We start from the raw sequence: 144179 nt of genomic DNA on the forward strand, positions 1-144179 counted from the left end.
ACTCTACAGAACAGATAGAGGTTCCCTCTCCATCAGGTGTTTGACTCTACAGAACAGGTAGAGGTTCCCTCTCCATCAGGTGTTTGACTCTACAGAACAGATAGAGGTTCCCTCTCCATCAGGTGTTTGACTCTACAGAACAGGTAGAGGTTCCCTCTCCATCAGGTGGTTGACTCTACAGAACAGATAGAGGTTCCCTCTCCATCAGTTGTTTGACTCTACATAACAGATAGAGGTTCCCTCTCCATCAGGTGTTTGACTCTACAGAACAGATAGAGGTTCCCTCTCCATCAGGTGTTTGACTCTACAGAACAGATAGAGGTTCCCTCTCCATCAGTTGTTTGACTCTACAGAACAGATAGAGGTTCTCTCTCCATCAGTTGTTTGACTCTACAGAACAGGTAGAGGTTCCCTCTCCATCAGGTGTTTGACTCTACAGAACAGATAGAGGTTCTCTCTCCATCAGTTGTTTGACTCTACAGAACAGGTAGAGGTTCCCTCTCCATCAGGTGTTTGACTCTACAGAACAGATAGAGGTTCCCTCTCCATCAGGTGTTTGACTCTACAGAACCGGCCCGACATGGACGGAACCGACGGAGGACGTCACCTTTCCTACACTGAGATGGTTCATGAAGGCACCACCACCTACTGTCTGTGTTCTGCCCGGTGTACTTAGTGGGAACAACGACCCTGGTTGGTTGGCTGTGACCCCAGGGCAGGAGCATACATAATAATAATAATAATAATAATAATAATAATAATAATAATAATAATAATAATAATAATAATAATAATAATAATAATAATAATAATAATAATAATAATAATAATAATAATAATAATAATAATAATAATAATAATAATAATTGTACTTTGTACAGATGCATTGTTTGAAATGGGCTGTTTCATTGGCTTGTTCTTACCTTGAACTTGGATCGTGCTCGATTCATTACACTAATCCCTGTATTGCATGTTATGTGACAGATGTGCATGTAGGCTACAACAATCAATACATGCCTATGATGGCGGCTAAGTGGCGCTCGCCACTAGTGCAGGAGATGCTGGGTTCGAGCCCAGCTCTCGGCATTGCTACCAGCTTGGCTGGTCGTTGTAAACAGCGACTCCTACAGTTCGGTCGGGGCGCCTGCTCAGCGAGGGAAGGATCTAAGGGGGGTAGTGTGATCCTTCCACACGTTACACCCTCTCAGTGAGAGTCCGCGCTGCCAGGTGAAAAGAAGCGGTTGATTGGCTGGACGTGTGTTGGAGGAAGCACGTGATAGCCTCCACTCTCCCAGACCGACTGTAGGGGGTAGAGTGCCCAGCGACCAGGAAGGGGATTGGGAATTGGCATAACGACTAACATTGGGATGGGAGAAAAACGGAGGAAAAAGGAGGGGGGAAAAGATTAAAAAAAAATAAAAAAGAAGATGGGAATGATTATTAAATAAAATATTTGCAGTATGAATTATTCTTGACAAACCAAAAAAAGAAGGAATTCTGTGTTATGTGCATATTGATTCTTATGACATATTAGTTACGTACATGTTGACACAGCACACAATCCCTGCTTCTCACTATTTACTCTTTGACTAATGTGAATTTTGTTTCTATAGCTTAATTATTGGCGCCATCTTGAGGTGAGCTGCAGTAACTGTCATCTGTGTCATCATGCATCCGTTTCGTTTACATGTATAATCAAGGACCAATCAAGGGCCTCTGGGCACATTCATTAATTTTATTCATTCAATCTTTATTTCGGGATGCGACCGTGGTTCGGGGGATAGAGCAGTCGTCTGGTAATCCGGAGGTTCCCAGTTTGTTTCCCGCTCCTCCTGGGCAGCTTGTCGAAGTGTCCTTGAGCGAGACACTTAACCCCTAACTGCTCCTGATGAGCAGGTTGGCACCTTGCATGGTCGCCTCCGCTGTCGTGTGTGAATGTGTGAGTGAATGGGTAAATGTGAGGAACAAGTTGTAAAGCGCTTTGGATAAAAGCACTATATAAATGCAGCCATTTACCATTTTGATAATTCATTGAGGGCAAGCCCTCATTTTCAATGATGTCGAGCATACATATATAATAAATACATAAAAAACACAATAAATATACAATAAATGCAAAACAAGTATGTACAATTACTTGAAACAACTGCAGATTATGGTCATATGGTGATTGAGGATTTTAAACTGACCAAAGGAGACAAAGATATTGAGTTTTAGAGTGTGTTGTATGATGTTCCATGTATCAGGAACACAGAAGCTATAAGCTCATTTCCCAAGTTCAGTATAAACATTAGGTACTTTAAGTGTTAAGCCAATCATTGGAAATGTGTAAATGACTCTGCCTGATTTCCTTTTTTTTTTTTTTTTTTTCTTTCCTTTTGATTATTATTTTGTTGTTACGTCGTTCCCTGTTCCCCTCCCTTAGCTGCCTGCCCCCTCCTGTTAAGCGCCTTGGGTCTCCTGAAAGGCGCTATATACATTTAAGATATTATTATTATTATTATTATTATTATTATTATTATTATTATTATTATTATTATTATTATTATTATTATTATTATTATTATTATTATTATTATTATTATTATTATTATTATGTAACAGAGATGTCCACTCTAATAGCGAATTGAGATCATTTGAGCAATCTCCAATTATGGCTTTATATAGAAAAGGTTGCTATCTGCAAAGTGCAAAGGAGGGCCATCCTACTACACTGTAAAAAAGAAAACTGTAAAAAAAATAAACGTTAAATGTCTGGCATCAACGGGTGCCAAATACTTACTGTCAAATTACAGTAAAATCAAATACATTTACATATTACAACCTTTATGTAATGGTTAGTATTTTGATAAAAGGTCATTTACTGTATTTCTATGGCATTTACACTTAAAGTAGAAAAACAAAAGTAATCTGTAAAATAATACAGTGAATTTCCCGTGATTTAAATTTTTTTTATTTAAATAGTTTTACAGTGTATGCAGGTCACAATGGTGAGCGTCACAACCATCACCCGTGATAAATCTAACGGCTGAATGATATACGGAATCTATGGGCATAAGAGTGGAAGCTGCTGCATGCTGTAAATTAAATCTCCATAGTCCTACACAGACGTGAAAACTGCTTCAGCGGTCTGCTAATCAGGTGGCTCTGTTCCTACACAAGAAGACAATCTTTACTGGTAAAGGAAGATTCTATACTGTACATTATGTGAAAAGGTGACAGTTGGTGTCATATAGTAGAGGCCTATACCTGTACATTTTAAAATGGCAACATTAGCTTAAAAGAAAGACCCTTTGACTCAGAAACATATATTACACGGAATAATATTACTGTATAGTTTTTTTATACTTCAGAGGTATAATATATTTAGACATGGTCCTCAGGTGCCTGGGGGGATGTTGGTGTTGACAGCAGGGGACAGCAGTGGTTGCTACTGGCATGTAACTTGCTTCAAGTTTCAAGTTTATATAAGGTACATACATGTACATTACAGTGAAATGCTTAGTTCTGTATGAGCCCCCTGATAATATGCTTCATACAGTAAAAAAGTTAAAAGAATAAAGTCTAAACAAAATATACATTATACACACTAAAGTACAAAAGGAAGTACAAACAATGAGGTACAAATGCATTTTTTTTATGCAAAAATTAAATAGATACAATTTGTAGATGACTTTAGATAGACTACTGCTGATTTCTGAGTTCTACGAAATGTAAATGTCCCTTTAAGGGGAAACATTACGAGGCAGCAGCGGGTGTTTGACAGCTGTGACGCGCAGGCGCAGTGGACGCTCTGCGTAGGAGTGCGGTCGGCATAGGAACCGTCAACCCACTGACTGAACTCACAGCGACTCGAACGAACCGTAAGTTATTAATAATAACAACGCATTGCATTATGTTTCAGCTAAATGTAACTCCTTATGTAGCATAATAACACACTGCGAACATGAACGCTTTTAGATAGCAGGGATCTTGTCACTCACATGCTGCTGGCTGCGTGGCTTGGAACAGGACTTTTTGTCATAATCAAACCGAAGGGGCGTTCACACTGAAAACAATGCGTTCACACTGAAAACAATGCGTTCACACTGAAAACAATGAGTTCACACTGAAAACACAATGCGTTCACACTGAAAACAATGCGTTCACACTGAAAACAATGCGTTCACACTGAAAACACAATGCGTTCACACTGAAAACAATGCTTTCACACTGAAAACAATGCGTTCACACTGAAAACAATGCGTTCACACTGAAAGCACAATGCGTTCACACTGAAAACATTGCGTTCACACTGAAAGCACAATGCGTTCACACTGAAAACACAATGCGCCGTTCACACCCCCAAAAAATCCAAGCCTGCTTGCCTCAACGACTACCGCCCTGTAGCTCTCACCTCCATAGCCATGAAGTGCTTTGAGAAGCTAGTAAAGGGCTACATCTGCTCCTCCCTCCCCATCAACATGGACCCCCTGCAATTTGCATACCGCCCCAACAGGTCCACGGAGGACGCCATATCCCATGTGCTGCACACAGCAGCATCACACCTGGACAAGAGGCAGGGGAACTATGTGAGAATGCTATTCATCGACTACAGCTCGGCATTCAATACCATAGTCCCCTCCATACTCATAGCCAAGCTCAGCATCCATCACCCTCAACATAGGGGCCCCCCAGGGCTGTGTTCTGAGTCCCCTCCTCTACTCCCTGTACACACACGACTGTGTGGCTCAGCGGAGTAGCAATACAATCGTCAAATTTGCTGACGACACAGTGGTGGTGGGCCTGATCTCTGCCAACGACGAGAGGGCCTACCTGGAAGAGGTCAAGGTCCTGGCGGGATGGTGCCAGGAAAACAGCCTCTCCCTGAACGTCAGCAAAACAAAGGAGATGATTGTGGACTTCAGGAGGTCGGGGGTCAAGGACTACAGCCCCCTCAGCATCGACGGGGCACCGGTTGAGAGAGTCAACAGCTTCAAGTACCTCGGAGCCTACATATCCGAGGACTTGACATGGACCACACACATTAACAGTGTGGTGAAGAAGGCACGACAACGCCTCTACTTCCTCAGGCGCCTAAGGAAGTTCCAAGTCAGCCAGAAGATCCTTAAGAACTTCTACTCATGTACAATAGAGAGCATCTTGACCGGCAACATCACCTCCTGGTTTGGGAATAGCACTGCAAAAGACCGAAGCAGACTACAAAGAGTGACACGTTCAGCCGAACGCACAATTGGAGGGGGGCTCCCCACCCTCCAGAACATTTACTACAAGCGTTGCAAGGGCAAGGCTAAGAGAATCATTAAAGACTCCAGTCACCCGAACAACTGCCTCTTTGAACTGCTGCGGTCAGGCAAGCGATACCGGAGTCTCAAGGCGAGCACAGAAAGACTCAGAAGTAGCTTCTATCCCCAGGCCATCAGGCTGCTAAACGAACAATGAATGAACACTACACAACAACAACCACCAAACGCACATAGCACACACATCCACACGCACACACTCACTTTAAACAAACACACTGTAGCACCCACTCCACACACTTTATAGCACACACCCACTTTAAACAAACACACTGTAGCACCCACTCCCCACACTTTATATTTATGGATGAAGGATTGCACTACAACTCGTACACCTTACTGTAAATTGTACCTAAAATTGTACCTCATCCCATTTCTGCTTTGCACTAGATAGTACTGTACATTAGTACACTGCATAGTATTGTGTATTGTATATTATATGGTAACTCAGAACATTGTACATATGTCTATACCGAACACTGTGACCTCATTTTCTTCTTCTAAATTCATGCTATATTATGTTATTATGTTATTTGATACTATCTTGTCTAGCACAGTCTCTGGAGCGTAACAGTAAGAAGCATTTTGTATGAAAGTATTCTGTACTTCTGTATGACAACTATTAAAGAACTTGAAACTTGAAACTTGAAACACTGAAAACACAATGCGTTCTGGTGCAACCTGCACATTTTAATTGGCTAGGGATAGTAAACATGGCTGTCACTTCAGTGTCTGAAGTTTTATGATGAATTGAAAATGGGGGACCCTGATGTAAACAAGACGAAAGTCTTTCTCTGGTCTGCATCCCCTTAACAATTGTGTGTATTGAGCCGTACTGTACTGTACCCATTCTGCAATCTGTTAATAAAGTTTTCAATCAATCAATCAAGCTGTCTCTATTGGAAATTACAAGATAGATGCAACATTTTAATGACTATTTATTACTACATGTAATGGTTGGACATGCATTGGATATAATCATATTAGTTGCAATGACATATTGTGCAATTGTTGCACAATTGTTGTAATGCATATTATGACGGATCAACAATTGCACAATATGCCATTGCAACACATATGATATGTCCAATGTCCAACCGTTACATGTAATATAGTCATTACAATCTTCTTGTGAAATCTCAATGACGTAGTAAATCATAATCATAAATCAACTATAAAAACAAAATGCGTCCGTTTCTGTCTATCACCGATTCTATTTGTTTTCTACACAAACAAGATAAAAGAAATTGCACTAAGCTCATTTTTAAATGTATTGAATATATTGTGCAGTCCTTATTGTGTCTTACATTTTTACATTTGTTGTTTATATCTATATCTTTTCATATACACCGTGGAAATGAGGGAAACGTAATTTCAACTTTCTGTATGTCTTGGCATGATGGAAAATTGGCAATCAAGTTGACTCTGACTTGCATTTGATTATAGAAGCACATGCCTGCCATGGCATCTCCACTGAGGAGTCTTGTGGACGATGACCGCAGGTACCTGGAGTCCTTCCAGCTGTTTCTGGAGCGTTCATCTGAGCATCAGTGTATGCAGGACTTCATTCACAACACCCTGCCCGACATACTGGCCAGGTAACATGCTGACACAACCATTGAAATTGATTGATTGAAAATGGTATTAACAGATTGCAGAATGGGTACAATACAGTACAGCTCAATACACACCCTCAAGCCCTCATCCTGCCAGGTAACATTCATTAATGAATCCATCCGATTGTTGTCCAGAGCCTAGTTCAACCTCACTTCAGTGTGGTAAACATGCAGTGCATTAGTCAATAAAATCAGAGGGAATCCTACAGATTGCAATAGAAAACATAAAGGACACTTTTAGATTAGATTAGATTCAAATGGGCTGGATTCGCCTGTTTGAATCCAGCTCCCAGCTCCGGGGTTGTCACCAGCTTGGCTGGCCGTTCACACTAATACAATTGGCTGTATTAGAGGGTGGGAGAAGCTGGCGGGGTGGGTCCGGGTCGTTGTAAACAGCGACTCCTACAGTTCGGTCGGGGCGCCTGCTAAGCGCGGATAGGATCTAAGTGGGATAGTGTGATCCTTCCACACGCTACGCCCTCTCAATGAGAATCTGCGCTGCCAGGTGAAAAGAAGCGGTTGATTGGCTGGACGTGTGTCGGAGGAAGCACGTGGTAGCCTCCACTCTCCCAGATGATCTGACTGTGGGGGGTAAGTGCGCAGCGACCAGGAAGGGGATTGGGAATTGGCATAACGACTAACATTGGGATGGGAGAAAATTGGAGGAAAAAGGAGGAAAAAAAAAAAAAAAAAAAAAAAAGATTAGATTCAAATGGGTTGCTATCATACGGTACAAGTACAGTAAAACGGAAAAACGTTTGGCATCCAACCAGAGTGCAAATGTAATATCATATATATATATATATATATATATATATAATTAAGCTACTGAGTAATTATGCTAATCTGATCTATGTACACAGTATAATTATGTACACCAATACGAGTAGGTATGGGATATATAATGATAGATATAGTATATACAGCGTGTACACAAGCAGGAATATATGCAGATATAGATAAATATATATACAGTATTATTGTACATGGCTATCATACAGTGTTATATGGGTGGACTGTATATATACTGTATATATTATAATATATATATATTAAGATATTAGCCTAAAATCTTAACAGTTCTACCAAATGTATTGTGTATAAAGACATTTTGAAAGGTATCTGGTCCTACAGTTAACCTGCTGTTGCTAAGGGTCATATTTTCCTACATGTAGCCTATTGTTTAGTGCTGAGCAGGAATAATAATAATAATACAAATAAAACATTATGCCTACTTAGGCGTATTACATGGTCCTAATTATCTGGAACATACAGAATGTGTTGTATCCCACCTGCAGGGTTGGGGAAGGAGGACAAGGCCATCTGACCGTTGTTGGAGTTGGAAGTGGAGCAGGTAAGGAGACTATTTACACCTGGCCACCAGCAGGGGGCAGAGCGGCTCAGGTGAGTGAGCTGTATAATGGAGGTCATTGCTACAGGTGATATCTCTGATAGATAAAAAGACACCTATGCCCTATTGAAGAACACTTGTCAAGTTAATATTTAACGTCGGTGTGATAAAAGTGACCTCAACGTCCTAGTTTTAGCGTTGGAGATATATCAAGGATCAATTCATTGATTTCTTAAAAGTTAAAAGTATGCACACACGTATTTCTTAAAAGTTCTAGTGAAGGGGGTAGCACTGCAATGACGTAACTTGATCCAGGGGTTGAGCAAAGTAAAGACACACTGTTCCAATTCCAGTGATATCACAACGTCTCAGATGTTACTCGTGTTCCACACGTCGTCATCGTCATTCCCTCTGTGCTGTTTTGGAAAACATCCCCATAAAGCCTTCTGACCATTTTCACCCACTGGCCTGGTTCTAAGGCTGAGACACTGGCCTGGTTCTAAGGCTGAGACACTGGCCTGGTTCTAAGGCTGAGACACTGGCCTGGTTCTAAGGCTGAGACACTGGCCTGGTTCTAAGGCTGAGACACTGGCCTGGTTCTAAGGCTGAGACACGGGCCTGGTTCTAAGGCTGAGACACTGGCCTGGTTCTAAGGCTGAGGCACTGGCCTGGTTCTATGGCTGAGACACTGGCCTGGTTCTAAGGCTGAGACACTGGCCTGGTTCTAAGGCTGAGACACTGGCCTGGTTCTAAGGCTGAGGCCACCCACTGGCCTGGTTCTAAGGCTGAGGCCACCCACTGGCCTGGTTCTAAGGCTGAGGCCACCCACTGGCCTGGTTCTAAGGCTGAGACACTGGCCTGGTTCTAAGGCTGAGACACTGGCCTGGTTCTAAGGCTGAGACACGGGCCTGGTTCTAAGGCTGAGACACTGGCCTGGTTCTAAGGCTGATACACTGGCCTGGTTCTAAGGCTGAGACACTGGCCTGGTTCTAAGGCTGAGACACTGGCCTGGTTCTAAGGCTGAGACACTGGCCTGGTTCTAAGGCTGAGACACTGGCCCGGTTCTAAGGCTGAGACACTGGCCTGGTTCTAAGGCTGAGGCACTGGCCTGATTCTATGGCTGATACACTGGCCTGGTTCTAAGGCTGAGACACTGGCCTGGTTCTAAGGCTGAGACACTGGCCTGGTTCTAAGGCTGAGGCCACCCACTGGCCTGGTTCTAAGGCTGAGACACTGGTCTGGTTCTAAGGCTGAGACACTGGCCTGGTTCTAAGGCTGAGACACTGGCCTGGTTCTAAGGCTGAGACACTGGCCTGGTTCTAAGGCTGAGACACTGGCCTGGTTCTAAGGCTGAGACACTGGCCTGGTTCTAAGGCTGAGACACATGCCTGGTTCTAAGGCTGAGACACTGGCCTGGTTCTAAGGCTGAGACACGGGCCTAGTTCTAAGGCTGAGACACTGGCCTGGTTCTAAGGCTGAGACACTGGCCTGGTTCTAAGGCTGAGACACTGGCCTGGTTCTAAGGCTGAGACACTGGCCTGGTTCTAAGGCTGAGACACTGGCCTGGTTCTAAGGCTGAGGCCACCCACTGGCCTGGTTCTAAGGCTGAGACACTGGCCTGGTTCTATGGCTGAGACACTGGCCTGGTTCTAAGGCTGAGACACTGGCCTGGTTCTAAGGCTGAGACACTGGCCTGGTTCTAAGGCTGAGACACTGGCCTGGTTCTAAGGCTGAGACACTGGCCTGGTTCTAAGGCTGAGACACTGGCCTGGTTCTAAGGCTGAGACACTGGCCTGGTTCTAAGGCTGAGACACTGGCCTGGTTCTAAGGCTGAGACACAGGCCTGGTTCTAAGGCTGAGACACTGGCCTGGTTCTAAGGCTGAGACACTGGCCTGGTTCTAAGGCTGAGACACTGGCCTGGTTCTAAGGCTGAGACACTGGCCTGGTTCTAAGGCTGAGACACTGGCCTGGTTCTAAGGCTGAGACACATGCCTGGTTCTAAGGCTGAGACACTGGCCTGGTTCTAAGGCTGAGACACGGGCCTGGTTCTAAGGCTGAGACACTGGCCTGGTTCTAAGGCTGAGACACTGGCCTGGTTCTAAGGCTGAGGCACTGGCCTGGTTCTAAGGCTGAGACACTGGCCTGGTTCTAAGGCTGAGGCCACCCACTGGCCTGGTTCTAAGGCTGAGACACTGGCCTGGTTCTAAGGCTGAGACACTGGCCTGGTTCTAAGGCTGAGACACTGGCCTGGTTCTAAGGCTGAGACACTGGCCTGGTTCTAAGGCTGATACACTGGCCTGGTTCTAAGGCTGAGGCCACCCACTGGCCTGGTTCTAAGGCTGAGACACTGGCCTGGTTCTAAGGCTGAGACACTGGCCTGGTTCTAAGGCTGAGACACTGGCCTGGTTCTAAGGCTGAGACACTGGCCTGGTTCTAAGGCTGAGACACTGGCCTGGTTCTAAGGCTGAGACACTGGCCTTTTTCTAAGGCTGAGACACGGGCCTGGTTCTAAGGCTGAGACACTGGCCTGGTTCTAAGGCTGAGACACTGGCCTGGTTCTAAGGCTGAGACACTGGCCTGGTTCTAAGGCTGAGGCACTGGCCTGGTTCTATGGCTGAGACACTGGCCTGGTTCTAAGGCTGACACACTGGCCTGGTTCTAATGCTGAGACACTGGCCTGGTTCTAAGGCTGAGACACTGGCCTGGTTCTAAAGCTGAGACACTGGCCTGGTTCTAAGGCTGAGACACTGGCCTGGTTCTAAGGCTGAGACACATGCCTGGTTCTAAGGCTGAGACACTGGCCTGGTTCTAAGGCTGAGACACTGGCCTGGTTCTATGGCTGAGACACTGGCCTGGTTCTAAGGCTGATACACAGGCCTGGTTCTAAGGCTGAGACACTGGCCTGGTTCTAAGGCTGAGACCATGGGCCTGGTTCTAAGGCTGAGACACTGGCCTGGTTCTAAGGCTGATAAACGGGCCTGGTTCTAAGGCTGAGACACTGGCCTGGTTCTAAGGCTGAGACACTGGCCTGGTTCTAAGGCTGAGGCACTGGCCTGGTTCTATGGCTGAGACACTGGCCTGGTTCTAAGGCTGAGACACTGGCCTGGTTCTATGGCTGAGACACTGGCCTGGTTCTAATGCTGAGACACTGGCCTGGTTCTAAGGCTGAGACACTGGCCCGGTTCTAAGGCTGAGACACTGGCCTGGTTCTAAGGCTGAGGCACTGGCCTGGTTCTATGGCTGAGACACTGGCCTGGTTCTAAGGCTGAGACCATGGGCCTGGTTCTAAGGCTGAGACACTGGCCTGGTTCTAAGGCTGATAAACGGGCCTGGTTCTAAGGCTGAGACACTGGCCTGGTTCTAAGGCTGAGACACTGGCCTGGTTCTAAGGCTGAGGCACTGGCCTGGTTCTATGGCTGAGACACTGGCCTGGTTCTAAGGCTGAGACACTGGCCTGGTTCTATGGCTGAGACACTGGCCTGGTTCTAATGCTGAGACACTGGCCTGGTTCTAAGGCTGAGACACTGGCCCGGTTCTAAGGCTGAGACACTGGCCTGGTTCTAAGGCTGAGGCACTGGCCTGGTTCTATGGCTGAGACACTGGCCTGGTTCTAAGGCTGAGACACTGGCCTGGTTCTAAGGCTGAGACACTGGCCTGGTTCTAAGGCTGAGGCCACCCACTGGCCTGGTTCTAAGGCTGAGACACTGGTCTGGTTCTAAGGCTGAGACACTGGTCTGGTTCTAAGGCTGAGACACTGGCCTGGTTCTAAGGCTGAGACACTGGCCTGGTTCTAAGGCTGAGACACTGGCCTGGTTCTAAGGCTGAGACACTGGCCTGGTTCTAAGGCTGAGACACATGCCTGGTTCTAAGGCTGAGACACTGGCCTGGTTCTAAGGCTGAGACACGGGTCTAGTTCTAAGGCTGAGACACTGGCCTGGTTCTAAGGCTGAGACACTGGCCTGGTTCTAAGGCTGAGACACTGGCCTGGTTCTAAGGCTGAGACACTGGCCTGGTTCTAAGGCTGAGACACTGGCCTGGTTCTAAGGCTGAGACCACCCACTGGCCTGGTTCTAAGGCTGAGACACGGGCCTGGTTCTAAGGCTGAGACACTGGCCTGGTTCTAAGGCTGAGACACTGGCCTGGTTCTAAGGCTGAGACACTGGCCTGGTTCTAAGGCTGAGACACTGGCCTGGTTCTAAGGCTGAGACACTGGCCTGGTTCTAAGGCTGAGACACTGGCCTGGTTCTAAGGCTGAGACACTGGCCCGGTTCTAAGGCTGAGACACTGGCCTGGTTCTAAGGCTGAGGCACTGGCCTGGTTCTATGGCTGAGACACTGGCCTGGTTCTAAGGCTGAGACACTGGCCTGGTTCTAAGGCTAAGACACTGGCCTGGTTCTAAGGCTGAGGCCACCCACTGGCCTGGTTCTAAGGCTGAGGCCACCCACTGGCCTGGTTCTAAGGCTGAGACACTGGCCTGGTTCTAAGGCTGAGACACTGGCCTGGTTCTAAGGCTGAGACACTGGCCTGGTTCTAAGGCTGAGACACAGGCCTGGTTCTAAGGCTGAGACACTGGCCTGGTTCTAAGGCTGAGACACTGGCCTGGTTCTAAGGCTGAGACACTGGCCTGGTTCTAAGGCTGAGACACTGGCCTGGTTCTAAGGCTGAGACACTGGCCTGGTTCTAAGGCTGAGACACATGCCTGGTTCTAAGGCTGAGACACTGGCCTGGTTCTAAGGCTGAGACACGGGCCTGGTTCTAAGGCTGAGACACTGGCCTGGTTCTAAGGCTGAGACACTGGCCTGGTTCTAAGGCTGAGGCACTGGCCTGGTTCTAAGGCTGAGACACTGGCCTGGTTCTAAGGCTGAGACACTGGCCTGGTTCTAAGGCTGAGACACTGGCCTGGTTCTAAGGCTGAGGCACTGGCCTGGTTCTATGGCTGAGACACTGGCCTGGTTCTAAGGCTGAGACACTGGCCTGGTTCTAAGGCTGAGACACTGGCCTGGTTCTAAGGCTGAGGCCACCCACTGGCCTGGTTCTAAGGCTGAGACACTGGTCTGGTTCTAAGGCTGAGACACTGGCCTGGTTCTAAGGCTGAGACACTGGCCTGGTTCTAAGGCTGAGGCCACCCACTGGCCTGGTTCTAAGGCTGAGACACTGGCCTGGTTCTAAGGCTGAGACACTGGCCTGGTTCTAAGGCTGAGACACTGGCCTGGTTCTAAGGCTGAGACACTGGCCTGGTTCTAAGGCTGAGACACAGGCCTGGTTCTAAGGCTGAGACACTGGCCTGGTTCTAAGGCTGAGACACTGGCCTGGTTCTAAGGCTGAGATACTGGCCTGGTTCTAAGGCTGAGACACTGGCCTGGTTCTAAGGCTGAGACACATGCCTGGTTCTAAGGCTGAGACACTGGCCTGGTTCTAAGGCTGAGACACGGGCCTGGTTCTAAGGCTGAGACACTGGCCTGGTTCTAAGGCTGAGACACTGGCCTGGTTCTAAGGCTGAGGCACTGGCCTGGTTCTAAGGCTGAGACACTGGCCTGGTTCTAAGGCTGAGACACTGGCCTGGTTCTAAGGCTGAGACACTGGCCTGGTTCTAAGGCTGAGGCACTGGCCTGGTTCTATGGCTGAGACACTGGCCTGGTTCTAAGGCTGAGACACTGGCCTGGTTCTAAGGCTGAGACACTGGCCTGGTTCTAAGGCTGAGGCCACCCACTGGCCTGGTTCTAAGGCTGAGACACTGGTCTGGTTCTAAGGCTGAGACACTGGCCTGGTTCTAAGGCTGAGACACTGGCCTGGTTCTAAGGCTGAGACACTGGCCTGGTTCTAAGGCTGAGACACTGGCATGGTTCTAAGGCTGAGACACAGGCCTGGTTCTAAGGCTGAGACACTGGCCTGGTTCTAAGGCTGAGACACTGGCCTGGTTCTAAGGCTGAGACACTGGCCTGGTTCTAAGGCTGAGACACTGGCCTGGTTCTAAGGCTGAGACACGGGCCTGGTTCTAAGGCTGAGACACGGGCCTGGTTCTAAGGCTGATACACTGGCCTGGTTCTAAGGCTGAGACACATGCCTGGTTCTAAGGCTGAGACACTGGCCTGGTTCTAAGGCTGAGACACTGGCCTGGTTCTAAGGCTGAGACACAGGCCTGGTTCTAAGGCTGAGACACTGGCCTAGTTCTAAGGCTGAGACACTGGCCTGGTTCTAAAGCTGAGACACTGGCCTGGTTCTAAGGCTGAGACACTGGCCTGGTTCTAAGGCTGAGGCCACCCACTGGCCTGGTTCTAAGGCTGAGACACTGGCCTGGTTCTAAGGCTGAGACACTGGCCTGGTTCTAAGGCTGAGACACTGGCCTGGTTCTAAGGCTGAGACACTGGCCTGGTTCTAAGGCTGATACACTGGCCTGGTTCTAAGGCTGAGGCCACCCACTGGCCTGGTTCTAAGGCTGAGACACTGGCCTGGTTCTAAGGCTGAGACACTGGCCTGGTTCTAAGGCTGAGACACTGGCCTGGTTCTAAGGCTGAGACACTGGCCTGGTTCTAAGGCTGAGACACTGGCCTGGTTCTAAGGCTGAGACACTGGCCTTTTTCTAAGGCTGAGACACGGGCCTGGTTCTAAGGCTGAGACACTAGCCTGGTTCTAAGGCTGATACACTGGCCTGGTTCTAAGGCTGAGACACTGGCCTGGTTCTAAGGCTGAGGCACTGGCCTGGTTCTATGGCTGAGACACTGGCCTGGTTCTAAGGCTGACACACTGGCCTGGTTCTAAGGCTGAGACACTGGCCTGGTTCTAAGGCTGAGACACTGGCCTGGTTCTAAGGCTGAGACACGGGCCTGGTTCTAAGGCTGAGACACTGGCCTGGTTCTAAGGCTGATACTTTGGCCTGGTTCTAAGGCTGAGCCACTGGCCTGGTTCTAAGGCTGAGACACTGGCCTGGTTCTAAGGCTGACACACTGGCCTGGTTCTAAGGCTGAGACACTGGCCTGGTTCTAAGGCTGAGACACTGGCCTGGTTCTAAGGCTGAGACACTGGCCTGGTTCTAAGGCTGAGACACTGGCCTGGTTCTAAGGCTGAGACACTGGCCTGGTTCTAAGGCTGAGGCCACCCACTGGCCTGGTTCTAAGGCTGAGACACTGGCCTGGTTCTAAGGCTGAGACACTTGCCTGGTTCTAAGGCTGAGACACTGGCCTGGTTCTAAGGCTGAGACACTGGCCTGGTTCTAAGGCTGATACACGGGCCTGGTTCTAAGGCTGAGACACTGGCCTGGTTCTAAGGCTGAGACACTGGCCTGGTTCTAAGGCTGAGGCACTGGCCTGGTTCTATGGCTGAGACACTGGCCTGGTTCTAAGGCTGAGACACTGGCCTGGTTCTAAGGCTGAGACACTGGCCTGGTTCTAAGGCTGATACACTGGCCTGGTTCTAAGGCTGAGGCCACCCACTGGCCTGGTTCTAAGGCTGAGACACTGGCCTGGTTCTAAGGCTGAGACACTGGCCTGGTTCTAAGGCTGAGACACTGGCCTGGTTCTAAGGCTGAGACACTGGCCTGGTTCTAAGGCTGAGACACTGGCCTGGTTCTAAGGCTGAGACACTGGCCTGGTTCTAAGGCTGAGACACTGGCCTTTTTCTAAGGCTGAGACACGGGCCTGGTTCTAAGGCTGAGACACGGGCCTGGTTCTAAGGCTGAGACACTAGCCTGGTTCTAAGGCTGATACACTGGCCTGGTTCTAAGGCTGAGACACTGGCCTGGTTCTAAGGCTGAGGCACTGGCCTGGTTCTATGGCTGAGGCACTGGCCTGGTTCTATGGCTGAGACACTGGCCTGGTTCTAAGGCTGACACACTGGCCTGGTTCTAAGGCTGAGACACTGGCCTGGTTCTAAGGCTGAGACACTGGCCTGGTTCTAAGGCTGAGACACGGGCCTGGTTCTAAGGCTGAGACACTGGCCTGGTTCTAAGGCTGATACTTTGGCCTGGTTCTAAGGCTGAGCCACTGGCCTGGTTCTAAGGCTGAGACACTGGCCTGGTTCTAAGGCTGACACACTGGCCTGGTTCTAAGGCTGAGACACTGGCCTGGTTCTAAGGCTGAGACACTGGCCTGGTTCTAAGGCTGAGACACTGGCCTGGTTCTAAGGCTGAGACACTGGCCTGGTTCTAAGGCTGAGACACTTGCCTGGTTCTAAGGCTGAGACACTGGCCTGGTTCTAAGGCTGAGACACTGGCCTGGTTCTAAGGCTGATACACGGGCCTGGTTCTAAGGCTGAGACACTGGCCTGGTTCTAAGGCTGAGACACTGGCCTGGTTCTAAGGCTGAGGCACTGGCCTGGTTCTATGGCTGAGACACTGGCCTGGTTCTAAGGCTGAGACACTGGCCTGGTTCTATGGCTGAGTCACTGGCCTGGTTCTAAGGCTGAGACACTGGCCTGGTTCTAAGGCTGAGACACTGGCCTGGTTCTAAGGCTGAGACACTGGCCTGGTTCTAAGGCTGAGACACTGGCCTGGTTCTAAGGCTGAGACACTGGCCTGGTTCTAAGGCTGAGACTTTGGCCTGGTTCTAAGGCTGAGACACTGGCCTGGTTCTAAGGCTGAGACACTGGCCTGGTTCTAAGGCTGAGACACTGGCCTGGTTCTAAGGCTGAGACACTGGCCTGGTTCTAAGGCTGAGACACTGGCCTGGTTCTAAGGCTGAGACACTGGCCTGGTTCTAAGGCTGAGACACGGGCCTGGTTCTAAGGCTGAGACACTGGCCTGGTTCTAAGGCTGAGACACAGGCCTGGTTCTAAGGCTGAGACACTGGCCTGGTTCTAAGGCTGAGACACTGGCCTGGTTCTAAGGCTGAGACACTGGCCTGGTTCTAAGGCTGAGACACTGGCCTGGTTCTAAGGCTGAGACACGGGCCTGGTTCTAAGGCTGAGACACGGGCCTGGTTCTAAGGCTGAGACACTGGCCTGGTTCTAAGGCTGAGACACGGGCCTGGTTCTAAGGCTGATACACGGGCCTGGTTCTAAGGCTGAGACACTGGCCTGGTTCTAAGGCTGAGACCACCCACTGGCCTGGTTCTAAGGCTGAGACACTGGCCTGGTTCTAAGGCTGAGACTTTGGCCTGGTTCTAATGCTGAGACACTGGCCTGGTTCTAAGGCTGAGACACTGGCCTGGTTCTAAGGCTGAGACACTGGCCTGGTTCTAAGGCTGAGACACTGGCCTGGTTCTAAGGCTGAGACACTGGCCTGGTTCTAAGGCTGAGACACTGGTCTGGTTCTAAGGCTGATACACTGGCCTGGTTCTAAGGCTGAGACACTGGCCTGGTTCTAAAGCTGAGACACTGGCCTGGTTCTAAGGCTGAGACACTGGCCTGGTTCTAAGGCTGAGACACGGGCCTGGTTCTAAGGCTGAGACACAGGCCTGGTTCTAAGGCTGAGACACTGGCCTGGTTCTATGGCTGAGACACTGGCCTGGTTCTAAGGCTGATACACAGGCCTGGTTCTAAGGCTGAGACACTGGCCTGGTTCTAAGGCTGAGACCATGGGCCTGGTTCTAAGGCTGAGACACTGGCCTGGTTCTAAGGCTGATAAACGGGCCTGGTTCTAAGGCTGAGACACTGGCCTGGTTCTAAGGCTGAGACACTGGCCTGGTTCTAAGGCTGAGGCACTGGCCTGGTTCTATGGCTGAGACACTGGCCTGGTTCTATGGCTGAGACACTGGCCTGGTTCTATGGCTGAGACACTGGCCTGGTTCTAATGCTGAGACACGGGCCTGGTTCTAAGGCTGAGACACGGGCCTGGTTCTAAGGCTGAGACACTGGCCTGGTTCTAAGGCTGAGACACTGGCCTGGTTCTAAGGCTGAGACACTGGCCTGGTTCTAAGGCTGAGACACTGGCCTGGTTCTAAGGCTGAGACTTTGGCCTGGTTCTAAGGCTGAGACACTGGCCTGGTTCTAAGGCTGAGACACTGGCCTGGTTCTAAGGCTGAGACACTGGCCTGGTTCTAAGGCTGAGACACTGGCCTGGTTCTAAGGCTGAGACACTGGCCTGGTTCTAAGGCTGATACACTGGCCTGGTTCTAAGGCTGAGACACGGGCCTGGTTCTAAGGCTGAGACACGGGCCTGGTTCTAAGGCTGAGACACTGGCCTGGTTCTAAGGCTGAGACACAGGCCTGGTTCTAAGGCTGAGACACTGGCCTGGTTCTAAGGCTGAGACACTGGCCTGGTTCTAAGGCTGAGACACTGGCCTGGTTCTAAGGCTGAGACACTGGCCTGGTTCTAAGGCTGAGACACTGGCCTGGTTCTAAGGCTGAGACACTGGCCTGGTTCTAAGGCTGAGACACGGGCCTGGTTCTAAGGCTGAGACACGGGCCTGGTTCTAAGGCTGAGACACTGGCCTGGTTCTAAGGCTGATACACTGGCCTGGTTCTAAGGCTGAGACACTGGCCTGGTTCTAAAGCTGAGACACTGGCCTGGTTCTAAGGCTGAGACACTGGCCTGGTTCTAAGGCTGAGACACGGGCCTGGTTCTAAGGCTGAGACACAGGCCTGGTTCTAAGGCTGAGACACTGGCCTGGTTCTATGGCTGAGACACTGGCCTGGTTCTAAGGCTGATACACAGGCCTGGTTCTAAGGCTGAGACACTGGCCTGGTTCTAAGGCTGAGACCATGGGCCTGGTTCTAAGGCTGAGACACTGGCCTGGTTCTAAGGCTGATAAACGGGCCTGGTTCTAAGGCTGAGACACTGGCCTGGTTCTAAGGCTGAGACACTGGCCTGGTTCTAAGGCTGAGGCACTGGCCTGGTTCTATGGCTGAGACACTGGCCTGGTTCTAAGGCTGAGACACTGGCCTGGTTCTATGGCTGAGACACTGGCCTGGTTCTAATGCTGAGACACTGGCCTGGTTCTAAGGCTGAGACACGGGCCTGGTTCTAAGGCTGAGACACTGGCCTGGTTCTAAGGCTGAGACACTGGCCTGGTTCTAAGGCTGAGACACTGGCCTGGTTCTAAGGCTGAGACTTTGGCCTGGTTCTAAGGCTGAGACACTGGCCTGGTTCTAAGGCTGAGACACTGGCCTGGTTCTAAGGCTGAGACACTGGCCTGGTTCTAAGGCTGAGACACTGGCCTGGTTCTAAGGCTGAGACACTGGCCTGGTTCTAAGGCTGAGACACTGGCCTGGTTCTAAGGCTGAGACACTGGCCTGGTTCTAAGGCTGAGACACGGGCCTGGTTCTAAGGCTGAGACACTGGCCTGTTTCTAAGGCTGAGACACAGGCCTGGTTCTAAGGCTGAGACACTGGCCTGGTTCTAAGGCTGAGACACTGGCCTGGTTCTAAGGCTGAGACACTGGCCTGGTTCTAAGGCTGAGACACTGGCCTGGTTCTAAGGCTGAGACACTGGCCTGGTTCTAAGGCTGAGACACTGGCCTGGTTCTAAGGCTGAGACACGGGCCTGGTTCTAAGGCTGAGACACGGGCCTGGTTCTAAGGCTGAGACACGGGCCTGGTTCTAAGGCTGAGACACTGGCCTGGTTCTAAGGCTGAGACACTGGCCTGGTTCTAAGGCTGAGACACAGGCCTGGTTCTAAGGCTGAGACACTGGCCTGGTTCTAAGGCTGAGACCACCCACTGGCCTGGTTCTAAGGCTGAAACACGGGCCTGGTTCTAAGGCTGAGACACAGGCCTGGTTCTAAGGCTGAGACACTGGCCTGGTTCTAAGGCTGAGACACTGGCCTGGTTCTAAAGCTGAGACACTGGCCTGGTTCTAAGGCTGAGACACTGGCCTGGTTCTAAGGCTGAGACACGGGCCTGGTTCTAATGCTGAGACACATGCCTGGTTCTAAGGCTGAGACACTGGCCTGGTTCTATGGCTGAGACACTGGCCTGGTTCTAAGGCTGATACACAGGCCTGGTTCTAAGGCTGAGACACTGGCCTGGTTCTAAGGCTGAGACCATGGGCCTGGTTCTAAGGCTGAGACACTGGCCTGGTTCTAAGGCTGAGACACTGGCCTGGTTCTAAGGCTGAGACACTGGCCTGGTTCTAAGGCTGAGACACTGGCCTGGTTCTAAGGCTGAGACACGGGCCTGGTTCTAAGGCTGAGACACTGGCCTGGTTCTAAGGCTGAGACCACCCACTGGCCTGGTTCTAAGGCTGAGACACGGGCCTGGTTCTAAGGCTGAGACACTGGCCTGGTTCTAAGGCTGAGACACTGGCCTGGTTCTAAGGCTGAGACACTGGCCTGGTTCTAAGGCTGAGACACTGGCCTGGTTCTAAGGCTGAGCCACTGGCCTGGTTCTAAGGCTGAGACACTGGCCTGGTTCTAAGGCTGAGACACTGGCCTGGTTCTAAGGCTGAGACACTGGCCTGGTTCTAAGGCTGATACACTGGCCTGGTTCTAAGGCTGAGACACTGGCCTGGTTCTAAGGCTGAGACACGGGCCTGGTTCTAAGGCTGAGACACTGGCCTGGTTCTAAGGCTGAGACCACCCACTGGCCTGGTTCTAAGGCTGAGACACAGGCCTGGTTCTAAGGCTGAGACACTGGTCTGGTTCTAAGGCTGAGACACTGGCCTGGTTCTAAGGCTGAGACACAGGCCTGGTTCTAAGGCTGAGACACTGGCCTGGTTCTAAGGCTGAGACACTGGCCTGGTTCTAAGGCTGATACACTGGCCTGGTTCTAAGGCTGAGACACAGGCCTGGTTCTAAGGCTGAGACACTGGCCTGGTTCTAAGGCTGAGGCCACCCACTGGCCTGGTTCTAAGGCTGCGACACTGGTCTGGTTCTAAGGCTGAGACACTGGCCTGGTTCTAAGGCTGAGACACTGGCCTGGTTCTAAGGCTGAGACACTGGCCTGGTTCTAAGGCTGAGACTTTGGCCTGGTTCTAAGGCTGAGACACTGGCCTGGTTCTAAAGCTGAGACACTGGCCTGGTTCTAAGGCTGAGACACTGGCCTGGTTCTAAGGCTGAGACACTGGCCTGGTTCTAAGGCTGAGACACTGGCCTGGTTCTAAGGCTGAGACACTGGCCTGGTTCTAAGGCTGAGACACTGGCCTGGTTCTAAGGCTGAGACACTGGCCTGGTTCTAAGGCTGAGACACTGGCCTGGTTCTAAGGCTGAGACACTGGCCTGGTTCTAAGGCTGAGACACAGGCCTGGTTCTAAGGCTGAGACACTGGCCTGGTTCTAAGGCTGAGACACTGGCCTGGTTCTAAGGCTGAGACACTGGCCTGGTTCTAAGGCTGAGACACTGGCCTGGTTCTAAGGCTGAGACACTGGCCTGGTTCTAAGGCTGAGACACTGGCCTGGTTCTAAGGCTGAGACACGGGCCTGGTTCTAAGGCTGAGACACGGGCCTGGTTCTAAGGCTGAGACATGGGCCTGGTTCTAAGGCTGAGACACTGGCCTGGTTCTAAGGCTGAGACACTGGCCTGGTTCTAAGGCTGAGACACTGGCCTGGTTCTAAGGCTGAGACACGGGCCTGGTTCTAAGGCTGAGACCACCCACTGGCCTGGTTCTAAGGCTGAAACACGGGCCTGGTTCTAAGGCTGAGACACAGGCCTGGTTCTAAGGCTGAGACACTGGCCTGGTTCTAAGGCTGAGACACTGGCCTGGTTCTAAAGCTGAGACACTGGCCTGGTTCTAAGGCTGAGACACTGGCCTGGTTCTAAGGCTGAGACACGGGCCTGGTTCTAAGGCTGAGACACATGCCTGGTTCTAAGGCTGAGACACTGGCCTGGTTCTATGGCTGAGACACTGGCCTGGTTCTAAGGCTGATACACAGGCCTGGTTCTAAGGCTGAGACACTGGCCTGGTTCTAAGGCTGAGACCATGGGCCTGGTTCTAAGGCTGAGACACTGGCCTGGTTCTAATGCTGAGACACTGGCCTGGTTCTAAGGCTGAGACACTGGCCTGGTTCTAAGGCTGAGACACTGGCCTGGTTCTAAGGCTGAGACACGGGCCTGGTTCTAAGGCTGAGACACTGGCCTGGTTCTAAGGCTGAGACCACCCACTGGCCTGGTTCTAAGGCTGAGACACTGGCCTGGTTCTAAGGCTGAGACACTGGCCTGGTTCTAAGGCTGATACACTGGCCTGGTTCTAAGGCTGAGACACTGGCCTGGTTCTAAGGCTGAGCCACTGGCCTGGTTCTAAGGCTGAGACACTGGCCTGGTTCTAAGGCTGATACACTGGCCTGGTTCTAAGGCTGAGACACTGGCCTGGTTCTAAGGCTGAGACACGGGCCTGGTTCTAAGGCTGAGACACTGGCCTGGTTCTAAGGCTGAGACCACCCACTGGCCTGGTTCTAAGGCTGAGACACAGGCCTGGTTCTAAGGCTGAGACACTGGTCTGGTTCTAAGGCTGAGACACTGGCCTGGTTCTAAGGCTGAGACACAGGCCTGGTTCTAAGGCTGAGACACTGGCCTGGTTCTAAGGCTGAGACACTGGCCTGGTTCTAAGGCTGAGACACTGGCCTGGTTCTAAGGCTGATACACTGGCCTGGTTCTAAGGCTGAGACACAGGCCTGGTTCTAAGGCTGAGACACTGGCCTGGTTCTAAGGCTGAGGCCACCCACTGGCCTGGTTCTAAGGCTGAGACACTGGTCTGGTTCTAAGGCTGAGACACTGGCCTGGTTCTAAGGCTGAGACACTGGCCTGGTTCTAAGGCTGAGACACTGGCCTGGTTCTAAGGCTGAGACACAGGCCTGGTTTTAAGGCTGAGACACTGGCCTGGTTCTAAGGCTGAGACACTGGCCTGGTTCTAAGGCTGAGACACTGGCCTGGTTCTAAGGCTGAGACACTGGCCTGGTTCTAAGGCTGAGACACTGGCCTGGTTCTAAGGCTGAGACACTGGCCTGGTTCTAAGGCTGAGACACTGGCCTGGTTCTAAGGCTGAGACACTGGCCTGGTTCTAAGGCTGAGACACGGGCCTGGTTCTAAGGCTGAGCCACTGGCCTGGTTCTAAGGCTGAGCCACTGGCCTGGTTCTAAGGCTGAGACACTGGCCTGGTTCTAAGGCTGAGACACTGGCCTGGTTCTAAGGCTGAGGCACTGGCCTGGTTCTAAGGCTGAGACACTGGCCTGGTTCTAAGGCTGAGACACTGGCCTGGTTCTAAGGCTGAGACACTGGCCTGGTTCTAAGGCTGAGACACTGGCCTGGTTCTAAGGCTGAGGCACTGGCCTGGTTCTATGGCTGAGACACTGGCCTGGTTCTAAGGCTGAGACACTGGCCTGGTTCTAAGGCTGAGACACTGGCCTGGTTCTAAGGCTGAGACACTGGCCTGGTTCTAAGGCTGAGACACTGGCCTGGTTCTAAGGCTGAGACACTGGCCTGGTTCTAAGGCTGAGACACTGGCCTGGTTCTAAGGCTGAGACACGGGCCTGGTTCTAAGGCTGAGCCACTGGCCTGGTTCTAAGGCTGAGCCACTGGCCTGGTTCTAAGGCTGAGACACTGGCCTGGTTCTAAGGCTGAGACACTGGCCTGGTTCTAAGGCTGAGACACTGGCCTGGTTCTAAGGCTGAGACACTGGCCTGGTTCTAAGGCTGAGACACTGGCCTGGTTCTAAGGCTGAGGCACTGGCCTGGTTCTATGGCTGAGACACTGGCCTGGTTCTAAGGCTGAGACACTGGCCTGGTTCTAAGGCTGAGACACTGGCCTGGTTCTAAGGCTGAGGCACTGGCCTGGTTCTAAGGCTGAGACACTGGCCTGGTTCTAAGGCTGAGACACTGGCCTGGTTCTAAGGCTGAGACACTGGCCTGGTTCTAAGGCTGAGACACTGGCCTGGTTCTAAGGCTGAGACACGGGCCTGGTTCTAAGGCTGATACACTGGCCTGGTTCTAAGGCTGAGGCACTGGCCTGGTTCTAAGGCTGAGGCACTGGCCTGGTTCTAAGGCTGCGACCACTGGCCTGGTTCTAAGGCTGAGACCACTGGCCTGGTTCTAAGGCTGAGACACTGGCCTGGTTCTAAGGCTGAGACACTGGCCTGGTTCTAAGGCTGAGACACTGGCCTGGTTCTAAGGCTGAGACCACTGGCCTGGTTCTAAGGCTGAGACACAGGCCTGGTTCTAAGGCTGAGACACTGGCCTGGTTCTAAGGCTGAGACACTGGCCTGGTTCTAAGGCTGAGACACTGGCCTGGTTCTAAGGCTGAGACACCATATGCCATTTGGAAGAATCGATAAATCGGGACAGAATTATCGATAAATATAAAATGTTTTCATTATTATTATTAAAAAAAATATTATGTTTTTTTATTATTATTTAAACAACAAATGTATGTTTATTTTGCAGCAATTCTTTGTCGTTGCCGCCATCTTTAGTGTTACAGATTTCCCCATTCAAAACTATCACACTGATCCTTCTTATTTTATAGTCGGTGGTCTCTGGTTTGATTTATTGATTGAACATTTTATTAACACTTTGATTGCCTAAGGCTAAATTCATGATATTGCCAGCTCTATTTAACACGGAGAAGTTCCCCTTCTTTGCAGGGCTATAACTTTTTAAATTATATTGCTAGATTGCCATTATTAGGGCCCATTCAAGGTCCTATAGTATTGTTCATGGTGTAGCAACGTTAAACTTTTTCATTCACATATTCATACTAAAATATGGTCTAAAGTATAAGTATGTTTTCATCTCTTTCTGCAGCTTTCTCCAGAACGTGATTTATAGCCCCAAATGCATTATATTGATGATGAAATACAGTTTGATAGCAAGCGCGATATAAAAAATTCCAGCTGGACGTACTTCTGGATGTTGACCGGATGGGTGAGGGGGCGTTTATAATTCCGTGGGCAGCGTTATACCATTCATCTAATGTGGGTCATATGTTCATCAGATCAGTTAGTATCGAACACGGAAATATTACACGCTAAAACTCACCCCAGTATCCTCGGGCCGTTGGGCGATCAGCGTGGGGTAGACAGTTTTCCATTATGGGATGTCAAAATACCCGGTCCATTTCCAGGTTGTATAATAGTATATACGTCCAAATCATGTTGTTTATCGAGTTATTGGCAACGGATCGCTATGTATTGTGTCGCGCTCGAGTCCCGGGACCTATAGCGAGTGCCCGGAAGTAATATGGGTGATCAGCACTTCATCCACATGACTTCCTGTTTGGCGCTTCTGCCGATCGGCCACCAGATGGCGCTCTTGAACCGCTAGAGGATTGAGAGGAGCTCAGAACTGTGTGTGAAGGCTGCGGATGGAAAATATGATTCCGATCACAGATTTTTGAAATATTGATATCAAAGACTAGTTACGGCGTCCTCGGCAACTTGAGCATGGCTAGGAAAGACGCCGAAACTCGTCATTGGCAATTAAAGTGTTAAGATTGCAGAATGGGTACAGTACAGTACAGCTCAATACACACAATTGTTAAGGGGTTGCAGACCAGAGAAAGACTTTCGTCTTGTTTACATCAGGGTCCCCCATTTTCAATTCATAATGACATTTATGACATACACAACATATAGATATACAGATAAGAATCTAATCTAATCATCTAAACTAATCTAATCATGCCATTTAAGACATACATGACATACAGATATACAGTACTGTTACATTTGTGACATACAAGATATGCAAATATACAGTACTGTTAAACAGATCCTAACAGTAAATATATTATACATACGAGGGGGAGGGAAATGTACATTATGAGAGGGTGGGAGGGTGTTCTGACATTTACAGAGACCCTAACAGAAAATATATACATACGAGGGGGAGGAGACTGTACATTGGGAGGGGGTGGGGGGGAGGGGATGGGTGGCGAGAGGGTGGTGCAAGGTGCAAGCATAGGGAGGGGGGGGGGGGGTTTGGACATTTTTACGGGGGCCAGTTTCGAATTGCAGCCTCCCGTAGGTGCTCTGTGATGGAGGAGTGTACTGCTTATTGAATGCACAGTGCAGCGTTGCAATTCAACTGAATTGACATGAAATGGGGATGTTTTTTTTTTTTTTGTCTTTTTCCCCCTCCATTTTTCCTCCGATTTTCTCCCATCCCAATGTTAGTCGTATGCCAATTCCCAGTCCCTTCCTGGTCGCTGCGCACTTACCCCCCACAGTCAGATCATCTGGGAGAGTGGAGGCTACCACGTGCTTCCTCCGACACACGTCCAGCCAATCACCGCTTCTTTTCACCTGGCAGCGCGGATTCTCATTGAGAGGGCGTAGCGTGTGGGAGGATCACACTATCCCCCTCAAGTCCTATCCGCGCTTACCAGGCGCCCCGACCGAACTGTAGGAGTCGCTGTTTACAACGACCCGGACCCACCCCGCCAGCTTCTCCCACCCTCTAATACAGCCAATTGTATTAGTGTGGACGGCCAGCCAAGCTGGTGACAACCCCGGAGCTGTGAGCTGGATTCGAACAGGCGAATCCAGCTCACAGCTCCGGTGTTGGTGACGAACGCAATCTCCGCTCGGCCACCTAACCGCCTGAAATGGGGATGTTTTAACTAAAACATGCCACAAGACCAAGGGCGGGATCCACAAAGAATGGATTGCGCGGTGCTAATTGCACCATTACTTACAATTTGTTTACTTTCGTCTTGTTTACACCAGGGTCCCCCATTTTCAATTCATAATGAATTGTAAGTACGGGTGCAATTATCACCGTGCAATCCATTCACTTTATCGATAAGTGGGTTAGACTTATCGATTTCACGCAGTTATCGATAATGATCGATAAATCGATAAGTGGTCTCAGCCTTACCTGGTTCCTGTCTGAGAGAGGAGAGGAGGAGAAGAGCGCTTGAGGGTTTATTTGTGAGAGTACTGTAGAAATGTAGCCATTCTAGTGATTTGAGCAAACATTTTGTCCCTGACTTTTATAAAGCGATTCAATGAGGGTTCATCTGGGAGGATATTGTGTAGAACTGCGAGCCCCTGTCGTATATCTGCCTGTAGTTCTCTTTCACATCGCAGCGTGAATGCAGCAACATTCCAGGAGGGACCGAGTGTTTCCTGTTCTTCCTTTCAGGTGAGATTGACCTGGAGATGATCGCCCAGCTGCGGCTGAAGCACCCAGGGGTGACTCTGGATAACCAGGTGGTGGAGCCGAGCGGTCAGCAGCTACAGGACTACAGAGGTACTGCAGGCTAAGGCTGTCCCCGAAGCCTGTTTTTGGGATTCAAACTTCGTCAGGGTTTTTCGAACCTTTGTTTTTAATTAAAAAAATATATATATTCAAAGAAATTAGTATAGTATTTTTTTAATACTATAATATTAGTGTAGCCTAATCTTTAGCTGCAACTGTGAAGAAAAACCCCATTGGTTTAAACAGAATGAATAGACACATAAAAAAATATATATAAAACTTTTTTAATTCGAATGTTGATTTATAATTCGAATGCCAACGTAACGAACGAAGGTCCGAACGTTCGAACGTTTGGGCTCAGCCCTACTGCAGGCATAGCTGCTTTTAACCTATTTTTTTTTTTATCCACTTTTTCTCCCATTTTTCTATATTTTCTCCCATCCCAATTTCGTATCATCCAATTCAACCCTCCCCTGTCACGAACGCTGTTTCTTGCCTCCCACAAGCCGGCTGCAATGTGGACTAAGTCATACATAGCACAAGTCCCCTCCGGTACTTGAGGTAACAGCAGTCGCATCTTTTCACTTGCGCAGCTCGATCTCTCAGTGTCGAGGAGTAACGCGTGGGAGGCTCACGCTGCCCCCGACACTTCCTGATTCTACTGCGCAGGCGCACCAACCGACTTGTAGGAGTCGCTTGTTCACAACGTTCGATCCCCACCCTTCAGTTTTCCCTCCCCGTAATACGGCCAATGTGTATTACTGCGGACGACCAGCTAAACTGAAAACAATGTGGAGAGCTGGATTCGAACACGCGAATCCTAGCGTCTCCACACTGGTGGCGAGTGCCTTGCCCACTACACCACCTAGCCGCCCAGCTGCTTTTAACCTCTTAATCACACTGTAGAGGCTGGTCGTCTGGGGGCTCGTCTGGTAATCAGAAGGTTAGGGTTAGACAGTGTCTCAGGAGGTAGAGAGGTCGTCTGGTAATCAGAAGGTTAGGGTTAGACAGTGTCTCAGGAGGTAGAGAGGTCGTCTGGTAATCAGAAGGTTAGGGTTAGACAGTGTCTCAGGAGGTAGAGCAGGTTGTCTGGTAATCAGAAGGTTAGGGTTAGACAGTGTCTCAGGAGGTAGAGCAGGTCGTCTGGTAATCAGAAGGTTAGGGTTAGACAGTGTCTCAGGAGGTAGACGAGGTCGTCTGGTAATCAGAAGGTTAGGGTTAGACAGTGTCTCAGGAGGTAGAGGAGGTCGTCTGGTAATCTGAAGGTTAGTGTTAGACAGTGTCTCAGGAGGTAGAGTCTGGTAATCAGAAGGTTAGACAGTGTCTCAGGAGGTAGAGCGGTCGTCTGGTAATCTGAAGGTTAGGGTTAGACAGTGTCTCAGGAGGTAAAGTCGTCTGGTAATCTGAAGGTTAGTGTTAGACAGTGTCTCAGGAGGTAGAGAGGTCGTCTGGTAATCAGAAGGTTAGGGTTAGACAGTGTCTCAGGAGGTAGAGAGGTCGTCTGGTAATCAGAAGGTTAGGGTTAGACAGTGTCTCAGGAGGTAAAGCAGTCGTCTGGTAATCAGAAGGTTAGGGTTAGACAGTGGGTCAGGAGGTAGAGCAGGTCGTCTGGTAATCAGAAGGTTAGGGTTAGATAGTGTCTCAGGAGGTAGAGCAGGTTGTCTGGTAATCAGAAGGTTAGGGTTAGACAGTGTCTCAGGAGGTAGATAGGTCGTCTGGTAATCAGAAGGTTAGGGTTAGACAGTGTCTCAGGAGGTAGAGAGGTCGTCTGGTAATCAGAAGGTTAGGGTTAGACAGTGTCTCAGGACTTCAACGGACTTCAACAGATTTTGCCGGTCAAAAACCGGTAATTACCGGACAACGGAAACCCTGACTGCAAGTAGTGTCAGAGCCTGCATAGGCGGAGGGTGAGCTGGACATTAGGGTCGGCTGTTATGTGATGGACCTTGCGCGTAGCGCCCGCAAAATGTTCTCACTTTATTATTGATTTAGGGGAGTGGGCGGGGCCTCATGGTCTGACCTGCGGGGGGGCCCCGACATATTGCGCAACGCCACTGGGTAGAGCGGTCGTCTGGTAATTAGAAGGTTAGGGTTAGACAGTGGGTCAGGAGGTAGAGTCTGGTAATCAGAAGGTTAGGGTTAGACAGTGTCTCAGGAGGTAGAGCAGTCGTCTGGTAATCTGAAGGTTAGGGTTGGTGTTCGACAGTGGTTCAGGAGGTAGAGCGGTCGTCTGGTAATCAGAAGGTTAGGGTTAGACAGTGTCTCAGGAGGTAGAGCAGTCGTCTGGTAATCTGAAGGTTAGGGTTAGACAGTGTCTCAGGAGGTAGAGTCTGGTTATGTGGTAATCAGAAGGTTAGACAGTGCCTCAGGAGGTAGAGAGGTCGTCTGGTAATCTGAAGGTTAGGGTTGGTGTTCGACAGTGGTTCAGGAGGTAGAGCGGTCGTCTGGTAATCTGAAGGTTAGGGTTAGAGAGTGTCACAGGAGGCAGAGCGGCCGTCTGGTAATCAGAAGGTTAGAGTTAGACAGTGTCTCAGGAGGTAGAGGAGGTCGTCTGGTAATCTGAAGGTTAGGGTTGGTGTTCGACAGTGGTTCAGGAGGTAGAGCGGTCATCTGGTAATCTGAAGGTTAGGGTTAGAGAGTGTCACAGGAGGCAGAGCGGCCGTCTGGTAATCTGAAGGTTAGGGTTAGAGAGTGTCACAGGAGGCAGAGCGGCCGTCTGGTAATCAGAAGGTTAGAGTTAGACAGTGGCTCAGGAGGTAGAGTCTGGTCATCTGGTAATCAGAAGGTTAGGGTTAGACTATGGGTGAGTGAATGGGTGAATGAGAGGCATAAGTTGTAGTGCTTTGGATAAAAGCTGTTATATAATATATATTATTATTATTATTATATAAATGCAGTTCATTGACCATTTACTGTAATAACATCAGGGTTCAGTTCTACATATCCTCATGTGGATGCTACATTATTAGGGCTGGGCGATATGTACAAAATAAATATCCCAATGTTTTCCAATAACGATAATCTGTTTCACAGATTTCTGATGTAAGATCACATGTTACATCATTCAATTGATGTCCCGTCATTATTGGATGCATGGTAATGGAATGTGTGATACAGTATTTAAGATCAAAATGAAACATGTCATTCGCACATACAATATGTCACAATTATGTGAGAAATCAACCTCGATACTATACTTTTTATCATTAATTTAGACGACAAAACCGTGCATCCCAATTTATGACGTGAAAAAAATAAATACCACGATACGATTGCACGGATGATTAACCGATCATTTTTGGTATATTGCCCAGCTCTAGCGCAGATTATTGTTTGTGTAATTATCAATACATCCCCTGTCTCGTCTGTGTCCACTGATAACAGCTTTAGTTTCCAAGAGACCAGATTTAGATTACATCAACTTTACCTGGAACCAGCTGACTGCCACACAGTTTGAGGAACACTGGAAGGCCAAGAAGATGAACAAAAAGGCTGACTTCATTCACATGATCCAGGTTTGGTGGCATAGAAATGTCCTATCTATCTTCTGGGACTTCATATTTAATTAAATTAAATTTCAAACCTTTATTTAAACTGAGGTTTCCCCTCATGTACAAAAAGGCATATAAAATCACTCTGCATATAAAATCATAACAATAAGACAAGTATGGATAACAATCAATTAAAACATGTACAACTTGACAAAGGTTGGAGATCAAGGTAACAGAGGGGAGAATCTCAAGCTTTAAGGACTCCAAGCTTTTTGGAGTGCATTCTGTGAGCTGGAGGGGCATCATAGCAAAATGCAGATTTACCCTGTTCAGAGCAAACTCAGGGACCTTAACACATTAATTGCCAATGACGAGTACACTCGTTATTATGATCGTTATTTCTTTTATTCGCTATTTCCATTCATAATTCATCCTGCTGTGCTGTGGACATGTGTGGCACTCTGTCTGAGACCGCAACGGTTCGATACCGCCGCCTAACGCCTTGCGGCCGCTATTGCACTCCATTTTAAACTATATGGCTTGGTGTCTGGGCCGAGCTGCAGCATGGAGGCGGGGTCTAAACACTTGGGCAGGGCAAGCGGTTCTAACAGATGCACCTACGAGCCCCCCCCCCCGTTCATCTTCACGGCTGGATAACGTTGGACACATGATCGCGATCAGTACTTGGAATGGCGATCAGATAATTGGATTATTCTTTTTGCAGTACATCATAGACATGGTAATCTTGCGTTGATCTGATAATTTTTTTCCCGTGATCGCAGCGTGTGCCTGTGTGTGTGTGTACCGGTGTCCTGTTGGTTGCGATCAAAGCACGGAGGGGTGACCTCACCCCCCCCCCCCCCCACCCTTTCTTGCATGCATGATGAAACATAATAATCAGATTGATTATTGATCCAGGCGAGAAATGACACGATTTATAATGAAATGCAGTAAAACGCTGTTTTGGCGGAGTTTCCTGGGATTACACAGAATCACTCTGAAACTATACTCATATTCACCATGGTATAAAACGGAAATGTATGGATGAAAAAATTATCAGTTTTTTGCATGTTGACCGGAAGAAACTCATCCATAGCTATAATATTTAATATAGTTTTAGCTCTACAAGCTGCACTTTCACAGTCTTAGTCTTATTGTTGTCTCACTGTTCTTAGACAGGGTAAATTTTCAGAAAATCATAACCCTGAAGGCATTTCGTGTTTATTTTTGGTACACAACATTTCTAGGGGTATTAAGGGGTGCTGAATCCAAATCTGCTGTATACCAAGCTCAAACATTTCAAATAAGGCCTCACAATTGAGAAATCCAACATGGCCGCCAGCGCCAGGCTGAAATCTATTTAAGTGCATATCTTTTTGACTAAACAAGGTAGAAACATGAATGAAATGTGTTTTTATATGTTTGCATACATGAGGAATTTAAAATCATATCCTAATTTTATATCAGTTGTGAAAATGTTGCTTGAAACTCATATTTATAGCAGAAACTGTGGTCGTTATTGATGCATAACTCATCAACCAAATAAGAAAGAAAAGCAGGATGATCCCAGGTCATGGATTTATTCATCAAACTCTTTTCTCTTGCATTTTTTATCAACATGCCGTTTATGCAAATGAGATAGTCATTAATATGCATACAGTAGCTTAGGTACAGTAATTTATTGTCAGTAATCAATCGTATTCAGGCAGGTGTCACAGGTGTCTTGCAGTTGCATGATTCATCCAATGCCACTTTTCCTGAATAGAATAAAATAGATTCTAATATAATAAAATAAAAAGATTATTTTACCATATCAATAACAGTGAATGTTCAAGTTTCTTTATTAGTTGTCATACAGCATACAGAATACTTTGCATGAAATGTTTCTTTCTGTGTTGCTCCTGAGAGTGTGCTAGATAATAACAAGATAGTATGAAATAAGTATAATAAGTATAAAATAGAAAGTCAAGAAGTCAAGTACGTAAACAAGTGTAAACAACAAAATTGTTCAGTGTATCTATATATACAGTATGTACAGCTGGTACACAAATGGTGAGGTATAGCTTAGCTTGTGGTGCCACCTTGTAGTGGTGAGGTGCAATAAGGAATGAGAATGATGTGCAATTTCCTTACCAATAATATAAATATAAAGTGTAAAGTGTATCTAAAGTGGTAAAGTGGGTGCTACAGTGTGTTGTTTATTTAAGTGAGTGTATGTGCGCTGTGGGTGTGTTGATGGTTTGCTTATTGTTCATTGTTCATTCATTGAGCATCCTGATGGCCTGGGGATAGAAGCTCCGTCTGAGTCTCTCTGTGCTTGCCATGAGACTCCGGTATCGCTTGCCTGACCGCAGCAGTTCAAAGAGGCAGTTTTTTGAGTGGCTGGAGTCTTTGATTATTCTCTTAGCCTTGCCCATGCACCGCTTGTTGTAAATGTCTTGGAGAGTGGGAAGCCCACCTTCAATTGTGCGTTCGGCTGAACGGGCCACTCTCTGTAGTCTGCTGCGGTCTTGTGCAGTGCTATTCCCAAACCAGGAGGTGATATTGCCAGTAGGGATGCACGATAATTATCGGGCCGATAATTATCGGGCCGATATCAGCAATTATGACGTCATCCCGATAAACCCGATAACGTTATTAATAGCTCCGATAATATATAATAAATTTTTTGGTTAAAAGAAATCCGTTGTGGGTGGATTTGGATGAAGGGCGCTTGTTTTTATTATAGCCTCCTCTCGTTTTGCCAGTACTGTGGTATGACTGACAGCGTGTGGTTTAGGAACAGGGAGTTTTACACAAATCCAGCGCTCCCTTTCTTGGCTGTGACGTAGTCACGTTACATTCGGAGACAGACAGTCGATCTGCCAATTACGTCCCTCCGCTTGCACCCACCTCTTCTTCTTACCACCAATCAGAAGCTGTCGTTCGTTTATTTACCTCCGGATTGTCGGCCATTATTCTACTCGGAGCTATAACGTTAGCTGCTCCCCGCCAGCCACATTGACAAGTACCAGCGCTTATACATTACTGGCAAATGTCTTGTTGCACTTGTGGCAACGAGCGTTGTCAGCATCGACTTTAGTAAAATAGACCCAGACTTTTTTTGAGGAATTTAAACGTCGCAAACTAATCTTGTTGGCCGTTTTCTATCTCTCCTCCCTCTGTCTTTTTTTGCCTGCGCGAGCCGGCTGTGCTCTTACACACACACACACACACACACACACGCACACGCACGCACACACGGGTGCTGTCGAGAGCAGAGCTGTCTGTACTCAGCAGTACCTGTGTGTGTGTGTGTGTGTGTGTGTGAGTGAGTGAGTGTGTGTGTGTGTGTGAGTGTGTGTAAGAGCACAGCCGGCTCGCGCAGGCAGAGAGAGACCGAGGGAGGAGAGATAGAAAACGGCCAACAAGATTAGTTTGCGACGTTTAAATACCTCAACAAAAAAAAACTCCATAATTTCTCGAGTACCGATAGCAGTATATATATACATTTAAAAAAAAATTATAATACAATAAATATCGGTTATCGGTTATCGGCTTGAGGAGCATAAAGTTATCGGTATCGGTGTCAAAAAATCAATATCGTGCATCCCTAATTGCCAGTCAGGATGCTCTCTATTGTGCATGAGTAGAAGTTCTTGAGGATCTTCTGACTCACGTTGAACTTCCTTAAGCGCCTAAGGAAGTAGAGGCGTTGTCTGTCCTGTCTTGCACTTTACTTAAAATTATTTATTTACTGTTGTACTGTTCTTAATTGTCAAAAAAGTATGCACTGTAATGTCAAATCACGTTCCATTTTGTACCTGTATAAAATGGCGAATAAAGTAATCTGAATCTGAACAAACACCGGAATCTACCCCCATTTTATTACAGCGCTGGCACAAACGGCCATATGCCCACAGCGACCTCTGGCGTCCAATGTGTTAAGGACCAGCCAGTCACTAGAACGGGTTCCATAGGTTCCACAATTCCATTCCAATAATGATGTAGTATAAGGAGGTAGCTTACCAATAAATGCTAAAGGACAAAATGCAATAAGGGCCTTAAAAATGACCAAATACCAGTGTCTGTCGTGCCTCTCCGTCAGCGAGGACCAACCAACCTTCTCATAAAGGACACAGCGCTGAGTGTCGTATCTATCGTACTGGATTAAGTAGCTCTCTCACTGATATATTATTTGTGCGTGCATTTAGGTCATGTGCATTTGGCGGCACTACATAGCAATCCAGTCCAATGTAGAACGTCTGCCGTCCGTAGCACTGTAATGAGGTCTTCCCCGAATCCGGTTCAATGTAGAACATCTGCCGTCCGTAGCACTGTAATGAGGTCTTCCCCGAATCCGGTTCAATGTAGAACATCTGCCGTCCGTAGCACTGTAATGAGGTCTTGGACCTTATGGTGTTCTTGTTCTGTTCTTGACTTATTGTTATGTTTTCTTCTTGACTTGTATAAAGAAGACGTGTACGGCCCATGGGGACATTAACATGTGTTGTCGGGCCCTATAAATAAATTTGATTTGATTAGTCTTCCCCGAATCCGGTTCAATGTAGAACATCTGCCGTCCGTAACACTGTAATGAGGTCTTCCCCCGAATCCGGTCCAATGTAGAACGTCTGCCGTCCGTAGCACTGTAATGAGGTCTTCCCCCGAATCCGGTCCAATGTAGAACGTCTGCCGTCCGTAGCACTGTAATGAGGTCTTCCCCCGAATCCGGTTCAATGTAGAACGTCTGCCGTCCGTAACACTGTAATGAGGTCTTCCCCTGAATCCGGTTCAATGTAGAACGTCTGCCGTCCGTAGCACTGTAATGAGGTCTTCCCCTGAATCCGGTTCAATGTAGAACGTCTGCCGTCCGTAGCACTGTAATGAGGTCTTCCCCTGAATCCGGTTCAATGTAGAACATCTGCCGTCCGTAACACTGTAATGAGGTCTTCCCCCGAATCCGGTTCAATGTAGAACGTCTGCCGTCCGTAACACTGTAATGAGGTCTTCCCCTGAATCCGGCTCTGAACTGGTTATCTGTGCTGCTGATGGTCAACAGATGCTGTACTACGTCAAGGATCCCGCAGCCGCCGTCAGCTTCTACAGGAGTCTGCTCGGAAAGAGCGGGAAACTCCTCATCATTCTCGTATCCGGTGAGTGGGTTTGATCGTTGCAAGATTTGTTTTTAAGAAACAAAGGGACATCTGGGTGGGAGCCAACACATCACTGCAGGCTTTTTAATGCCATGATCTATATACATACTAGTATTCTGTTACATAGTCATGGATGACATCTTGGTAGGCAAACAATAGGCGATTGTAATTGAATAACAGGTGATCACTGTTAACACATTCGGGGCCAACCATGTATATATACGTGTTTTGGATCCAACGCTTGTAATACTCAATGTCACCCTGCGGCACTGCAGATTTACCCTACTCTTGGAGTTCGGAAAAGTGCATTACTGGCCAGATCCTCATAGGGGTGCTGTCTTGATAATGCAGTGTTCCCTGTTACAGACCGGTGTTTTTTTAATCTTTTATTATGAATGGGCTTTTCTGTTAGCCTAAAGCTATGCATGTAGCCGATGGCCTGGAATAGTTTTTGGGACGCTGAATTCAGTATGCAGTAAAGGATATCATCAGCCAATGGACATATGGATCTACCAGATGGCGATCGATAACTGGGAAATCCTTTTTGGGATCCAACCGGCCATAGGTAAGAGCGATTTGACGTCAATTACAGCCCGATCGGGCCTTGCTCTCATAGCCATCCACCCAGTCAGCGAATAAGGCTACTGAGGCTAATGCCGTTATTGGTAGGGATGCACCGAATGGGAAATTCTTGGCCGAAAAAACTATACCATAAAATAGGAAAAAGTTGGCCGAATGCCGAAAGGCCGAAAATTATTCATAGAATAGAATTTTTTTTTACCAATGTTGTTCAGCTACCTGATTATGGAAAAATATGATTATGGCAAAACTTAACTTAAATAATAAATAATAACTATTATGGGTCCATAAAACATTTATTCAGCACTTCTGAATGCATACAGTACATTAATTCCAAGTCAAGTGGCGGACATCTGTGCTCTACTGAGCGCACCTTTCTAGTCCGCAGATGAATGTGCTCTCTTGACTTGTATTGACGTGTATTCTCGAGAATGATAATAATAATAATGCTCTTCAGATTATATTATCAACCACAGACAGCGTCAATGTGAGAAACACAATCCCCCCCCTCTTAACACTTTGAGTGCCGGGACACGTCTTTTCACGTCTTTGCTGGCCATGCTAAAGTTGCCGGGGGACGCTGTACAGCATCCTTATATCAATATTTCAAAAATCTGCGATCGGATTCATAATGTCCCTCCGCTGGCCTGAGATCCACCAGCAGGACCCACTGAGCTCTCTGGCGGTTCAGGAGCGCCATCTGGTGGCCGATCGGCGCAATCGCCAAAACAGGATGTTGAATAGAGGTTGTCATGACGACCGTAGTACTTCCGGGCGCTCGCTATGGTTCATGGGACTCTGGCTCGTCACGCTACATGGTGATCGATTGGCAATAACTCGATAAACAACATGATTTGGACGTATATACCATTATACAAGCTGGAGATGGACCGGGTAAAAATATATCCCATAATGATAAAATGTCTACTCGACGATGATCGCCCAACGGCGCGCGGAGACTGGGGTGAGTTTCAGCGTGTAACGTTACCGTCTTAGATACTAACTGCTATTATCAACATTTGACCCACATTAGATGATTGGTATAACGCTGCCCACGGAATTATAAACGCCCCCTCGCCCATCCGGTCAACATCAGATGACGTGTAGTAACTTCTAGAAGTACGTCTAGTTGGAATTTTTTATATCGCGCTGATTGCCATCAAATTGTATTTCATCATCAATATAATGCATTTGGGGCTATAGATCACGTTCTGGAGAAAGCTGCAGAAAGAGATGAAAACATACTTATACATTAGACCATACTTTACTATGAATATGTGAATGAAAAAGTTTAACGTTGCTACACAATGAACAATACATATAGGACTTTGAATGGGCCCTAATAATGGCAATGTAGCAATAGAATTTAAAAAGTTATAGCCCTGCAAAGAAGGGGACTTTCTCCATAGACAAATAGCGCTGGCAATCTATGGTATATCATGAATTTAACCTTAGGCAACCAAAGTGTTAAGTTAACCGCGACGGACATATAGTAAATAAGGATATAAAGCATGTTAAAGACGCATTTATTGGATGCGTTGCGCGCTGAGTTTACATAGAAACAGCGCGACACATAGAAACAGCGCGCATGTAATGACTGAAGCCACGTTTTGATGACATCATCACAACAACACGCGTTAGGTTACAGGTTGTTTCTGTTTCTGTGATATATTTTCGGTGAAAAAACTCTTTCGGCCGGAAGCCGAAAGGCCATTTTTGATAATTTTCGGCCGAAAACTTTCGGTGGCCGAAATTTCGGTGCATCCCTAGTTATTGGTAATCAATAATCAGAAACGACGTCCCCCCCCCCCCTTTCGACGATATGCATTTTGAGTTTTAGCTCTAGCTTGTCTATAGCCGAAACGCCATTCGATTTAACGTTATTAAATAAATTATTTATTTAAGGCATATTGAAGGGACGGTTTATAGTGTCAATTGACAATGAGAATGGACAGATAGCAATAATATAAAGTATAGATTTAGCTCTACAAACAGCCTCATGCACAATGAAAGTTTGTTTTGATATGCTGGCCGTATAGAGTGGGATTAGACGGCTCCCAATGCCCCCGAATGTGTTAAATGACAACCATGGCCAACAAGCAGTAGCTTTGCACCATATTGTTAATAATAATAATAATAATAATAATAATAATAATAATAACAGACATTATTTGTATAGCACCTTTCATACAATAATTGCAGCTCAAAGTGCTTTACAGCAGTAAAATAGACAGAATAAAAGCAATGCAGAGAATAAGAACAAGGGTCAAAGCAATGCAGATAACGATATAATATTGATTGATAAGAACCAATACTCATACAGTTTAAAACCAGACAGTCTTTCTTCCTGTTTGATACCCACACAGTTTAAAACCTGATTGATTGAATTGATTGAAAACTTTATTAACAGATTGCAGAATGGGTACAGTACAGTACAGCTCAATACATACAATTGTTAAAGGTCAACCTCCACGTTGTATTTTTGTTCAATAAACAATGTGGACTAGGCCAACAGTGGCTTTCATGAAGAAGGGGAAAAAAAAGTATTGAAATTGACCCAGTTTTAGCGTTTTTATCAAACATTTTGTCTGCCCAACACAATCACCACGCACGTGCATATTTTAATCAATGGTTCATAACGTGCGTGTGTAATCGAAATGATCGTCACAACAGGTGCAGGGCACCAGGGGGCTCACCAGGGGGCGCTGAGAGTCACACAGCTAGTGGCAGGCAGAGAGCCTTGCTACCATAGATATATGCTTGCTACTAGCCGAATGAAAATGTATCTGTTTCACCTCACTATTGCTCCGTGATTATAGCCATCCATCCATCTCTAAAGCTAACCACTATTTGTAAAAGCCACAACCACGTTACCATATTTGTAATAATGTAAATCATTGTGTCGTTGTACACATATTGTGTTTATAACGTTAGTAGATAACATAGCTTAGCTTGGTAGCTATTGTGCTAACAACATATCCCAACATCCGGCTCGCTGGCCGGCATGAACGGCCGACCCAAAATGGTTCTCTCCTCTCTGTACACCCCGTCCCCACGGCCCACGGGTGCCCTGCCGGGGGGCCCATGGACGCAACGGCAACGGCAGCCGTAGGGTGCTCGAGCCCGTAAAGGCTAGTGTTACACGATAGCTATGAGCTAACTAGCGCTGCGGGCTCCGGCGCCCTGCGGCCGCCGCTGTTGTCGAGTCCACAAGCTCTTCCGCGGGGATGGGGGCACACAAAGAGGAGAGAACCACCCGCAGGGACGGCGGGCTATAGGCTAACGTCAGTGAGTGTAGCAGGGACGGCGGAGATATAGGCTAACTGTGATGCACCGAGTGAGCCACCATTGATCTAGTACTATGACCCGGACGGACATAAGGCATACGTTTCCTGAAGTGACGTCACGGCCGTGCTAGGTGCTAGCGTCTGATAAGCTTTTAGATTCGGCTCATTAATATGCACCTGTTGTCCTGTTGTGACGTCGGCGTTTGATAAGCTTTTTTGATTCGCGCGTGCATGTTATTCGTGCATGGACCTTTTTAACTCTTTCAGAGTGGCATTTCCGGTGTCAAATGGAAAAAAAATAAATAATGAAATTATATACCAATGATGTAAACTACCCATAATTGATCAGTAGGGTTTAACCTGGAGGTTGGGCTTTAAGGGGATGCAGACCAGAGAAAGACTTTCGTCTTGTTTACATCAGGGTCCCCCATTTTCAATTCATCGTAACATATATGACATACAGATAGACAGTACTGCTACATCTATACATTTATGACATACCAGATTTGCAATTACAGTACTGTTTGTGATACAAAAAGAGTCCAGAAAAAAAAAAGAGTATATACATTTGACGTAGAAACTGTACATTGGATTGGGTAGGTCAAGTCAAGTCAAGTCAAGAGTTTTAATTGTCACGGCATACAGGTATACAATGAAATGCGGGTGGTCTTGCCCGCAACGATGTGCAATACAGTGGTACAACATATAATAGAATCAAAAATGAAAAAACAACATTGTACAGGTAACAGGTAACATGGAGTGACATCTCGGTATCTGTACATAGTTATTTACAGAGCATATGGGACATGCTAGTTAGCTTTGGTAGTGCAATACACTGTTCCTGTTATTCTAATTTAAAGTGTCCTTTCCTTTGGCCATAAGTGTGCGTGTGTGCGACATGAGTGTGTGCCCGTTCATGTTAAAGTGTTAAGTGGTTGCTCGTGTGTGAGCGTGCACAGCGTGCGTGTCGTGTGTGTGTTCATGTGTGCTTGTGTGTAGATAGTTCAATGTTCTGAGCACTCAATGTTCATTGTTCATGGCTCTGATGGCCTGGGGGAAGAAGCTGAGCCTCAGCCGCTCTGTCCTAGTAGCTGGGGTTCGCAGGCGTCTGCCTGACCTCAGCAGCTGAAACAGGCTGTTATTGGGGTGGTGAGGGTCTTTCATTATCCTGCAGGCTCTGGATTTGCACCTCTTGTTGTATAGAACCTGCAGGGGGGGTAGTGCAATACCCGTGGTACGCTCGGCTGAGCGCACCACTCTCTGTAGGGCCTTCTTGTCCTGTGCCGTGCTGTTTCCATACCAGGCAGTGATGTTTCCGGTCAGGATGCTCTCTACAGCTCCTGAGTAGAAGGACTGGAGTATCTTCCCCGATACTCTGAACTTCCTTAACTGTCTCAGGTGGTAGAGGCGCTGTTTCGCCTTCTTTACTACTGTGTCTATGTGTGTTGACCATGTCAGGTCCTCTGAGATGTGGACCCCCAGGTACTTAAAGCTGCTCACCCTGTCCACGGGTGGCCCCGTTAATCATCAGTGGTGTGTGCGTCTCCTGCTGTCCTCTCCTATAATCCACGATCAGCTCCTTGGTTTTACCAATGTTCAGGAGCAGGCTGTTGTCCTGGCACCAGCGTTCCAGTACCTCAACCTCCTCCCGGTAGGCCTTCTCGTCGTTGTCCGAGATCAGCCCCACCACCACCGTGTCGTCTGCGAACTTCACTATGGAGTTAGAGCTGAACTTGGCCACACAGTCGTGTGTGTAGAGTGAGTACAGCAGGGGGCTCAGAACACAGCCCTGGGGGGACCCGATGCTCAGGGTAATGGTGTTGGAGGTCTGACCCCCCACCCTGACCGCCTGGGGTCTTTCGCTCAGAAAGTCCAGTACCCAGGCGCTCAGGGCGGAGCTCAGACCTAGCTCGATCAGCTTGTCCACCAGTCTGGTGGGGACTATGGTGTTGAACGCTGAGCTGTAGTCAATGAACAACAGTCTCACATAGCCCCCCTTCTGACGGTCAAGGTGCGAGAGGGTGCTGTGCAGTACCTGGGAGACCGCGTCGTCGGTGGACCTGTTTGTCCTGTATGCAAATTGCATAGGGTCCATATCACTGGGGAGGGAGGCACAAATGTGGTCCTTGACCAGCCTCTCGAAACATTTCATGACCACAGAGGTGAGTGCCACCGGTCTGTAGTCATTTGGACATGTTGGGGAGGGTTTTTTCGGTACAGGGATGATGGTAGACATCTTGAAGCAGGCAGGGACCACTGACTCCGCCAGTGATTGATTAAATATGGCGGTGAACACAGCTGGTTGGCACAGGACTTGAGTATGCGTCCTGTTATGCCATCTGGGCCAGCAGCCTTCCTGGTGTTCACCTGCATTAATGCTCTTCTCACACTGTGTTCCGACAACGAGAGAGCGTCCCCCCCCCCTCGCGGTTGCCCCCCCCCCCTCCACAACAGCCGGCGCGCCAGTGACGTCACTAGCCGGAGAGCCAGCAGCGCCACTGCCTACACCAAACCGAGCGTAGAAGATGTTGAGCTTGTCCGCGAGGGAGGCGTCGTCGCTCCCCATTGAGGGGGCGCTGACTTTATAGTCAGTTATTGTCTTCAGTCCCTGCCATAATCCTCTTGTGTCGTTTTGTGCCATTTGTGTCTCCAGTTTATCAGCATATGTCCTCAGGTGGGGGTGGGGGGGGACTGTACATTGGAGGTGGTTGGGTGGGTGGGGGGGGGGGGGGGGGGTTGGGTAGGAGTGGGGGGGGCGGGGTTGGGTAGGAGGGGTGGGTGGGTGGGGGACACTGTACAACTGTACAAACAAAACTGTACATTGGATTATTGACAAGACCATACTTGGTAATTTACTGTACATTGGAGGGGGTTGTGTTCGGACATTTACAGGGGCCAGTTTCGAGTTGCAGTCTCCCTTAGGTGTTTTTTGAGAGTGTTTTTGAAAGTGGGTAGTGATTCACATTCCTTTACAGCTTTGGGTAGGGCATTCCACATGGATGTGGCATAATTGCGAAACGTGTTTAGTCCCTTGTTTGAGCCGAATCTGGGTTTAACATGATTTGTGGAGCTCCCTCTGGTATTGTGATCGTGGTATTCACTGACCTTTGGGAAGTATTTTGTCATGTACATGGGTACCTTGGTCGTGTAGTGTATCTTGTAGACCAGGCCCATTGCAAGTTGCTGTACTCTGTCGTCTACTCTAAGCCATCCTAGGTTGTCAAAGTGGGCAGGGGTGAGGTGGGTTCTAGGAGTAAGGTCAAGCAGTAGTCTGACCAGTTTGTTTTGAGATGTTTGTAATTTTGTTTTTAGCGCCTTTGAGGTGCTTTGGTACCATGAGGTGCAAGCATAGTCGTAGTACCCTTGAATGAGTGCTCCTGCTAGAGTCTTCAACAGTCTTTCTTCCTGTTTGATACCCACACAGTTTAAAACCTGACAGTCTTTCTTCCTGTTTGATACCCACACAGTTTAAAACCTGACAGTCTTTCTTCCTGTTTGATACCCACACAGTTTAAAACCTGACAGTCTTTCTTCCTGTTTGATACCCACACAGTTTAAAAACCTGACAGTCTTTCTTCCTGTTTGATACCCACACAGTTTAAAACCCGACAGTCTTTCCTCCTGTTTGATACCCACACAGTTTAAAACCTGACTGTCTTTCTTCCTGGTTGATACCCACACAGTTTAAAACCTGACAGTCTTTCCTCCTGTTTGATACCCACACAGTTTAAAACCTGACTGTCTTTCTTCCTGTTTGATACCCACACAGTTTAAAAACCTGACAGTCTTTCTTCCTGTTTGATACCCACACAGTTTAAAACCTGACAGTCTTTCTTCCTGTTTGATACCCACACAGTTTAAAAACCTGACAGTCTTTCTTCCTGTTTGATACCCACACAGTTTAAAACCTGACAGTCTTTCTTCCTGTTTGATACCCACACAGTTTAAAAACCTGACAGTCTTTCTTCCTGTTTGATACCCACGCAGTTTAAAACCTGACAGTCCTTCCTGTTTGATACCCACACAGTTTAAAACCTGACAGTCTTTCTTCCTGTTTGATACCCACACAGTTTAAAAACCTGACAGTCTTTCTTCCTGTTTGATACCCACACAGTTTAAAACCTGACAGTCTTTCTTCCTGTTTGATACCCACACAGTTTAAAAACCTGACAGTCTTTCTTCCTGTTTGATACCCACACAGTTTAAAACCTGACAGTCTTTCTTCCTGTTTGATACCCACACAGTTTAAAAACCTGACAGTCTTTCTTCCTGTTTGATACCCACACAGTTTAAAACCTGACAGTCCTTCCTGTTTGATACCCACACAGTTTAAAACCTGACAGTCTTTCTTCCTGTTTGATACCCACACAGTTTAAAACCTGACTGTCGTCCTTCTTGTTTGATACCCACACAGTTTAAAACCTGACTGTCTTCCTTCTTGTTTGATACCCACACAGTTTAAAACCTGACAGTCTTTCCTCCTGTTTGATACCCACACAGTTTAAAATCTGACTGTCTTTCTTCCTGTTTGATACTTAACCGTTCTTCTTTCTCTGTTTACCACTGTGTATTTCAAGAGAATCAACAATAAATCACAAACAATAACAACAATTACATATCATAACACAGTCATGACCAGACCTCCGACTATGGTTTGGAGCCGTCATAATATATAGTAGAAGCATATCACAGTTTGAAAGAAATGGTTGGGCGCGTGAACACTCTGGGTCTGGCGAGGCCTTGTGTGTTCATGAAATGTTTTCTCTCCTGCTGGCCACTGCAGGTGAGAGTGGGTGGGCGAGGCTATGGCAGACCTACAAGTCTCAGCTGTGTAACGCAGAGATCAGCCAGTGCGTGACCACCGGCGACATCCAGAGCGCCCTGGACTCTGCAGCGGTGGCGTACCAGAGCTACGAGCTGCCGTCTCACTTCGACATCACAGAGTGCTTCACCGAGGGCGACCACAAGGGGGAGCTGATGCTGGACTTTCTGACCGAGGTGCTGGACTTCAGCAAGACGGCCTCGCCCGAACTGAAGGCAGGAGTCCTGGATCTACTGCGCCAGCCGGCCTGTAGCACGGAGTCGAACGGGCGAGTCATCTTCAACAACACCCTGGGGGCATTGGTCCTCGACGCCTTACCCTAACCCTAGCGGGGTGTTCAGGGTCTGGTTTTCAAAAGATAACTGATACGATGTATTATTGATTTTTTTAACCCGAGACTCATTGAAACTTGGCTCATGTAAACAGCGCCATTGTTTCCTCTGAGAAAAACGTCTAAACGTCTTGTCAGTTAGCTACCAGATTCCAGGTTCTACCGGACAGTGTGGTTTCACGCCATAAATTACATTCTCCAGAGTTCCCTGTAACGTTAAATAGATTATTATTAATTGATTGTCTATACTTTAAACTGTCTATAAATTCTTCATGTTTCATTATAGGATATGTGTAACTATACTGCCCTGTCAAGGCAGACCGCAGTAACTCAAAAAAGTCCAAATTGAGTTATGAGTGAAATTGAACTTGTCAATAAATGTTTTATCTTGTGACCAAGTTTCAGATGTTAATGTCGCTCAGTTTTGGAGATATGGGGTTTTAAAAACTGCAGTAACTACAAAATCACACTCAAAAACCAGGCAGACCGCAGTAACTTCCAAACAGTGAAAAATGGCTTTAAAGTGTTTTGACTTGCCATCCAAAATGTGTTATAGGTAGATAGATGATAGTACCGAGATTTAACATGTATTAATGAAGTAATCTTTAGGCATACAAAAATATGACATAATTATTTTAATTAACCCCCAAAAAGCAGATACTGCACTCTGCTGCACAGTTCCCTTAAATAATTATACAGGTAATGTACAGGCAAAGTGCAGTAACTTCAAATACAATGTTGTTTTCCCTCCAGCTTTCATAACTTAACCTAGCCATTTTGAAAATGAAATTTAACACCTGAATATATTGGAATGATGATGATCCAAATAAAATGGCTAGGTTAAGTTATGAAAGCTGGAGGGAAAACAACATTGTATTTGAAGTTACTGCACTTTGCCTGTACATTACCTGTATAATTATTTAAGGGAACTGTGCAGCAGAGTGCAGTATCTGCTTTTTGGGGGTTAATTAAAATAATTATGTCATATTTTTGTATGCCTAAAGATTACTTCATTAATACATGTTAAATCTGGGTACTATCATCTATCTACCTATAACACATTTTGGATGGCAAGTCAAAAAACTTTAAAGCCATTTTTCTCAGTTTAACTTTTTGAAGTTACTGCGGTCTGCCTTGACAGGGCAGTATACCTGTGCAGATAATCACAAGTTAATTGCATTATATATACACATATATATAATATATATATTATAATGGATTATTTTGTTTAGAAGAATTAGGTCTAAATAGCGTTCACGTTATACCACCGTAAAGTTTTCGGTGGTTATCATACTGTCAAGAACTCACATGGTGGCTGTGATACTGATGGTGTGCATCTCCCCCACATTATACTACATGTGTGCAGCTCCACTGGACCCAAAGGTGTGGAAATTGTAGGTGAAAACAAGTGAATAATACGATATGGTAAACATTTTCATTCACTGTGTTCCTTCACTGTCTGCCTCCACCTTGTTTCATTAGATACACATGATTCATTTTGTCTTGATTATAATGGACTTTTGCACTTGATTATGATGCACTTTTATTGATAAATGTGATAAATGGCAAATATTAATCATATACTGTATGCTGTCTAGATTTCTTGTAATTGAGATAAAGTTAACATAAGTATTTTACATGAATTTGTTATGGATTTATTGTTTTACAATCCTAATGTTGTTGGGTGAGTAACAAAAAACGAGAACCACCTCACAAGGGTCAAGGACCACGTTTTAACTAAGAGTTATATTTGCACTAAGGCTGAGACGATAAGCCATTTGGAAGAATCGATAAATCGGGATAAGATTATCGATAAATATCGATATTTTTATTAGTATTTGTTTATATATATATTGCATTTTTTTAATTATTATTATTTAAACAACAAATTTATGTTTATTTTGCAGCAATTCTTTCCCCATTCAAAACCACCACAGTGATCCTCCTCATGTTACAGTCGCTGGTCTCTGGATGTGATGGAGGAGTGCGCTGCTTATTGAACGCACAGTGCAGAGTTGCAATTCAATGGAATTTACATGAAATGGGGTTGTTTTAACTAAAACATGCCACAAGACCAAGTATTTTAGTATAGTATAAAGTGTTTAATATATATACATTTTGATAAAATAAAAATAAATGTACACATGCAAATAAATCGATAAGTGATCGATTTCACGCGGTCTTATCGATAAGTGGTCTCAGTCTTAATTTGCACTAAACATTACACTAAACGTACGACACTTTGTAGACCACCTACATTTCTTTAGGACATTGAAAGCCACTTCATCTGAATTCAAATTTGATCTTGTTTTGATCAGATTAGGATTTGTTAACAGTATAATTGTACTTTGTACAGACACAGGAGTTCTCTGATGCATTGTTTGAAATAGGCAATTATTATTAGATTAGATTAATTTTATTGTCATTACACAGTACAATACAGTCCAACAAGATTGTGTACGTCCAACCAGGAAAATAAAACTACAGTAAAGTGCAATGGTTAGTACGGAAGCCCTAAGAGGCCATACATTCATACATTTTATTTGCTCCGTTTTCCCATGATAACGAGTTAATTCAATTTGTTTTCTCGTGATAACACGATAATTTTCTCGCGAAAACGAAACGATAGTCTATATATTAAATCCAGTGATGCAGTGGTGGTACCACTCGGTACCACGCCGTCCTAGCAGTTCGCTGAGCAGAAGTGCGCGCACACAAAAATGCGTTCACAACTTTCACTCTACTGTCGCGCCGTGCGCCAAGTACCTGGCATTTATCACCTATCTTTGCATAGCATAACAAAGAAAGAGAAGTGCAGGACCAAAATACAAGCCCTGTGGGGGGTTTGCTTGAGCTGTTCTGTGCACACGCGAGGGAACATGAATGCGCGCGCACGTGGCGTCCAGGCAGTTGTGATATTACGACTGCACCCCTGATTAAATCACTGCAGGAAACATCATTCAGTGTCGCAATGTCAGAGGAGCAGGTAGCCCCGTCTGTGACTCACGAAAGGGCTAAGCAGGAGGATATTGATCACCGCGTCACATATCTCTTCAATCAAGGCCTGACACAGGCTGAAATAGCTTTATGCCTTGCTGTTACAGATAATATATGTTTATTGCACAATGTTGTTTTATTGGATTCTATTATATGTTGTACTACTGTATTGCACATCGTTGCGGGCAAGACCACCCGCATTTCATTGTATACTTGTATGCCGTGACAAATAAAACTCTTGACTTGACTTGACTTGACTTGACTTGACTTGACTTGACTTGACTTGACTTGACTTGACTTGACTTAACTTGACTTGATATATACACATTAATGTGCCTCAAAGTGAGCTCTCAAAGAGCACCAGGCTACGGGAGGCTGCAACACGAAACTGGCCCCTGTATGTCCAAACCCCTCCCACCCCCTCGTAATGTACAGTTATCTCCCCATCGTATGTTTATTTTCTGTTAGGATCTCTGTTTAACAGTACTGTATATTTGCATATCTTTTATGTCGCAAACGATGAGCGTGGAACTGAAATATTCCTATTATGGGATGTAGAAATATCCGATCCATTTCCAGGTTGTATAATATTATATACGTCCAAATCATGTTGTTTATCGAGTTATTGGTAACGGATCGCTATCCATTGTGTCAAGATGGAGTCCCGCTAACGATAGCGAGTGCCCGGACGAAATATGGGTGAGCACCACTTCATCCGCATCACTTCCTGTTTGGGCGATCCGCCGATCGGCCACCAGATGGCGCTCTTGAACCGTTGGAGAGTTGAGAGGGGCTCAACAGTACATATCATGTCTCCGGGGGAGAAATATGATTTCGATCACAGATTTTTGAAATATTGATATCAAAGACGCTGTCCAGCGTCTTCGGCAGAATGAGCATGGCGGGGAAAGACGCTGCCCAGCGTCTTCGGCGATTAAAGTGTTAACAATTGTATGTATTGAGCTGTACTGTACTGTACCCATTCTGCAATCTGTTAATAAACTTTTCAATCAATCAATCAATCAATCAATCAATAACAGAGCAGAGCAAGCAAGCAAGCAACACTGTGGGGGAGGGTCGTCACATATGCATATAGGCTACAACAATCAATACCTATTACACACTCTGACTGATGGCTAATGATTAGAGGATGGGAATGATTATTAAATCAAATATTTGCAGTATACATTTTTCTTTGACAAACCAAATGATTCTGTATTATGTACATATTGATTCACATGCGGGATTAGTTATGTACATGTTGACACACAGTACACAATCCCTGCCTCCCACTGTCCTGTCTTTGACTAGTGTGGATTTTGTTGCTATAGCTTAAGTATTGGCGCCATCTTGAGGTGAGCTGCAGTAACTGTCAGTGTACGGCACAAAAAATGCCTTTGAAAATACAGTAAAGACTCTTTACGTCTGTGTTACCTGATGCTCCATTTTGTAAGAAAGGTTGAGATCCAAGGCAGCCCTACAGTTTTTAAAAAGCCTTTAATAAGTGGCTTACATTATTTAGAAAAATCTTTTAAAAGTCCAACATGTTTCGGCCTACATGGCCTTCTTCAGGGTGTTGCTGTGACAAAAACAATACTGTAACTAAATAGAGGAAAAAAGGAAAAAACACACAACTCAGGGAGACACTAATTACAATGGGGGACAGCTGGTCCCAATTAAATGAAGGCAAAGCAACATTCTCAACTTGAGTTGAAGTAAATATACAATAATACTAAATAGAAAAACAAATTTGTATATTATATAAGTATATATACACACAAGCTCAAAATATTATAACAACATAAAGAAATGAGTCAACAATAGAATAGATCAATAATAATATAAACAATTACCAACAATTATAAAAAAAAAATTATCAAAAAACAAAAAACTTTTTGTTGAAATTGAAATAGCTGAAAATATACATAATAAAAAAAGGTCTCCCCACTTTGCTGTTGATTTCACACTCACATTTGTATAGCTAAACAGATAACTGCAGGATCTGGCAGAATCGTTCATGTGTCCACAACAGAAAACCACGGCCCTTGAGCATTTCCTATGCTTCCACCAGTATTATATTCAAATACTGTTTTAATTGTGCTCTTAATGTCTAAAATGTCTATCTATTCTGTTTTTACCTGGCACTGAACGTCTTGCTTATAGGGACTATACAGTTGGAAACTAACACTGGCATATTTACGTACTCTGTCTCATTACTGTTGAATAATGTGCACTGTCCCTGTTCAAATAAAGGTAATAAACTAAACTAAACAAAACCACCCTTGTCAAAAAGTACAAACAACATGCAAAACCACCTGCCGATCAGAGGCTTGGAAATATTGGTTATAATTATTTTTGATAAATGCCTCTGGGTGTCTGTGGAAAACCTTTGTTTTGCTGCACAAGCTTGAAAAGTGATGCAGAGCTACTGGGCAGGTAAACTCACTCTTGCTGATTTCTCCAAAGATGACTACTGCAGCTTTCTATAGTGTATAGTGTTTTGTATTGTGTTTGGACTTTATTATTTTTACTGTATGAAGCACATTATCAGGGGGCTCGTACAGAATCTAGCATTTCACTGTAACCTACATGTACTTTAAACGTGACAAATAAAACAAAACTTGAACTTCTGTATTTAAGTATTGAAAACATATCCAAGTGTTATATCAATAAATACAGTATATACGATGCCTGAAATCGTATTATTAACCTTTACTACTGGCCAAAATGAGCATATTTAGCTTTTGTTAGTAGGCTACATGCAGGATGAATGGTCCTTTATTGAGTACAATGAGATTGCACCACAGCCCTGTTCAAAGTTTAACTAATCTACTATGATTTGCTAAGACAAACATTAAACATTACAAAGTTCCTCTATACTAAAGCTTGCAGTGAAAGTACAACCCGTATGAGTCGACAATTGACATCATGCCAGATGATGTTTTTTTTAATTTTTTAACTTTTTCTCCTTTTTCTGTTTTTCTCCCATCCCAATTTAGTCGTGCCAATTCGCCCCTCCCCTGTAAACTGTGTTAATATGTACCTCAGTTACGTGTGAGTCAATGAACACACTTGGGTATATCAAACCGTAGGTTTATTAAACATCTAGTTGTGACGTGACGGTGGGAGCAGGTTCATAGTAGCGATGCAGTTTGTACGCAGTCGCACCAGCGGTACGGTGGCCCGTAGTGGCCAATAGTCAAACTGGATAATCATTCAGCCAATGATCTACATCCTTTCCCTTTAGCTCAAATCTCGTATAACAAAATACTGTATCACTAGGTGAATGTTAACATCACAGAACATTTCTTTTACTTTGAATTCTACAATTTCCAGTAAACAATTAAATGAAGATACTCTTAGACAAACTTAAAACTATCCATCTGTAGACAAAGGTGGACGAGTATATCACTTTGAGAAGTAGTGCATTCATAAAACTTGGAATCACCATAAGTGCATAAGTGGAACAACATGGCATAGCATTTTACATTAACCATGTTATACACATCAGTTTTCTTTACTCATTTAAAAAAAATCAATACAATCTCTACTGCATATACTTGGGGTTTGGCTTGCAGATGCGGCCTGCACGCGTTGTATATTGTGCGTTACTGTTCTCAGCTGGGAAGCGTGCTGGTTGTGTCGGCCGGGGAGAGTGTGTGTGTTGCATGTTGTTTGGCCCTGGTGATAGTGGCGTGTAGGGTGTATTGTTCACTGTAGAGGAGCCGGTGTTCTGGGAGTCTGGGTCCTCTGCGTGGAACCGTGGTGGTGGTGGTTCTGTGACAGGAAGGATGTGACAGCGATTCCTCCTGTATGTCTTCCCGTTGGACTGGATGACGTAGGAGCGCGGCTCTTTGCGCTTCTCCTTCACAGTCCCAAGTCGGTCGTATCCTTTCGGGGTCTGCATACGGACCACCTGTCCCTCTGTTAAAGGCGGTAGTGGGCGACTTGACTTGTCCAAGTGGTGCTTCAGAGTGAGCCTTCTGTTGAGGAGCTGGGCGCTGACTAGCCGGGGCGTCCTTGGGGGCTGGTTCCAGTAGTTTGCTACACACTGGAATGGCTGCGCGTGTCTGCCGTGACCTCAGACGTTCAGCAGGGGAGCCTAGTGTTGAGTCACGGGGGACGTTCCTGAGGTTCAGGAGATTGAAAAAATCTTGCTTGGCACTTCTGACCGCCCTCTCTGCAAGCCCATTAGACTGTGGGAACTCTGGGCTGCTGGTGGTATGGACAAAAAATCCCATTGTTTGGCAAAGTCCTTGAAACTCTGACTGGTGTATTGTCTAGCATTGTCAGAGAAGAGGGTGTGCGGTGAGCCGTGGACTGAGAAATTTCTTTTCAACTTAGATATCACAGCCGATGATGTCAGGCTGTGGAGAAGGTCGATTTCGTACCAGCCAGAATACGAATCTACTAGCACTTGGTAGTGTTTACCATGCCATTCAAACATGTCCGTGGCAACTGTAGACCATGGGAGGTCTGGAACTGATTGACGTTTCAGAGGTTCCTTTTGCTGGTGGGACTTGGTGCTGTTGCACGTTGCACATGAGAGCAGCTCTTCAGCGATGTCAGTTGACATTGCCGGCCAGAATATGATGCCTCTGGCTTTGCGCTTTGTGGCTTCAACACCTGGGTGACCTTTGTGCACGATGTTGATGTACTCTCTGTGCAGAGACTGCGGGGATGACTGTCTTGTGGCCTTTCATGATGATTCCATCCTCCACTGCGAGTTCGTCTCTGTAAGGGAAGAAGGGAACGACAGCAGGCTGGAGCTGGCTTTCTCTGTTGGGCCATCCTCTCTGAATGACCGCGCTGAGGGTCTGTAACATCTCATCCTCTGCTGTGTGCTTTCTGAGTTCTTCTAGGCGAGCGGTGGAGATGCAACTCACCGACATTACCTCATAAGCACCGTTTTCAGCAGGGCTCTGGGTGACATGTTTGTTTGGAGCTCTGGAGAGGGTGTCAGCCAGGTACATGTCCTTGCCCTTTTTGTACACTAGGCTGATGTCGTAGCTCTGTAGACAGAGTAGCATTCTCTGAAGACGGGCTGGGGCTGTGTGAATGGGCTTGTTTATGATCGTCACCAGAGGTTGGTGGTCTGTTTCCACGATTGTGGGCTTTCCGTATACATAGTCCTTGAATTTTGTGCAGGCAAACACGACAGCTAGAAGCTTTCTTTCTATTTGGGCAGTATCTGTGAGGGTACGCGACGCAAATGCTACTGGCCTGCCACTTTGCATGCATGCTGCTCCGAGTCCATAGCATGACGCGTCACATGTGAGTGTGACTGGCTCCTTGACGTTGTAGTATATCAACACTGGTGGGCTGGATAGGCACGACTTGAGGCGCTCAAATGCCTCCTGGTGCTGCTGGTACCAGCACCACGCCGTCTCCTTGTGGGTCAACTTCCTCAGTGGCACTGCTATGTCACTGAAACTGGGGATGTACTTTGCCAGGTAGTTTACCATCCCTAGGAAACGCTGTAGTGAAGTGACATCTGTGGGGACTGGCATCTCAGTTATAGCTGCTGTTTTAGAGGGGTCTGCTTTCAGGCCTTCGCTCGTGAAGATGTGGCCTACATAACCTACTTGGTCTAGGCGAAACTTGCACTTTGCTGAGTTTAGCCTGAGGTTGACCTCTCTCACCCGATCAAGCACTTTTCTCAGGTTGGCATCGTGTTCAGCCACTCTGCGGCCTCCGATGATGATGTCATCTACTATCACGGAGCATGGTAAGCCTTCCATGGAGCGCTGAAACACGTCGCTTGCGGAGTTGATGCCGAAAGGCATTCTTTGAAATTTGTAGTGCCCGAACGGCGTGCTGAATGTGGTCAGCACTGAGGATTTCTTGTCCAGACGTATCTGCCAGAATGAGTTCTTGGCGTCCAGGACGGAAAACACTGTTGCTCCCGACATCTGTGCTGCTACCTCTTCAACACTATGCATGGGGTGATGGGGCCTCTTCAACGCTGTGTTGAGGTCCTTTGGATTGATGCACAGTCTGATTTCTTGTTTGTCTTTCTTGTGTGCTGCCACCATAGATGAAACCCAGTCTGTGGGCTCAGAGACAGGTGTTTTGACAGCTATGCTTTGCATGCGGTCCAATTCCGCTTTAACCCTCTCTTGCATCGCTGCAGGGATGCGGTGGGCTGGTCGGACCACAGGCTGTATGCTGGGATCCAGCGTCATGGAATATATGACTGGGAGTTCTCCAAGCTCATCACTGAACACATCTTTATAATGTGTTAGAATCTGTGTTTTGAAATCTGTGTTATTCTCCATGGTGACTTGGTGGACGTCTAGGCTCATTTGAACAATCCCCATGTCCATACATGCACGAAAACCTAGTAGTGGTTGCACATCTCTGTCCACTATGAAGAAAGGCAGTGTGTGTTGCTGCTCCTTTAAACAGCACGACAGTGTGACCAGACCTTTGGTCTCAATTTTAGTGCCTCCGTAAGCAACAAGGTTTGCAGTTTTCTTCTGCTGCACAAATTGCTCTCCATTAGTCACTCTTTTGAAAGTCTCTATTGACATAACATTACATTTAGCTCCTGTGTCAACTTTAAACTCTGTAGATTTGCCGTTTATGTGCATTGTGACAAATCCTTCATCTTTCTCATTTACTTGAGAATTGACACTGTCAATATTGACACCATCCACATAGAACGTGTCGTCTTCATGTGTAGACTGGTCCACTGACATTTCATGCACAGACGGTCTTTACGATTTGTTCTGTGGATATCTTTGACTCTGTGGCTTAGACTTGCAACAGCTTTTGTAGTGGTTTACCTTCTTGCAGTTATGGCACTGCTGTCCGAAGGCTGGGCATTTTTCTCTTTTAGCCTCATGACTACCACCACAATTGTTGCACTTTGTTATGGCATTGTTTGAAAATACCTGGGGTTTAGACTGGTGCTTTCTGTTGTAAACAGGCCTCACTGCATCAACACTGGTAGCCTGTGTGGCTAGTGTTCTGCTGTTTTCCTCTGTCATCTTGTGAATACGACAGATTGTGATAGCTTTGGCAAGTGTTAACTCACTGTCCCTCAACAGAGATTTTCTCAAAGCGTCCCGTGTGATGCCACACACGATTCGATCACAGATAAGCTCTTCAGTCAGAGTTCCAAACTGGCAATTTTTTGCTTTGATCTTCAAGTCACTGATGAAGGATTCAATGCTCTCACCTGGTAAAACCAAGGAGCTGATCGTGGATTATAGGAGAGGACAGAAGGAGACACACACACCACTGAGGATAAACGGGGCCACCGTGGACAGGGTGAGCAGCTTTAAGTACCTGGGGGTCCACATATCAGAGGATCTGACATGGTCAACACACATAGACACAGTTGTAAAAAAGGCGAAGCAGCGCCTCTACCACCTGAGACAGTTAAGGAAGTTCAGAGTATCGGGGAAGATACTCCAGTCCTTCTACTCCGGAGCTGTAGAGAGCATCTTGACAGGAAACATCACTGTATGGCAACAGCACGGCATAGGACAAGAAGGCCCTACAGAGAGTGGTGCGCTCTGCCGAGCGTACCACGGGTATTGCACTACCTCCCCTGCAGGTTCTATACAACAAGAGGTGCAAATCCAGAGCCTGCAGAATAATGAAAGACCCTCACCACCCCAATAACAGCCTATTCCAGCTGCTGAGGTAAGGCAGACGCCTGCGAACACCAGCTACTAGGACAGAGAGGCTTCGGCTCAGCTTCTTCCCCCAGGCCATCAGAGTCTTGAACAATGAACACTGAGGGTCACAGAACACTGAACCCTACACACACAAGCACACATTAGCACACACACGACACACACGCTGTGCACGCTCGCACACTAGCAGCCACTTTAACATGAGAAAGCACTCACTCATGCTGCACACGCCCACACTTATGGCCACAAAGAAAGGTCACTTTAAAAATAGTATAGTAACAGTGTATTGCACTACCAAGGGACCTAGCATGTCCTTCATGCTCTGTAAATAACTATGTACAAATACCGTGATGTCCCACTATGTTACCTGTTTATTGCACAATGTTGTCTATTGGATTCTATTATATGTTGTACTACTGTATTGCACATTGTTGCGGGCAAGACAAATAAAACTCTTGACTTGACTTGACCTTGCTTCTGGTTTCTCGAATGAAATGTGTGTCTTTCCATCGTCCTGTTGCTTTGGGGATTGCATATTTCTCTGAATTTTTTTTCAGGCAGTTCGGGTCCTCTCTGGACTCCGCCGGTGTAATTACTGCTCCGTTGTCACCGGGCGCGCGCACCACAGCTGCATACACAAACAAGCGATCCCGCTCTATGGCTTCAGGTCCAGCAATGTTGAGGAGTATGTAAGCCTTTGTCCGTGCAGGTTTCTCTGAGTGGGCTGCGGCAATAAAAATGTCATATTCCCCTTCAAAAATGCGCCAATTCTCTGCGACATGTTCATCAAATACAACAGGGTCGGGTCTGCGAAATCCATCCGCCATAGTGTCTGTCTACTAGCGCGTCCGCGGCTAGGTTAGCTAGGCTATCAAAGGCTAGTAAAAAAAACACGACGAAAGACACGTTACTCACGGGCGAAAAGTCCGTACTGTCTTCTGACACCATGTAAACTGTGTTAATATGTACCTCAGTTGCGTGAGTCAATGAACAAACCGTAGGTTTATTTAACATCTAGTTGTGACGTGACAGTGAGAGCAGGTTCATAGTAGCGAGGCAGTTTGTACGCAGTCGCACTAGCGGTACGGTGGCCCGTAGTGGCCAATAGTCAAACTGGATAATCATTCAGCCAATGATCTACATTGATCGTTGCTCGCATGTGCCCCCCACTGGTCAGTCGTAGGGAGGGTTGAAGAATCTATCGCATGTCCCCTCCGATACATGCAGAGTCAGCCAGCCACTTCTTTTCACCTGCCAGCGCGGACTCTCATTGGCGAGGTGTAACGTGTGGGAGGCTCACACTGGAGGCTGACATGTGAGTGGATTTTGACTCCCGCTCCTTCCCACTCCCACAGAAATAATCCCACTCCCTCCCACTCCCACAGAGACCGATCCCACTCCCGCCCGAATCCCATTGATTTTGATGTCATAGTTCCCACTCCCTTGTGCTCCTGTTGACGCTTACTTTATTATCTAAAGATGGTAAGTTAGAGTGTTGTGTTCATTCATAGTTAAAGACAGTAGAGGTTGAGTACTTTATTATCTAAAGATGGTAAGTTAGAGTGTTGTGTTCATTCATAGTTAAAGACAGTAGAGGTTGAGTACTTTATTATCTAAAGGTGATAAGTTAGAGTGTTGTGTTCATTCATAGTTAAAGACAGTAGAGGTTGAGTACTTTATTATCTAAAAATGGTAAGTTAGAGTGTTGTGTTCATTATAGTTAAAGACAGTAGAGGTTGAGTACTTTATTATCTAAATATGGTAAGTTAGAGTGCTGTTTTCATTCATAGTTAAAGGCAGTAGAGGTTGAATACTTTATTATCTAAAAATGGTAAGTTAGATTGTTGTGTTCATTCATAGTTAAAGACAGTAGAGGTTGAGTACTTTATTATCTAAAGGTGGTTAGTTAGAGTGTTGTGTTCATTATAGTTAAAGACAGTAGAGGTTGAGTACTTTATTATCTAAAGATAGTAAGTTAGAGTGTTGTGTTCATTATAGTTAAAGACAGTAGAGGTTGAGTACTTTATTATCTAAAGATGGTAAGTTAGAGTGCTGTTTTCATTCATAGTTAAAGGCAGTAGAGGTTGAATACTTTATTATCTAAAAATGGTAAGTTAGATTGTTGTGTTCATTCATAGTTAAAGACAGTAGAGGTTGAGTACTTTATTATCTAAAGGTGGTTAGTTAGAGTGTTGTGTTCATTATAGTTAAAGACAGTAGAGGTTGAGTTATTTATTATCTAAATATGGTAAGTTATAGTGTTGTGTTCATTCATAGTTAAAGACAGTAGAGGTTGAGTACTTTATTATCTAAAGGTGGTAAGTTAGAGTGTTGTGTTCATTATAGTTAAAGACAGTAGAGGTTGAGTACTTTATTATCTAAAAATGGTAAGTTAGAGTGTTGTGTTCATTATAGTTAAAGACAGTAGAGGTTGAGTACTTTATTATCTAAATATGGTAAGTTAGAGTGCTGTTTTCATTCATAGTTAAAGGCAGTAGAGGTTGAATACTTTATTATCTAAAAATGGTAAGTTAGATTGTTGTGTTCATTCATAGTTAAAGACAGTAGAGGTTGAGTACTTTATTGTCTAAAGGTGGTTAGTTAGAGTGTTGTGTTCATTATAGTTAAAGACAGTAGAGGTTGAGTACTTTATTATCTAAAGATAGTAAGTTAGAGTGTTGTGTTCATTCATAGTTAAAGGCAGTAGAGGTTGAGTTATTTATTATCTAAAGATGGTAAGTTATAGTGTTGTGTTCATTCATAGTTAAAGACAGTAGAGGTTGAGTACTTTATTATCTAAAGTTGGTAAGTTAGAGTGTTGTGTTCATTCATAGTTAAAGGCAGTAGAGGTTGAGTACTTTATTATCTAAAAATGGTAAGTTAGATTGTTGTGTTCATTCATAGTTAAAGACAGTAGAGGTTGAGTACTTTATTATCTAAAGATGGTAAGTTAGAGTGTTGTGTTCATTCATAGTTAAAGACAGTAGAGGTTGAGTACTTTATTATCTAAAGATGGTAAGTTAGAGTGTTGTGTTCATTCATAGTTAAAGACGGTAGAGGTTGAATACTTTATTATCTAAAGATGGTAAGTTAGAGTGTTGTGTTCATTCATAGTTAAAGACAGTAGAGGTTGCATTATTTATTATCTAAAGATGGTAAGTTAGATTGTTGTGTTCATTCATAGTTAAAGACAGTAGAGGTTGAGTACTTTATTATCTAAAGGTGGTTAGTTAGAGTGTTGTGTTCATTATAGTTAAAGACAGTAGAGGTTGAGTACTTTATTATCTAAAGATAGTAAGTTAGAGTGTTGTGTTCATTATAGTTAAAGACAGTAGAGGTTGAGTACTTTATTATCTAAAGATGGTAAGTTAGAGTGCTGTTTTCATTCATAGTTAAAGGCAGTAGAGGTTGAATACTTTATTATCTAAAAATGGTAAGTTAGATTGTTGTGTTCATTCATAGTTAAAGACAGTAGAGGTTGAGTACTTTATTATCTAAAGGTGGTTAGTTAGAGTGTTGTGTTCATTATAGTTAAAGACAGTAGAGGTTGAGTTATTTATTATCTAAATATGGTAAGTTATAGTGTTGTGTTCATTCATAGTTAAATACAGTAGAGGTTGAGTACTTTATTATCTAAAGGTGGTAAGTTAGAGTGTTGTGTTCATTATAGTTAAAGACAGTAGAGGTTGAGTACTTTATTATCTAAAAATGGTAAGTTAGAGTGTTGTGTTCATTATAGTTAAAGACAGTAGAGGTTGAGTACTTTATTATCTAAATATGGTAAGTTAGAGTGCTGTTTTCATTCATAGTTAAAGGCAGTAGAGGTTGAATACTTTATTATCTAAAAATGGTAAGTTAGATTGTTGTGTTCATTCATAGTTAAAGACAGTAGAGGTTGAGTACTTTATTGTCTAAAGGTGGTTAGTTAGAGTGTTGTGTTCATTATAGTTAAAGACAGTAGAGGTTGAGTACTTTATTATCTAAAGATAGTAAGTTAGAGTGTTGTGTTCATTCATAGTTAAAGGCAGTAGAGGTTGAGTTATTTATTATCTAAAGATGGTAAGTTATAGTGTTGTGTTCATTCATAGTTAAAGACAGTAGAGGTTGAGTACTTTATTATCTAAAGTTGGTAAGTTAGAGTGTTGTGTTCATTCATAGTTAAAGGCAGTAGAGGTTGAGTACTTTATTATCTAACAATGGTAAGTTAGATTGTTGTGTTCATTCATAGTTAAAGACAGTAGAGGTTGAGTACTTTATTATCTAAAGATGGTAAGTTAGAGTGTTGTGTTCATTCATAGTTAAAGACAGTAGATGTTGAGTACTTTATTATCTAAAGATGGTAAGTTAGAGTGTTGTGTTCATTCATAGTTAAAGACGGTAGAGGTTGAATACTTTATTATCTAAAGATGGTAAGTTAGAGTGTTGTGTTCATTCATAGTTAAAGACAGTAGAGGTTGCATTATTTATTATCTAAAGATGGTAAGTTATAGTGTTGTGTTCATTCATAGTTAAAGACAGTAGAGGTTGAGTACTTTATTATCTAAAGATGGTAAGTTATAATGTTGTGTTCATTCATAGTTAAAGGCAGTAGAGGTTGAGTACTTTATTATCTAAAGATGGTAAGTTAGAGTGTTGTGTTCATTCATAGTTAAAGACAGTAGAGGTTGAGTACTTTATTATCTAAAGATGTTAAGTTAGAGTGTTGTGTTCATTCATAGTTAAAGACAGTAGAGGTTGAATACTTTATTATCTAAAGATGCTAACTTAGAGTGTTGTGTTCATTCATAGTTAAAGACAGTAGAGGTTGAGTATTTTATTATCTAAATATGGTAAGTTAGAGTGTTGTGTTCATTCACAGTTAAAGACAGTAGAGGTTGAGTACTTTATTATCTAAAGATGGTAAGTTAGAGTGTTGTGTTCATTCATAGTTAAAGACAGTAGAGGTTGAGTATTTTATTATCTAAATATGGTAAGTTAGAGTGTTGTGTTCATTCACAGTTAAAGACAGTAGAGGTTGAGTACTTTATTATCTAAAGATGGTAAGTTAGAGTGTTGTGTTCATTCATAGTTAAAGACAGTAGAGGTTGAGTACTTTATTATCTAAAGATGGTAAGTTATAGTGTTGTGTTCATTCACAGTTAAAGACAGTAGAGGTTGAGTACTTTATTACCTAAATATGGGAAGTTAGAGTGTTGTGTTCATTCATAGTTAAAGACAGTAGAGGTTGAGTACTTTTTTATCTAAAGATGGTAAGTTAGAGTGTTGTGTTCATTCATAGTTAAAGACAGTAGAGGTTGCATTATTTATTATCTAAAGATGGTAAGTTAGAGTGTTGTGTTCATTCATAGTTAAAGGCAGTAGAGGTTGAGTACTTTATTATCTAAAGCAGTGTTTCTCAACTGGTGGGTCGCGACCCAATAGTGGGTCGCGGGGCCATTTTGAGTGGGTCGCGGATGTGTGTGTAAAAAAAAAAAAAAAAAAAAATCTTTTTTTTATTATTATTTTTTTTTTATAATTTTTCTTTTGCACTACCTATCTTTGTGAAAGTGGCTTCTCAGCTCTGGTCCAGCTGAAGACAAAGCGGAGGAACAGATTGGACATTGAGCATGACCTCAGAGTTGCTTTGTCCATCACCCCAGACTTTGAGACTCTTGTCAGGAGCAAACAACATCCCCAGTTATCCCATTAGTTCCCTGGGATGTTAAGCTAAGAAGTCTGCTAAGAAGGATATATTATTTATTATTATTATTATTATTATTATTATTATTATTATTATTATTATTATTATTATTATTATTATTATTATTATTATTATTATTATTATTATTATTATTATTATTATTATTATTATTATTATTATTATTATTATTATTATTATTATTATTATTATTATTATTATTTTATTTCACTGTTTTTAGCCTTTAGTTGCACTTTTGTTGCAACCCCAGTTATCCCATTAGTTCCCCCAAACTTACTGTAGGTCTGTTATGTTAAGCTAAGAAGTCTGCTAAGAAGCATAATTATTATTTATTATTATTATTATTATTATTATTATTATTATTATTATTATTATTATTATTATTATTATTATTATTATTATTATTATTATTATTATTATTATTAGTAGTATTATTATTAGATTTCATTGGGTTTTTAGCCCTAGTTGCACTTTTGTTGCAACCCCAGTTATCCCATTAGTTCCCCCAAATTTAGGTCTGTTATGTTAAGCTAAGAAATCTTCTAAGAAGCATATATTATTTATTATTATTTCATTTCATTGGGTTTTTAGCAATAGTTGCACTTTTGTTGAACTTTTTTGTGTTTACTTCATGTTTTGAAAGATTGCGTATTACTGCAAATTTGATTTTTTTTTACATAAATCATAGTGGTTCAAAATTTTGGGTCGCGACTTAATGACTAAGGAAAATGTTGGGTCCCGAGGCTAGACCAGTTGAGAACCACTGATCTAAAGATGGTAAGTTATAGTGTTGTGTTCATTCATAGTTAAAGGCAGTAGAGGTTGAGTACTTTATTATCTAAAGATGGTAAGTTAGAGTGTTGTGTTCATTCATAGTTAAAGACAGTAGAGGTTGAGTACTTTATTATCTAAAGATGCTAACTTAGAGTGTTGTGTTCATTCATAGTTAAAGGCAGTAGAGGTTGAGTACTTTATTATCTAAAGATAGTAAGTTAGAGTGTTGTGTTCATTCATAGTTAAAGACAGTAGAGGTTGAGTACTTTATTATCTAAAGATAGTAAGTTAGAGTGTTGTGTTCATTCATAGTTAAAGACAGTAGAGGCTGAGTACTTTATTATCTAAAGATGGTAAGTTAAAGTGTTGTTTTCATTCATAGTTAAAGGCAGGGCCGGACTGGGGAAATAATTCATACCGGGAGATATAGCGCGAAATATAGCCCCAGTCAGGCCACTTTTTAAGCGGGGGGTCTGGGGGTCCCCCACCAGGATTTTTTTTGTTACAAAGACTTAATTTCCTGCATTCTGGTGAATTTTAGTGCATGTGAATCACAAACTAATGAGCCAACAATTGCTTAGTAGTACAATGTACTGTTATGAACCTCAAATAAAACTGTTGTGGCACTAGCAATGCTACTCTCTCCACCTTCAAAAAGAAAAAAGCAAGAGCACAACATATTTGTCTATTTACTATTATAATACAGTTAACCACTCTCTCCACCTATTCAAACAGAGCAAGAGCACAATACCATATTCACTTTACTGATGCACTACCCATCAACAGTTAAAATAGCCCTTACACAAACATTAAATAACAGACCTTTCATTATTACAAAACTACCTGGCTCACTGCCTGGCTGTTACAGTATTCTGCATAGTGCCATCTGCCATTCCATTCGCCGCCTCCACTGTCAATCAGTTGTATCGCCTGGTCCCGCCTCCACCAATCACAAGCGGCAGCACGGCTCCATTGTGTGTGTGTGATCCGAGGGAGAGAGTCAGATAGTTCAACAACTCTGTCGCAGACAGTGAAATCCTGGTTGTTCCCCACCCACCTAGGTTATCTAACTATCGCGCCGCGCCGCCGCCACAACTAGAAACAATGGCCTGGCAAAAAAAAATAAAAATTATAAAAAAAAGAAAACTATAATTTTTTTTTTAATCTGTGCAGGCCAGGCCACCGGGAAAACTCCCGGTGCTCCCGATGGCCAGTCCGGGCCTGGTTAAAGGCATTAGAGGTTGAGTACTTTATGATCTAAAAATTGTAAGTTAGAGTGTTGTGTTCATTCATAGTTAAAGACAGTAGAGGTTGAGTACTTTATTATCTAAAGATGGTAAGTTAGAGTGTTGTGTTCATTCATAGTTAAAGACAGTAGAGGTTGAGTACTTTATTATCTAAAGATGGTAAGTTAGAGTGTTGTGTTCATTCATAGTTAAAGACAGTAGAGGTTGAGTACTTTATTATCTAAAGATGTTAAGTTAGAGTGTTGTGTTCATTCATAGTTAAAGACAATAGAGGTTGAGTACTTTATTATCTAAAGATGGTAAGTTAGAGTGTTGTGTTCATTCATAGTTAAAGACAGCAGAGGTTGAGTACATTCTGGCGATGTATCACATTCACACTCCAAGTGATTTAGATTAACTTTCACAACTGCAAATACACGGGCTGTGCAAACTTATATTGACTTGATGTTTTTCTCTGAACAGGAGTGGTGTGGTGCCTGAAAGGTTGCGTAACACCAGTCTGTGGGAGAGGACCTGACAGACAAGAGGACTCTGTACTTCTGAGGATACTCTCTCCACAGTCCTCTCTCCACAGTCCTCTCTCCACAGTCCTCTCTCCACAGTCCTCTCTTCACACGCTCTACCAGGTGATCTGTTCTCGCTCCGTTCAGTTTCAGGATGTATATTATTTCTTTATCTATTAAAATAGTTGAGGTTATGTAAGCATTGCTTCAGCGAGTAAAAATTAAACGACAACTAGCAACTGTCAGTGTTTTCTTCTGATGAACCTACTTAGCACATTTCAAGTTCTCAGATAAAATATATTTTCAAAGTTGTATTATCATCTATGTGTAGATATCTTGTATAATTGAGTGTTATTTGAGTGTTATTGCTATGATAATATCCACAGTCAAAGGGAAACTGTTGGCATGTTTTAAAAGACAGACCTGTAGACTTCCTCATCTGAACGTTTCAATGAATGATATTTATGTGAATTTAAATTGAGAATTCTGGACCCCTGGCCCTTTCCTACTTAACCCTTTCACTACCACACTACAGCAGGTTAACCCTTTCACTACCACACTACAGAAGGTTAACCCCTTCACTACCACACTACAGATGGTACCACACTACAGACGGTTAACCGTCTGTAGTGTGGTAGTGAAAAGGTTAACCTTCTGTAGTGTGTGGTAGTGAAAGGGTTAAGAATGATTGTTGATCGGTGGATTCCTCAGCATAATCCACTCTGTCTTCAGTCCTCATCATAATCTGTCTTCAGTCCTCATCATAATCTGTCTTCAGTCCTCATCATAATCTGTCTTCAGTCCTCAATATAATCTGTCTTCAATCCTCAATGTAATCTGTCTTCAGTCCTCATCATAATCTGTATTCAGTCCTCATCATAATCTGTCTTCAGTCCTCAATATAATCTGTCGTCAGTCCTCATCATAATCTGTCTTCAGTCCTCAATATAAGCTGTCTTCAGTCCTCAATATAATCTGTCTTCAGTCCTCATCATAATATGTCTTCAGTCCTCATCATAATCTGTCTTCAGTCTTCATCATAATCTGTCTCCAGTCCTCAATATAATCTGTCTTCAGTCCTCATCATAATCTGTCTTCAGTCCTCATCATAATCTGTCTTCAATCCTCATCATAATCTGTCTTCAGTCCTCATCATAATCTGTCTTCAGTCCTCAGTATAATCTGTCTTCAGTCCTCATCATAATCTGTCTTCAGTCCTCAGTATAATCTGTCTTCAGTCCTCATCATAATCTGTCTTCAGTCCTCATCATAATCTGTCTTCATACCTCATCATAATCTGTTTTCAGTCCTCATCATAATCTGTCTTCAATCCTCAATATAATCTGTCTTCAGTCCTCAATATAATCTGTCTTCAGTCCTCATCATAATCTGTCTTCAGTCCTCATCATAATCTGTCTCCAGCCCTCAATATAATCTGTCTTCAGTCCTCAATATAATCTGTCTTCAGTCCTCATCATAATCTGTCTTCAGTCCTCAATATAATCTGTCTTCAGTCCTCATCATAATCTGTCTTCAGTCCTCATCATAATCTGTCTTCAGTCCTCAATATAATCTGTCTTCAGTCCTCATCATAATCTGTCTTCAGTCCTCATCATAATCTGTCTTCAGTCCTCATCATAATCTGTCTTCAGTCCTCATCATAATCTGTCTTCAGTCCTCATCATAATCTGTCTTCAGTCCTCATCATAATCTGTCTTCAGTCCTCATCATAATCTGTCTTCAGTCCTCATCATAATCTGTGATTCAGTCCTCAGTATAATCCACTCTGTGCTTCATCTTCCGCACATGTAGCATTAATTCCACGAGGCACAAAGTACAAACTGATATTTAAAAGTAAGTATAGCAAAGCGCATGAGGAAGAGCTCAATATCCAGTTGTACCAAACACAGCATGGATTGTGCTGAGAAAGGACACTTAAATTGTAAATTATGCATTTACAGTATATGGGTGTGCATATTCTTTAATACAATATATAAATCGAATTAAAGCCCTATTTGTTGTCTGTCGATTGCCGTTTCAGGCGACAAAATCCGCTCAGCGGTTCTGGAGTTACATGCCGATATGTGAGACTTTTTATTTCTTCAAATACCACTCCCGACTCCCGACGCTCTAGCTCCGTCAATCATTTGGCGATCTAAAAAATTATTGGACAGGGTTGTAAGTTAACCAATGAGTGTGGGTCTGGGGATGAGCGAATCAGGGATATAGGTGAAAAGTCACAAGCGAAAACAGGAAGAGTATTGAAGTGTCTTTTCTTTAATTCATGTATCTCTAAGTTCATTGATCGTATAGTGTTCTATTTCACCCTTTCCTCTGCATGGTTTTAGGTATTTTCAGATGTTCGGTTTCAAGTAAGAGGAGACTGACGATATGGTCAAAATCAACGGGCGGCGGTGTTTATTAATAAAACAGCTTTAGGAATTAAAACAGTACATCGTCTCTTTCATTTGGCTGTTGTCGTCTCTCGGTGCTGTTCGCTGTCTTAGGTTGTCCATGGCCAACACCGAGTCCTCTCTTGTGGTTCGCTGGTCTGGTTGTCAAGACAACCTGGTCTTCTCGCCGATCAGGCAGGGAGTGCTTGATTTCGTATCGGCGGAGTCCGCTATGAACCTCGGCTCGGTCATCTGGTCTCAATGGCTCTCTGAGTCATCGGCTCTTCAGTAGCCTGAGTGGCGAGTCGAGTGGCGAGTCTCCCTCTGTCGGTGGAGGTTTTCAGCGCTCCAGTTGCGATGCGATCTCTGTCATCGTCTGTCCCCATGTCTCTGGGTCTTCAGGTCCTTTCTGGTGTGTCAGCGCTTCTCCTGATGCGAAGCGATTTCGTCTGTCATCGGGTCTCAGTCCCTCTGTGTCACGGCTTGGCTCTGCAGGGATCCTTCTCCGTCTCCTCTGAGTGTCACTGGGTGTGTGTGTGTTGTCTCTCCAGGTTCCTTCTGGTGTGAGTCGTGTCTCTAATGAGTCGCCATTCGCCCTTTTTATCAGAGGAGGGAGAGAGAGAGAGAGGGGGAGGGGGAGACAGAGAGCGAGAGGGAGGGGGGAGACCCTGCCTGCCTGTTCACGTCCATACGCTTTTCTTATTTTGGTCCACATTCCAGCAGAAACCTGTCTGTTGGTGTCCTGTGTCCACATGTTACACAATTTCTTCTGCTGACACAACCGTTTTCATAGTCTATGGGGAGACAGACTGGCTCTTGATCCCTAGATAATACAACATGAGCTATTTCCATCTACAAACTCTTTACCATTCTGTAATTGCATTTTAGAATACTAAGATAATTCTTTATTGTCTAGCCAGTGACTCACTGTCTTGTCTTCAGTTGGGTCCACTTTTTACTTTATTTTTGATTGAACTATTTATCTTTCCTATTCTAAGTACGCTGTAATCTAGGTTTTAGCTCTATTTTGATCACTTATTATTTTGTTCAGTATTAACATTAATTTACAAACAATGTCTTTCCTTTCTTTACATATGTTTTGCAATGTTTTCTAAAGCCATCTAACTAATCTCTCTGACAAAGCCATTAGTTTTCTTTATATCCTTAAGGTCTAAAAACCATCTAGTCTACCTATTAGAGTGGCATTCTACTGTGTAAGGGGCGATTTCCAAATAGCCTGTGTCACCTTTCTGACCTCTGGGTTAGTCAGCAGTTGCCGTGTTGTAACTTGAAAGTCCTTACTTGTCTCATACCACTTACTTTAAACAACCTTGCTTCCTGCCAGCTGGCCGGGTGAGGGGCCATTGTCTCTCAACCTCTTTAGCCTAGGGTCTTCAGAAATAACTTCACATGGTGTTCAAATCACCCTGTCTTTCAAATCAACTTCTCTGTTTTATCATTTGGTACATTTATAGTTGCTTATGTTCATGTTTTCATTTAGAAATATACGACAATCCACCCTTAGGGGGTTTAATAACCTCCTATACAACATTAATATTCTAAATTAAACATGTTTAAAATCATTCTCATAATTTTTTCTAATATTTTCTAAAATTTTCAAAAAAATCCAAAATTTACCCAAATCGAACTACAAACGCTTTCCATCTGTACAGTTACAAAATCATCATTTCACCTACCTTTTCCTCCTTTCACAGTTTATACACATTATCAGTTATTATTATGACATCCAGTCTAGGTCCGTCTCTCTATGCAAAGAGATGATCGTACCATTCTCAGCTTCTTTTTGTTTAAGACTATATTTATCCATGTACTTAGCTTAAATGTCTATTTTGTGTAATGGACTCTGCAAGAAAAGATTAATACATCACACCACTAAAAGATTAACTCTCTAAACATTTGAGGGAAATTCAAACAAGCAACATAAATCATTTTTACTCCTTAAAAAGACCACTGAGGCCTCAATTATCCTTTGCTTTCATCCCTGTCAGTTATCCCTGTTTAAACCTCCTAAGGCCTTTACTGCTAACTCGTTTTTGACCGTTTTCTTCTTGTTGTATCTTGTGCTAATCACCGCCCCTTCTTCGTTGTATGCAGGTCTCTGGTACTGCTCCGATTTTCCACAGAAGGAATCGATTTTCCCTCTGTCATTTTTGCATTTTGGATTATTATTTACAAAACACACAATAGATTGGAAACATTTATTTTCACAGATACATCTTTACTGTTCTGCATTTTGACAATACATTTTTCTCCAATTCATTATCTATGTATTTCACAGCTTCTTACGTTAACATTCAATCAAATCATCTTTGTCTCATTTCTTTTTGTGCTGTACTGTTTTACTAGATTCAATATCTCAAGATCAACACAACTACCTCCACCCTTGACAGTGGAATAACCATCATTTCACTTTCAATTACCTCGTTTCCCGACAGCTCCCCGGTCCGGACAGTCAGCTCTAGACGAGGCCAATCACCAACAGAACCTATGTGCATGGTCAACAAACCACAGTCCCTTTAAACACACATCACACACACTCCGCCAGCTTTCAACAAGCCGGTGCAGAGTCTTCCATAAGTCAATCATCAAATTCACATGTCTGCACCCTACATGAACACTAACTGGCCAAATTGCGACCACCAACCTACAGAGCTTCCTTATAGACAGAGAAATATGTTTCCCCAACACTTATCATAACCCAAAAAGCGACACAACCCTCCAGATTCTACATCTGGAGCCTCAATGAGCGGAAAACAAACCATGAACCAGCTCCCGTCCATTCTCAGTTCCCAGCTCATTATATCAGACCTCCTACCAGTCTCGCTGTGTCACCACCACCTGCTATCCCTGACTGGCGAGAGAACCCCCCCAGCCAGCCAGTTCCTAAAAAAAAATATAGTCAACCAAAAACAAAGAAAATTAAAAATAAACAAAAAAAAAACTGTGAGTGCCTACATGCTACACACCCATCCAACAGAATTAAACTATCATCCAGAGGCATAAATACCCCCGCAAAACTAAGACAGCAAAATTAGAAATCCAAAAAGAAATAAAATAAGTAATGAAATAATAATATTGTTGTTGATCTTTTTTTTTTTTTTTTTTTTTTTTTTTTTTTTTTATTCCTTAATTCAACCTTGACCACCCTTTGATCAAGTATTGTAACCACTACTATAAATAGTCCTTTGTTTCTAACTCTGTCTAATATTATATGTTCCATTGTTCCTGTCTAAAACCCAACTGTTTAACCCTTCTCTGACACCGTCTGGTTCAGAGTTCACATGACCACAAGAGCCATTGCGGTGACCATTTTTCTCTCTCTCTCCAATCTGTGCAGCCGGGCCAGGCTGCACAGGTGGGAGATACCAAAAATCGTCCACCATACCATTCTCCCTTACGTTTTCCTCACTGCCACAGCAAGAGTTGATCAGACACACTGTAGCAAAAAGGAAAACCCATGATTTGTCTATTAATTAACTGTTAGTACGATTGGCTCATGCATCTGTCAGTCATCTCACCTCTCCCTGTTAGTTGCACATCCATCTTAGTCGCTTCCACTCATAATCTAATGTATCAACGCTCCTATATATTTTTTATTCTATTTTTTGTTCCAATCAGTCCTTCTTCCCATTTTAACTTATTAATAACTCTATTTTCCCGAGCACTATTAGCTCCGCTTGTGCATTCCTGCCTCGTTCTTAATTAACCTATGACCTATGCAGACACCCCCTCTGACAATGTCCCAACTCTCCACATTCCCAGCAACCCTGTTTGGACTCTTGCTTCTTTCTGGACGTTCGCTGAGGCCTCCACCCTTTGTCACATGACCGAGCGAAATGGCCAACCTCCCCACAACCCCAGCACACAGCCGACGCCGGCCATCCCAGGGGTTCCAGTTCACCCAGTTTACCACGACTCCCACAGTCTCTCGGCTGGCCTCCCACCGTCCTCTCCAGGTCCACCCCTCTCCTGTCCTCTGGTCGCATGTCCTGTTGCCTGGAGGAGAGAGGGGCATACCTGTCCTTTTCTGCTGCCTCTCCTCGGGCCTTCTCTTGTTGGGAGGGGCCTGGAAACTCACCCCTCCTGCGGTTCTGTTCACCCTGTTGCGGCCCAGTTCCCTGTCCGGGCAACAGAGCACAGGGCATTCTTTGATCACAGCGGCCTAGGTCAGACGCCCGAAGCATGATCTCAACAGCTGTCGCTTCTAGTAGCACAGTCTTTCTCGCCAGTTCCCGTTCCAATCTCTGAGTCTCGTGTGCGGCTTGACCGATCTCCAGCTGTGTCTTCATCAGATCTCGATGAACTGCCTCGTGTTGTTCGAACGCCGTCACAAACGCTCTCTGTTGTTTATAGTATGCTGCCTCTTCCCCCATCTCAGCACGGGCGGTTTGACGTCCCACCGTTGGGCTCCGCCTCTCATCTTGGCTTTGGTGCTGAGGGCAGGGTAGACATAGGAAACGGGTGGGCTGTAGAAACTGTTCATGTATTCCATACCTGCTGTCGGTCTCAGTTCCAGCCATCCGGCCAGAGTGGACTTCGTGGGACGGCTGTAACCTCAGTCTCTTTTTCTGCCCCTTGGTTAAACCGCAGTCGCCTGCAATGGACACTCCAGCTTGAATAGTCAACATTTCAAGTCCTTCTGTCGTACTGGTCACATGAGAGAAGTCCATATTCAAATCAATCAGATCATTATCACTAGTAAAGTCTATCTGGGAAATGTCTGCAGAGGCTCTCGGCCTACTCCCCCCAATGGCCCGATCACTAAGGCCCTCTTCCATATTGTCGTTGTTGTTATTCTATTGTTATTGCATCTAACGCTTCAGTTGTTCCTATCAAATGTCCCACTAAAGTGAACTTCCTATGTTACTGTCATTCATTCCACTTTCAACACTCTCTTGTAATCACCGTTTGAAAAAACAAATTTCTCCGTCTTACACTATTTTCTACTTACTTGAGTTAAAACACTCACACTGTCAAAATTTTACTGTGCAGACAAGGATTGATAATTGGCTTATCATTCATACTTATACCAAGGCCTTTAAAGCCGTTTTCCCTAGATGGTTGTGGAAGTCGTTAGAGCACCTGTCCGGCCGAGCATCTGTATAGAAAGAAAGCAGAAATATCCAAACTTAATACAGTGGCATTTCCCTTATTATTTCCACTCTTCGTTATGCATTGGAAATGTCGGGCAACACTATACTAATATATTTAAAGAGACACAGTGTGATTTGCTTGAAAAAATAACGATACAGCTTATCTTGTTTTTTGTCCGTTCCTTCAACAGGAACACTGGAGTTTTCCAATCCCCTGTGTGCTCTCTCCTCCTGATTTCCTGGGAAATATAATCATTAATCCCCTTCCTATCCATTGTCTAATAATCCTTTGTAAACCTGGTCCTTCATCTGATTCTAATCTCTCTTTGCTTGATGAATCTGTTCATCCTAACCTTATTTCTTACTTTTAAATGCCCGATTAGCGTATCGACTAAATGTATTATTTGCTTTCGCTTCACTTCTCATACTACATCCATTTCATTCCGCTTACACACAACCATTACCCCCCACAACACTTAATAAAAATTAATCAGTGTTGCTACTGCTACCAACCACCTAATCAGGGAAAACAATAAACTTTTAGCAACTTAGATCACTAAAACCCTGACCGACACATAGTACAGCTGGCCACGTTAATAAATTCACGGACACCCGCACTATGCCACCGCAATATCCTCCCAGTTCTCTGAATACACAAAGAACCGTCAACTCACAGCCCAAAGCGTCCTCCCTTCAGTTTCGAACCTGAACGGAATCACCCCAAGCTTCTACCACACCAAGAATATCACAAATCATCCTACCACCACCTGCACCTAGACAGGCCAGCGCCCATCCGGTACCTACTTCACATATACAATAACAACGCAGTACAAATAAACCTACAACCAAATGCCCACAACACGCCGCAATCTAGGGATGGCGAAATACAAGGAGAGACAGGGAAGGGAAAAGAAAAAAGGAGGGAGGGATACAGGGATCCAGGGACTAAGGGGAGGAAAGGGGGGGGGTCACACAATGCAACATTAACTACTACCAAAACCGTCTAAATCAACCTTAACTTTAATCAGACCAAAAAAATGACCATGAATATTCCATCTATCCTTATGTAATCCTATTTTAGCAAGTAACACTATATTAATATAACCAATACTCCAAACCCATGATGAATTGAAAATGGGGGACCCCGATGTAAACAAGACGAAAGTCTTTCTCCGGTCTGCATCCCCTTAACAATTGTGTGTATTGAGCTGTACCGTATCGTACCCATTAAACAATCCGTTAATAAAAATTTTCAATCAATCAATCAATCAGGCAATCTATACTAAACAAAAACTCCCTTTGTGCACCTGTCCCCTCACAAAGTTAAGCCGGGAGACAGGGATGGAGCGGAGGGGGGCGGGAGGGGGGAGAGAGGGAGGGAGGGAGGGAAGGAGGGAGAGAGGGAGGGAGGGAGGGAGGGAGGGAGAGAGGGAGGGAGGGAGGGACAGAGGAAAAAGGGGGGGGGGGGGGGTTCACGCCAATCCTATCACAAAACGCCGCTGCTCTCACTTCAACCATACTTGGCCCATAACAAATACAGATTCATAATCAAACCAGTAAACACCCCCATCATCAACAACAGAAAAAACCGAACATAAAGAATTTATAAATCCCCACAAATGGTCGCTACTCAAAACTTATAATAATTACAAACCCTTCTCTATTGCCAACTGCACCCCGTTCCACCTGTAAAGGTGAAACTATAAAAGAGGCAACAGCGCCCTCCGCTGGAACGTCTTGTCCATCACCAACGCACTACAGCACTCACCACTTCCCGTAGGAGGCGCCCACGCCTCCCCCGCAAGTGCGTCATCACGTAAACCACCCCAAGACGTCAACTCGACGTTCCACCTCAACCACAAAACTACAATTCCCAGAACCCTCTACACCGGAAGTACCTGTCCATCGCCTCTCTAAGATCCCGCACTAGCAAAGAGTAGCAACACGCGAGATTCCCCGAGAGTTCAATCATGCTATATTGTTAGCACAGGTAGCTTAGCATCTTAGCTTCGTTAGCTCAGTGCCGCTAGCACCAGCTTAGCTTAGCATCCAACATCACTTCTCCTAAACGGCCCAGTCCTGTTGACTCGAGCGGCACAACACATCGCGACGTTTACACAACCCCAGCTACACCCCGTAACATAACTTTAATCCTATTAAGCCCCCGTTTACAGAACCTATATTATTATCCTCATTCTAGCATGCTCGCCCGCTTGGCCCCGGCCGGCTCCGTATTTTAAATCTAACGCTCCCGATCTAGCCCCGTTATTCCAAATCTAACGCACCCCAAGCTCCGACGCTCCCTATGACGTCACCAGCTCTAAAATCCCCGTTTTCTTTGATCTTTACTACATTACTTTTAAACTTCTACAGCCCCGATTTGAAAAATTTCAACGCACATTACACATCTCCTAGGTTCCATCTCACATGTCATTCATTCAATTCACTCGAAAACGCAACACAGCGTCCACACGCTAGTCCCGTCGCGCCAGCTAATGCTGGCAGGACAGGGGTGTGGTTTCTCCGTTGCAGCCTTGGCCACCAGCTGGTTCATAATAATACAAAAAATACCTTGACATTTACTCAGAGCTCCTAACATCCATCCATTTAAACACATATACTTAGCAAAACAATGTCTCATTCACCAGCATACTATTCATTTGTACACAATCATTCCAAACGCATCTCCTTGCTTTTTTTCACACAATATCCTCCTATTCTCTAATCCCCCGTGCAGTATTTAATTCCAAAGTGCTTCATATATCTACTGAGTCCGACTTGCTATACCCCTGAGAAACCCACTCCATTCATGTATTGTAGCCCGTGAAAGTTTCAGCAGCGCCCTATGTTGGCTTGTATCGGAGTTTATGTGGCCAATTCGTGTGTCCGACCGGTACTCCCCGCCACCCGTAGAGCCCCCTGCATTCATCCATGCGGCTTGATGTTCTTCAGATATCGACCTTAGCCAATCTGAGCCTAAATGACGTCGGATTAGAAGTGGTAATTCGCTTATGGAACGTCTTCCAAAGTCTATTACTCCGTCGCACCGATTCTAAGTGTGGTTTCTACAGCATTCTAGCCCGAACCCTTAACCTCTCCTCATCTCCCTGTTCTCTGTCTCTCTTTTCTCTTCGTGGAACCAGGCTACCCCGTACTTCACCACGGTTTATCTCTTCGTGGAACCAGGCTGCCCTGTACTACCACGGTTTATCTCTTCGTGGAACCAGGCTGCCCTGTACTACCACGGTTTATCTCTTTCCTACACTTTACCTTACCCTCTAATGAACCACTCCGTCACGCACAGTCCCACTTCCCGCTATCTGTGACTAATCCCCGTTCCACTGCTCCTACGCCGGTCCCCTCAAATATTCTTCCTAATCCCTAGCCTATCCCCTAAACTGATATAACTAAATACAGACATCTATTTCCTCTCCTCACTTGGCCTTGTACTAATTATAGGCATCCTAACTGAACATAAGTGCAGCGCCGGTGTGTGGCTGAGACCAGAGCCAGGTTGTGAAACCTAGACCCCGGTACCCCTCCAACACCAACATTATCCTGGTCCATTCACAACTCATTTCTACCTAATGCAATAGCAACCCCAAAATGCGAGACTGCTTCGACCATTTACCAATTTTAAACACATTAGTACTACTTACCTATTCCCACTGGCCTCGGTCGCAACGGTGACGATCCTCAGTCCTCAGTCGTAGAGAGCATCGATGAGGGGGAGAGAACCTCTCTGTGTCCTTGAGAAGTGGCTGCTATGGTTTTTAAACCGGTACTGGCCGAATGCAGGACGGGTCATGGCACCAATTGAAGTGTCTTTTCTTTAATTCATGTATCTCTAAGTTCATTGATCGTATAGTGTTCTATTTCACCCTTTCCTCTGCATGGTTTTAGGTATTTTCAGATGTTCGGTTTCAAGTATGAGGAGACTGACGATATGGTCAAAATCAACGGGCGGCGGTGTTTATTAATAAAACAGCTTTAGGAATTAAAACAGTACATCGTCTCTTTCATTTGGCTGTTGTCGTCTCTCGGTGCTGTTCGCTGTCTTAGGTTGTCCATGGCCAACACCGAGTCCTCTCTTGTGGTTCGCTGGTCTGGTTGTCAAGACAACCTGGTCTTCTCGCCGATCAGGCAGGGAGTGCTTGATTTCGTATCGGCGGAGTCCGCTATGAACCTCGGCTCGGTCATCTGGTCTCAATGGCTCTCTGAGTCATCGGCTCTTCAGTAGCCTGAGTGGCGAGTCGAGTGGCGAGTCTCCCTCTGTCGGTGGAGGTTTTCAGCGCTCCAGTTGCGATGCGATCTCTGTCATCGTCTGTCCCCATGTCTCTGGGTCTTCAGGTCCTTTCTGGTGTGTCAGCGCTTCTCCTGATGCGAAGCGATTTCGTCTGTCATCGGGTCTCAGTCCCTCTGTGTCACGGCTTGGCTCTGCAGGGATCCTTCTCCGTCTCCTCTGAGTGTCACTGGGTGTGTGTGTGTTGTCTCTCCAGGTTCCTTCTGGTGTGAGTCGTGTCTCTAATGAGTCGCCATTCGCCCTTTTTATCAGAGGAGGGAGAGAGAGAGAGAGGGGGAGGGGGAGACAGAGAGCGAGAGGGAGGGGGGAGACCCTGCCTGCCTGTTCACGTCCATACGCTTTTCTTATTTTGGTCCACATTCCAGCAGAAACCTGTCTGTTGGTGTCCTGTGTCCACATGTTACACAATTTCTTCTGCTGACACAACCGTTTTCATAGTCTATGGGGAGACAGACTGGCTCTTGATCCCTAGATAATACAACATGAGCTATTTCCATCTACAAACTCTTTACCATTCTGTAATTGCATTTTAGAATACTAAGATAATTCTTTATTGTCTAGCCAGTGACTCACTGTCTTGTCTTCAGTTGGGTCCACTTTTTACTTTATTTTTGATTGAACTATTTATCTTTCCTATTCTAAGTACGCTGTAATCTAGGTTTTAGCTCTATTTTGATCACTTATTATTTTGTTCAGTATTAACATTAATTTACAAACAATGTCTTTCCTTTCTTTACATATGTTTTGCAATGTTTTCTAAAGCCATCTAACTAATCTCTCTGACAAAGCCATTAGTTTTCTTTATATCCTTAAGGTCTAAAAACCATCTAGTCTACCTATTAGAGTGGCATTCTACTGTGTAAGGGGCGATTTCCAAATAGCCTGTGTCACCTTTCTGACCTCTGGGTTAGTCAGCAGTTGCCGTGTTGTAACTTGAAAGTCCTTACTTGTCTCATACCACTTACTTTAAACAACCTTGCTTCCTGCCAGCTGGCCGGGTGAGGGGCCATTGTCTCTCAACCTCTTTAGCCTAGGGTCTTCAGAAATAACTTCACATGGTGTTCAAATCACCCTGTCTTTCAAATCAACTTCTCTGTTTTATCATTTGGTACATTTATAGTTGCTTATGTTCATGTTTTCATTTAGAAATATACGACAGTATTTTCCGCTGAATGCATTGAAGTTAATGAGGAAATGTTTACTGCAGACCCTTTCTTTCACATTCTACAAAAATCGCTCCATATCACTCATTTCTAAACGGATTCTTATGAAATTTGGACATGTACTACTACTGGACCTAGAGTGTTTTTCCAGCCATACCAATATTTTGGGAAATATACTTTTAGATATTGCAACTACTACAGAAAAACGTGAGTAACAAGTTTTTCTACAACTCAAGTTCAGACCTATGTTACTCTATTTCATTAGCACTAAAAGTGAATTTTCCTTATTGTATCAGAATGTTATCTTTCAACATGTGCTATAAGTATAAAGTATAGTATTTTGGTTTGCAAAAAAAGTATGCAGTCCTCAAATTCAAAAGTAAATTACGAAAGTAAAGAAAATGGCCACTTTTGGGGGCGCTATTTAAGAGGATAGCAGCTTTTAGCTTTTAGCGCTTTACAATATTGTTCCTCACATTTGACACATTCACACAACGACGGTGGAGGCGACCAATGCAAGGTGCCGACCTGCTCATCGGGAGCAGTTAGGGGTTAAGTGTCCTGCTCTAGGACACTTCGACACGCCGCCCGGAAGAAGCGGGAATCGAACCGGGAAAGTCCGGATTACCAGACGACTCTACCTCCAGACCGCTGTCGCCCCCTTCGACCACATTACTGATGAGTAGGAAATACAGCTAAGGGTCCAAAACTCTGAACTTTAACCTTTATAACCTTTCATATTTGACACGTTACAGTCATGGCCGCAGAGACTAAGCAGACGGGCTACGAGGGCCGATACGTCCAGGGATTCCAGAACTACGTCAAGCTCTCTGAGGAGCACAAGGCCATCCTCACGTTCATCAACAAGGCCTTACCGGGGGAGTTTGATAGGTGAGCACAGCCTACAGTTACCCTGCGAAATCAGGTCTGCTGATAGTGTGGAGTCTTTTAAACAGGCGCTTAAAACCCTTTTATACAGTCAGGCTTTTAATTTATCATGTATGCGGTGTAACATTTGTGTATGTGGTTGTGTTATTTTAATTCAGAAAAAATAAATAACGCACATCCTCTGTTCCTTGGTGCTGAGCCAAACTGTAAAAACAGTAGTACATGAAACAAGGCGGGGCTCGCAACTCACTTTTGATGCTCCAAGGTGTTTTAATACCATACTTGAGGAAACGTTGTATCTGCTCTTTTTTGTCACAATTAAAACACCTTGGAACATCAAAAGTGAGTTGCGAGCCCCGCCTTGTTTCATGTGTTATTTTATATTTTAATTAACATTGTTTTTAAAGTATTTTACAAACTTTTAATTCATATGTGATGTGACGTGTGTGTGGTTTATGTTTTTTTTATTAACTTTTTTGACTGCCTGTAAAGCACTTTGTGATTTTATTTTAATCTAGAAAAGCGCTATACAAATAAAATGTACCTAATTGACCATGAGCTATAACAAAGAGAAGTGCTATGCATTCACTTCAAACTTCAGTATAGATAGTAATTACTTGGTTTTTAGGTGTAATTGTACACACGATTACTCACGTCGAAACAGATTTCAGATGATTCTGGCCTGATTTATGTAATGGATATTGTGTTACTCGTGGGTGAATGCAGGATTGGAGCGGGGAAATCCAACTTGGATGTTCTTGGACTTGGAAGCGGGGCAGGTAAGTAATGGAATAACAATACAGCCACATAGGCGTTAAAGGGGAACTCTACCCAAATTAAGAAATATGATTTGCATACTGTATAGGAAGGTTCAGTCAATATTTGGGAATATGAGTCACTCTCTCCCAAAGTAAGAATCCAATCTGTGACATCACCAGGTAGCATATAGGGTCTGGAACAACTCTGAATGAATGGGAGAGTGATTTTGTGGACCCACAGAATGTTTGTTTTGAGTTATTAAAAAAAAATATATATATATCTAAAATAAAGATATCTAATTCAGGGAGAGGCAGGAAACACAAAGGGCTTCATTTAAATTATAACAGTGATGGCAAACTCATAATAATATATAATATATATCATATTATGTATGTGTGTCAGTGTGTGTGCGTGTGTGTGTATGTATAGGTACATGCATCACATCTTTTTTGCATTATAGCTTATTAGTACATCACCAGTTTGATCCTTACAGTACCTCAGATGAACTCTGTTTTATGTTATCTAAGAACAATTGTTACTATGACAGTATCAGGGTAAAATATCTATACAATGGCCCTTGGTAAAACTGCAATTACCATCAAACTACCATGATACTTTTGTGTAAGGGCTTGCAGTTCAATATGCTTCTGTAATCTGTTACAAAACATGCATAGAGATAAAAGTAAAAATAAGTAAGCAAGGGTAAAATGAGCAAACATACTGTATAAAATTAGGATCTAACATCCCAACAGGCCATGTTTATGGTTAGATTCAGTTTAAGTAGAATAGAAAAGACATGAGTGATGAAATGAGCACATAAAGTGCAGACATACTATAAAATCAGTTTTTTTTACAGTGCAATAAAATAGTTCTGGATTACTGTTCAACAGTTCAAAGTCGTCTTTACCCTCTCTGTTTGGTATCCACAGTTTAAAACCTGACAGTCTTCCCTCCTGTTTGATACCCACTTTGACCCTTCGAACCTCCCACTCAGGGCAAACCTGGGTTATAGTCCTGGGTCCTACGTAGTTTTAAAGTACTTTATTATCTAAAGATGGTAAGTTGGAGTGTTGTGTGTTCACTCATAGTTAAAGACAGTAGAGGTTGAGTACTTTCTTATCTAAAGATGGTGAGTTAGTGTTGGAGTGTAACTCCATATAAAATGGAGTTATATGGTTCTTTGTCTCAAGGGTTCAATTGTTTTGCGATTTTCAAGACAACTATTCATGTTGACTAATAGTTTTGTTTTAGATCATAGGAATGAAATGTATGAATTCTTAAAGGAACACGTCAACCTTATGGGAAATGCACTTACCGTCTTCTCCAGAGTCAGACGAGATGATAGATACCAATTTCCTCTCTGTGCGTTCAGTAGAAAGCTAACCGGCTGCAAGCTAGCCTAGCTTAGCACAAATGAATGGATGCTGATACGGACCACTAGCCTAGCTTAAAACTCCGGGAGAGGTGTTTTTGGCCAACAGCTAGGCTAGCTGGTCCATATCCAAATTGGTATCTGTCTTCTTTGTCTGACTCTGGAGAAGACGGCGAGCACATTTCCCATGATGTCGGCACGTTCCTTTAAATTTGGTGGCTTTTCCCTCCTAAGTCCAAAACCATTTCCTCCTGATATTCAAAGAAAAGCCCCTAATACTGATCCTGTATCAGTTTGAAGACGCTTGTTGTGTCTCTGGCAGGTGAGTTAGATGTCCAGCTGCTGTTGCTGCTCCGCTCAAAACTCCCTGGGATTCCCATCACCGCTGATGTAGTGGAGCCCAGCTCTGAACTCACAGACCAGTTCAAAGGTACCAGCAGCTCAAACACACACACTGAGGGCTAGATCCACAAAGAACGGATTGCACGGTGCTAATTGCACCCTTAGTTACAATTCATTATGAATTGAAAATGGGGGACCCTGATGTAAACAAGATGAAAGTCTTTCTCTGGTCTGCATCCCCTTAACAATTATGTGTATCGAGCCGTACTGTATTGTACCCATTCTGCAATCTGTTAATACAATTTTCATTCAATCAATCACCTGCTTTTCATTCAATCAACTTTCGTCTTGTTTACATCGTCTTTGTGGATCTAGCCCTAAGGCTATGTGTCCACCAGGGACGTTTTTTTCAAGGCGGACCGATTTGAAAAAAAAAAGAAAAAGCTCCAAGCGTTTTTCTGAGGCTCGCGCCAGCCGCGGCTCCGCCCCTTCCTCGATGAGTTACCTTGATGAGCGCGCGCCTTTCCAAAAAGTTTAACTAGTTTCAACTTTATGAGCTGGGAGCGCTCCGACCAAAAACGCTGCCGCCGAGAGCTCATAAAACGCGAGGCGCGGCTCTGGGAAGAGGAGCGCGCCTGTCGCTTCTCCAGCATAGAAATGAATGACAGAAAGGAGCTGACAACTCATAAAACGTCCGCTATGGACACCAAGCCTGTTTTTGGGATTCGGACGTTCGAACCATCGTTTTTTAATCATGCAAAACATTTGCTCCTAAATACTTTTTCTGGTTCAGTACTGTCAAGTATTAGCGCACATTTACCCATATAGCATATGCGCATATTGCTGCGGTTATTAACAGTATGGGAGGCTTCAATAATGTTTGGATGATAATCCATTTTGTGAATCCATTTGTTGAAACAACATCTTTGTTGGCCGACGGCTGCTGCTATCTTAACGTTAGCAAGCTAAAGCCAAGGGCTGCGCTCTGCATAGCTTAATTAACGTGCATAACATAACTTACCTGTGTAACGTTAAGTAACTTGTGTTCCGCTGGGAAAGCATCAGCATCACTGCCATGGACCGCGGAACGCATTTGGAATAGGTATGTGACGTTACTCCCTCCGCCCAAATAATGTGACACGGGCCACGGCGGTCAACCAATAAACTATATATATAAATTATATATAAATAAAACGGCGGTCAATTGCATAATCAAAATAAAAAATATGCATTACCAGCCAGTATGATTACAAAGCGTAAATAATTTGACACGGCCGTCAAGCATAATCAAAATAAAAAATATGCAATGCATTACTACTTAACCAGCCAGTATCATTAGAAAGCGTAGAAAATTTCAACACTCACCCTGTTTTAATTCCCAAAGAAGTTCCTCCGTCTCTCGTTGTGCTGAATGAAGTCACTGGCAACGCCGAGAACATCCACATTGGCCAAAGCTTCCCTGTGTGAGTCATTGAGTCTCCTTTGAGTCATTGTTGACCTTAGATAAGTCTTCATCCGACGAAGGGTTTTCTTTCTTCCCCAACTTTCTTTTTTCCGATTTTTCTCCCATCCCACCCTTCCTGGTTGTTGTGCACTTTCCCCTATTGTTGGTCCGAGAGACCGGAGACTGTCACATGCTTTCCTCCGACGCATGTGCAGCCTGCCAGCAGGCCAGCCTGGCCACGCAGATTCTCACCGGGGAGAGTGTAGCGTGTGGGAGGCCGCACTATCTCTCCCTAGATCCTACCCTTGCTGAGCAGGCGCCCCGACCGAACTGTAGGGGTCGCTGTCCACAACGCCCAGGTCCCACCCTTCAGCTTTCCCACCCTCTAATACTGCCAATTGTATTAGTGTGAATGGCCAGCCAAGCTGATAGCAGCGCCGGGGGCTGGATCCGAACAGGCGAATCCAGCATCTCCGGTGTTGGTGATGAACGCAATCTCCGCTACGCCACCTGACCGCCAGTTCCGACGAAGGGTTGAGAATGACCTCTCGGCACTGGCAGTTGACACGGGAATTGTATAAAACAATTTCAACAGCCTGTGTACATCTGGCAATAGGGTTTTCCCTACCGGAGCAGCATTCATTGCCGATGTTACTGATGCTACTGTTGTGATGGTAATTCCAGACGTTCGGATCACATCTGGCAGCATGTCCAACTGTATGCGTAAACTGTCAAAGTCAAAATCCTTCTCGTAGAGTGCCACTGTGGAGGACAGGAAACTGCGCAGCTCCCCTTTAGCCGCAGATCACACGTTCCAGGTCAGCAGCCACATGCAGGTCTCTCTGCTCAAAACGCCGGCCCATTTCGCCATCAAGAAGATCAAGAACTTCAAAGTACAGTCTCCTATAATGATCCACTGGGCTCTGGAATGTGTGCGTGGCTTCTCCCGCATCCAGTCTTTTGGGGAGTTTCTGTTGCCTGGGCAACACGGGGGCATCGGTTAGGTCCTTTGAATCCTGTACCACTGTCTTGTAGAAATCATCAAACGCATTATCTGACCTCTTCCGCTGAATACAGCTTTGAGTAACTGCTACAGCTTTTTGCGCATCCTCTAATGATATATTGACAGTTTGCAAAGTCCTAGACAGCTGTTCAATTGGTGAAAAACACATAAACGCAAGGTGCAGGCCAAAGAATGTGCTAAATTTATCAAGGACTGCCAAAATGCCCCCAGCTTTCCTGCCAGTTTCATCATGTGATTCTTCATTTATTTGTGTCATTAGAGAGGAAAGAAGAGCGTAATTGTCTATGATCGACTTCACTGCACCCGTTCGCACTGTCCATCGCGTCGGACAGAGAGTCCGTAGGTTATGATTGCCAGGGGCCATTTAATTTTTCAAGACTTGGAACTTGTGATTTTGTTTAGGAGATTGTTTCACTAGATGTGTCACTTCTTGCACAAAATCCAATACATCCCTAATGGCCTTGCATTTTTTCCCAGTGTCCTGCAAACATAAATTCAAACAATGCGCAAAGCAATGCACATATATGGCTGCAGGATTGCTCCGTTCAAATGGCCAGACATACTTGCAGCACCATCGTATGCCTCTCCCCGGCACATACTCGGCAAAATGTTACAGCAGATCAGGATGTCGTTTAGTTCAGCGACAATGGTCGAGGCGTCGGCTTTGGGTAGATCAAATAATCCAATAAAATTCTTGTGAACAACATAACTGTCATCAACCCAGCGAAACACAAGCTGTTCTTTGTTTGAAATGTCTCTGGTCTCATCCGCTAGTAATGCATAAAATGCATTATTACGAATAGGTGAAAGTACCTGGCCTAACACGCAATGTGAAATTAAATGAATCAGCTCATTTATTATGTCATGGCTCATGTAATTTTTTTCAGTGAGCCATTGGTCAATTTCTGGACAGTCCTGGGCTCGCAATTGCAATAGCTTGTAAAGGTTGCTATTCTGGGGATCATTACCATCAGAGATCACGTGACGCCGTCGTGTCACGTGAGACAAAGAAGTGGACCGACGAATCAGAGGCCACGCTCCAAGACGTGCTTGCAGACACGGATTGGGATATGTTCAAAGGAAGCGCCAGTGACGTCAGTGAGCTAGCAGACACAGTGGTGTGCTACATCACAACAATAGCCGATGGTATTGTCCCCAGGAAAACGGTGCGGATTTTCCCAAACCAGAAACCATGGGTGGATAGCACTATTAGAGCAGCTCTGAACTCTCGTACCACCGCCTACAACCTGGGTAGAGAGTCAGGAAACATGGAGGAGTATAAGGCTTCAGTCTATACTCTACGCAAGGCTGTCAAACTTGCTAAGAGGACATATGCTGATAAACTGGAGACACAAATGGCACAAAACGACACAAGAGGATTATGGCAGGGACTGAAGACAATAACTGACTATAAAGTCAGCGCCCCCTCAATGGGGAGCGACGACGCCTCCCTCGCGGACAAGCTCAACATCTTCTACGCTCGGTTTGGTGTAGACAGTGGCGCTGCTGGCTCTCCGGCTAGTGACGTCACTGGCGCGCCGGCTGTTGTGGAGGGGGGGGGGCAACCGCGAGGGGGGGGGGGACGCTCTCTCGTTGTCGGAACACAGTGTGAGAAGAGCATTTATGCAGGTGAACACCAGGAAGGCTGCTGGCCCAGATGGCATAACAGGACGTATACTCAAGACCTGTGCCAACCAGCTGGCCCCTGTGTTCACCGCCATATTTAATCAATCACTGGCGGAGTCAGTGGTCCCTGCCTGCTTCAAGATGTCTACCATCATCCCTGTGCCGAAGAAACCCTCCCCAGCATGTCCAAATGACTACAGACCGGTGGCACTCACCTCTGTGGTCATGAAATGTTTCGAGAGGCTGGTCAAGGACCACATTTGTGCCTCCCTCCCCAGTGATATGGACCCTATGCAATTTGCATACAGGACAAACAGGTCCACCGACGACGCAGTCTCCCAGGTACTGCACAGCACCCTCTCGCACCTTGACCGTCAGAAGGGGGGCTATGTGAGACTGTTGTTCATTGACTACAGCTCAGCGTTCAACACCATAGTCCCCACCAGACTGGTGGACAAGCTGATCGAGCTAGGTCTGAGCTCCGCCCTGAGCGCCTGGGTACTGGACTTTCTGAGCGAAAGACCCCAGGCGGTCAGGGTGGGGGGTCAGACCTCCAACACCATCACCCTGAGCATCGGGTCCCCCCAGGGCTGTGTTCTGAGCCCCCTGCTGTACTCACTCTACACACACGACTGTGTGGCCAAGTTCAGCTCCAACTCCATAGTGAAGTTCGCAGATGACACGGTGGTGGTGGGGCTGATCTCGGACAACGACGAGAAGGCCTACCGGGAGGAGGTTGAGGTACTGGAACGCTGGTGCCAGGACAACAGCCTGCTCCTGAACATTGGTAAAACCAAGGAGCTGATCGTGGATTATAGGAGAGGACAGCAGGAGACGCACACACCACTGATGATTAACGGGGCTACCGTGGACAGGGTGAGCAGCTTCAAGTACCTGGGGGTCCACATCTCAGAGGACCTGACATGGTCAACACACATAGACACAGTAGTAAAGAAGGCGAAACAGCGTCTCTACCACCTGAGACAGTTAAGGAAGTTCAGAGTATCGGGGAAGATACTCCAGTCCTTCTACTCAGGAGCTGTAGAGAGCATCCTGACCGGAAACATCACTGCCTGGTATGGAAACAGCACGGCACAGGACAAGAAGGCCCTACAGAGAGTGGTGCGCTCAGCCGAGCGTACCACGGGTATTGCACTACCCCCCCTGCAGGTTCTATACAACAAGAGGTGCAAATCCAGAGCCTGCAGGATAATGAAAGACCCTCACCACCCCAATAACAGCCTGTTTCAGCTGCTGAGGTCAGGCAGACGCCTGCGAACCCCAGCTACTAGGACAGAGCGGCTTAGGCTCAGCTTCTTCCCCCAGGCCATCAGAGCCATGAACAATGAACATTGAGTGCTCAGAACATTGAACTGTCCACACACAAGCACACATGAACACACACACGACACGCACACTGTGCACGCTCACACACGAGCAGCCACTTAACACTTTAACATGAGCGGGCACACACTCATGTCGCACACACGCACACTTATGGCCAAAGGAAAGGACACTTTAAATTAGAATAACAGGAACAGTGTATTGCACTACCAAAGCTAACTAGCATGTCCCACATGCTCTGTAAATAACTATGTACAGATACCGAGATGTCACTCCATGTTACCTGCTACCTGTTACTGCACAATGTTGTTTCCTTCTTTTGATTCTATTATATGTACCACTGTATTGCACATCGTTGCGGGCAATACCACCCGCATTTCATTGTATACCTGTATGCCGTGACAATTAAAACTCTTGACTTGACTTGACTTGATCTAAAGCGATGCCCTGACCCATGAGATACATAATGGATGTTATCTCCTTGACTAGCATCTGTCGTCTGACTTTTTGCTTAGCTTTCAGTTGCGTGTCTAATTGGGCTGCAATGTTAGGTTGCTTGGAAACGTGTACCTGGTGGTAGTCCATGGCCTCTCTGTGGTATTTGCTACTCTCGTGTTTTTTAAAGGCATGTACAGCGTTTTTCCAATTTTGAAATCCAAGCACTGAAAATGCATTCTCATTAGTTTTGCTCAAACCAGAACCGAGTCGTTTCATTGTCCAAAGACAACATTGTGTGCAGAACCGTTTTGCTCTTGTTTGGCAAAACGTTAGCCACTGTGGTCCTTGAACCACTTGCAATGAACAGACCGATTTCTCTGAGATGTACCTTCTCCCGGTATCCGTTTTGTACCTGCAAGAACAGCGGGGTCATCTGGTTGATTGGACTTTGATAATTCCCTGCAGCACTCACTGGAACAGTGGACGTCTGCGAGGCTCGCAACTGTAGCAGCAGCCACGGCAGGTGCATTGACTTGGGGTCGGGGATGCTCTGGTACCGCTGGGCCCGCTGGGGTAACATTGGCGCCGGCGGGAGCGGCAGAGGCCGGACTAGCTTGAATTGGAAATTCTTCTACTGCTGGTGCTGGTTCCTCAGACTTGGAGAGCTCATCGTTGGCTGCCGCTGGAGTGACAATGGTGGTTAACGTTGAGTTTGACCCAAAGAAATCTGTGATTTTTCGACGCTTCATGATCGTTAATCAATGTTATCTCTCGTAGAGGCTAGAGCTAGACTACTAGTCTAGACCGCTATTTTGAAATGGATGCACGTTAGTATGACGTATGAGCTTACCTCTGTGTGCAGCGACGCGTGCCGTGATAGGCTAGTTCAAGTTTTCTTTTAGTTTTTCTTTTACGTGGTTAGTACAGATAGTGGAAATTAACCTGGGAAGCGCGCAGACGTAAATGTATTTGCTGATATACATTTGACTGTTCTGTTTCATTATGGCTTACGCTCAGCATCATTCTGCACTGTACTTCACTTCGTGCACGAGCACTGAATACAAAATTCCACCATGTACCTTTACATCCCAACATTCGTCTGGCCACACCCTCATCCGCTTACCTTCATAAGCAGGTGTGTGGTCACCTACTCGCCTCCTTCTTCACTTTCACCACAAGGAAGTGCCTTCGGTAGATCCCACACTTGACAAGGTTGTTAGCTGAAGAAAGTTGAGACGTGTTTACATTGTTGCTTGTTTTTTTCTTCTCACATAATATTCGAAAGAAAAAAGCTAAGTCATAATGTCTACTTCGGAGGGTCACGCTCGCAACGCCACTCTTCACCAGCGGTTCTCCATTGCCGCCTCCGTCGTGCATCTTGGAGCGGGGCTGAGACCTCTCTCGTGGTCGGCACGAGTGGAGGTGGAGAATATGAAGCACGACAAACCTTCTTGTCGTTCCCCCAGGCGCCTTGAGGGATCAATGTGGGGTCTGGTTAGACTGTCCATGGAGTTTTTCTTGAGGGGTTATAGGAACAACCACCATCTGTGTACCGAGAGGGTGGTTGATTTCCTGGTGTGTTGGAGCAGAGTCAACTCCCGGGTTACCTGGTTGAGTGTGCCCCTGCACGTTCATGACGTCTGCCAATCGTGTCAGCCTTCTCTGCCTCGACCCCTCTGGGTGGGTTTTTTTTAATGGAGGCTTTGTCATGGTGCTCAACAACGCCAGCATACGCCCCTTCCGCCGGGGGGGCTGTTTTCAGTTGACTCCTTTGGCGCCTGTCTCGTCTGCAGTGCTCCAGGCTCAGGTTACAGCCTGCTGCCTGGTTTCCCCGGTGCGCTGCCTGCTTCTGTTGGTTGGACTTTTTTGAGTGCTTACGGTCATGCTGACTGCCTGTTCTGCAGGGTCAGTGTGCCAGGCGGTGTGCTATTGGGGGGAAAAGGCCCGCTCTTGGAGGGGCCCTATCCGAATACGCTGGCGATGTGGGGGGCGGTGTCACTAAGTGACCGCCTGGTGGGGTCTTGATGCCTGGCGTCTCAGTGGGTCTGGGTCTTCCTTCGCGCTCCGCTGCTACAGCCTTGCCACGGGGTTGAGTTTGCTTTTGACCCCGTGATTTTGGGGGCAGTAACGAGGGTTGTTCCTTCCGTTCGTTCCCTGGTGGCATGCGGGTTGTGCGTGTGCGTAGTCGTGGGGTCAAGCCACGGTCTGCTCACCCTGTGCGTTGAGTTGCTTGAGTTCCTCTTCGCACGGTCGGATCCGTCTCCCTCCCGTAAGCCTCCAATAGGGAGGGTATCCTCCATTAGGGAGGGTCGGGGGGCTCGGTCCTCCCCGGTCTGATGGTTGTGGGGGGCCTCAGCGGGGTACATTTGTCGAGCTATGGCTCCCGCTCAGCTCCTCTTGTGCAGAATGATGCTGAGCGTAAGCCATAATGAAACAGAACGTAAGGTTATGTATATAACCAAGTTCTGTGAATTATGGTGACGCTCAGCATCAGACACCGCTGCAGCCCTTGATCTCGCCTTGTGGTGAAAGTTGGGAAGGAGGCGAGTAGGTGACCACACACCTGCTTATGAAGGTAAGCGGATGAGGGTGTGGCCAGACGAATGTTGGGATGTAAAGGTACATGGTGGAATTTTGTATTCAGTGCTCGTGCACGAAGTGAAGTACAGTGCAGAATGATGCTGAGCGTCACCATAATTCACAGAACTTGGTTATATACATAACCTTACGTTAATGTTAATTAATGTTATTATTATTATTATTATTATTATTATTATTATTATTATTATTATTATTATTATTATTATTATTATTATTATTATTATTATTATTATTATTATTATTATTATTATTATTATATTATTATTAATGTTATTAATGTTTACATAATGTTTGAGTTTGATACACCCCAAAAGTTGGTAGGGCCACCGTTTCCGCGGTCCATGATCACTGCACATACTTGGTTTAATCCAAACGTCCGTTCGGAAACGTTGTATTATCACTAAACTATGGGGGTAGATTTCTATCAAAAATAAACAAACGCAAAAGTATAATCCACAATAGTAAAAACTATCCACACATACACACCTCTCAATTTGTGTTTCATAAATCATAAAAATACGCTTGATCTGCTTAGATTTACGTACGGAATTCTAAAAACAGCTTGATCTGCTTAGATTTACGTACGGAATTCTAAGGACACGCTTGATCATCTTGGAGTTACGTACAGAATTTTGAGACAAATATTTCACTGTTTTCCCCCGTGTGGATTCGTGTGTGACGCTTCTTCTTCTTCGGCGCTACCGAACACGCCCGAGGTGTATTCGGCTCATGAGCGCTACCAGTGGCCAAAATCGCACATTATCTTTAGCCCGGCAACATTCCATTATGAAAATGAATGCTCAAAGTAAATATATATAGTACCATTTTGAAGATAACAACTAGGGCTTTCAAATGATATAAAATATCTGTATGATTATCATGATTATTATTATTAATATCTTTCATATTTGATACAGAAATTATTACAAAAATCTTGTCCGGCCACCACATTTCAACAAACAACTGCATTTTCAACCACTTTACTGACAAGCTAGCAGGAAACTTAGAGTGTATGGGATATAGACAAGTATGTGGGCAATATAGAACAGATGACAGATTATAAATATAATTTATTGTTCAAAATGTATGATAATTATAGTGATAGTAATAAAACAATTCCGCCTGAAAATTTACTTGAATGGGTTTATGATGAATATCTGTTTGTGGGTATGCTCAAAGTAATATATTATTCATATCTTTCATATTTGATACAGAAATGATTACAAAAATCTTGTATCTTGTCCGGCCACCACATTTCAACAAACAACTGCATTCTGAATTAATTTAGCCTTGTAGTTTTCTAATCCCATCGTTTATTTGTTATATTTGTATTGATTAAACATAAGTAAATTACTGTACATGACACTGTACATGTCAAATATCCTAAGGTAATTAGCTTTAACTTATTGATTATGGAGCATTGTGCATCATAGCAGCATGGGGGAGGGGAGGTATAAGTGTAGTAAAAAAGCAGTGTAAACAATATAACAAATCAATATAATTTCACTCTGGACATGTGCATATGGGCAACAAGGTGCGAGATGAGGGTATGTACACCCTCTCAGTAATATTTGCCCTACAATAAAGTTGGGATGCACCGATCCGACTTTTTCAGTCCTGATACCAACAAACACAGAACCGGGCGGACACTAAAGTAAATAACGAGAGCAATGACTTCCTTTCTGGGGGGTATCAAAATTAAAGAGCGACGTATATAGCAGCGGAATACGTTTATTTTGTACATTATCTAACGTTAACACGAACCTAAACTAACGTTACAACTAACCTAAAGTTAGTTTAGGTTCGTGTTAATGTTAGATAATGTACAAAATAAACGTATTCCGCGGCTATAGACGCCGCTCTTTTATTTTGAAACCCCCCAGAAAGGAAGTCATTATATTTGCTTTAGTGTTCCGGTTCTGTGTTTGTTGGTTAGCTCTGTTAGCTAGCAGCCTATCAAGACCAGCCAATGTAATACTGTTTTCTAAATTGGGGAGGCTTTTAATCGTCAAGGTAAGAGGATTTTAAGTTATGGTATCCATAAACTTCAATCGGTTCGGATCCTTTGAATGAATGAGAATGTCAACAAATACGGCGACATGTTGAAATCACTGACTGCGCCTAGAGACGAGTGGTTAGGCAAAAAAAATTCCGAGGTATGATGTCAGCCATGTCAGCGCAGATCCAGCCACTCACACTGTGAGGGCCGCGAGGAGGATCTGATGGTCGACTGTGTCGAAGGCTGCAGATAGATCTAGGAGAATCAGGACAGAGGAGAGGCCTTTCGCTTTTGCTAAGTGAAGTGCTTCTGTGACCGCAATGAGGGCCGTTTCTGTGGAGTGGCCAGTCCGGAAGCCAGACTGATTAGGGTCTAGGACAGGGGTGGCCAACCAGTCAGAGACTAAGAGCCACACAAATTACTGTGGTACCACAAAGAGCCACACCATATACCAGCGTTTCTCAACTTTTTTTTTCAGTCACGGCACCCTTCATGTGTTTATAGGTCTCACCCTCTGGCCTCTGAAGTTGCGAATGTCTTTTTTATTTGGGCCTCACAGGGTTAAAAGTACCCTGTGAGACCCACGGTTGCAAAATTACAAAATCACTTTTAGCCATTTAAAAAAAGAATGTTTATTTAAAAAAATGTAAGCACATGTATAGTCAATTGGTCCTGTTGTTCAGCCTCACAATGCTATTTGATAGTAAATGTGTTTATATGTCCCACCCTCTGGCCTCTGAAGTTGCTAATGTCTTTTTAATTTGGGCCTCACAAGGTTAACCTCTTAAGCCCGAGATATACAGTAAAAGTGTATATTTTCAGCATTACGTTTGTTTACCAATTATTTTAACTGTTATTAGTGAAATATAAGATTATAGAAATCTCAGGGCATTGAGTCGGAAACCGGCGCATATTGACAGGAGGAAGTGGCACAGCCAAAAGTCAGTGTAGTCTTTTGAAGGAAGAGACTCAGGGCTTTCGAATTTCGAAAAACTACCCTACCCAGCTCACACCAGCCCCTGTCAATCATCTGACTTCTGGATTTACTTTTTTATTTCTCTTATTTTTTGGGATTATCTCCCACAAACCTGAACGTTATTGCCATAAAACAGAACACAGTTAGTTTCTCTACCTTTCTGTGAACGTCTTGCAAAAAACTGTGTTGCAATACAATGAAAAATTGTGGAGAAATTTACATTATAAAAAAGATGGCAGAATTCAGTACTGTATCTACAAAACCTTCTGTTTAATCCTCTTCCCTTTATTCATTTGCTTAGATTTTCAGGTCTGGTCAATTTTAGCATGGTATTATTCACAGTCAAAGATAATTATTTTTTTAAATAGAATTGATATTCTCCTTTGGTTCATTACAATTTACTCAAGCCTAGTAACAGACACACTATTTCTGACACTGATCCATATACGTCCCTAGATTCAGATACCAAGAACATGCAAATGGTTGGCCACCCCTGGTCTAGGAGGTCATTCTGTAAGAGATAAGCAGTAAGTTGGTTGGATACAGCACGTTCAAGTGTTTTAGAAAGGAAGGAGAAAAGAGAGACAGGACGATAGTTGCCTATGACGGTGGGGTTCAGGTTTTTTTTTTATGAGGGGCGTGACTCTGGTTTGTTTTAGGGAGGTGGGGACCAACCCCGAGTTGAGTGAGGAGTTGATGGTTGCAGTTAGGAATGGGAGGATGTCCGGTGCTATGGTCTGGAGGAGTGGGGAGGGTAGCTGGTCCAGCTGGCATGTAGTCGCACGGTTCGACGTTACCAGTGTCAGGGTCTCGGCTTCTGTAATGGGAGAGAAAGATGACAGAGTGAAGGATGAGGTTCTCGATTTAGTGTTTGGAATGGGTGGGGGTTGGGAGAAGGAGCTGCGGATGTTCTCCACTTTTTCCTTAAAGTAGATCGCAAAGTCTTCAGCAGAAAAAGATGAGGGAGGAGGGGGTGGGGGGTGAGGAGGGAGGACATGGTAGCATGCAGTTTGCGAAGATTCTTGGCAGAGGCCTCTATCCTATTGTGAAAGAAATAAGCTTTGGCATTAGTAATGGTTTTGGAGAATGTTAACAAGAGGTTGTGATATGTGTCAGCAGTGAGGCGTGACTTTCTATACTTCCTCTCAGCCGCTCTCAGGACCTGTCTTTGTTCTCTCACTGCATCCGTCAGCCATGGACTGGGTGGGGAACGGCGGGCAGGTTTCTCAACGAGGGGACAGAGCTTGTCGAAGGAGGTTGCAAGGGCTGACAGGAGGGTGGAGGTTGCCATCTCTGTGGGGAGAGCAGAGAAGGTGTCACTCAAAGGTAGAGCAGATATTATGTCAGAGGAGAGGGTGGATGGGAATAGGGAGGGCAGGTTGCGTCTGAGTGAGACGGTTTGAGTTGGGGTGAAGACCTTTCGGTTAAGCATGAGATTTAGTGAGAAGAATATGAAGGAATGGTCAGATACATGTCGGAGAGTTACCGTCGTGTTAATGATGCTGGAGTTACAGGAAAATATGAGATCCAAGGAGTTCCCTGCTTTGTGGGTGGGAGGCATGGCAGTGGGAGTCAGGTCAAATTGTTGTAGAAGGGAGACCACTGGGACCGACTGAGATGAGTCAGGCAGGTTGAAGTCACCCAATAGAAGGAGAGGGGTACCATCTTCCGGTAAGGAGCTTAGAAGCATGTCCAGCTCATCTGTGAAGTGATCGAGGGGACCTGAAGGGCGATAGAGTGTAACAATGGTGAGATTGAAAGGATTAGAGATGTCCCGCGATGATGTCGGGGAGTTCGCGACCCTCTCTGCGCTGCCCCCTATCTCCCTGTCTCCGGCTGTCCCTGAGCAATGACCGGAGTGTTGAATGTCCCGTGACTAAGACGGGGAGTTCGTGACCCTCTTTGCGCCGCCCCTGTGCCTCAAATAGATCCGCTATCAGCTCTATCTTTAATCTTTCAAAATGTTCAGTTGCTATCGCTATTAGCTCTATCTTTAATCTTTCAAAATGTTCAGTTGCTATTGCATGCACTCATCTGTGTTTCACTACGCACATGAGTGCATGCTTACCAACTGTCCGTCTGCAACACTACTATCACCAACATCTAAGAAGGGAGATCCCCCCTTGAATGGCCCTTCTAAGGTTTCTCTGCTCCACACTGCCTGTGGAGCTTTTTTCCCTATTGTTAGGTTTTAGTGAGTTTTTCCTTACCTTCGCGTGGGGTATGTCTGGGAGTGCTTGCATTCTTTCATTTATTTGCATTCATCTAAAAAAATTTGGACCTTATGGTGTTCTTGTTCTGTTCTTGACTTATTGTTATGTTTTCTTCTTGACTTGTTTAAATCAAATCAAATCAAATCAAATTTATTTATAGGGCCCGACAACACACGTTAATGTCCCCATGGGCCGTACAGGTCTTCTTTAAACAAGTCAAGAAGAAAACATAACAATAAGTCAAGAACAGAACAAGAACACCATAAGGTCCAAACATTTTTAGATGAATGCAAATAAAAGAAAGAATGCATTTGAGGCACAGGGGCGGCGCAAAGAGGGTCACGTCCTCCCCGTCTTAGTCACGGGACATTCAACACTCCGGTCGTTGCTCAGGGACAGCCGGAGACAGGGAGATAGGGGGTGGCGCAGGGAGGGTCGCAAACTCCCCGACATCATCGCGGGACATCCGGCACTCCGGTCACCACTACGAGACCTCCGGAGACAGGGGGGCACGCAGAGGGGGTCGCAATCTCCCGGCCTTCATCACGGGACGTCCAACACTCCGGTCAACACTCCAGGACAGCAAGTCATAGGGAGACAGGGAGACGGGACAGGAAAGAAGACCTGTCCGGCCCATGGGGACATTAACATGTGTTGTCGGGCCCTATAAATAAATTTGATTTGATTTGATTTGATTTAGACAGATACTGCATGATATTCGAGGGAGGAGAGTGACAGTTCTGGGACTGATGTTAAGTTTGTAGCCCATGAAGGAAATGTCATGAGGCCAGTGCCTCCACCCCGTCTGGAGGGTCGAGGTGTGTGAGTGAAGTTATAGTTTGTAGATAATGCTGCAGGTGTTGATGAGTTATTGGGGGTTATCCAGGTCTCAGTTAGAGCCAGGAGCTGCAGATTTTGACTATGGGTGTAGGCAGTAATGAAGTCAGCTTTCTTGACTGCTGATTGACAATTCCATAAGCCTCCCCGTACTGTGACAGGTGTATTAGTGGCTGTAGGAAGGTAGGAGAGATTAGCCGGGTTGCTAGCAAACTGCCGTGGGTGGGTTGAATCTGTTCTGGAGGAGCAGATTCTGGATATAGGTATGAGGCACATTGTGGTGTCAAGAGTGGCAGGGAGAAGGTTGTAGGGAGGAAGTGAGATAGTAGGGAAATAGCAGAGTGGGAGGGAAATGTAGGATTATGGTGTACTTAGCACTGGGTGGATTGGTGGATCCCTCTACGGAGAACTCCAGGAAAACTCCTCTTTGTCCCTCTTCGTTTCTCGACGCTTCGCTAACGCTAAGCCAGCAAGCCTTTAAATCTCCTTCACTAATCCAGCTAACTGAACTAAACCCTGCTCTGGAGCAGGTTCAAACTTTTCGATCTGTTGCCATAGCGATTTAGAAAATCCGACATCGGGGAACGGAAATGTCTGGCTTAAGTCAAGCTATGCTGAAAATTATCCGGCTAACTGAGTTAGCCAGGTACGGGCAATAGGGCCCTGGACTCAATCATATAATAATACAAAATGTATATTTTATATTTATATTTAAAACCTTTATTTCAAGCTGAGGTCTCTCTAATTTACAACAAGGACAAGTTTACAAATCAACAGAAAAGACAAATAAACAAACAAAGTCACATAACACACACAATAAACAACAATAGCAAAATCTTGTAAAAACAGTCACAAGTTGACACACAGTGATATGTAAATGTTGGAAGAACCTCCCTCTTTAGGTGGCCATGCCCGCATCGACTGTGCAATAATACTAAATAATAAAATAGACATAAAGAAAAAAACAGGTAATAAGAAGACATAAGATGTGCATGTTAAAAATAGACATGCTAAATTCCTGAGAAGGCCATTATGTACACTACTATACAATATACAGTTTTAACTCTGTCATTATGCTATACTTACTATATCTAAACTATATTATACAAGAACCACCTCGGTTCTTTCCTTAAAGTGACCTTTATATTCCTGAGTTGGAGGTCATTCCGAGTGTTTGGGCCCATCCATTGAAAAAGCTGATATTCCGAGCTGAAGTTCAGAGCTCAACCCTAAGAACACTAGTCACTAGAACACGTCAAATAGGTACCAAAATTCCATTCTAACAACATTGAAATAGAAGGAGGTAGCTGATAATATATTATGTCTAAGACCCTCTCAAGTCACCACAAGTATACAGATTCACCCTCAAGAGACAGAGACCACTAACAATCAATACATAATACAAATTCACTTTAGGGGATGTTGATATCAACCTTAGCATTTGTCCTTTTATACTGTCTGTGTTTTTTATTTCTGTACTGGTTCTACTCTGCTCCTGTATTGGATTAGTTGTAGACACACAGTGTTGCTTCCAATGTGGATTCGTCCATACATATAAAATAAAATCTCTGACTCTGACTCTGATGACAGGACATGGGAATTTAAAACACCAGAGAACAGTACTGTCACTCTACAGAGGGGAGGGGAAGGCCTAAAATAAATGTGTTTAAATTGGTACTTGACCCATTTAGACCTACAACGCCTGCTAATAATGCATTATATAGCCTGTATATACACAGTACACACCCATGTGTTTCCCGGTTTCAATAGATGCTAGTAGAGATAACATTGAGCCACTAGATGTCGCACTAGAGCACCAGCATGTCATGTATCCAATCAGGTGCATTCCACGGGAAGTAGGGAGAGGATACATGCCTGCAACATGTAAACAACAACCGTAAGGTGGTTCAGGATACAAAAAATGGAAATAATAATAAAGTACTTGAATTCAACTTGTGTTGGAACTAGGGGTGTAAAGGTACGCTGCATATCTGTACCGAACCGAACCGTTTCAGTGTGTACCGTACCGTACCGAACGGCTGTGTAGTGTACCGAACGAATACAACGGTATGTTAACTAACGACCGCCCACCGGGGGCTGTTTTTTTCACAATCTAATATAATTATTATTATAAAAAAAAAAAATTACAATTCGATTATTAATTTCAATACAGAATATTCATTGACAGCCCTACAAGTACAATTAGTTACAATTGCACACTACATCACCCCTGAGTGGAACATGGAAAGCCAAACGTTCCCCCACTGTACCAAAAACCTGTACCGAACATTGACTTTAAAACCGAGGTACGTACCGTACCGTGGTTTTTGTGTACCGTTACACCCCTAGTAGGAACCGTGTAGAAGTTGTCTACGGTATATCTACTGTCATATGCCTTGTTGTAGGTAAAGCACTTTGAGCTGTATTCTGTGTATGAAAGGTTATATTATTATTATTATACTGTTTTAATGACAAATCTTTATCATCGCTTCTATCATTTACATTACTTATCATTTGCTCCTGTCACATGGCTGCTTTTCCCCTTCTATAGCATTGGTCACGAAGACTCCCGACCTCCAGAACATTCCATTTGGGTGGCACACCGTGACGTGCTCGGAGTACGAGAAGCAAGCCACAGAGAAAGGAGAGGCCAAACAGTTTGATTTCATACACATGATTCAGGTATGACCAGCTTGCTCACTAAATACTCTGTAATTATCTTAAGTGTGTTACTGTATGTAGCATAGGTGATAAGAGAAGATATTCCTTTATTGATCCCCTTGGGGAAATTCAGGCATCATAGCAGCGAGGGGGAGGGGAGGTACAGGTACTAGTGTAATCAATATAACAAATCAATATAATTAACTAACTAACTGAAATATACAATACATTATTCACATAAGGTGCAGTCTGCATAAGGTAGTGTTATTGTCCTTTTTAGTTTCCTAGTTGTAGTTGGATGTCTGGCAGCAGTCGCTGCCCACTGTTGTGGAGCCTGATGGCCGCTGGTATGAAGGACTGGCCGAGGCGGTTAGTTGAGTGTCGGGGGGGGGGTATGAGTCTGTGACTGAACGTGCTTCTCATCTTGACTAGCTCGTCGTAGAGGGGGTGGGAGGGATTCTCCAGGATAGCAGCCAGCTTCCTTCTCATCCCCCTCTCTGCCACCACCTCTAGTCTGACCAGCTCGACTCCCACCACGGAGCTAGTCTTCCTCACCAGCTTGTTGAGTTTGTTGGTGTCCCTTGAGTTGATGTAGCCCCCCCAGCATGCCACAGCATAGAAGAGGACGCTGGCCACTACAAACTGGTAGAATGACTGCAGCAGTCTATTGCAAACATTGAAGGACCTGCGTCTCCTCAGGAAGAACAGCCTGCTTTGTCCCTTCCTGTAGAGGGCCTCTGTGTTGTCCGACCAGTCCAGTTTATTGTTTAGGTGTACCCCAAGGAACGTATATGACTCCACCACCTCCACCTCATCCCCTCAGATGGTGATGGGAATCGGGGGGGGGCTCTTCTTGCCCCTCCAGAAGTCCACCACCAGCTCCTTGGTTTTACTTGTAAGCGCTTTGAGATACTTTATGTAAGGCGCTATATAAAATAAATATATTATTATTATTATGACTGGTGTTGAGTTGGAGGTGGTTGCTGTCGCTCCACCCCACAAAGCTCTCCACCAGGGCTCTATACTCCTCGTCGGTGATGTAGCTTACGATGGAGGAGTCGTCAGAGAACTTCTGCAGGTGGCACCCGCTTGAGTTGTGGCAGAAGTCTGAGGTATAGAGGGTGAAGAGGAAGGGTGACAGCACAGTTCCTTGGGGGGCGCCGGTGTTGCTCACCAGTACGTCAGACTGACTGTCCTGTAGTCTGATGTACTGCGGTCTGTCAGTGAGGTAGTCCTTGATCCAGGCCACCAAGCCGTGCTCCAGCTGCATCACAGAGAGCGTCTCCGCTAGCAGTGACGGCTGGATGGTGTTGAAGGCGCTGGAGAAATCAAAGAACATAATCCTGACTGAGCTGCGCGGCTTCTCCAGGTGCGTATAAGCTCTGTGGAGCATATAGATGATGGCGTCCTCCACCCCGATGTTTGCCTGGTATGCAAAAGGCCCAATCCCTATCCAAATGTCAACAAATGGGTAGCCCCACCAAAATAGTCAACCATTTGTTGAGATTTGGATTTGTTAACACTCTAGTTGATTGAGTTCTTCAAACAAGCGCTAACACTAGACACCAGGTACGTTTGAGTTTTTAAAGGTGCTATAGATAGATATTTTATGTGGACTACATTTACATTTATATTTTGTAATTTAGCTGACGCTTTTATCCAAAGCGACTTACAAGTTTTGTAGGACAAGTCAGCAGGAAGGGTACAACTCTATCAGCTGAGTAACAATGTTCATCAAAGTGTTGCATGCTACAGTGTAGGTGTTAGGTTGGGGTTTGGCGGAGCCCAATAGCAGAACACAGAAGGAGAGAGAATGGAGCGTTTTAGGGTGGTTTAATGTTATTCCCCAAGCAGACAGGTTTACAGAGTATGCAGAAATGTGCAACAGGTACAAGAATGTATTATCGGTGAGAGCAGGAACACTCCTTGTGCAGCACGGGGCAACAGACACAGGGATGTACAGTAGGTGAGAGCAGGTGCACTCCTTGTGCAGCACGGGGCAACAGGTCCAGGAGTGTACAGTAGGTGAGAGCAGGAGCACTCCTTGTGCAGCACGGGGCAACAGGTACAGGAGAGTGCCGTAGATGAGAGCATGTGCACTCCTTGTGCAGCACGGGGCAATAGGTATGTGAAGGGGTAATAGGTGAGAGCAGGAGCACTCCTTGTGCAGCACGGGACGTCCAGGTAGGAGGTGTACTGGAGCGGAGGTCCTGGGCATATAGAGAACAAGGGTTAGGACAAGGTATAACAACAAGGACAGGGTTGCAAGGCTAGGGTTCGTTGTCGTACCTAGGAAGCTAGTTTAACACTCCGACGAGGGTAGAGCAGGATCTGCGGGCTGAAATATCCTCTCGCTGATGAGGGAATCCGTCACAGCCGTGTTGATTGATGTACTGGCAGCGTGGGGATCCGGGGAACGGATGCTGCCCATATAAGGGTGTGAGAGGATGAGGGGTGAGGGAAGCTTCCGCCGTGATGGTGAGGAAGGAGGAGGAGGGGTGAAGAAGGCTCTCGCTGTGATTATAACAGTAGGTTCTTTTTCTTTAAGAGAAAAAAGAAAAGAGAAATTAAATGTTTGATGTTTTACTCAAAACTGTACTCCTGAATTATTTTATCCTTCAGGGCCTTTTTAGATCTCCCCTGAGAGGTACACAACTTCAACCCGTCACTAAGACTATTCCACAATTTAACTCCCAAAATTGAAACACATCTAGCTTTTACATTAGTTCTTACCTTTTTATATGTTTTAAGAATACACAACCCTCTTAAATTATACTTTCCTTCTCTTGGTTGAAAGAGACAAGCTGGTAGGTTCTTACTCTTAGCACGAAAAATTATCTCCAAGGTTTTTATGTAAACCATATCTACAAATTTGTATGTGCAGAACTTTATGAATAATGTATATATTAGGACAAGTGCATGACAGTAAGGTTATTTTTTATTTATTTATACATTTACAAAAAAAATATTAAGATATTGATTGAAGAAGTGTGTCTTTAGTCGACGGCGAAATATTGGATGGGTTTCTGCTGTCTTTGTCTTTTCTTTAATTCTATATTTTTTAATGAAATATTTCATTTATATAATTTTTTGCATTTTATTTGTAATTTCTTTATGTCTTATTTTAATGTTATAAAAAATGTTCTTATTGTTTACTGTCTAATTTTGCTATTATTATTTTAATGATTTTACTTTTCAGTCTTTATTATAGAAGTACTTTATTGATCCCGAGGGGAATTCAGCACCACATTTGTCTTATTTGTAATTTTTTATTGTCTTATGTTATTGTCTTACTGTTTGTTTTATTTAGCAATTTTCACTATCTTATCTAATTGTTTTATTACCGTTTGTATCACTTTAATGTTTTCTTTCTTTTTATCCTTTTGTTTCATTTTTTGTGTAAAGCACAATCTGTATGAATGGTGCTATTATAAATAAATATTATTATTATTATTATTATTATTATTATTATTATTATTATTATTATTATTATTATTATTATTATTATTATTATTATTATTATTATTATTATTATTATTATTATTATTATTATTATTATTATTATTATTATTATTGTTTTATCTGGATTCTCTTGTTTTCAGGATACTAAATCGTGATTGAAATTGAAACTTGATTAATCGCCCAGCCCTAACACACACACATTTGAATACTTTATTTGGTTCCACAAATGATATTACATAAACAGGGAATCAAATGTATCGGGGCCAAGCAGCACTGAACACTTAAGGGACACATAGCACCCCCTTCTCCACGCGGCTAAGCTGCCAATAATAGCTGAGACAGAGCAATATTTGGCAATTTACACACACACTTACACACACGTGTCTCTGCCGGTCTCCTCGACAGATGCTGTATTACGTGGTGGACTATCCTGCGACTCTGAAGTTCTTTCACAGCCTGCTGAAGAACAATGGAAAACTTCTGATAGTCCATGAAGCGGGTCAGTATAGAATATCTTATTATATAACATCAGTTCAGTCAGGACAACGTGTGTATTTGATTTAATATTCTATATATTTTTTTTAATTGGGGGACCCTGCTGTTCTCGTCATAAATCGGTCTCATTCACCAAGGACTTACGACAAAAAAGGGCTTTCTTTTAGGGCCATTTGAGACCTTTTCGGGCCGATTTTGGGATTCACCAACCGTCCCAATAAAACATTTATAATTAATATTATATTATAATATATTGTCTATATTCACGTCTTGCCCGAAAAGGTCTCAAATGGCCCTTGGAGTCCGTTGGAGAATGAGACCCCCTAACCCTACAAAGCTGCAGTATATTTTCACTACTACGTTTGTTTACCAGGATTTAGTTTGATGGCATTTCATCTCTAAACCCTGCAGCTGACAGCGGCTGGGACATCCTGTGGAAGACCTACAAGAACGTGCTGTGCACCAAGTCCATCGCCGACTACCTCTCTGCCGGGGACATCAAGGTCCACCTGGACACGCTGGGCCTGAAGTACGAGGAGCAGATCGCCGTCAACACCCTGGACATCACCGACTGCTTCGCCCGGGACAGCGAGCCGGGAGAGCTTCTGCTGGACTTCATGACCGAGCAGGAGCACTTTCACCAGGCGCTCACGCCCAAGCTCAGAGCCGGCATCCTGGAGCTCCTGAGGAACAAGTGCAGCACCGAGAAAGATGGCAGAGTGCTGTTCGACTGTAGCCTGAGCTGCCTGCTTGTTCACGCTTGAATATGTTTGACTGTAGCTTAAAATGCCTGCTTGTTCACGCTTGAATATGTTCGACTGTAGCCTGAGCTGCCTGCTTGTTTACGCTTGAATATGTTCGACTGTAGCCTGAGCTGCCTGCTTGTTCACGCTTGAATATGTTCGACTGTAGCCTGAGCTGCCTGCTTGTTCATGCTTGAATATGTTCGACTGTAGCCTGAGCTGCCTGCTTGTTTACGCTTGAATATGTTCGACTGTAGCCTGAGCTGCCTGCTTGTTCACGCTTGAATATGTTCAACTGTAGCTTAAAGTGCCTGCTTGTTCACGCTTGAATATGTTCGACTGTAGCTTGAGCTGCCTGCTTGTTCACGCTTGAATATGTTCGACTGTAGCCTGAGCTGCCTGCTTGTTCACGCTTGAATATGTTCGACTGTAGCCTGAGCTGCCTGCTTGTTCACGCTTGAATATGTTCGACTGTAGCTTAAAATGCCTGCTTGTTTACGCTTGAACATGTTCGACTGTAGCCTGAGTTGCCTGCTCGTTCACGCTTGAATATGTTCGACTGTAGCTTAAAGTGCCTGCTTGTTCACGCTTGAATATGTTCGACTGTAGCTTGAGCTGCCTGCTTGTTCACGCTTGAATATGTTCGACTGTAGCCTGAGCTGCCTGCTTGTTCACGCTTGAATATGTTCGACTGTAGCCTGAGCTGCCTGCTTGTTCACGCTTGAATATGTTCGACTGTAGCATGAGCTGCCTGCTTGTTCACGCTTGAATATGTTCGACTGTAGCCTGAGCTGCCTGCTTGTTTACGCTTGAACATGTTCGACTGTAGCCTGAGCTGCCTGCTTGTTCACGCTTGAATATGTTCGACTGTAGCTTAAAGTGCCTGCTTGTTCACGCTTGAATATGTTCGACTGTAGCCTGAGCTGCCTGCTTGTTCACGCTTGAATATGCTCGACTGTAGCTTTAGCTGCCTGCTTGTTCACGCTTGAATATGTTCGACTGTAGCTTGAGCTGCCTGCTTGTTCACGCTTGAATATGTTCGACTGTAGCCTGAGCTGCCTGCTTGTTCACGCTTGAATATGTTCGACTGTAGCCTGAGCTGCCTGCTTGTTCACGCTTGAATATGTTCGACTGTAGCCTGAGCTGCCTGCTTGTTTACGCTTGAATATGTTCGACTGTAGCCTGAGCTGCCTGCTTGTTTACGCTTGAATATGTTCGACTGTAGCTTAAAATGCCTGCTTGTTCACGCTTGAATATGTTCGACTGTAGCTTAAAATGCCTGCTTGTTCACGCTTGAATATGTTCGACTGTAGCTTTAGCTGCCTGCTTATTTACGCTTGAATATGTTCGACTGTAGCCTGAGATGCCTGCTTGTTTACGCTTGAATGTCCAACTGTAGCTTTAGCTGTCGGCTTGTTTACGCTTGAACATGTTTGATTATACAACAAGTAGGTCCGACCACGCATTGTGATTGGTCGAGACTCGAGAGCGTTCTAAGCCGTGAGTATATTCATGATACACCCACGGTTAAATCACCATGAAAATACCACTGCGCTGGCTTTACAACGTTGTAGGAAGTTTCAACTGCCAACTGCCTCGTTGATAGCCTACTCCGTTTGAAATTCCATAGCAAAAAAAAAATCTTTAGGAACTATTTTCCTACGCCAAGTTCACTGAAATCAATATAAAATACCCTAGAATTGTCTGTATTCATCCTATATTTTCCGGGCGCATCACAGCCGTGGCAATATTCCTGATATTCCACTGGTTCTCATGTATTATTGCTTAACTGTAGCTTGAGCTGCTTATTTACGCTTGAATATCTAATCTCTAGAGTGTTTGGACGTTCTTGGGTCATTATTTTAGTTTGACACAAGGCCCACCACCAAAAATAAAAATAAAAGATTAAATTGTTTTTGTTTTCTAGTTGATGAACTGAGCTCTTGACAATCACTACAGTATCACTAGACAACGTGCTGTTATTCCCTAGTCACTGCTGTGACCATTCTTTAACCTTTGACCTTTAACCCTGCTGCAACCATTCCCCAGATGATATGTCATGGTTTACAGTGGAGGGGTTTTCACTGTGTAGACTAAGTTAGTATTCGTAATTAGACATTTGAATAGAATTAGTTAAATATGTGCATTTCATAGTGCTGTACACAGACAATAGTTAAGAGATGCTTCATAAATGTGATGCTATTTGACCTCAGAGCCAGCAGATGGCGCCACAGGTACATAATACACTTTGAGCCGAGTCTACATGATTTACAGACAGATGGCATCACTGGACTTGCACATAGATATCATGGTTTGGTAAACCGGGACAAATTAGCATTATCACATTAAACTATTCCTTAAAAACAAATGCAAAAAAAAAAGAAAAGACTATCCTTTATCAATTATTGTTTTGAAAAATATGTCCTTCAAAGCATCATCCCCTATATGTTCTAGTGGGAGTAAGGTACGTTGTGGGGGCTAGTTAGTTCTCTTCCAGTTCCAGTACTGACCCCTCAAGACCCCTCCGCTCTGCATCCTCTGGCCGCCTCAGACCCACTCCTATCCGAGCTCCGGGAGGGTCATCAAGGAGAAGCCGCCTATTCCTCGCTCCACAACGGTGGAACGAACATCCCACCACAGTCACGACCGCCGAAACATGATGAAGTATCTTTGACTCCATTTATATATATTTTCTGTGATCGTATAGTCTACTCTTCTCTCTGCATTGCTTGCATTTCAGGTGGTTCAGTTCTATTAAGGAAAACGCAGACTAGGTGGTCTGAATCAAACAAACTGCAGTGTTTATTTCCATTCTTAATAAAACATCTCTATGAATCAAACACGTACATGGTTTTCTTGGTATATCTAATTGTCTCTTTGATGAGGCAGTTGGTCCATGCTCGGATCAGCTGCGGCCGTCAGAGCGTTCTTCTCCTGGGGTTAGTTGTCTCGGCAACCCTGGTCTCCGTGATTCTCCAAGCTGGGAGCGCTTGATTCCGTCTCGGCGGAGTCTGGTGGTTGCCAAGGCAACTCTTCTCCGCGATTTCCTGACGCAGCGCGGGGGAGCTCGTTTTCCTCCTCTCAGGATCGTCTTCCCAGCGTCTCTCTCTCTTCTCCTCCTGCCACAGTGCCTTAAAACCCTGCTGGACCCGCCTCCCACAAACGTCCTCCCTATGACGCTCACAACTGGCTCATCCAATCACGGTTCTGTGGCTAGTTTGATAACTGGGGAAGTTTGGTTCAGACACTCCTCCTCCCCGTATCAGAGGAGATAAATTTTATCCTGGTTAAACAGTACACGTATCAATTCCACCATAGCCACATATATATTGTTTGGTAATTTTCAAAGACCAACACCTCGCTTATTTTATTAGTGTTTGTACCTGCTATTATACCTGAAAAAGACTATCAGATTAATTACAATCATGTGGTTATTGTAATTTCTAACGTTACATTTTAGACTATAAATATTTAGCCTTGCCATAGATATTGACTTGTTGGCCTATATGCATTGTTAATTGAAGACACTTTTCAGTAAGTTAAGGAGTGGTCTCCTATATGGTTTTCATCCTGTGGTCTCAGTACATCTGTATGAAACGATCACCCTTCCTTTGAACTGTGGGGCTGTGTAGTCATAAAATCTCTTCTAAACCTTACACAAACACGTTTTTCTGCTGGTCTCAGCTTATTTGAAGACTATCCACATTTGTCCTTCCCTGACCTAATAACTAATTAACTTTCACAAATAACGTGCGACTCCATTACAGCTCTTACCAAGGCTGAGTTTTACAATTCTTGCCATGCGTATGGCAATGTTTAACCTAAGTCCATTTTTAGAGGTAATCTGACCTCCCTCAGCTGTATTCAGTGTTTCCCCTCCGTACATCTCAAGGTAGCTTTTGGCCATCTGTCACCATTTAGACTGAGGCCAGTTAACAGCCTTCTTGTTGACTCAAATGTATGGTTAACCTAACAGGTGATTTGGCATGGCTGTGAGTCTCTGTTTTCTAAGAGAAAATAACCTAGTCCTTTTCTGCCATCCTATTTCTTTGCTATTACAAATATGTGCATAATTTCTATTGTTTAATTTACAGGTTTTATTTAGATAATATACGACAATGACCAATCATTTGCCATTGACTAAAGACACACTTCTTCAATCAATATCTGAAATGAAGAAAGAAAAGAAAAAAAACACTAACCTCCTTACTGTCTTCTACTTTCATGCACTCTCCCTGCTATACTAACATGTCTCTGCTCTGCACTCAACACTGCAGCGCCCAGGTCTCAACACTGTTTGATGAACATTGTTACTCAGCTGATAGAGTTGTACCCTTCCTGCTGACTTGTCGTACAGAACTTGGAAGTCACTTAAAGCGTCAGCTAATTTACTAAATGTAAAAAGGTAAAAATTAAAACATGTTCCCCCTCCCCCCCCCCCCCCCCCCCCATCCCCATCCCCTCCCACTCTTCTACAAAGTCACACCAGCCTGCGGAGGGGGGGGGGGGCCTCGTCTCAGAGCTCTCTGGCAAATGTGTTCTGGCTGCTCATTTACCTCATTAGCTCTAATAGATCAGTAATTGAAATTCATCAGAAGTTCTTGTCAGTGCCCCCCCTCCCCCTGTGGGGCATGGGGCCTGCAGCACCTGATCAGGCTCCTCCGCCTCCCCCCCCCCCCCCCCCACCCCCCTGCTCAGGGTCCTTGCTGGGCCCTCTAACACCAGGGAGGGACAGGAGCATTTGTCATCGAGATAATCAACCTCTCAAGACACCGCCTTGTTTGGCTCCTCAAAGAACTGTTTACCTCGAGTAGTCGCCGTTCGCTCGGTACCTTATCACAGACTCTAAAGGACTTCAGGTGGATAAACGAGGTGGAATATTCAAGGATCATGTGAGAGGGTGTGTCTCCTCGTTGCCACAGTGATTGATTAGAGGGAGTGGAAGGAGTAGGGGGGGGGTTAGCTTGTCTGTTTCCTTTTGTTTACCGTTGACTCCACATTAGTTCAAGTTCAAGTTCAAGTTCTTTAATAGTTGTCATACAGAAGTACATAATACTTTCATACAAAATGCTTCTTACTGTTACGCTCCAGAGACTGTGCTAGACAAGATAGTATCAAATAACATAATAACATAATATAGCATGAATTTAGAAGAAGAAAATGAGGTCACAGTGTTCGGTATAGACATATGTACAATGTTCTGAGTTACCATATAATATACAATACACAATACTATGCAGTGTACTAATGTACAGTACTATCTAGTGCAAAGCAGAAATGGGATGAGGTACAATTTTAGGTACAATTTACAGTAAGGTGTACGAGTTGTAGTGCAATCCTTCATCCATAAATATAAAGTGTGGGGAGTGGGTGCTACAGTGTGTTTGTTTAAAGTGGGTGTGTGCTATAAGTGTGTGGAGTGGGTGCTACAGTGTGTTTGTTTAAAGTGAGTGTGTGCGTGTGGATGTGTGTGCCATGTGCGTTTGGTGGTTGTTGTTGTGTAGTGTTCATTCATTGTTCGTTTAGCAGCCTGATGGCCTGGGGATAGAAGCTTCTTTTGAGTCTTTCTGTGCTCGCCTTGAGACTCCTGTATCGCTTGCCTGACCGCAGCAGTTCAAAGAGGCAGTTGTTCGGGTGACTGGAGTCTATAGCTGATATCTATAACGACGAGTTACTCGAGTCCCGCGGATTGAAGTGGTTCGCACTTAGGGTCCCGCTGTTACTCTTTATTAAAGGGCCACTTCACCGAAAAAACAATGCCGATTTACTTTGCACATAATCTCACACACATGAAAAAAATGTATTATAATAATAATAATTTTGCACACATTAATTGAGTCTGACAGTTAGCGAGAGTAAATTAGTTTGAATGTGGCCACCAGTGATGCCATTGGAGACATTGAATCCTTGTGTTAAGTACAGCTCCATGAAATGATGTCGATGACAAAAAAGCAACACCTATAGTGTGGTAGTGAAAGGGTTAACTGTCTGTAGTGTGGTAGTGAAAGGGTTAACTGTCTGTAGTGTGGTAGTGAAAGGGTTAACTGTCTGTAGTGTGGTAGTGAAAGGGTTAACTGTCTGTAGTGTGGCAGTGAAAGGGTTAACAGTGAAGTTAAAGCACTATAGGTTCATAATATATTTGAAAGGTGTAACGGCCAAAATGGATTTAATGTGCAGTGGATTTATGTGACCAGGGGGTGGCGCTTCTTTTATTTAAGCGTCAGGTATACCTGTATTAGGAGGAGTTTTGACCCGGAAAAGGGCAATGGTTTTTGACCGCACGCACGAACACGCCACAGGGCGAAATGTTTGTAGGCAATTAGGTATTGTATTCATTATTATTTAATCAGTTTAAGGAACAAAAGCGAGGATATTCTGTTTGCACGGTGAAGCAAATAAATATCATTTTCCAAGTAAAGCTGCCTGCATTGTATCATTGGGACAAGGACGGTTTGGTATCAGATCAGACATTTAGAAAGGCGCGTCAGCCAAGTCCATCAAATTGCTCAGTAGCTCCGTATAAGATGGGAGCTCCTTTAATATTAGTCAAAAACCTAGCACCAGTTGGACTCTCGTTTTGAGACTGGGGAAGATTCGCTGCGTTTGGGACGTCGGAGAATCTCCACCGGAGGAAGACGAGGAGCTGTTGTTGTCGTTTGTGGAGGAAGAGGATTCCACTGTTTGCTGCTGCATCGGGGAGCCGCCTGCAGCCGTTCGTTTGGCTGAGGATCAGTACTGGACCGCGAGTACTGGTCCGCGAGCGACAGCATGGTACCCAACGCAAGGAGGTATGTTTATAGCGCTATATAAATGCATGGCCATGTAAAAATTGCATAAATCCATGGTTGCTGAAGTGGAATAACACTTGACTTTTACTTTTACACGCGGACCTTTTTGTATTGACTTTGTTGCGTGACTCGTCAGCCATCTCGTTTACTCACTGACTATCTAATATCATGGAGACGCGCAAACCGGCGTCAAATGTTTCCATGGAGACCCCAGTGCGTGCCGCTGCTAGCGGTGACGTCACTGGGAAACGTGTCGTTAAAATGACTGCCAAGGCTGTTGCAGAACATTGTGGCAAATTGGATGCCAGCAGAAAACGTAAATTTAACATGGCAGCCAAGATAAAAGATGCAATTCTTGGTTTCATGTTAAATAATGAGAAGGAAAAAGTAGAGAATGCTCTTACAGATTTAAGTCAGGTGTGTATGAGGCGAAATGCATACATGACAATCTGTTGGGTTATACGTTACATGATGAAAAAGAAGAACAAGACACCTGGTTTAAAGCAAAAAAAAATTCAAACAATGAGTGTATTTCAAATGCAAAACTGTGGGTTTCAAATATTGAAGGTATAACAAATGTACATGATGAAAATGATGGTAAAACAACTGAAGGTGATTTGCATTTAATTGATGATGGTATTGCTCCAAATGACAGTGTGTCAAACATTGTGAGCAAATATTCAAAAACAAGTAGCAGGTCATCTGCCAGGATTTTTGCTGAAGCCGATAGAGCTGCACTTCTCGCTCGTGCTGAATCTCTAAAAGAAAAACATGCTTTGGAGGAGCAGGTACAACAGTTGAAGGAGCAGGAACTACAGTTGAAGGAGCAGGAGCATCAGTTGAAGGAGCAGGAACTACAGTTGAAGAATAAAAAGGAACAACTGGAGGTGGACACTGAATTGGCTGCAACCACTGCAAGGTTGGCCGTGTTGCACTCCTCTGAAAGTAAACATTCATCTTGTGCACCTTCAAATGCAATGAATTCCTATTTTGAAAGGGAAAACCACAAGGTCTTAAATCCTGTTGCAAGAGAATATCAACCTGGGACATTAACACAACGAAGTAAATTGACACAATTGTCAATACCACCAAACAAGCCTGTGGATGTGAGACCAAAGGAACGTGGTCAATGGCATAGCACTGCTACTAACCGCCAATATAACCACAACCACAAGGAACAGGAAAGCAGAATGGGAACAACTGATAATGTTCAAATCAATTCAAACCAACCTGCAAACATGCTTACCATCATGGAGAGGCAAAATGAAATAACTGCTGCTCTGGTGCAGCAACAGCATTCCAGGTCTCTGCCACCACGAAGTATCCCAACCTTTGAAGGTGACCCTCTCCAATATATAACATTCATCAAAGCATTTGAACAAGGAGTGGAGGAAAAGGCAACAGAAGCTGATGCTTTGTATTATCTGGAGCAGTTCACAAGAGGACAGCCACAAGAATTGGTGCGTAGCTGCCAGCATATGGCTCCTGAGCGTGGTTACGCAGTGGCAAAGGGTCTTCTTAAAGAACACTTTGGAAATCAGTACAAAATAGGAAATGCCTACATGCAAAAGGCCTTGGCATGGCAAACAATAAAATCGGAGGATGTCAAGGCACTTCAAGCCTACTCCTTATTCTTGCGTGGCTGCTGCAATGCAATGGAGGAGCTTCAGTACATGCAGTAGTTGGACATGCCTGTCAACATGAGGGCCATAATATCAAAATTGCCATTCAAGATGAGGGAGCAATGGAGGAGTACGGCTCATGGCATCAGGGAACACACCCAGGAAAGAGCTCACTTCGAGGATATGACTACGTTTGTGGAGCGACATGTTAGCATTCTTTCTGACCCTCTGTTTGGTGACATACAGGATCCAAATTCTGATGTGGTTGGCACAACATCTCTCACCAGGTTTGAATCATATCCCAACAGAGTGAAAAGAAACATTGTCGCCACCACAGTAATATCTGAGAGAGCCAAGGAGCTGACATCACCAACACCAGGTACAGTGAACAGTTGTTCCAGCTTACTCCTTGACTGGGTTGGAGATGATTTGGACGGCAATGACTTTCATGTTCTTCCGGAAGTTCTCACACAGAAGAAAATGCCAGTCACGGCTGAGAACATGGTGACACCTGAAGAACTGTCGAAATGGTCATATTTGTCCAACGTACACATCCCACGCCTAAAAGAAAATGTCGACCTGTTGATTGGAACCAACACTCCCAAGATATTGGAACCTTGGGAGGTCATCAACAGTCACGGGAATGGCCTGTATGCTATAAGGACAGTGCTGGGATGGGTCGTTAATGGTCCACTGAATGGAAACAGTGGTGTTGTGGAGTCAGAGTTTCCCTCTGCTACAGTGAACAGGATCTCAGTGTGCAGACGGGAAGAAATGCTGGCCAATCAGGACAAACACGACTTCAAAGAAGTAGCTGTGAAGGAGAAGGAAGTGTCCAGAGAAGACCTAAGCCATCAAGTCAAGTCAAGTCAAGAGTTTTATTTGTCACGGCATACGAGTATACAATGAAATGCGGGTGGTCTTGCCCGCAACGATGTGCAATACAGTGGTACAACATATAATAGAATCCAATACAAAAAACATTGTGCAATAACAGGTAACAGGTAACATGGTGTGACATCTCGGTATTTGTACATAGTTATTTACAGAGCATATAGGACATGCTAGGTAGCTTTGGTAGTGCAATACACTGTTACTGTTGCTAATACTAATTTAAAGTGGACAATTTGAAAGTTCAGCAGTGCTTCAGGAGGAGAGGTACTGCTTGAAATTACCTTTTAACAACAAGGAGGTCTGTCTGCCCAACAATGTGGGAGTGACTAGGCTGGACACAGCGTTTGAAGATGGACTCTTGAGAGTTGTAGGGAGATTGAGCAGAGGATCAACACCAGAGGAAGCTAAACCTCCACTCATTCTCTCCAAGGACCAGCGTGTTTCAATGCTCATTCTCAAGCATGTACACCAGAATCGGAGACATGGTGGAAGGACTCACACAATGTCCAAAGTGAGGAAGAAATGTTGGATCACCAACGCCCATGCAGCTGAGAAGATCATCGCTGAATGCAGCTTTTGCAAACACTACAGTGACAGTGCAGTGGAGCAAACGATGGCGGATCTTCCAGCAGACAGAATCCTTCCTGACCTACCAGCTTTTATTACCAACACAGGGGTGGATGAAGGAAGAGGAAACGGAAAAGGAGGAGGAACAGGAAGTCGAAGACCCAGGAAAGCTGGAGGAGCCAGGAGTGCTAACTCGCTTCAGAGAGGAACCGGTGGCATTCATGGGTGACATTCAAGCCATGTTCCACCAGGTGAAGGTTGCTGAGGAAGGCAGTGATTTTCTGTGCTTTCTCTGGGACATGAGTAAAATGAGTTTGGCAGATGGAGATATTGTAGTCGTCATGGACTCGTCAGCTCTTCGTGGGTCCTGGCCACTTGGCAGGGTTCTGGAGGTCTTTCCAGATGAACAAGGTCTGGTGTGTTCTGTAAAATTGCAGACTAAAAGTAGCACCATTGTAAGGCCAGTGACAACTGTGTTTGGTTCATGAAGTGTAGATGCACTTAATCCATAACATGTTTTGGCTCTTATTTGTTTTGTTTATTTATTTTTGAATTGTTATGTCTGCCTGCCTTAACAATTAGGGGCCGGGGTGTAACGGCCAAAATGGATTTAATGTGCAGTGGATTTATGTGACCAGGGGGTGGCGCTTCTTTTATTTAAGCGTCAGGTACACCTGTATGAGGAGGAAAGGGCAATGGTTTTTGACCGCACGCACGAATACGCCACAGGGCGAAATGTTTGTAGGCAATTAGGTATTGTATTCATTATTATTTAATCGGTTTAAGGAACAAAAGCGAGGATATTCTGTTTGCACGGTGAAGCAAATAAATATAATTTTCCAAGTAAAGCTGCCTGCATTGTATCATTGGGACAAGGACTGTTTGGTATCAGATCAGACATTTAGAAAGGCGCGTCAGCCAAGTCCATCTACGGGATCAAATTGCTCAGTAGCTCCGTATAAGACGGGAGCTCCTTTAATAAAAGGTGTGATGCTTGTGGATAAAGTTGACCCTGGCAGGAGACTTAAGGTGTTTCTAATCATCATGAGGTTTGTACGTGTAAAACATGGTAGCAACAGTCATCTTTATAGATCTACTGAGCTGGTTTGTGGTTGCAAATATTTTTTAATGTAATTTGAATGTATCTTTAATGTATTACGCTTCGTGTCGAGAAGAACGTAGCTCACATAGAATACGAGCTCGTATCCCAGAGAATACCAGGTGCATGTCTTGACGATGAGAATGACAACTCTTTGTCTCCTTTCACTCCTCCTGTGTCTATAACCCCAGTATCCTTCATACCTCGCTTGTGGAAACTGCAAAGGCTGTTGACGCAATCCATTCACAATCAACCTGATATGTTTGTTTTTCCATCTCTCTCTCTCTCTCTCTCTCTCCTCTCTCTCTCTCTCTCTCTCTCTCTCTCTCTCTCTCTCTCTCTCTCTCTCTCACAGGCCTCTTGCTCCCTGTGGAGACGCACTGTGACGCTACGCGGGTCCGTGACTGGGACACATTATGTCCCGTGTCTCTTCCGGTGGGACCGTGCACGTCTGGCTGCTGACCAACACTAGTGGCCATGATCTCAAATTTGACAAGCATCTCAACCCGACCAGGAATGTGTTCTTGATGAATAAAGGACAGGTTTACATAAGCAACGATATGAAAAGTAGAACCGAATTCTTCATCAGCAATGGGACGTTTAAGCTCACCGCGGCGGACAGGAATGATTCGGGTCGATACATAGCACGGTCTTTGATTACAATGGGAGTTTGGTGTATACCATAAGTGTCAAGCTGGACGTTCGAGATTTGCAAGGCAAGTTTTATCGAGATAAATCATTTTGATCAATATGCTCATCACATTTGAATGCAATAAAGATCATTAGCAATGTAATTATGATGGGAAGGTGAATCTGTACATTATACCAGTAGGTGTAGAGGCAGGACAGGCAGACTCAAGGAACCAAAGGTCACTTCCGCACCTAGCATGTTTGAAGGGGTTGGGTGGGGGGGGCATCCTTTATGTAAACAAACACACTTTAACACTTTAATCGCCTAAGACGCTGAAACACGTCTTTCCCCGCCATGCTCATTCTGCCGAAGACGCTGGACAGCGTCTTTGATATCAATATTTCAAAAATCTGTGATCGAAATCATATTTCAACCCCGGAGACATGAGATGTACTGTTGAGCCCCTCTCAACTCTACAACGGTTCAAGAGCGCCATCTGGTGGCCGATCGGCGGATCGCCCAGGGCAGACACAGAAGTGGAAGCTGGTGCTCATTTCAATTCGGTCCGATCACTCGCTAATAGTCCCAGGACTCGAGCTGATCACAACGGATAGTGATCCGTTACCAATAACTCGATAAACAACATGATTTGGACGTATATACTATAATACAACCTGGAAATGGATCGGATATTTCGACATCCCATAATAGAAAGAATTCTGTTCCACGCTCATCTCCCAACGCTACGAGGAAACTACGGTGAGTTTCAGCGTTATTTGTTAACGTCTTCGATACTAACTGCTCTAATGATCATATCACCCACACTAGATGAATGATATAACGTTGCCCACAGAATTATAAACTACCCCCCCCATCCGGTCATCATCAGATCATACGTAGTAACTCCTAGAAGCACGTACAGTTGACATTTTTTATCTCGCACAGGTTCCTACCAAACTGTATTTGATCATCAATATAATGCATTTAGGGCTATAAATCAAGTTCTGGAGAAAGCTGCAGAAAATGATAAAAACATACTTATACTTTAGACCGTATTTTAGTATGAATGTGTGAATGAAAAAGTATAACGTTGCTACACCCTGAACAATAGATATAGGACGTTGAATGGGCCATAGTAATGTCAATTTAGCAATAAAATTCTAAAAGTTATAGCCCTGCAAAGAAGGGGAACTTCTCCATGTTAAATAGGGCTGGCGAGGGATGGTAAATTATGAATTTAACCCCGGCGATCAAAGTGTTAATGCTGCACCATTTTGATGGTGATGGTGATGGTGAATCTATATTCAAAAGGTAAATCAATAATAAACATTCTAAGAGGGGCAGTGGCTCGAACCTTCTTTGGAACCTATCTGTGCATGCACATGCCTGTCTGACATTGGGCCTATTGAGGCCTATTGAAAGATAAGCTACAAATGGAAATGCCACTCATTGTCATTGTGCCTACTGTACTTTATAGATTACTATTTGTATGACCTTGGATATATATATATATATATATATATATATATATATATATATATATATATATATATATATATATATATATATATATATATATATATTTCAGTTTACCATATATAGCCTATCATATATATATATATAAAATCCAGAAGAACTTTCCACAATGTCCTCCAGACTCACACTCTAAAACCACTGCTCACATCGTCCACAAGAGTGTCCCATGGTACATTAGTAAGTGTTGGTCAATTAGATACATATTGTTGTCACAACCCTTTAGCTGTTGATAAGTGGGACTGAGAGTGGGACATTTATTAAGAAGTGTGAAATCAATTGGACACTACACACCCCCCCCCCCCCCCCCCCCCCCCCCCCCCCCTCCCACTCCTACTGTGTCTGCCTCTTGTCTTTACCCACAGGGAATATTACCATCATAGCTGGCTCAGTGGCAGCAGTGGTCTTAATCATACTGGTTGCGGTGGGAGTCTACTACGAAAAAGAAAGCAACAAAAGCCCCAGGTCTGAATCAAGTTGTTTTTTTCCACTCATCACTATTCTGTGTTTTCTGCACTCTTATGCTATTGGGGTAATTAATAATAGAATAATAGAATAATAATAATAATAATAATAATAATAATAATAATAATAATAATAATAATAATAATAATAATAATAATAATAATAATAATAATAATAATAACGTTACTTGTTTGTATAGCACCTTTCATACAAGAGTTGCAGCCCAAAGTGCTTCGCAGCAGTGATGTAGACACAAAATAGACATAGGCATAAAATGTGCTTAACAGTTTCAGTGCCAGCCATAACGTTGATTAATGTCCTTGAGTGCCATCATCCACTTCAATGATAGCGTTAAAAACACCTAATCTATGTTTTAAATTATGGCTATGTGTCTAATCTGCCCGTCGCTTATCAATGACTCGTTTTCCAGTCAACATTTTCTAAGCGGATTGTTTTTTTATCGGTTCATTTTCGTTTTATAGCATTTTGAAAAGTCCTCGTTTTCAAGGAAAATATAAAGATTCCATGATAAAAGACGTTTACTTGAATATTCTAGAATACACAAAAACATTGTCATTTTTTATGAATTGTTTTCAAATAAACGCTAGATTATCAATAGTATATGTGTACGTATGCACGCTAGAGACGCAATCTGAAAAATCGATTCTCTTAGTTCCTCATCAGCGATCGCGCACACAGAGACACATCACACATAGGGCAAACGCTGAGATCTCAGCGAATACAACTCTGATTATCCCAAGACTGGTAAAATAGATTCCTTATCTCAGATCAGATGTTCTCCAAAAATATCATTCCAATTCCTGATCGCCATTCCAAATATCGATCACGCTTATTAATTGAGTATTGGCTACTGTAAATATATATTCCAGGCTGATTCCCGTCCCGCGATGACTTCCATGTTGAGCAGACAGCTGGCTCCGCCTCTACATATCGACTGATCCCAGGTCAGTCTAAGCGACTGACCTGCAGTTACACAGGGATAGACGATAGGGGGCGCTTTTTTCCATTCTGAGCTGCTGGAGGAGCTGCTGTACCAACGGGAGACTCGGTTGATGAAATATGAAATCAGATCGCTAATAAACAAATAAAACAATATTTGTCGTCGTGGGCACTCAGTGGGGGGCCTAATAAAACGAGTTATGTCGTCCGTGGCACTGAAAGTGTTAAGGTTAGAGTTTGTCTTTAGAGCAGGGCGATAGACCACCAGCCCTGATTCCAAACTCTAACCTTAACCAACTTCGAAAGAGGGCCTAAACTTAACCAGTTGGAAACAAGGCGGATAGTAATAAAATGAGCAATCAATCAATCAATCAATTCAATAATCCACGCTCACTTAAAACAGCGCACCTCCCAGCTGCTTCTATAGAAAGTCGGTTTTAAAAAAAAGAAAAAAAACCTCTTATAGGGAAAAGAAAAGTCCCCCCCCGCTATATAGGGCAAAGAAAACTTTTTTGTTGTTGCTTTACCTACTTTCTATAGAAGCATCTAAGAATGAAGTTCTATAGAAAGTAGGTAAGAAAATAAAAGTTGGATGTGTTAGTTTGTTTGATGTCTAGTTGAAAGACAGTTGGATGTCTTAGTTTGTTGGATGTCTTAGTTGAGAGACAGTTGGATGTCTTAGTTTGTTGGATGTCTTACTGAGAACAGTTGGATGCACTTCCGAGCTGCTTCCACATGGAGGCAACTTCTCTTTTATTTTTTTTGGGAACTACTTTTTCTGGCGGATGGTTTTTTCAATAAATCTTCAATTAATGTGTGTTTATTGTATAGCAATAAGGTTGGATGAATGCGCCAGTTGTATAATAAAGCATTACATCACGCACAGGAGTGGGTTGTGAGAATTAGACCATGCCTAGGGGTGGTCGTTAGACCCCCTAGCCATGGTCTAATTCTCACAACCCACGACTGCACGTGGTGTAATGGCTTTTATACAACTGGCGCATTCATCCAACCTTATTGCTATACAATAAACACACATTAATTGAAGATTTATTGAAAAAACCATCCGCAGAAAAAGTAGTTCCCAAAAAAAATTATAGAAGTTGCCTCCATGTGGAAGCAGCTCGGAAGTGCATCCAACTGTTCTCACTGTCTCTCAACTAAGACATCCAACAAACTAACACATCCAACTGTCTTTCAACTAAGACATCCAACAAACTAACACATCCAACTGTCTTTCAACTAGACATCCAACAAACTAACACATCCAACTTTTCTTTTGTTTTGAACCTACTTTCTATAGAACTTCATTCTTAGATGCTTCTATAGAAAGTAGGTAAAACAAATTAAAAAAAGTTTTCTTTGCCCTATAAGACTCGATTTTTTTTAAACCTACTTTCTATAGAAGCAGCTGGTAGGTGCGCTGTTTTAAGTGAGTGTGGATTATTGAATTGATTGATTGCTAATTGTATTACTGTCCGCCTTGTTTCCAACTGGTTAAGTTTAGGCACTCTTTTGAAGTCGCTCTCTTTCGAAGTTGGTTAAGGTTAGAGTTTGGAATCAGGGCTAGTGGTCTATCGCCCTGCTCTAAAGACAAACTCTAACCTTAACCAACTTCGAAAGAGAGCGACTTTGAAAGAGTGCCTAAACTTAACCAGTTGGAAACAAGGCGGACAGTAATAAAATTAGCGATTGATTGATTGATTGCTAATTGTATTACTGTCCGCCTTGTTTCCAACTGGTTACGTTTAGGCACTCTTTTGAAGTCGCTCTCTTTCGAAGTTGGTTAAGGTTAGAGTTTGGAATCAGGGCTAGTGGTCTATCACCCTGCTCTAAAGACAAACTCTAACCTTAACCAACTTCGAAAGAGAGCGACTTTGAAAGAGTGCCTAAACTTAACCAGTTGGAAACAAGGCGGACAGTAATAAAATTAGCGATTGATTGATTGATTGCTAATTGTATTACTGTCCGCCTTGTTTCCAACTGGTTACGTTTAGGCACTCTTTTGAAGTCGCTCTCTTTCGAAGTTGGTTAAGGTTCGAGTTTGGAATCAGGGCTGGTGGTCTATCGCCCTGCTCTAAAGACAAACTCTAACCTTAACCAACTTCGAAAGAGAGCGACTTTGAAAGAGTGCCTAAACTTAACCAGTTGGAAACAAGGCGGACAGTAATACAATTAGCGATTGATTGATTTATTGCTAATTGTATTACTGTCCGCCTTGTTTCCAACTGGTTAAGTTTAGGCACTCTTTTGAAGTCGCTCTCGTTCGAAGTTGGTTAAGGTTAGAGTTTGGAATCAGGGCTGGTTGTCTATCGCCCTGCTCTAAAGACAAACTCTAACCTTAACCAACTTCGAAAGAGAGCGACTTGAAAGACTGCCTAAACTTAACCAGTTGGAAACAAGGCGGACAGTAATAAATTAGCAATCAATCAATCAATCAATCAATCAATTCAATAATCCACGCTCACTTAAAACAGCGCACCTCCCAGCTGCTTCTATAGAAAGTAGGTCAAAAAAATTATAGAAGTTGCCTCCATGTGGAAGCAGCTCGGAAGTGCATCCAACTGTTCTCACTGTCTCTCAACTAAGACATCCAACAAACTAACACATCCAACTGTCTTTCAACTAAGACATCCAACAAACTAACACATCCAACTGTCTTTCAACTAGACATCCAACAAACTAACACATCCAACTTTTCTTTTGTTTTGAACCTACTTTCTATAGAACTTCATTCTTAGATGCTTCTATAGAAAGTAGGTAAAACAAATTAAAAAAAGTTTTCTTTGCCCTATAAGACTGGATTTTTTTTTTTAAACCTACTTTCTATAGAAGCAGCTGGTAGGTGCACTGTTTTAAGTGAGCGTGGATTATTGAATTGATTGATTGATTGCTAATTTTATTACTGTCCGCCTTGTTTCCAACTGGTTAAGTTTAGGCACTCTTTTGAAGTCGCTCTCTTTCGAAGTTGGTTAAGGTTAGAGTTTGGAATCAGGGCTGGTGGTCTATTGCCCTGCTCTAAAAACAAACTCTAACCTTAACCAACTTCGAAAGAGAGCGACTTTGAAAGAGTGCCTAAACTTAACCAGTTGGAAACAAGGCGGACAGTAATAAAATTAGCGATTGATTGATTGATTGCTAATTGTATTACTGTCTGCCTTGTTTCCAACTGGTTAAGTTTAGGCACTCTTTTGAAGTCGCTCTCTTTCGAAGTTGGTTAAGGTTAGAGTTTGGAATCAGGGCTGGTGGTCTATCGCCCTGCTCTAAAGACAAACTCTAACCTTAACCAACTTCGAAAGAGAGCGACTTTGAAAGAGTGCCTAAACTTAACCAGTTGGAAACAAGGCGGACAGTTCAAGTTCTTTAATAGTTGTCATACAGAAGTACAGAATACTTTCATACAAAATGCTTCTTACTGTTACGCTCCAGAGACTGTGCTAGACAAGATAGTATCAAATAACATAATAACATAATATAGCATGAATTTAGAAGAAGAAAATGAGGTCACAGTGTTCGGTATAGACATATGTACAATGTTCTGAGTTACCATATAATATACAATACACAATACTATGCAGTGTACTAATGTACAGTACTATCTAGTGCAAAGCAGAAATGGGATGAGGTACAATTTTAGGTACAATTTACAGTAAGGTGTACGAGTTGTAGTGCAATCCTTCATCCATAAATATAAAGTGTGGGGAGTGGGTGCTACAGTGTGTTTGTTTAAAGTGGGTGTGTGCTATAAAGTGTGTGGAGTGGGTGCTACAGTGTGTTTGTTTAAAGTGGGTGTGTGCGTGTGGATGTGTGTGCTATGTGCGTTTGGTGGTTGTTGTTGTGTAGTGTTCATTCATTGTTCGTTTAGCAGCCTGATGGCCTGGGGATAGAAGCTACTTCTGAGTCTTTCTGTGCTCGCCTTGAGACTCCTGTATCGCTTGCCTGACCGCAGCAGTTCGAAGAGGCAGTTGTTCGGGTGACTGGAGTCTTTAATGATTCTCTTAGCCTTGCCCTTGCAACGCTTGTAGTAAATGTTCTGGAGGGTGGGGAGCCCCCCTCCAATTGTGCGTTCGGCTGAACGTGTCACTCTTTGTAGTCTGCTTTGGTCTTTTGCAGTGCTATTCCCAAACCAGGAGGTGATGTTGCCGGTCAAGATGCTCTCTATTGTACATGAGTAGAAGTTCTTAAGGATCTTCTGGCTGACTTGGAACTTCCTTAGGCGCCTGAGGAAGTAGAGGCGTTGTCGTGCCTTCTTCACCACACTGTTAATGTGTGTGGTCCATGTCAAGTCCTCGGATATGTAGGCTCCGAGGTACTTGAAGCTGTTGACTCTCTCAACCGGTGCCCCGTCGATGCTGAGGGGGCTGTAGTCCTTGACCCCCGACCTCCTGAAGTCCACAATCATCTCCTTTGTTTTGCTGACGTTCAGGGAGAGGCTGTTTTCCTGGCACCATCCCGCCAGGACCTTGACCTCTTCCAGGTAGGCCCTCTCGTCGTTGGCAGAGATCAGGCCCACCACCACTGTGTCGTCAGCAAATTTGTAATACAATTAGCGATTGATTGATTGATTGCTAATTGTATTACTGTCCGCCTTGTTTCCAACTGGTTACGTTTAGGCACTCTTTTGAAGTCGCTCTCTTTCGAAGTTGGTTAAGGTTAGAGTTTGGAATCAGGGCTGGTGGTCTATCGCCCTGCTCTAAAGACAAACTCTAACCTTAACCAACTTCGAAAGAGAGCGACTTCGAAAGAGTGCCTAAACTTAACCAGTTGGAAACAAGGCGGACAGTAATAAATTAGCTATCAATCAATCAATTCGCGCAATTTTTATTTTGTTCCACAATGACTCATGACCCATCAATTACATCGTCCAACATTGTTTAAGAAACTAACACATTCGCCGTGACAGAATCGTTTTTCATTTAGTCTTTATGACCCTATCACCATATCCTTTCGTAACGTTTACTGTCCGGCGTGTCCGCCATCTTGCTTTCACTTCTAAAAACTCGCATGGCGGAGTGATAGTAATGCGGTTGTGGGGGCGGGTCCTGGGAACAAGAGCGTGGGGTTATTACAAATACCCACGTGTAACTTGACTGTTTCAGCCAATCAGAATGGAGACATTTGCATGCCGTTGTATAAGAGTTATTAACCTCTTGAGGGAGAAGGGGAGGGGACAAATGTTAAAAAGGAGAGACACAGCACATTACATTACTGTATAAAGTAATAAAAACATGCATGACAATAAGATCACCTTCATATCTCATATGTTTGTGTGATTCACTGTCTTGTTCTCTCCTCTCCACAGACAACAAAGATGACCAGAATGTCGTTAGGATCATGGGGGCTCAGCAGAGGCAGAAGGAGAATAAGGCAGAGATGGAGGTTGAGGTTGAATATGGCCAGGTGAAAGTGTCAGGTGGGTCCAGGCAGAAGGCAGAGATGGAGGTTGAGGTTGAGTATGGCCAGGTGAAGGTGTCAGGTGGGTCCAGGCAGAAAGCAGAGATGGAGGTTGAGGTTGAGTATGGCCAGGTGAAGGTGTCAGGTGGGTCCAGGCAGAAGGCAGAGATGGAGGTTCAGGTTGAGTATGGCCAGGTGAAGGTGTCAGGTGGGTCCAGGCAGAAGGCAGAGATGGAGGTTCAGGTTGAGTATGACCAAGTGAAGGTGTCAGGTGGGTCCAGGCAGAAGGCAGAGATCGAGGTTGAGGTTGAGTATGGCCAGGTGAAGGTGTCAGGTGGGTCCAGGCAGAAGGCAGAGATGGAGGTTGAGGTTGAGTATGGCCAGGTGAAAGTGTCAGGTGGGTCCAGGTAGACGGCAGAGATGGAGGTTGAGGTTGAGTATGGCCAGGTGAAGGTGTCAGGTGGGTCCAGGCAGAAGGCAGAGATGGAGGTTCAGGTTGAGTATGACCAGGTGAAGGTGTCAGGTGGGTCCAGGCAGAAGGCAGAGATGGAGGTTCAGGTTGAGTATGGCCAGGTGAAGGTGTCAGGTGGGTCCAGGCAGAAGGCAGAGATGGAGGTTCAGGTTGAGTATGGCCAGGTGAAGGTGTCAGGTGGGTCCAGGCAGAAGGCAGAGATGGAGGTTCAGGTTGAGTATGGCCAGGTGAAGGTGTCAGGTGGGTCCAGGCAGAAGGCAGAGATGGAGGTTCAGGTTGAGTATGGCCAGGTGAAGGTGTCAGGTGGGTCCAGGCAGAAGGCAGAGATGGAAGTTCAGGTTGAGTATGGCCAGGTGAAGGTGTCAGGTGGGTCCAGGCAGAAGGCAGAGATGGAGGTTGAGGTTGAGTATGGCCAGGTGAAAGTGTCAGGTGGGTCCAGGCAGAAGGCAGAGATGGAGGTTGAGGTTGAGTATGGCCAGGTGAAGGTGTCAGGCGGGCCCAGGTAGACGGCTGAACCCTCTGAGGATAACTGTGTCTACCCAAAAGTCCATGTAGGACAGCAATGGTGAGGTGGGCTGGTGGGTGAAGAGGAGTATGAAATAGCTTGTGGCTCATTAAAGACCCAAGGAGGAGGCCTCATGGTCAAATGTTTGGTTAATGAGCAGGTAGAGGAAACCTCATTGTCAAATGTTTGGTGAAGGTTCCAGGTTAGACATCTTTCTTTCTTTAAATCAGTGTGAGAATCCTTTTGTTTGAGAATTGGAATCTTTATTTTTATGTTTTTGCCCAGTTCCTTTCATATGTCAAGATTCTTCAAATAAACATAATTTAATGAATTATTCCCTGGATCTCATTTAGGATTTTCTTTTTGTATGCGTGTATTGAAGACACTACCTGGTTTGCAAATAAAAAGCCAATACAATTGAGCTCTATATAACTCACCACTATAGTACCATTATATGTAGAGACACTGATGCTTCCTTTGGCCATTATAATAATAATGCAGGACCTCTTTAGAAAGGTCTTTATTCGGCGGTTAGGTGGCCGAGCGGAGATTGCGTTCGTCACCAACCCCGGAGCTGTGAGCTGGATTCGCCTGTTCGAATCCAGCTCACAGCTCCGGGGTTGTCACCAGCTTGGCTGGCCGTCTGCACTAATACAATTGGCTGTATTAGAGGGTGGGAGAAGCTGGCGGGGTGGGTCCGGGTCGTTGTAAACAGCGACTCCTACAGTTCGGTCGGGGCGCCTGCTAAGCGCGGATAGGACTTGAGGGGGATAGTGTGATCCTCCCACACGCTACGCCCTCTCGATGAGAATCCGCGCTGCCAGGTGAAAAGAAGCGGTGATTGGCTGGACGTGTGTCGGAGGAAGCACGTGGTAGCCTCCACTCTCCCAGATGATCTGACTGTGGGGGGTAAGTGCGCAGCGACCAGGAAGGGATTGGGAATTGGCATACGACTAACATTGGGATGGGAGAAAATCGGAGGAAAATGGAGGGGGAAAAAGATAAAAAAAAAAAAGGTCTTTATTCGGCATGCAACGACACAATGACATGCAATGGGCGGCACACACACAGAGGAATACATCTCAGGGTCGCCGATGCGATTGAGCTCTGGTCTTAACCCATCCCGTCGTCCTTCCCCCCAAGGGCTGCCGGTAGCAGACAGGGCGTCGGCGGGGTACCGCGCCCGGGGACCAATCCAAGTGCTCCTGCCTCTTTGTCAGGGACGCGACAGCGTCAGTGATCTGTTGTGCATGTTTTTCCATTGGGTTTCTCTTATTGGGGGGGGGGGGGGTGGTACACTAGAAAAGTAAATACAAACTGTGTGTGCGTGTGTGGTACAGTATATCAGCATTCCACTCTCAAACCATGCACATTGATGTTATTGATGTTACGGGATATGGTAATAATAAATAATAACTTTATTTGTATAGCACTTTTCATACAGAGGTTGCAGTTCAAAGTGCTTCATGGTGTACTATACCAGAAAACTTTGTTCCGTGCTGATGTCTCAACAAACCCACAGCATGAGAGATGAACTAGATGCTGTATGTGGTCCGTAGTATTGTCATTGTGTTAGAATTTATTAGATGAAGTTACATTTTCAAAGTGAATCCTTTGATAACTAATGCTATCGAAGAGTATTAAACAGGGGAAAACGGAACTCCTCAGTTAAGGCTGTATTATAAGCTGTATTCGATGTAAAAAATAAGGTTTATTGATGTTATTATTCATAATGTATTCATAACTGTTCTGAGGCCAAATATTATTCATAATGTATACTGTTCTGTGGCCAAATAATAAACCATAACCATATAAATGAACCCGTTGTTTTAGTGAAGTAAATAGACATTTGCCATGTTATTCTGACAGTGAGTAAAAATGGCCTACTGGAAATTCTGCTACCTGATAGAACCACAGTTGTAATATTACAACATTTCAATAAAACCTTACAATTTGTAATTCTTTTTAAAAACACTATATTTTTCTCTCCAAAGTACTCCTACAACACCATCTGAAAGGTTGAAATAGTTTTTTGCAAGTAGAAATATATCCGGGTCTTGTAGGGTTAACCAACAGTGACTTGATCTTTCACTCGTTTGTGTTGTACATACCCAATAATTCCTATGCTAAACAGACGTTTCCCTGCTGATTAACAGTGTTGTGCAACCATGCAGTCAGATGGGGAATCTCCAGTGCACCACGGCTCCCCGCACTTTTAATACTCTCAAGATTGAACCGTTGCACTGAAGAACCATAATAACACCATTTAGAATTTCCTTGGACAGCCCATGTATTTGCAGTTGTAAAGTTGAAAAGCGTGTTCTGTGGTTTTTCTTCTTCCTCTTTTTGTACTCTCCCAGCACACTAGACATTGTGTCCTGTGGTCAGCTGTCAATGGCAGTTGTTACTTGTAGCGTGAGAAACTGCCATGCATGCCTCGGATATCATGCCGTGTGATCAGATCACGCTTGATTAACAGCTCCCTTTTAGCTGAAGTAAATTAACTACCTTATCTATGGACCCAAAAGATTGACCCCAGAAAGATTGACTAATCCCTAAGTAGCAAACTAGGTTAGACCAGCCACATCTGTGTTTGTATTATATAACTATATCTCCGGGGTGGGCGGGGTGGGGTGGGGTGAGGGGTGGTTGGGTAGGCGGGGTGGGGGAACTGTACATTGGAGGGGGTTGGGTTTGGACATTTACATGGGCCAGTTTCGAATTGCAGTCTACCGTTGGTGCTCTTTGAGAGTGGTTTTGAAGGTGGGTAGTGATTCACATTCCTTTACAGCTGTGGGTAGGGTGTTCCACATTGATGTGGCATAATTGCAAAACGTGTTTAGTCCCTTGTTTGAGCCGAATCTGGGTTTAACATGATTTGTGGAGCTCCCTCTGGTGTTGTGGTCATGGTATTCACTGACCTTTGGGAAGTATTTTGACATGTACATGGGTACCTTAGTGGTGTAGTGTATCTTGTAGACCAGGCCCATTGCAAGTTGCTGTACTCTGTCGTCTACTCTAAGCCATCCTAGGTTGTCAAAGTGGGCATGGGTGAGGTGGGTTCTAGGAGTAAGGTCAAGCAGTAGTCTTACCAGTTTGTTTTGTGATGTTTGTAATCTTGTTTTTAGCTCCTTTGAGGTGCTTTGGTACCATGAGGTGCAAGCATAGTCATAGTACCCTTGAATGAGTGCTCCTGCCAGAGTCTTCAGGGTATTCTTGTTTACCAGTGTGACGTACATGCGTACGTGGGTTGGTCATTACCATTATTACTGTATTTATGACACCATCTGAACATCAGGTTAGTATATGTAAATATGTTATGTTTTGTATGTGATGTGTGTGTGTGCCATGATGGCTAATGCTGTCCCTTTTTCTTTCTCTGTCAGGTGCCGCCCGTCCCTACACTGAAGAGTGCTGATTGCCTAATGAATGACAGCTGATGGCAATCACCTCGAGAGGGACAGGTGGACAAATGCCTGACAGCACACACACGTCCGGGCGCCTCATGGAGTCATTTGCCAGTGACCATAGAGTTGGAGGTTGCCCTTGATTTACCACTGTTTGTGTGGAATAATTATTATAATACTGCCCTTTGTTTCCACTGTTGTGTGGGACTGATTCATTGTGTGTTTTTGTTGTTCACACCACTTACCTGGTAGGCATTGTATTTGTGTTGGTGTAGCTACCAGGTGAGTATATATATATTGTGGCCTCTTGCCTTTTTGCCACTGTTTGTGTGGAATTAATATATATATATATATATCTATGTATTGGGCCTTCTGCCTTTTTGCCACTGTTTGTGTGGAACTATATTGTGCTGTGCACGTTGTGTACATTTGCTGGGGGATTCCCAGACTGCCAACCGCAGGGCTTGTGGTTGTGTCCTGTGACACTAGGTCACTAGGGCTTGTGTTGGCTCTTGTGCCTTACTCTATTATATTTACTTGTTTGTTCTTCCCTTACCCTTTTCCCTATTTGTTATATGTTTGTGGGATTATTTCCCCTCTTTCCTCATCCTAAATCAGTGGAGGTTTGAAGTCCTACCACAGTTAATAAATATAATTTACCTTTTGAAAGCGCGTTTGTGTTGTTTCCTATCTGCCGGGACCGTGCTTTAAAAGCATCTACTGAGGGGGTTGTTTTTGTTCATGTGCAGCCTGCTTCAGTTTCTATTCTATGTGGTCATCAGACCTTGGTACATGACAACCAGAGAGGAGATCCGGTACAAGAATTTAGTTCGTTGGTTGACTTTTTTGATTACATTGGATGCCATTTCGTCACAGGAAAGATTTGCCTCTAGGATGGAACCCAGGTATGTAATTTCATCTTTCCTTGTGACAATATTGTCACCCACTGTAACTGAGAAGCCGTCGGTCTTGCTGAGTTTGTTATTTGAACCGAAGAGAATGGACTCTGTTTTACCCAGGTGTAATGATAGTTTGTTATCAGCGAGCCAGGTGCAGATTCTGCCGAGTTCCGAGCTGAGGGTTTTTGTTCTTGTCAGAAACCAGCCTTTTGTTTTAGCTTTGTGGGTACAAAATATCATATAATGATCGCTTCATTTTAATTGTTTTATTCATTTAACTTTTTAATGTGTAATGATAGTTTGATCAATGGTAGTCTGTGTTGAGTCACACACTTGTGTGGGTTGTGTGATTAGCTGGCTGAGGCTGTGCAGATCACAAAACATATAAGGGTTTGGAGACAGGTGCTTCTTTATGTTGCATATCCGTGTTCCAGTCCCCAATAAGAATTTTTTCTACATCCTCAGCTCCAGCTAAACACACATCCAGAGTATCATAAAAGCTACTTTGTTCTGGCGGTCTGTAGATTGTGCCGACTAGTACATTCATAGCGATTGTTGAAATTATAATAAAACACAAGATACTTGTTCCCTAATGATAAGGATATATGCTCAATGAAGAAACCAAATGGCCCCCACAACCCAGCATGTAGATAGATAGGCAGCGAGAGCCAGCATAATACCAGGGTTATCATGAATTTGGAATGAATCACCAACTCAGACATACTGACGCACGCTATTATTAATAGACATGCTGTGTTACAGCCACAGCCAGGGCTTTTCTCTCCCCTGTGTGTGTCAGCAGGTTCCCAGGCCCATACATGGTCCTTCCTGTCCCCACCTCACAACCACTGTCTACCTGGACGCGGCCTACACACCTGAGAACCCTCACATCATCAAGGAGCCAGGATAAAGAGGCCTGCACTCCTTTCACTCCTGGTCCGAGTGTTGTTTTCACCTCTCGTGGTATAAGACTCTATTCACACCTCAGCGTTCATGGAATCATGTCTTCTTGTGCCCAGTGACTTTTTGCTCCATACTAACTCTTGTTCTCTGATGTCCAGGACCTTCCCTCTCCGGACTACACCTCAACCACGGACCCTCACCAGCCTGAACCATCATGGACCCCACACACACACCCACCCAGTCTGTCGCTCCTCCACTCTTTGACCCTTGTCTCTGAGCTCCTCTCATTAAATATTCTAAACCACTCTATTCTCCTGTGCCTGTGTTGCGCTCCTGGGTTCTAGAAACGACACCTAACCCTAACACCAAGTAAGTAAGAAGGTCATGAAAGAGGATGTTCTGTGTGCAGAAAGTGATGTCCTGTGTTCGTAGGGCTGTCCACGAAGCCTGTTTTTGGGCTTCGAACCTCATCAGGGTTTTTCGAACAGACATTCGAACCTTCGTTTTTAATAATAATAAAAAAATTCTAAATATATATATATTTTTTATATAAATATCCTCAAACTAAATCCTCAATTTGAATATAGTGATTAATCTGATTAAATGAGTTTTTTCTTTATTAAATAGACTTTCTTTAATGAATATAAGTCATCAGTTTTAATACTATAAGTGTAGCCTAATCTTTATCTGCAACTGTGCAGAAAAACCCAATTGGTGTAAACAGAATGAATAGACACATGAAAAAAATATATATTGTAGTGGCTACTGGGACATAATTCACGGCATCCTAGCCTTATGTGGTGTTTACTACATCTCCCGTGATCCTTAGCAGGGGATGACGTAGTTTAAGAGAGACGAATGAAAGAGGAATGGCAGTGTTGTTGTGCGACAGTAGAGTGCGTAATAAAATAGTATTTTTGCATCGGAACACGGCTCCGTTTTCACTATCATTACCGCATTCCTACAATATAAACATTTTCAAATTTTTTTTTATAAAAAAAAAAAATTTGAATGTTGATTTAGAATTATAATGCCAATGTAATGAACGAAGGTCTGAACGTTTGGGCTCAGCCCTACCTGTTCAACGCCTGTCGGCATAGTTTGCACTATGATGTGTTCTCCCTTACCTATTGAAGTATTATATAATTTCAGGAGGAAGCTCTCACTATGGCCCGTTCGTTCCCTCATACCTCGGCCTGCCCCCTATTCCCACAGTTCCGCCTATCCAGCGCTCCCAGTCCACCAGAAGTTACCATGTCCGGTTTGGTCGGGTCCTGAACGGACCAGTCACTGCTGTGCTGATGGCGAAAATTATTGACCTTTGTAGCCAATGAAATTCTGGAGCCAACGCTATCCCATGCTGGGGCTGATCGCAACGATAAAGCGGTAGAAGAAGCCAAGGAAGTCCTTTGTTTTTACTAGAGCCTCGGAATCAATGAAAGCGGATTGCCCATTTTGGATAATAATGCCGAATTAACACCGGTACACACATTAGAAAAACCTTTGTAAAACACACATTTCCGTGGGATTGTTATAACATTTATATACTTTGGACCTGTACTAGATAAGACTTCAGACTTTGTGTAATTGGGCGAATGGCAAGCCGCTCCAGGACCATGTCGGTGGAGCCGAATTGTATAGAATGGATTGATTCGGTTGGGCTGGATGTGTGAACACTTAAGGTAACTAACTTGCGTTCAGCGTTTCTCTGATAGACCACCGTAACACTTCCGGGATTCTGAAATCAGGGAGGAGATTGCGGGGGTCAAATGAATGAATGTGGACGAGAGCCGTGATGTAAGTGGTTGCCGATACGGCTGTGGGGGTGCTAGAGACATGATCGAATAGACGTTTATGCGCCTCGCTCTCCTGAACACGGCGTGACCCATAACTAATCGATCAGAACTAAATCGGCAGAGAAAAAGCCCATTTTAAAGCACCTATTCCGCATGGACATGCGCAGAGTGCCCATGGAGTCTGGACGACGCGAGATGACGCTCGAATGAATGTGGACTGTTCCATCAGAGGGGGGAGCTTCGATGGTCATGTAAGTGGCTACAGACCGCTGCACTTAAATATAAACATTAGTCTACCTGTAGACTCAATGAGGTAATTGTAGATGTCGCCATAAGACGCGTCTGGCCATTTAGTGGGATCATTTCTTCATTATCCTGTTCGGCTGAAAGGACATTGGCCACCGAAGCTCCCCCCTCTGATAGAACAGTCCACATTCATTCGAGCGTCATCTCGCGTCGTCCAGACTCCATGGGCACTCTGCGCATGTCCATGCGGAATAGGTGCTTTAAAATGGGCTTTTTCTCTGCCGATTTAGTTCTGATCGATTAGTTATGGGTCACGCCGTGTTCAGGAGAGCGAGGCGCATAAACGTCTATTCGATCATGTCTCTAGCATCCCCACAGCCGTATCGGCAACCACTTCCATCACGGCTCTCGTCCACATCCATTCATTTGACCCCCCCGCAATCTCCTCCCTGATTTCAATGTAACGCGGAAGTGTAGTGGTCTATTGGCCAGGATGCCCACGTGACCGTGCGCTAGCACGCCCCCTTTTCCACGCCTGCCGCTCTCGCTCTGTGTGTTGTGTTGCAGCGCGCGGCAGAGGTCCCTGCCTTCCTCAATTTATACGCATGGAAGTATTGACTACGCCGTAACGAATCATTAAAAAAATATACCGTTAACTGGAATATGTTGTGCCTTTACACATATGTTGGATTATGTAATTGGTTTGTCATGACAAACAAATAAAATATCGCATCGCCGGCTGTCTCTGGCTTGCTCCAGCGGACACCAGAGCTCAGCCAGCGGGGAGATATGCTGCCGCGAGCGGCATCACTGAGCTCTGGTGTCCGCTGGAGCAAGCCAGACAGCCGGCGATGCGATATTTTATTTGTTTGTCATGACAAACCAATTACATAATCCAACATATGTGTAAAGGCACAACATATTCCAGTTAACGGTATATTTTTTTAATGATTCATTACGGCGTAGTCAATACTTCCATGCGTATAAATTGAGGAAGGCAGGGACCTCTGCCGCGCGCTGCAACACAACACACAGAGCGAGAGCGGCAGGCGTGGATAAGGGGGCGTGCTAGCGCACGGTCACGTGGGCATCCTGGCCAATCAGAGAAACGCTGAACGCAAGTTAGTTACCTTAAGTGTTCATGCGGTTGGGCCGGCAGAGTGCCTATCTGTGAAGGTCAGTGACTGGGAGGGAACCACTGCATGTGTAAAAAGCCCAGGTGAACACATGCACATTGATCAAATAGCAAAGACCAATTGTCCATTTTCTCTCCGATGTGATAGAGGTGAAATGCTTTTTGGGGGGTTTTGGTGATCAAATATTGAATATTGAACTATAATAATCAGTGCAGGAGCTCACTTATCCTTGAAAGACACTTTTATCACTGACTTAAAAGGCCCATACATCTCCATAAATGTTCAGGGGGGAGGGAATAAGTGTTTACCCTACAGACCCCAAGAAGTGCTGTATATTCTGTATTGTTTAATATAAATGCATTTTTTATTCCAATCCCGATTTGTATTTGAGATTCCCAAATCCCATCGGACTTGACTTCTTCGTGTCCCTCAATGAGTGTAATACCAGCATTCAACTGTATGCGCTACAGCGGTTTCTATCATCATCATCATCATCACCACCCACGCTATGCATAAAATATATAGGTCCGCGGAGAGGCACGCTGAGGAGGCCGTGCAAACTGCAATGGAATACGGGGCATCTCTCTCTCTTTACCTAATATTTTGATTCTATCCTGACATTTTTCAGTTGGAAGGGCAGGCTATATGCGTAACGGTAAAAAAATTAAATAATAATAATATATATATATATATATTTAATTTTTTCCAAAAAGGGCACTTTTTTGATGTGGCTCAAAAAGGCAGGTGCTCAAATCAAATCAAATCAAATCAAATTTATTTATAAGGCCCGACAACACACGTTAATGTCCCCATGGGCCGTACAGGTCTTCTTTAAACAAGTCAAGAAGAAAACATAACAATAAGTCAAGAACAGAACAAGAACACCATAAGGTCCAAACATTTTTAGATGAATGCAAATAAATGAAAGAATGCAAGCACTCCCAGACATACCCCACGCGAAGGTAAGGAAAAACTCACTAAAACCTAACAATAGGGAAAAAAGCTCCACAGGCAGTGTGGAGGAGAGAAACCTTAGAAGGGCCATTCAAGGGGGGATCTCCCTTCTTAGATGTTGGTGATAGTAGTGTTGCAGACGGACAGTTGGTAAGCATGCACTCATGTGTGTAGTGAAACACAGATGAGTGCATGCAATAGCAACTGAACATTTTGAAAGATTAAAGATAGAGCTAATAGCGATAGCAACTGAACATTTTGAAAGATTAAAGATAGAGCTGATAGCGGATCTATTTGAGGCACAGGTGCGGCACAAAGAGGGTCACGTCCTCCCCGTCTTAGTCACGGGACATTCAACACTCCGGTCATTGCTCAGGGACAGCCGGAGACAGGGAGATAGGGTGCGGCACAGAGAGGGTCGCGAACTCCCCGACATCATCGCGGGACATCCGGCACTCCGGTCACCACTACGAGACCTCCGGAGACAGGGGGGCACACAGAGGGGGTCGCAACCTCCCGGCCTTCATCACGGGACGTCCAACACTCCAGTCAACACTCCAGGACAGCAAGTCATAGGGGGACAGGGAGACGGGACAGGCGTTAGACAGCTCATGAGATTGTAGTGGGCGGACATAGCAATAGATACAAGTGGTAGGCATATATGTGAATGGAGTAGATATATGAAGTAAGCGTATTATGTGAATAGAATAGAAGTACTTAACCCAGCAATGAAACCGCGTTGACTGTTAATCTGTTAACAGTCTGTTAATGCTGTTAATCAGTTGACAGGACCACGGACAGACGACGGTGAATAACTGATCCAAGGCCTCGGAGGTGCATGTAGAGCAGTCACTACAATCTTGGCCAAGACCCCGAGGCATCCATCACCTTAGTCAGCGCCAGGAGACGGGCACTCAGAGAGAAGGGGGAGGGAGGGGGGGGGGGAGGGAGGGGGGGGGGGAGGGGGGGGGGGGGAAGAGGGGGGTGGGAAGAGTTAGAGAGTTCCCATGTTTGTGGTGCTGCAAAGGAGCAGACATGTAGTACCCTGTAGTGCCATGTAGTACCATGTAGTACCCTGTAGTGCCATGTAGTACCCTGTAGTGCCATGTAGTACCCTGTAGTAGCCTGTAGTATCCTGTAGTGCCATGTAGTACCCTGTAGTGCCCTGTAGTACCATGTAGTACCCTGTAGTGCCATGTAGTGCCATGTAGTGCCATGTAGAGCCATGTAGAGCCATGTAGTACCCTGTAGTGCCATGTAGTACCATGTAGTACTCTGTGGTACCATGTAGTACCCTGTACCCTAACTAAACTACACAGATTAATCTAAAGGTCAGTCCCCGACCAGGTGAGATCAGGGTAGGTTGAAGGAGAGAGAGAAAAGATGAGTCTTAAGCAGGGATTTAAAAGCTTCGACAGAGCAGGCGCCCCTGATGACGGCAGGTAATTTGTTCCACAGGTAGGGAGCGCGGTAGACAAAGGCTCTGTGGCCGGCGGATTTCTTTTTAACCCTAGGGGTCGATAGAAGCCCCGCATTTTGTGAGCGCAGAGCACGAGCGGGCGAGTATCGGGAGATGAGATCGGATAGATAGAGCGGTGCAAGCCCATTTAAAAAAAAATTGGTGAGGAGTAGCACTTTAAAGTCAGAACGGGCTTGGATAGGAAGCCAGTGTAGGGCGGACAAAACTGGTGTGATGTGATCAAATTTTCTAGTTCTAGTTAGTATCCGTGCAGCCGCATTTTGCACGAGTTGAAGATTTTTGATGCTTGAATTAGGTAGGCCTGAAAAAAGTGCATTACAGTAGTCCAGACGTGATGAGACAAAAGCATGAATCAGGGTTTCAGCATCAGCCAGAGTTAAAATGGGGCGTATTTTTGCGATATTACGAAGATGGAAGAATGCAATTTTGGTGACATTTTTTATATGTGCATTAAATGAGAGGGAGGAATCAAAAATGACTCAGAGGTTTTTTATGGTGGAGCTCTGGGATACATGACAGGTATCAAAGTTGAGGGAGATGTCCTGAAACAGGCCTCTGTGGTTTGGGGGGCCAACAATTAACATCTCAGTTTTATCTGCATTAAGGAGTAGAACGTTTTGCGACATCCATTTTTTGACGGCAAGCAAGCAGGCCTCAAGGTTTTGTAGTTGGGAGGAATCATTTGGCTTAATAGGTATATATAATTGGGTGTCATCAGCGTAAAAATGAAAGTTTATGCCAAATTTGCGTATGATATCGCCGAGGGGTAGCATGTAAATCGAAAATAGCAAAGGGCCCAGGACAGAGCCTTGTGGGACACCACATTGCACTGGGAGGGTCTCAGATGTTAAATCATTATAGACCACGCAGTGTGTTCTATCAGTTAAATAGGATTTAAACCAAGCTAGTGCGAGACCCCGAATGCCAACATGATTCTCAAGCCGACCTAGAAGAATCGAGTGATCGATAGTGTCAAAGGCTGCACTGAGATCAAGCAATAAGAGCACAGAAGTGCTCAAGCACCCCTTGGCCTCTATGTGTGCACGTGCCTGAGCCCCAGGTGCTTAGTCAGCTGAGCCAGATCCACCTACATACGGGTACAGTAGATCACAAGTCAACTACAAATCTCTGCCAGGTGGCATGATATATCTCTGTCATTTCTATGATGAATATCTGTTAGATTGTGAAATAACACATTTTCCTTGAGCGCACACCGTGCCTCCCCCACCCCCTACACATGTATATTACATACGTGATGCAGACAGATGGGACAAGATGGAAAAGAAAACCCCTTCATATTAAATCTCCTGTGCAGCTGCTTCACAATAGAGCATGAAAACCTAATAATAGGACAATCAAATACTTGTCCAAAGAATATTTGAGGATTCAGATACTTGGCCTGCTGTCTGCTTATGTGCAACGTTTCATCCAAACCGACCTTGTAGTTTGCAAGATTAGCTGCGGATACACACACACACACACACACACACACACACACACACACACACACACACACACACACACACACACACACACACACACACACACACACACACACACACACACACACACACACACACACACACACACACACACACACACACACACACACACACACACACACACACACACACAGAGACACACACACACAGACACACACACACATACACACACACACACACACACACACAGAGACACACATTAATCTCCCCAGGCATATGCAGAGAACCAATTTATCCTGCCACACATAGACTTACACAATTAGACTGATTTATACAATATAAGTTCTATTGATACACTACACAAGTCTCACTGAAGGACAGAACTGCTGTTGATTGTGAGCCACAGATGTGACGTGCAGCTCTCTCTCCTTTGACACTAACACTGTTTCCTGTCAACGTGACAAAGTACTGGATGGAGGGGCAAGTCAGTGTTGTCACAGAAATAAATAGAAACTGGTCAAGTCCACATCCAAAAAGCACAGGCAAGGGTTTTTGTCGTCTGTTTCACAAAGCCTTTTTATTTTTAAATGGTAAATGGACTGCATTTATAATTGTTTTGCACTTACCTTGCACTCTGGTTACTCAATGACACTACATTTTAATCTCTAGCGCTGCATCATGTCTACAATGTACCTTTGAACATTGTTTGGTTTTCACGGAACAGCTCCAATGCACCACAGTCCACAACTCTCACAGACAAACTGTACCGCGCATTATCTTTGATATTGTTTTATTGTGATTGTTATGGATTACATTTAAGCATTCATTATGGGTTAGGTCTCTGTATTCTATCATATTTCCATTTACCTGGTAATTATTTGGTTATAGATCATTTCAGATGGCAGTCCACACCAATCAATAATCTAAACAAAATCACAATGAATTAATTTGTAATAAGGAACAAGTGTTCTTGCTTTACCGTCATTTCAGACATTGTTTCTGGTTCTCAACCCAAAAAGCTGACCTACTGATTGCTATAAGTAAATGTTAAACACACTGAGTTATCAGCCTACCCAGATCAGAGGCTCCCACGCTCCCATTCAGTTTGCTTTTATATATCAGCATTATTTTAGTCACCTCCCTGTTAGGAGGGAACAGTTGATAAAAACAACAAATTGGAGAAAATATAGGTTTTGACTTTGTTAACTCTTGATTTGTCATTTGTATCTTTATACTCCACTTGTCAATCTCCTCTTTGATTTATTTTTTATTCCAATTTAATTCACTGCAATCACAGACCCATCGTCAAAATGTCATATTTAACTTAATTTCTCATGTTATCGGCCAATCCAAACTCCTTCAGTTTTAATTAGATTAAGTTTAATTAACACCTGCAGCCTCCTCATACCAGACATCCATCTCTAGCTGGTTCCTTAAAACTATGACGTCATCTGCAAAGGTAAGTGCTGCCACCTAGTGTCAGCGTTCTATACTTACACCGTCCATCATGATTTATTCTCTTGATCAAGGGACTAATGGCTAAAACACAGGGCTGTAATTAAAAGGCCCCACGTGAAAATTCAAATGAATCTCTTTATATTTAATTGTACCTATGATTTGGCATGCAATAACTTATTTATATAAATTAGATTAGATTCAAATGCATTGTCATTATACAGATTCAGATTCCTTTATTGTCACTTATTTCAGTACTTTACAGCAAGAACAGTGAAATTATATTTATTGTGGTCCCTCGACCATAGCAGCTTCTATCTTAATAATAAGATAGATTCTTAATAATAAAATAAGATAAAAATACAATACATTTACCATAGAATAAAATAAGATGACTAAAATAAAGATGACTATATACAGTTCTAAAAGTGTGCAGTGCAGATCAGGATGTATAGATATTATACTATATAAATGTATATAAACAAAGATGGCTATGTACAGTTAAAAAAATAGGTTTTGATTATTCACTTATGCATTACTACAGAACTGTAGTCATTTGGGATGGAGACACATTCAGTGAAATAATCATTAAATTAAATAATAAATTAATGCATAACCAGTAGTAATTAAATGGTATGAACTGTGCTCTTTTACGAGTAGTAATTAAATGGTATGAACTGTGCTCTTTTTACCAGTAGTAATTAAATGGTATGAACTGTGCTCTTTTTACCAGTAGTAATTAAATGGTATGAACTGTGCTCTTTTTACCAGTAGTAATTAAATGGTATGAACTGTGCTCTTTTTACTAGTAGTAATTAAATGGTACGAACTGTGCTCTTTTTACCAGTAGTAATTAAATGGTACGAACTGTGCTCTTTTTACCAGTAGTAATTAAATGGTACGAACTGTGCTCTTTTTACCAGTAGTAATTAAATGGTACGAACTGTGCTCTTTTTACCAGTAGTAATTAAATGGTATGAACTGTGCTCTTTTTACCAGTAGTAATTAAATGGTATGAACTGTGCTCTTTTTACCAGTAGTAATTAAATGGTATGAACTGTGCTCTTTTTACCAGTAGTAATTAAATGGTATGAACTGTGCTCTTTTTACCAGTAGTAATTAAATGGTACGAACTGTTTTACCAGTAGTAATTAAATGGTACGAACTGTGCTCTTTTTACCAGTAGTAATTAAATGGTATGAACTGTGCTCTTTTTACCAGTAGTAATTAAATGGTATGAACTGTGCTATTTTTACCAGTAGTAATTAAATGGTATGAACTGTGCTATTTTTTTTTAATCTCAGGTAATGTCAGCGTTTGTTTCCTTCAATATCCCCAAATGTAGCAGCAGCCAACCAGCCAACCAGCCACAACAGATCAGGTAGCAGCAGCCAACCAGCCAACCAGCCACAACAGATCAGGTAGCAGCCAGCAGCCAACCAGCCACAACAGATCAGGTAGCAGCCAGCAGCCAACCAGCCACAACAGATCAGGTAGCAGCCAGCAGCCAACCAGCCACAACAGATCAGGTAGCAGCCAGCAGTCAACCAGCCACAACAGATCAGGTAGCAGCCAGCAGCCAACCAGCCACAACAGATCAGGTAGCAGCCAGCAGCCAACCAGCCACAACAGATCAGGTAGCAGCCAGCAGCCAACCAGCCACAACAGCTCTACAGCTGGAGACGAGGCAAAGAGTGAAGCAATTAATGGCGATCCATCATCGTCCAGAGTATCTGAGAGCGCGGTGATGCCGGTTGGTGATGCGGGTTGGTGATGCGGGTGGGAGGAGTGATTTTGATGCCTGGGTCTGGTGGAGGCCTGCCTGCCTGCCCCCCCCCCCCCCCCCCCCCCACAAGGACTTTGGACTACATAAAATAGACTCCCCCTTCCACCTGATGGACATATATCACCTGTACTACTGTTATCGTTAGGTTATGGCTATAACCAAGTTCTGTTAGTTAGGGGCGACGCTTGGCATCACCTACTGCACTCCCTCGCGTACGTGCACGCGTACTGAATAACATTCCACAAATATACCTTTAATACCAGTATTAGTCTGACCACACCCCTCATCAGCTTACCTTCATAAGCAGGTGTGTGGTCACCTGCTCTCCTCCTTCCCAAGCTTTCACCACAAGGTGAGGTCAAGGGCTGCAGCGGCCGTCTGATGCCAAGCGTCGCCCCTAACTAACAGAACTTGGTTATAGCCATAACCTAACGTTCTGTTTCGTTAAGGGGCTCTGCTTGGCATCACCTACTGCACAAGGGAGGCCAAGCGGAGCCGCTGGCTGACAAATACACCCCGCTGACAGCCCCCCACAACCATCAGAACAGGGAGGGCCGAGCCCCCCCGACCCCCCCTAATGGAGGGCATCCCCCCTATTAGGGGCCTCACGGGAGGGCGACGGACCCGACCGTGCGAAGAGGCACTCAAGCAACCCAACGCACAGGGTGAGCAGACCGTGGCTTGACCCCACGACTACACCCACGCACAACCCGCATGCCACCCGGGAACGAACGTAGGAACAACCTCGTCACTGCCCCCAGAATCACGGGGTCAAGGGCAAACCCAACCCCGTGGCAAGGCCGTAGCAGCGGAGCGCGAAGGAAGACCCAGACCCACCAAAAGGACTGGACTCCCTGGAACGGGGGCCCGGAGAAGTCCATGATGCCAGCATCAAGACCCCACCAGGGGGGCACCTAGTGACCCCGCCCCCCACATCGCCAGCGTATTCGGACAAAAGGCCCCTCAGCCGAGCGGGCCCTGTCCTCCCCAACAGCACACCGCCTGGAACACAAGCCCTGCAACAGGCAGACAGCATGGTCATAACACACAAGAGTTAACCAACGGAAGCAGGCAGTGCACCGGGGAAAAAGACCAGGCAACAGGCTGTCAACCCAAGCCTGGAAACTGCGGACGAGGCAGGCGCCAGAAAGGACAGCTGAAACAGCCGCCCCGGCGGAAGGGGCGTATGCTGGCGTTGTCGCATAACCAAGCTTTCAAACAGCACGTCAGAAGTGGGATCCGTAGACCACTCGGCCCCTGACAGCTGCCCACAGAAAAAGCCCATACGATCGGCAGACGTCATGAACGTGCAGGGGCACCCTCAACCGGAGAACCGGGAGTTGACACTGCAGCAACACACCAGAGAACCAACCACCCAGGCATCACCCCATGCAATGGTTGGTCCCATAACCCCTCAGGAAAGAAACCCCGAAACACACCTGCGGCACCGCCGCAGCCCGCGTTCCGGTTCCCAACAGGGCTATCCCGGGCCTACGGGTCAACGAGCATCACCCCGGACCGGGCCCGGTGATACGGGGAGCACAGGGTCCCCGAGGAGGTTAAAACCACCCAACAGGCTCCTCAGCGCCAAAACGCAAGAGAAGAGCGTAAAAAAGGAAGACCAGCCCCAGCACCCCGCACTCGGTATTCCCAGGAGGTCACCCAACCAAGTACCAACCAAGACCAACCCGTACAGCGGCCGAGATCCGACGAGATCGGACGCGTACAGGTCGGCACGGCCGTAAGCCATTACGACAGTGCAGAATACAACGCACCTAACAAGGGTCCCATAACGCTCAACCCTGTGACACCCGGATCGACCTAGCATTTTTCCCCCTGAAAAAACCCCAAGTCCCTCAGGGTACCAGAACAGCAGATCTGCATCCCCAGCAGACAACGGGTGCAACTGATCTGGACCAGCGCGACCAGAACCAGTCCCGTGCCCTAATCACGCCGACCTGCCAACCCCAGGAGAAGGGGCAGATATGCGCGTTTGATCCCAACACAAAAAAGAAGGCGCCACCCAGACGTGTCGGTATGAACCGCGTCCGGTGGCCCACCCCTAGGGCGTGAGACCCTTCCCCATATGTCCAGACCCATTCCGTCATCATCCCCTGACATGAACGGGAACCCATCGACAACACACAGGATGTCGGAAGAGGAAAAACCCCCATCCCAATTGCTCCATAAAAACGCTGTTTCACCCAAGCAAACAAGGCGCGCCAGTCAGCAAATGGCCCAAAAGCACATCCTGAGCCAGCACTATGTGTGCGTTTGGACATACCCACATCAACAATAGGCCGTTTAGACCACCATATTGAATCCCCAAGACGCCCAGGGAAATGACAAGAGGGGCGAGATGCAATCAACTCCATGAATGAATGAATGAAAAAATTTACCCAACAGACTGCAGTACAGGAATACACACAAAGGAATACACACAAAAAGGAGGCAGACCTGAGAAAGACGTTAGTCTTGTTTCCATCAGGGACCCTCATTTCCAATCCATCAAGACACATTCAACTCTTTATAAAAATAAAGAAAGGGCATCACCCGTATGACCCAACTGCACAGCTGGGAGTAAAAACCCTGTTTTTCACATGATTTTAATCCAGTCACTCCTTTTAATCAGAGTGTAAGACCAAACTCTCCCAGAAACACCTTCCCACATGAGACTACGGTCAAGAAAAAAGATATGTAAACTGTGAGACACGTGACCAATAGACTCAAGTTTGACACATAAACCGGGCGCAGCAGGCCTGTAAGCCCTGCGTTCAACCTCGACATCTTTAAGACACCAGCTCATGGAAGGCGTCGCCATAGCAACAACGCTACAACGGGCGGGGAAAAACCCACCGGATCCTGTCATAACAGGAGTCGGTAGAATACCCCTCCCCCCCCCCCCCCCCCCCCTCCCCCCCCCCCCCCTGTCAAGCACTGGCTTGGCCCTGACTGGCTCAGCAGAAAAGATCAAAAATCCTCTAAACCAATCAAGTGGGAAAAAGGAGGGGTTTATTCGACACCCCCTCCCGAAAACACACCCTTTATCCCTACACACAGAAACACAACCGTAGCCATCTTGAAAAACCTCCAGTAGAAAGCAATGCATAGCATAAGCTAATACAATGCCTGCTACCCACAAAAAAGTGTAAAAGGGTTTACAACAAAACACAAGTCGCCTGTGCGTGAATCCCATACCCGTTGCCTATGTCATACATAGGAAAGAACGCCGAACGAGAGTAACGGCTAGGCCGTGAAAAGTGTGCGTACAAGCATTACTGCAACTAACAACACAGCATTGTGAAAACACATATACTTAGTTAAAGCAATGGAATAACACCAGTTCTAATTGCATGTGGAGCATCAAGCTAAATAGAACCTATTACCGAGTGTAAGTTGCAGACCTTGCTTAACCTCGTAACACAACACAACTCACCCCCCAACGTAAACAGGGTAGATTCATATATACACAACCCCACCATATGATTTGTATGAAGAAACACACAGTTTGTTCGGCCAAACACAGTCCCCCTTATGTCGGGGAACTTTTTTTATTAAAACTAATAAAGCGTAAGGCACAATATCACAGAGGGGCCGGGAAGGGTGTAGGGGAAGGGACACAGAGGGGAAAAAGTCACTCCTAACGGCGTCTGCCACCTCGCGCCGCTCGAGTCTTGCCACCCCGGGGAGCCCCGGAGGGACGGTAGGTTACAGTCTGCTGGACACGACGTTCCCTACCGTCTCCTCCGGTCTGGGATGGGCCGGCGGTGGCCGAAGCGCCGTTTCGTCCCCTGGCCCTCTTGCCAGGGCCAGCAGCAGCGGCGGAGGCAGTGGTAGCGGCGACGGAGACAGCTCGACGTCGCGGAAGCCTTCTGCCCCCACCGGCAAGGACGGGAGGCGGAAAATGGGGTTGAAGGACGGATCTCTCCTCTGCCATTTCTCTGCATGTTGAGGTCATCAATTGCAGGGCCTTCCCGAACAGGCCAGCGTCGGAGAGGGCGGCCGTCAGAAGAGGGGCTCTCTTCTTCTCTGGCACACGGGCCTGCTCCAGCCAAAGGTGACGCTGGCCCAGGGTGGCCAGGGCGCGCACTTTCCCCATGGCTATGGCCAGCACCTGGGAAAGGTGCAGGACAGCTCCCGCAGCCTGGGTGATCTGATCGCATTTTACCTCGTTCAGATCCGTGCCGCCCGTCATTATCCCCGATACAAATCTAGCCAGGTGGGCGATGTTAGACGCCGCAGCCAGCGATTGTGTACCAGCGATGAATGACTGGTCACCCCAATAAGCCAATCGCCTAGCCGACTTCCCCTGGAGGACCGGCTTGCATAGGGGTTCCCACACCATATCCGGACAGAGGAGCACGGCCATCGGATTGTCAAGCCGAGGCACGCCCTCCCCCATACCTTTGACTAACCCCGACACCCGCGTAACTGGTACGTAGGCGGGAGTTAGTCCCATGATGTTGGACACCGCCTGACCCCGACGAACATAGGCCCCCATCGATGGGAAAAATGGGTAGACAACGTCCACCCCTCTCACTGGGGGACGCTGCCCGGGATGGCCTATGAGGTCATCAGGGACAGGTGCAGGCAATGGCAGCGGCAGCGGCACACCGCTTGCGGTGGCGGCTACCGCCATGAGCTCGGGAAACAAGGCCCGCAGTTCCCCCTGCGAACCTTCCTCCACCGACCCCGCATCCCTCGCATACAGCAGGCTGCGACTGGTCAAGGAGCCACAATCCGATGCGGCCGACAGTAGGGCATCCTGCTGATGAGGCCAAGGTGGTTCCTCGACATCCTCGAACAAGGCACCCCATGGAGCCATTTCTCCCCCCTCCGGGGTCTCCGGAGGAGGGATACTCTCCTCCACGGGACCATCATACAAGAATCCGTCCGCCTCCTCCATGAAGTCCTCAGTTTCCATCAGAAATCCAGAGTCGGACGCATCCTCGCTGGTCTCCAGCAATTCCCCAAACCCAGGCCGTTCGCGTCTGCACGCCACCATCTTGCGACGCGAGCGAGCAGACGCAAAAAGTTTTCGTCGCAAATCCTCCGGCTCCAAAACAATCCCCCGTTCATCAACGGGCGATTCCCCAGAACCAGAGGAACCAGAGTCGAGATCAGGCCATCGCCGGAGCGACGGCACCGAACCTTCGGCTCGTTGGTGAGGAAAACTATCCACCGGCAGTCTCCCGGGCTGGGTCGGCAACCACGAGAGTGGCAACAGCCCAGCACCGAAGCGCACGACGGAGGCGGGAATGGAGAACCGGTGGTGAAGAGTAGGTCTAGCGGGTCTACTCTCCGCGGAATACATTATGACCCAAACCTTTTCTTATACAACAAAGTGAGAGAAGAAAAGATTAAGCACAATGTAAACCAGTCACAACTCTTTTCAACTAACAAACACGTCAAGTGGGGTACTACCGAAGGCACTTCCTTGTGGTGAAAGCGAGAAGGAGGAGAGCAGGTGACCACACACCTGCTTATGAAGGTAAGCTGATGAGGGGTGTGGTCAGACTAATACTGGTATTAAAGGTATATTTGTGGAATGTTATTCAGTACGCGTGCACGTACGCGAGGGAGTGCAGTAGGTGATGCCAAGCAGAGCCCCTTAACGAAACAGAACTATTATTTATATACATATAGAACTTCTCCACATGGTTTTTGACTGTAGTTTTAATGTAGTTGGTGTTTTTTTTATATAGTGGTCTTTTACTGTAGTTTTAACAATTGTTTTTATAGCGGTGAGTGTCTATGTATTGTGACTG

General features: G+C 44.8%; 2 protein-coding genes across 2 annotated transcripts; both read left to right on the plus strand.

The window, feature by feature from the left end:
• The first annotated feature begins 3807 nt into the window (after nt 1-3807).
• On the plus strand, nt 3808-45412 carry LOC311228593 (histamine N-methyltransferase-like). Its single transcript, XM_084314509.1, has 7 exons — nt 3808-3863; nt 6750-6901; nt 8218-8273; nt 27214-27321; nt 30655-30785; nt 35803-35896; nt 44546-45412. The coding sequence occupies exons 2-7, from the start codon at nt 6756-6758 to the stop codon at nt 44905-44907; spliced, it is 897 nt and encodes a 298-aa protein (XP_084170635.1). The 5' UTR covers nt 3808-3863; nt 6750-6755; the 3' UTR covers nt 44908-45412.
• A 9685-nt stretch (nt 45413-55097) lies between these two features.
• Nucleotides 55098-102032, plus strand: LOC311228763 (histamine N-methyltransferase-like). Its single transcript, XM_084314704.1, has 8 exons — nt 55098-55187; nt 63740-63903; nt 77509-77644; nt 78368-78420; nt 80095-80202; nt 97168-97298; nt 101145-101238; nt 101646-102032. Exons 3-8 carry the CDS (start codon nt 77511-77513, stop codon nt 101996-101998), a joined length of 873 nt encoding a protein of 290 aa, XP_084170830.1. The 5' UTR covers nt 55098-55187; nt 63740-63903; nt 77509-77510; the 3' UTR covers nt 101999-102032.
• Nucleotides 102033-144179: the final 42147 nt, after the last annotated feature.

Source organism: Notolepis coatsorum (genome assembly GCF_963971535.1).
Source record: "Notolepis coatsorum genome assembly, chromosome: 5".
NCBI classification, from domain to species: domain Eukaryota; kingdom Metazoa; phylum Chordata; class Actinopteri; order Aulopiformes; family Paralepididae; genus Notolepis; species Notolepis coatsorum.

Bases quoted from the DNA above. Each gene is read 5' to 3' on its own strand.
- LOC311228593 (XM_084314509.1), top strand. From the start codon at position 6,756: ATGCCTGCCATGGCATCTCCACTGAGGAGTCTTGTGGACGATGACCGC. The intron at 8,274-27,213 runs GTAAGGAGACTA...TCTTCCTTTCAG, and splicing joins TGGAGTTGGAAGTGGAGCAG to GTGAGATTGACCTGGAGATG. The intron at 35,897-44,545 runs GTGAGTGGGTTT...TGGCCACTGCAG, and splicing joins CCTCATCATTCTCGTATCCG to GTGAGAGTGGGTGGGCGAGG.
- LOC311228763 (XM_084314704.1), top strand. From the start codon at position 77,511: ATGGCCGCAGAGACTAAGCAGACGGGCTACGAGGGCCGATACGTCCAG. The intron at 80,203-97,167 runs GTACCAGCAGCT...CCCCTTCTATAG, and splicing joins ACTCACAGACCAGTTCAAAG to CATTGGTCACGAAGACTCCC. The intron at 101,239-101,645 runs GTCAGTATAGAA...TAAACCCTGCAG, and splicing joins TCTGATAGTCCATGAAGCGG to CTGACAGCGGCTGGGACATC.